The sequence below is a fragment of the Geotrypetes seraphini genome, chromosome 8, assembly GCF_902459505.1.
Source record: "Geotrypetes seraphini chromosome 8, aGeoSer1.1, whole genome shotgun sequence".
Taxonomy (NCBI): domain Eukaryota; kingdom Metazoa; phylum Chordata; class Amphibia; order Gymnophiona; family Dermophiidae; genus Geotrypetes; species Geotrypetes seraphini.
In genome coordinates, this window is record NC_047091.1 from 33,640,112 (window position 1) to 33,758,269 (window position 118,158).

At 42.8% G+C, this 118,158-nt stretch overlaps 2 protein-coding genes across 7 annotated transcripts; one reads left to right on the forward strand and one right to left on the reverse strand.

The window, feature by feature from the left end:
- Positions 1-3,072: 3,072 nt before the first annotated feature.
- Positions 3,073-57,698, reverse strand: STPG1 (sperm tail PG-rich repeat containing 1). 2 transcript variants are annotated; one of them, XM_033955573.1, is made up of 9 exons: positions 57,521-57,696; positions 53,373-53,514; positions 31,180-31,304; positions 24,444-24,545; positions 22,332-22,511; positions 18,673-18,778; positions 16,112-16,277; positions 12,972-13,162; positions 3,073-3,165 (listed from the first exon to the last, which is right to left on the reverse strand). In XM_033955573.1, exons 2-9 carry the CDS (start codon positions 53,455-53,457, stop codon positions 3,092-3,094), a joined length of 1,029 nt encoding a protein of 342 aa, XP_033811464.1. In that variant the 5' UTR covers positions 53,458-53,514; positions 57,521-57,696; the 3' UTR covers positions 3,073-3,091. The 2 variants fall into 2 exon arrangements, with proteins under 2 accessions (XP_033811464.1, XP_033811465.1); XM_033955574.1 differs by lacking the exon at positions 31,180-31,304 and having other exon boundaries at positions 57,521-57,698.
- A 173-nt stretch (positions 57,699-57,871) lies between these two features.
- Positions 57,872-89,039, forward strand: NIPAL3 (NIPA like domain containing 3). 5 transcript variants are annotated; one of them, XM_033955568.1, is made up of 12 exons: positions 57,872-57,949; positions 59,859-60,183; positions 61,147-61,215; positions 61,311-61,482; positions 65,514-65,573; positions 67,014-67,159; positions 72,034-72,130; positions 77,276-77,411; positions 81,583-81,671; positions 83,927-83,990; positions 85,594-85,688; positions 86,459-89,039. In XM_033955568.1, exons 2-12 carry the CDS (start codon positions 60,094-60,096, stop codon positions 86,653-86,655), a joined length of 1,215 nt encoding a protein of 404 aa, XP_033811459.1. In that variant the 5' UTR covers positions 57,872-57,949; positions 59,859-60,093; the 3' UTR covers positions 86,656-89,039. The 5 variants fall into 5 exon arrangements, with proteins under 5 accessions (XP_033811459.1, XP_033811463.1, XP_033811460.1 ...); XM_033955572.1 differs by having other exon boundaries at positions 57,873-57,949; positions 67,038-67,159; XM_033955569.1 differs by having other exon boundaries at positions 57,875-57,945.
- The last annotated feature ends 29,119 nt before the right edge of the window (positions 89,040-118,158 follow it).

Below are 118,158 nucleotides of genomic sequence, written 5' to 3' on the forward strand. Positions count from 1 at the left end.
GGGGACCAGGCTTTCACTGCTTTTTGACTGCCATTGCCATTGCCATAGAGTTAATGTCTTATTAATGAAATGACTATTTTGCATGGGGTAAAACTCTTTTGGCTAAGTCTTAATAATAATATTGTCATTTATAGTTAAAGAGACACACGATCAAGAAACTGTTTTATTTTACTTTTGTGATTATGATAAACGTACCAAGGGCCTCAAAATAGTACCTGGCTGTATGTGGCCCCAGGGACGCGAGTTTGAGACCACTGAGTTAAAGGGATGCAATATGGTTTACATGAACATGAACATCATCCTGAGTCTATAGGCAACAATTTTGGAAGGCCTGATGCTAATTTCTGCATATATCTGGCATGCACAGACTTGAAGGGAGCACAACACACCTTAAAAATTACACATATATCATATTAAACACTGCTACGCCAACCAGACAACACTTTGGAAAAAGAGAACACCACATCAATGATTTTCTGGTGAGAATACTACAAGGAGATGTTAAGACAATCCAGGAACGTAAGACCTTTGAAATCAAAATGAAATATCTTGAAACTGGACTTAACAAAGACCTTGGCTTCCTTTACAAGCCATGAGTTTAAACTGCTTTGTCACCTTCCTATCTCTCCATCTCCCTCCCACCCAGCCCTTGCTCACCCCTCCCTCTTCCTGTGAGACTGTCATTGAAATACTTTCATGTTTCACCTATATATACTGATATTTGTCAACATTGGCTTATTTATGATCTGAAGAAGGGTTACCTTCCAAAGCGAATCAAAAACTGAATTAAGCTAGTCCAATAAAAAAAGGTATCACCTTATCTCCTTTGTTTTTTTTTTTTATTTCTATATAGTAACTATTTTTCAACAGAAATGCAAATGTACTCCAAAACATTTTCCCATTTTTGATGCTCTAGGTCACAGATAGCTGTCAGCTAATTGCTCATTTGTACCTCAAGTTTGGAGAAGTGATTGATGGGGAACTGTGTACATCTCTTCGGTGCTTGTAGAGAATGACACAGGGACACAATTTGTCCCCTTCCCCACGGATTATCGTGAGAAACCATCCCATGTCATTTCTTAGTGTCTAGCTCAACCTCAGTCCTTCTACACCAGCATTCTTCAATGAGGGTCAGTGAGCCAAGTACAGGACAGTCAAGCCATTGTGGCATCACTGATGAGGTTGGCTCTTAGGCATTGGTGGAGTGAGGTTTTATGACATCACAATATCAGATCTGGAATGTTGCTACTATTTGGGTCTCTGCCAGGTACTTGTGACCTGGGTTGGCCACTGTGGAAACAGGATTCTGGGCTTGATGGACCTTTGAAGAATGACACTGGGACAGAATTTATCCCCATCCCCATGGATAACCTTGGGAAACCATCCCATGTCATTCTTTAGTGTCTATCTCAGCCTCAGTCCTTCTACCCCAGCATTCTTCAATGCAAGGCTTGAGGGTCAGTGGCTGGGCCCATTCAGACTCTGAGTATACCCTCTCTCCTTAAAGAATCGCACGTGGATGGTTTAATACCTGGCAGAAACCCAAAAAGCAGTAACATTCCAGAGCTGAGATTGTGATGTCATAAAGCCTCATTCCACCAATACCTAAGAGCCACTCAGCAGTGATGTCACAATGTCTCAATTGTCGTATACTTGGCTCACAAAAGAACATAAGAATTGTCATACTAGGAGAGACCGAAGGTCCATCAAGCCCAGTATCTTGTTTCTAACAGTGGCCAACCCAGGTCTCAAGTAGAGAATGACATCGGGACAAAATTCATCACTGTTCCTTTCCCTGCGGATAGCCATAGGAAATCATCCGGTGTCATTCTTTAGTGTCTATCTCAGCCTTAGTCCTTCTACACCAGCATTCTTCAATGCAAGGCTTGAAGGTCAGTGGCTGGGCCCATTCAGATTCTGATTCTGATTCTTCCCTCTCTCCTTAAAGAATGACAAGGGAATGATTTCCAACAGTTAACCGTGGGGACAACTGTCCCCTTGATATTCTCTATGGCAATTCTTATGTTGTTATATAAGCCAAGTATAGGACAATCAAGCCATTGTGACATCACTGATGAGTTTGGCTCTTAGGCCTTGGTGGAATGAGGCATTATGACATCACAATCTCAGCTCTGGAATGTTGCTACTCTTTGGGCTTCTGCCAGGTACTTGGGACCTGGGTTGGCCACTGTTGGAAACAGGATCCTGGGCTTGATGGATCTTCGGAGAATGACATGGTGACAAAATTTGTCCCCGTCTCCACAGATAACTGCAGGAAACCATCCCATGTCATTCTTTAGTGTCTATTTCAACCTGTCTTCCTACACCAGCATACTTCAATGCAAGGCTTGAGGGTCAGTGGCTGTGTCCATTTATACTCTGATTCTTTCCTCTCCCCTTACAGAATGACACAGGGATGGTTTCCTCTGGTTAACCGCCAGGGTTGAGGACAAATTCTGTCCCCATGTCATTCCAAACCTCCTCAATCAACACAAAAATATATTTTGCAGCTTGGCTACCCTTGGAAATGCAACATTTGCACAATCCACTACTTAGCATGTGTAAGTAGCAAAATTCTCCCACTTGAATATGTAAATGTTGGTACTTACATGCACAGAGCCCCGTGATCCTATTTTTCTTTATCTTCTTTCTTTGTGCTGGCTGTACACGACACCCAAATGTACTTTTTTTTTTGGTGGCTTTATAAACATTTTACAGAAGTTCTGCACTCACCAACCTTTTTGTAAAATATGCAGCGAATTGTGAAGACTCTCTGCATGGATGTCCTTTTTCTAGGCTAGATGACCTATTTAAAATTAGGCTTTATACTAAGTCCAAACTGCTAATTACAAGACAAAGCATTTCTATTTTTCTTATACATAATGGATACAATAATGTTCTACCATCAACAAAGTCTTACAAAGGGGAAAATAACTTCTCTGGTAGCTTCATGCTTTCGCCAAGAACTGGTATTTCAGCAGCATGCTCTATGGTACTTGCGGGTGCAATGCAGTTTTCAGAGAGTTTTCCAAAATATGTAGGGACTCTGCTTCTAGGCTTTCCAAGCTTTTATTGAGTTCTAACATAATTGTTATAAAGGGATCCACTTAAGGTCATTATTGGAGAGGAACGATTGCTTTTGTAGTTTGAGAGGCTCGTAGGCACCTGCAATGAAAAAGTAAATCGGAAGAAACGTGACTCTCTGCTTCTTGATTCAGGGACTTTACAATAGCGAAAAAAAAAACATGCATTGAGGGGCATTTTCGATAGGATGTCCAAGTCTGGACATTTTGGGAAAGACGTCCAGAAATCCAGTAGAGAAAATGTCCATTCTCAAAACAGCAAGACGTCTATCTCTTTAAAAAAAAAAAAAAAAAAAAAGACCTATGGAGACGTTTTGGTCCTTAGTACGTCTATCTTTTTTGGCCATTCTTGAATATAAATAAGTCCACCTGAAAAGAGAGAAAGTTTTTCAGGCCTCATGGCAGCCAGTATTCACAGAGAGCTGAGCACAGCAGAATGGCACTCTAGGGCAGGGGTCCCAAAGTCCCTCCTTGAGGGCCGCAATCCAGTCGGGTTTTCAGGATTTCCCCAATGAATATGCATGAGATCTATGAGCATGCACTGCTTTTAATGCATATTCATTGGGGAAATCCGGAAAACCCGACTGGATGCGGTCTTCAAGGAAGGACTTTGAGATCCCTGCTCTAGGGGGTACTGCAGTGACTGTCACATTTCAAAGTCCCAGGCACACATCTCTATAAACTGCTTACGTTGTATGGTGAGCCCTCCAAAACCCATCCAAAAAACTTACTGTACCCACCTGTATAGCATAACAATAGCCCTTATGCTGGCAGGTGTCATCTTAATGTAGGTTTTGGAGGGTTTACCATACAATAGAAGCAAGATATGGTGACATTTGAACCTGGGACTTTTAATGTGAAATTCATTACAGTAACCCTTAGAGTGCCTCTCTCTGGGCTCAAATGTCTATGTGAACATCTGAACCTGCTTGGGCTGAGAACATTTTAAGCAGCCCCTCGAAATACAGGCTAGAATGTACTGGTTTTTAACTTTTTTGGGTGGTGGGAGTAGGGCAGTGACCATTGGGGGAGTAAAGGGGGTGGGATCATGCCTTAATCCCTCCAGTAGTCATCTGGTCAGTTTGGGCATTTAGATGCTTTTGAAACAGGTCTAGCTCCAAACGTCTAAAAAAAAGAGCCCAGGATCTTTTATTAAAAGGTTTGATTATGCCTGATGAGCATCCAAGTCCTATCCCCGCCCTATGCCCACCCATAACATGCCTCTATCACGCCCCCTTATGATTTGGATACACTGGAGACAAAACAACCAGAAAGACGTCTGGAAAGTCTGTTTTGAGAATGCCCACTTGGACATTTTGACTAGTAAGACATTCAAGTGCTGGTTTAAGCTGTCTTTTGGGCGTCTATCTTTCTTGACAATGAGCCCAATTGTATATAAGTTCTGAAAAAATGACTGTTTGGGGTTCAAGAGCTAGATTAGGGGTGCTCCAGGGGCAGAGTTTGGTCAAAGTTGCTTACTTAGCCACTTAGTGGCAACATTCAGTCCACCAACAGGCCTAACTTTTTGTGCCGAGTTCACTGGGCACAGTCTGAATATCAGCTTCTACCCGGTTAACTTCTGGGTTACCACAACAACCTAGATAGTCAGTGCCAGAGGCTGGGCAGGCCATGGCACAAATATCTGGGGTTAAGCCAGCCCGTAGCTATGAATGACTTACAAGCCAGGCTGTTTGGCGGGCACGATGAGAACAGAAGGAGAAATATTCAGATCCGTGGCTGCATAACTTATCCACTTACCTTCATGCTTCCATATTCAATTTTCATGCCCATGTATGCAGAATGGCTAACAAAATGTTTCTAAACTTAAATACACAAGTTATCCGAACAACCTTTTGACACACTTCTACACTGCCTTTAGGCCTTTCTTTTCTCACGTAAATAGCCAGTGCTATAGTTTATGTTTATGAAAAACTTTTTAACCGCACTTCAATTTTTCAACAGCACGGTGCACGTAATATAGAAAAACAAAACACGAAAAGATCGCCATTTAAAATAGGAAAGCAAAGAAAAGAGAAAGCCAAAATTACATTTTTTTTTGTTTAAATTTTGTTTAAATAGTTGCCAAAAAGAAACAGGATCCTAAGTCATCGATCATCTCATCTAGTGTGTGTGTGTGGGGGGGGGGGGGGGGGGCAGGTGCCCCAGACACCAGCGCTTCTCTTCCTCTCTGCCCATCCCCCCCATGTACCTCTTTAAATGTTCACTGGCGCAAGCAGCACCTTCCACTTGTAGCTTGCGCCACAGCTGACTCCCTTCTGATGTCACTTTCTGGCTACGGGACCAGGACGCGACATCAGAAGGGAGCCGAGGCAGGTGAGAGCAGCTGGTGGAAGGTGCAGCTCACACCGGTCAACATTTCAAGAGCTACTTTTCAAGTGGCGGAAAGAGTGGGGAGGGCGCTCAAGTGGTGGGGAAGAGTGGGGAGGCACTCAGCGCGGTGACGCCAGGCGCCATTGTCCCGGGCGCCAACCTCCCTCGCTACACCACTGTAAATAACATGTGACTGGACAAAATATTGTCCAGCTAAGACTTAACCTCTACGCAACCTTAAAAATGTTTTTAAAGGATTTATGGGGTTAAGTCTCAATGTTAACTGCATAAGACCTTTTGGATATTGGCCCTACCAGTGGGTGTATTGATCATCTTCTCTCTGCCCTTGCTGCTCGACTTATGAAGATTATTCTAAGCTAAGTCTATTACTATCGTTTTCTTGAGGAGTTGGCTGGGGGGTTCTCAGAGTGGTCTCAATGAGCAATTTGTCAGGTCAAAAGCGCGCCGGGACAAAGGCGTGAGCAGACAATTGAGTGCAGCGCGGAGGCGCGCACTGAAGAAAATTACTGTTTTTTGGGCTCCGACAGGGGGGCGTGGGGGGGAAACCCCCCCACTTTACTTAATAGAGATCGCGCCGCGTTGTGGGGGGTTTGGGGGGTTTTAACCCCCCACATTTTACTGAAAACTTCACTTTTTCCCTGTTTTTAGGGAAAAAGTTAAGTTTACAGTAAAATGTGGATGGTTACAACCCCCCAAACCCCCCACAACACCGGCGCGATTTGTATTAAGTAAACTGGGGGTGCTCCCCAACAAAACCCCCCCGTCGGAGCCCCTAAAAACAGTAAATTTCTTCGGCGCGCGCCTCCATCTTGCGCTCAGTTGTCGGCACGCGCCTTTTTGTCTTCCGCGTTGTTGTCTATGAACCGATTTCACCTGTGTTATTTAGTTGTTTCACCATGGTTTGATTCACAAATTTGATTTAAGGATGACGGTGTGCAGGTGGGGGCATGATTGCCTCTTCCTTGTTTTGTGAAGCGCTGGAGAAATTCTCCTTTCGCTGACCCTTCACACTGAGGGTACCTTATCACATTAATTTATTAATTATTTATTATATTATTCTTCCGGTTGTGTTTACATTCACAGTGGCTTTCGCCTTTGAGTTACCATTCTTAGACCCTAGTGACTTATTCTGCCTTGCTGTTAGTATCTTTTGTAAGTTCCAGTGGCAGGTTTTTTGGAGTAGTGTATTGAACATTAAAAAATCAGCAAAGAGCGGTGGTAGGTGCAGGTTTACAACAAAAAGAACCCTACATTAAGGGGAGCACAGAAAGATAAAATATCAAGAATAACATTTATCAAAAAAGTAGGTCTTTATGAAAAATAATCTATGAATTCAGGCTTCTTATTTCTAAAGGAAGACTGACTCTTCCTAATTACTCTAAAAACAGTTGGAAACTGAAGTAATAAAATTAGCTGGAATACATAAAAGAGATGTTAATTGTTTTGGAGGATTACCATATAAAGCCTTATGTACTAGATATGATATCTTAAAGTTAATCCCCTATCTTATCGGAAGGCAGTGCAATTTGCGCAAAAGAGGTGAAGCCCTTTCAAATTTTCTAACCAAAAAGATTAGTCTAGCGGCTGTATTTTGATACAACTGAAATCTAGTAAGAAGCTTTTCAGCTGACAGCTGGGATTATTTTAGCCCAGGGGTGTCCAATGTCGGTCCTCGAGGGCCGCAATCCAGTCGGGTTTTCAGGATTTCCCCAATGAATCTGCATGAGATCTATTAGCATACAATGAAAGCAGTGCATGCAAATAGACCTCATGTATATTCATTGGGGAAATCCTGAAAATCCGACTGGACTGCGGCCCTCGAGGACCGACATTGGACACCCCTTTTTTAGCCTGAGTTAACCAAGCAGAATGAGAGGACCACATCACTGCTTACCCTTTGCATCAGTTTTGAAAAGGTTTAGCAGGCTAATCTCAAACGTTAGCCAAGTAAACCTCTGACGTTTGACATTTTCCACTGATGGCCAGTCCTCCAAAATTCAGAGTGCAGACATTTCGCTGCTCATCAAAAGGGAAAGCAAGCAGGCTTAGTGGGATTGAGACCACATATGTTGACTTGAAATAATACATTTCATATTTGCAGCCAGGTATGCGACCGAAATGAATCACACTTAAATACAGTGACAATGTGCCGAGACTGAAATTCCACAGTGACACTGGCGTTACCATCCAGTCCGTAATTACAGTGTAATGTGATAGGTTAGTCTACAAAACACCGCTGTTGCTTATGGTTCAGGGCTTTTAGGAGTATCTTATGGCTTGAAATTTGTTGTGTGTGACAAGCTTGGCATCAGAGCTTAGGTGAAATTCAATTGATCCCTCTGGATTTTTTAGGTAATGGAATATGAGAACATGACAGAGATGGTCTATAAAAAGTTTGTGAGGTCGTTACATCAATGTGCGTGCAAAATCTGTCTGAATTTCAGAAATTTGACTGCACTGGTTTGTGGGTTCCATAATGATTATTTACAATAGCTCCTCAAAACTCCTGCATGATGCTAATGGAAAGCAGCAGAAATACATTGAGAAACTTATTTTGAAAAATAGTTTATGGCGGTCATTTTCAGTACTTGAGGGCTACATACAAATAGATCTGGTTCTCAGGGTAACTAAAGGATGACTGTACAGCAAAGCCACTGTGCAGCATGAATATTCATTGTCACTACGGATTCCCTTTTAGAATTCTTTTGAATTGTGACAAATTGCTTCATTTTCTCCACTACAGCCAGAAGGGAAGGTCATTGCTGTTGATGACCCTGATCCGGACATCTTTTCTTCTCAAACTTGTTTGTGGCCCTGGAGAGCCAGAATTTGACACCTCTTCCTTGGGTTTGAATTTTAAAGTTAATACGGTAACTCGCCTTTTCCAAATCTGAGCTCAGGGGAGCGTGCAGCATGCTGTCCTTCCAAACAGAATCATTGCTGAGCTAAATGGCAATTGGATTTTGACCCAGAAGATTCTTCCTGCTCCTTTGAATTTCCAGCTGAATCAGAACAAGGGCTGGGATCTGGTGCCCCTAACATTCACTGAAACGGGGGATTTTCCCCTATTTAATATTCTCACCCTCAGCATAGAAGGTTGAGATCATAGATGAGGTGTCTAGGTTGGGATGTGCTCAGTTCTGGCAGTATTTTACAAAAGACTCTGCTGAATGTGAAGCTTTTTGTAAAATACCTTCAAGGATGTGGGAGAAAGGCCACAAAAGTTCAGAATTTTTCATGAGGTTCTGAGTATTGGGAGAGCAGTTCCAGCCTGGTGCCAGATAATATCATCCCATTAATATGCATGACTCAATCTTGCTTGTAGACAGAAAAATGTCACTATTTACACATGGAGGGGCTTCCAAAATAACTACCATATTGTGGTCACTGCAGTGACAGTCCAGGCTCCTTCCCAGAAAGTTGCAGATCAGATGCCATCCTTAAGCAATGACCGTGATTCTCTGCCCACCATCTCCAAGGCCCAGTCAACTCAGAGACCAAAAGGTCTGAGTGGCTCAGGAATCATATCAGGGACTCTGTTCAACCTGAACTCTGAGGAATTGTTTTATGGGACTGTGATTTGATTTATTTAACCATATGGTAAAACAGAGTATGAAGTAAGCATTCTACATTGAATTTAAAAAATGCAGTCAGTGAAGTGGAGCGGTCTCCTTCCAGTGATGTAGCCAATCAGGGGTGTCATAAGACCATAAGAAATGCCAGAATGGGTCAGCCAAAAGGTTCATCAAGCCCAGCCTGTTGTCTCAGGCATTGGCCAATCCAGGTCTAAAAGTAGAGCCACTCCTTAAGAACATAACAATTGCCGCTGCTGGGTCAGACCCATGGTCCATCATGCCCAGCAGTCCGCTCACACGGCGGCCCTCTGATCAAAGACCAGCGCCCTAACCGAGACTAGCCCTACCTGCGTATGTTCTTGTTCAGCAGGAACTTGTCTAACTTTGTCTTGAATCCCTGGAGGGTGTTTTCCCCTATGACAGACTCCGGAAGAGCATTCCAGTTTTCTACCACTCTTTAGACTTGGCCTCCAGGAGCTTTTCTAAACCCAGCTATGTGAACTGCCTTGATCACATTTTCCAGCAACAAATTCAACAGCTTAATTGTACACCGAGTGAAAAAATTCCTTTCTCAAATCTATTCGTTTCCTAGAGTGTCCCCTTGTTCTAGCATTATTTGAAGGGTAAATATGTTTCCTATTTACTCAAACCCTTCCATATCACTCGTGATTTTATAGAGCTCTAGTGTATCTCTTGCTAGATGGACTTTTCGATATTTAGCTCATCAGAGCCCTAACTTGTTTAGCCTTTGTTCATAGCAAAGTCGTTCCAACCTCATTATCATTTCGGTTGCCCTTTTCTGCACTTTTGCCAGTACCATTACATAAGAACATAAGAATTGCCATACTGGGACAGACCAAATGTCCATCAAGCCCAGTATCCTGTTTCCAACAATGGCCAACCTAACTTGATTCCAAGCTTGATCCTAGGAATTAGCAGTAGATTGCCCCAAGCCATCTCAATAAAGGCCTAGACTTTTCTTTTGGGAAATTTTCCAAACCCTGCTAAGCTAACTGATTTCACCATGTTCTCTGGCAACAAATTCCAGAGTTGAATTAAATGTCGTATGAAGAAATATTTTCTTCAGTCTATTTTAAATCTACTGCTTAGGAGCTTCATCACATGCCTCCTAGTTTTAATATTTTTTGGAAAGAATAAACAAGCGATTCACATCTACCCTTTCCACTCCACTCATTATTTTATAGACCTCTATCATATTACCCCTGAACCGTCTTTTCTCCAAGCTGAAGAGCCCTAGCACTTTAGCCTCCCCTCATAGGGAAGTCATCCCATCCCTTTTCTGAATTGCTGAATCAAGTGCTGCGCACAGATTGAACCACAGATTGAGACACGAGCATTATAATATTTTCCATTTTATTCTGCATTCTTTCCAGATCATTTTTAACATACTAGGTCCTGTTGTTTAAAGTCCACTGCACTGCCCATTAGGCTTCCCCTCTGCTCTGCAGGGACATCTGTGTGGCCATTACTGTACAAATAATACCAGACTAATGATTTTGTGCCTGCTTTTTTGGCGGTCGTATGTTGGACATTTCAGTGTGGAAAATTGCTGTTCATGGTGGACATTTTTAGCATGAGAAGTCTCTCTCGTGTATTTTAAAACAGGAAATCCTGGTGTTTTTCTTATTCACATATGGTTAGGAGATGGATGTTTTGGGGTTTGTTGTTTTTTTTTGTTGTTTGTTTGTTTGCTTTTTTTTGGGGGGGGGGTTTGGATGTTATGAGCAGGCATCCCAATTTTGATTAGGACGTTCTTTCGAAAATGTCCCTCTACGTGTTCCATGATATGTATATAACTTACAGTATAGTATACTGTAAGTTTGTTTATTTATTTATTTAATGCACTTCTAGCTCACTTAAAACTAATATAAAACATACACTATGAAACCAACACAACACGATAATGGCACTTTGTGTGAGACATATAAGCGTATTACAGTATACAGTGTAAGATAAGGTAAATATTGGGTGAATATAGTATACTCAATGTGTATATATAAGGTGAAGATATCGTGTGTAAATAATATATCTGGGTGAAGATATATGGTAATATGTAAACTCTATACACAGTCAAAAAGACAATGTAAAAATTTTGTAAATGTATAATAACACCATTACAGAAGCTCGAGGATTGTAACACCAGAAGCTCATGTAAACTGCTCTGAATTGACTCCCCAGTCATTAGAAGCAGTATAAAAGCTTTCAATAAACAATAATAAGATAACATACTGAATTTCAGCTGTTCATCCCTCAGAGATTTGCTTGTACAAACGGGTTTTTAAGCTCCTCATAAACTCATGGAGAGATGATTGAAGACATAGAAACATAGAAAAGTGAAGGCAGAAAAGGGCCAAGGCCCATCAAGTCTGCCCACTCTATTGACCCTCCCTCCTAGCTACCCTTTGAGATATTGTGCTCTGATGACCCATCCCCTTAACTCTACCCTCCTAGAGATCCGACCTGAGCATCCCATCTGTTTTTAAAATCTGACACGCTGCTGGTCTCGATCACCTGCACTGGAAGCTCATTCCAATTGTCAACCACTCTTCGATGAAGAAATACTTCCTGGTGTCGCCATGAAACTTCCCGCCCCTGATTTTTAGCGGATGCCCTCTTGTGGTCGAGGGTCCCCCTAAGAGAGAACATATCCTCTTCCACCTCGATACGACCAGTGATATACTTAAATGTCTCAATCAAGTCTCCCCTCTCCCTACGTTCTTCGAGAGAGTATAGTCATAGACGTAGATGGCCAGGCAATTTATTCCCTAACTGGGGCCTAATGATGGACATTGGGCAGTTACTACTGGTAGCTGAATAACACACAACTCATTGTCTTGCCCCTCCCCCTCCCAAGCGTACACCTCTCTTGCTGTTAAGCACTAATGCACTTAAGCGATCATTATCTCAGCACTTACGTGTGTACGTGCACAGTTGCAGAATTGTTCTACATGTGTGCACAGAAGTTGGCGCACTAGGCAGAAGGGACCCAGCCAGTAAACTAAATAGTATGAAAAGATGTTTGTAAAAGAAGGAAAAATCAGATGCATATGAGGCTTTGGAGATAAGATGTCCTCCCCACACGTTCATTAAGTCCCCAAACGTAAACTCTCCCTCCCAGAATTCCTGAGGGTTCAGGATTATTAGCATAGCAAATATCAAAAAAGATGTGGAGCAGAGAATGGGACAAGAAAGAGGGAAGAGAAGGCCAGAGAAAATTAAGATCAACATACATTCTTTCAGAAAATTTCCACATTTCATTTAACACTTTTGTGTCCTTTGTAAGGGGAAAAGTGACTCAGATTATATCACATCTGTAAAATAATACAAGTGCCATGATGAAGTGTGTTTTTAGTGCATAGTATGGAAGACCTCATGTTGTCAGTTTGGCACCTAAAAGCCCATCGCACAAATTCCAAATCGAACCCTGGGTCCGTGTCCTGCATGGTCATCGATGGGATGAACAGTCTGCAGTAAAGCCACAAATCCTTCCCAAGAGACAACGGGAGAACTGAGAGTGGTGTAGCGAGGGTGAGAGGTGAGCAGTGGTGGCGGTGGTGCCCTTCCCCCGCCCTCTTCTCCGCCCCCGCCCCTTTCCCTCCCCATTACCTCTAACTTTCCTGGCCTGAGCAACATCACCAACTTGCTGCTCGTCCTCTGACATCACTTCCTAGGTGCGGGACCCGACGCAGGCATGAGCAACAGGCTGCTCATGCCAGAAGAGCTAGAGGTAAGGTAAGGGGAGAGTGAAGGCGTACACATGGCTGCGGGAGTAGTGGGAAGGAGCAATGGGGAGCAGATGGGTGCTGGCGCCCTATGCCACTGTTCATGACGCATCTAGCTGGGCAAGAACTCAACCTTTCCTCTCATCAGCATTCCTTTAGTTTGATTTTAGCAAGAAATACAGGTCATATAAACATTCTTCACTTTTTAAAATTTTTACCTGGCCCAGGTAAATCTTTTCCAGAAATATCTCCTGTCCAGCGACTTGTATTAGATACAAATACTGCACTGGAGATGTAATTCTTGGGTTGTCCTTCAAAGTCAACAATTTCATACTGACCAGGCCCAGGAAAATCAGGACTTTTGGGGACTGGCATAGCTGGAGCGGAGATGCAAAGGTAATGCTTTCGCCTACAAAAGGGAAATTGCAATTTAGTTAAAACTCTAGAAGGTGATTAGCTTTACCAAGTCATGCTATGGAAAATGTCCCCCCACGTATGTATAAACCTCCCTTTGTATCAGTTGCACTTTGACTTTTGGATCTCTTACAATTAAAATCAACCAAAAATCAATAATGGAAAACAAGAAATAACACAAAAAGTTAAAATGGAAAGCACAGATAAAATTAAACAATTTCACTCTCATGAATATATTCAGTTGCCGTGGTCATTATTGTATTTTTAAATACTGTCCACAGCGGCCAAAAAAGATCTGGCTATTTACCATCAGTATGTAGAAACTGGGTGAGATTAAATGCCCTGATAAAGTGGTGCATCAGAACCACTGTCCAGAAATCTAGCCGGTGGGGACTTTGGTCGGTCTTTTTCAGTTTTCGTTCAACAGTTACCAAAGCTCTGACAACTGAAGAATGGCTGGGAAACTCGTTGCCCCTGTTATAGCTTCTGCCTCTATTCCGACAGACTGCGTGATCCAAGGCAAGGGAGTAGCTTCATGTGCAAGATGCCTGCAGGCTGAATCCCTCATGAAACAAGTGGATGAACTGAGAGAAGAAGCAGTGAAGTTGAAAAGCAACTAGTTTTTTGGCGCGCATTTGCCTCCAAAGACGCTGCTTCGCTATCAGTACGTTTACCCATATTTACAGCCAGTTTGTGTTCAGTCATCTACGCAGTGTCCATTCATCCCCTGATGAAGGCATCTACAGATGCCGAAACTGGGATCCTAGTTGGAACATTCTAGGTATTCCTAGACTTAGCCTACTTTCACATCACAGGTTTTGGATATCTTTATGTGACTTTATATCCAAGATGGACATCAGAATACAGATTTTGGTTTTAGTTTTTATTATTTGTACAATAAAGTAACTGATTGGTTGACTATCCAAAATGTTTCTTGAAGCATCAAAGGTCTCCAGCAGGAAGGGAGATGAAACTACTGAAAGAAAACAATTGGACACAAATCGTTAATGCCTCCAAAATCAACACCTCAACTCCACTTTCCCGAAGAACCAGTATGGAGCAGTGGAGATAAGAGGCAAGAATGTCCCAGAAACAGGAGAAACTGAAGCTCAAAACCTCAAAGCAGCCAGATCAGTGACCACTAGGAAACAAAGAGAGTGGTGGTTGATGACTCCCTTCTCTGGGGTAAAGAGGTGTCTGTTGACCAGAAATGATGATACCTGGAACAAGATCTGAAGCATTACAAAATGTTTGCCAAGATTCAAGTCTACTGTCTATTATCCGATGCTGCTCATCCATGTTGGCATCAATGATACTGTGGAATGTATCAAAAGTGACTTTGTGGCTCTGGTTGAGAGAGTGAAGGAGACAGATGCACAGGTGGTGTTCTTGTTGATCCTTCCGATGAAGAGTAAAAGCCAAGAGTAAAGGCCAAAGCATAGAGGCTCATATTCTGGAGATGAATGCATGGCTGCTTGGATACTTTAGGGCCCACTCTTGGTATGGGCCCTAAAGTAAATAACTGGGTTAGAACGGGTTGACTGGAAGATGAGAGAAAGTACTGGTAAAAGAAGCTCTCTCTTGCTGCACGGATCGATCCCTGGCCTGATTTTTTTTTAACATATTTGCAAGCAATATTACAGAAGGGCTGTAATGGTTTGCCTCTTTGCAGATGATACCAAAATCTGGAAAATGGGGATGACATGAGGAAGGATCTAGCAAAACCTGAAAAAGGTCTAGAATTTGGCAGCTAAGAATTGGCTAAAAATGCAAGATTATGTATTTTGGTTGTAAAATTCCATTGCTTATCCCAGTGTATCACAAACTGAATGCTGCGGTTAGATTCCGGGTATGCCATGAGATGCTGGCAAGGAGGCCATCTGCCAACACCAACCTCTCTACTCCTTTCCACACCCACCCACCGGCATAGTAATAGCAGGCTCTGCACATGCACGGACGTCAACATGATGACATCACACATGCACATAATGTCATTGTGTCAATGTCTGTGCATTTCCAGATGCCCTCCTGCTGCGGCACTCAGTTTAGTGTGTCACAGCTTTAGAAAGTTTGCGGGACACTGGCTTATCCCAAAGGTAAGCAGCAATGAATCTTGAAGGTTTGGGGGATTCTATTAGTTACTTGTGACCTGGCTTGGTCACTATTAGAAACTGGATACTGGGTAGATCCCTATACGGTTTAATCCTGAGTTTGCCCCGGGTATAGATGTGGGACTTTTTATGACTTGGGAAACTAAGAGTTTCGTTTGTATGGGGCAGTTTTGAGATATTAAAATGGCACAGATTAGACCTTTTGCTGAGCTCCATCATCAATATAAGTTGGAACCCCAAGATCTATTTCTGTACATACAGAATCAACATTATTTACAAACTACAGGGCTCCATCGAGGAAATACCTCTTTTGAGAAGCTGCTATGGCCTACGCTACAGAGGGAACTATTTCAGCTATTTATGCATGTTTCAACACTAGAAGAGGAAAATCTTTGAAATTGGGAAAAGGACTTGGGGAGGAAATTGTTTTTTTTTTAATACTTTATTCATTTTTACAAGTGCTTCAGAAAATGACATTTGAACTTAGATACTTCACTTGATTTTTTATCATAATCAACTTAAATTAATGAAATTTAACACCCTCCCATCCCTTCATAGTCTTCGTGCTGTCCCACGCCCCCCCCCCCCAACGGCAGCGCAAAGAGTATGAAGTAAACTGGAGGGGGGGGTTCCCCACTCACACAATGCGTCAGAGCTCTTTAAAAGTAAGTTTTTCACCGGCACGCTGGTGTCTTGCGCTGAATTGTCTGAGCTGCTATGTCGGCGCACTGATGTCTCTTTCGCGAATGACTATGAACCTGAACAAACTATGGACCGACATAGAAACTTAACTAACATCAGTTTTCATGCAAAGTTACAAGGAAAATACTCACGGGTAGATGACTCTTTTCACTGGTTTGGTGGGACTGTAGGGATTATAATATCCAGGGCCTATGCTTGAAGGAGTAGGAGATTCAGTTCGGGCAGTTTTCGATTTAAAGCAAGACTCTGAACCTGTGGAAGGCCCTCTCAGCAGGGAATCGTTAATACTATAATGACCTAAGTAGATGGGGGAGAAAAAAGGATTAAAAAGTTCAAATGTCAGAGGTGATGCACTAAGATTCATTGGGGAGAGGGAAAGGTATATTTTGCCTTGCCAAACTCTCTAGCCCTTGAGCTGACAAAGGTTTATGAGAAGTGCTGACGGCAGGGGTAAGAAGAGGGGAAAAAAAAAAGGCAAAATGTTTTTGTTTTGTTTTTCAAAAACCTCACTGCCTTAGAACATAAGAGTTGCCGCTGCTGGGTCAGACCAGTGGTCCATCATGCCCAGCAGTCCGTGTACGTCCTTGTTCAGTAGGAACTTGTCTAACTTAGTCTTGAATCCCTTCAATTGTGCTCTATCCTCTAGGCGTGATTCCAAATCTTAGCAGTCCACACTATTCTCCCAGTACCGCTGTCATTCCAGTGCACGGGAGGAAAAACTATAGAACTCCCGACAGGCCCTGTTTTGCAATTTTTGCTGCATCAGGGGAAATTATTGTACAATTGAGCTACCGCTTCAATGATTCAGGATAGAGCACAATTGAAGATAAGTCTTTCAGTTTTCTATGAAACGTTGGTTTAAAATCATATGAAATTTTTAAAGTATACGGAGTTTTTGTGGACCAAGGATATTTTTTCCTATGCAGCTGTATAGCAGAGCACAGCTAGCATAGAGTTTTTTCAAGTGATAACTATCCCTGGAAAGAACTGAGGTCTTTTCTCCATTTATGGTAGGAAATTATCTCTATGTACCTCTAAGGCAGTGAGGTTTTTGAATATATTTTGTGTGGTGAAGTGAGCTATTCATATATTCAACTTGTATTTATTATTTTTTGTTTTGTTTTTTTTTTTCATCTCAATTATATACTAATACTATTATTAATTATTTCTATAATGCTACCAGATGCATGCAGCACTGTTTCATATAGTAGGTGTTCCAGTTTCCATAGTCCGTATATGAGTCTGCATTTTGAACTAGTTGTAGAAGCAATAGTTTGGTATTGTCTGTTTGCATTTTATTTTTTTGAACTATAATAACTAGCAAATGTTCGTATCTACTTGTCTGCAACATATTACAAAACAAATAAAGGATATTTTATAGTCATGCATTCTTTTCATTCAGAAGACCAGTTTGCAAGAGACGTGTATGTTTAATTTTGTTTTAAAATTACCCCAGGAAAACTATGCACAAGCCCCTTTACACCTGCTATTTGATGTACATTAATTTTTTGAAGTAATAAAAAAATACATGCACGTTGTGAGAATCCAATAGTATGGATGTCCAAGAAAAGGGTTTTGATTATCGGCACTTGGACATCCTGGCGATTAAGGCATCCAAGTGCCGACAGGCATTTTTTGGACGTTTTAGTTTTTTGATTATGAACCCCAAAGAAGCCCTAAGGGCTCCTTTTACAAAGGTGCGCTAGCGTTTTTAACGCACGCACCGGATTAGTGCGCACTATAGTGCTCGCTAGCTAAAAATCTACCGCCTGCTCAAAAGGAAGCGGTAGCGGCTAGCGCGCTATTCCGCGCGTTATGGAGACCTAAGTGTGATTCTATAAGATGCACATGACTTTTATAGAACTGCACTTAACGTCAAACTAATATTTTGATCCTTTATCGTTCAGACTATTGGTGCAGGCATTAGTTTTATCTATTTTAGACTATTGTAACATCATCTATTTAGGAGTACCTGAAAAAATTCTATGGAAATTAAGGATAATTCAGAATACGGCTGTTCGATTGATTTTTGGTTTAAAAAAGAACGACCATATTAGTCCATATTATCGTTTACTTCATTGGCTTCCTTTGGAAACAAGAGTATTATTCAAATTTTCCTGTATCTGCTTTAAGCTGATATCGGGATTGTCTCCAGCTTACCGTTTTCCTCATTTTGTGTTGCATAGACCATCAAGAGAAACTAGAAGCTTCTACTTATTTGCTTACCCCAAAATTAATGGGTGTAGATATAAGACCTTCTTAGATAGGACACTAGCAACAATCTTGGTTAGGTAAATGTATTCAGCAAGATAGGTTATCCTATCGCAGTTTTCAGAAGTTAATTAAGACCACTTTGTTCGATAAGTTTATTATTTAGTGAGTTTTATTATTGAAATTCTATTTTATGAATATTTGTATTTTTATACTGTATTATTGTATTTCGCTGATTGTCCAGCTCTTTTTAGTGTAAACCGCCTAGAACTTTTAGTTATGGCGTTATAAAAGAATAAAGTTATTATTATTCAGCATGATATGTAAAATCAGGCCCTCAGTGCCTAGCTTCATGTGCGTATAGGATGAAAAATTCTATAAAAGCTCATTGCCATAAAACACTTATTTACTCACATAAATGGCTTTGAAAGTTACATCGCGTCACGCCCCTACTGGCATGCCCATGTTGTCAGCAACTTACATGGAGAGGGTCCCTTTTGCATGCTAGGCAAGTCTCTTCTTGTTTTCGATAAGAACACAGCACGACCAGAAATAATCCCGCTTCCATGATTGCGAGCCAGAGATGCCTATGGAAAACGGCAGAAGAAATTTCTTGTGACTGGCTCTGGTCTGAGGTTCTCACCTGCTGAGCTGCAGTTGGAATCGATCTCTCACCCAAGCTGTTGTGGTTTGGAAAGCATATCTGAAGAAATGGCCTTGCGGAGTTGCAAGATACACACACATACTGTACAATACACAAATATTCACCCAAACTTAGGTGCAACAGTTAAGTCTACCTTTAAGCGGGTCTAGTTTGGCATCCCCTAAAGCTCCTGTTTAAGTTTAAAAGGTCAATTGGCACATATGCTATCTTTAAAAACCAGCACAACCAAAAAAATTGATGTCTTTTGTAGAATTATTGTAGTTTAACTTTGTTTGATGTAATAATGGCACATCCAGGGGGGGTAGGTATATGCTTAAATGATCTTCTGATTTATGAGTTTTCTGGAAGGAAGGGAAGGGAGGGGTTTTTATTTGTTAAGGGTTGATGAACTGTTTCTGATAGCTTATAAGTGCTTAATTCTCAGATTTATGACAAGTATGTTATATTGCACTTTTGTAAGAATTGAAAATTTAATAAAGATTTTTAAAAAAACAAAAAAAACCAGCACAACCTATGCCTTTCTGGCCTGTTAAAAAATTATCCTCCATACATAGTTTTACCCAAATATACGCCAGGCAATTTTTAAAAAAGTCAATTCCGCACATCAGTCATCAAGAAATGCTGAAATTATGTTGGATGTCTACTTTGAATCCTCCTTGGGAGAAAGGTTTCACAAGGAAAGGCTGCTACAGCCAAACATTAACTTCAGTTCTGAGCAGGTTTTGTGAAAGTCTCTGCGGCGTACACTCACCTCCTCCATCTTCCCCCCCCCAAAAAAGATTCAAAACATAAGAAAATTCTTCGACCCAGCACAATTCAGGTTAATTGTCCAATCCCTAGTCTTAGGTCAATTCCCTCTATCTACCTTGTCCTGCCAACATGATAAAACAACTTCAAAACACTGCCCTCAGACTGATCTACTCCCTGAGAAAATATGATCATATTACAACTGCCTTCCTAGACTCTCACTGGCTACCTATACAAGCACGAATTCAATTCAAATTCTACTGTCTATTATTCAAAGCATTAAACGGCTCCGCCCCCCCATCTAAACAACCGCCTAAACCAGATCCTCACCTCAAGACAAGGAAGAACTCCGAACCCTTTTGCCTTCCCTCCACTCAAGGGCACTCAGCGCAAAAAGATGTTTGATAACCTTCTGGCGACGCAAGCAGCAAAACTTAACCACTCTATCTCCAACCTGTTGACGGCAACGGGCGACTTCAAAACTTTTCGAAAAGAAATCAAAACCCTACTTTTCAAAAAATTTATCCAGATATCTTAACCCAACCCTTCCCCCTCCTCCTAGATAAATTCTCCCCCAAAACCTCCACTTAAATAATCTCTTCCTCCCCAAAACACCAACCAAGTATTCAGATCCCTGAAATGTAACGTAATCTTATTTCTACTCTAACTGTAATCTATTTGTTATATCACACAGTAACGTACAGTCAATTTAATATCCAATTTGCAAGTTCTTCCGGAATTAATCCAGCTACCTCTCCTCCCTTGTAACCAAAAAAAAACAAAAACTGTTGTAACTTCACTGGAAATGTCCAGTTAGCTCTTTTGTAATCCGCCTTGAACTGCAAGGTATAGGCGGAATAGAAGTCCCTAATGTAATGTAATGTAATGTTTCCATGCTATTAACTCAACCAAAAGGACAGGATAGGACATTGAGCATTCATTACATTAGCGTCTTTTATTCCGTCAATAACTTTCAGTTCTAGGCGGATTACAAAAGGATTGGTCTGGGTGTACCCAGTCAGATTACAAGATAGATACACTTCTCCCTCCGTATTTGTGGTTACAGCATTTGCGGTTTCGATTATTCACAGTTTTAGCTTTCTGTCTCCTCCCCCCAAATTACATCAGCTTGCATAGAGAAATTGCTGATTCCAAGCGTTTACAGAGAAAATCGCTGAGTCCCAGCACTTTCTTCACCGTGTTCCTCTCCTTCAGGAACAGGCCAGGTCTCCTGCCATGTTCATGGTTTCACCATATTCACGATAGTTTAATAGAAAACAGCGAATAACATATGAAAAAGTTATTCACAGTTTTTCTGTATTTGCGGTTCTGTTAATCCCCTATCACAGCGAATACGGAGGGAGAAGTGTAATTAGGAGAAGCATTAGGGTCCGGGGATATATTGAGAAGGTTAGTTTGGCTTGACAAATTTCCTGAATAACTTGGTTTTTAATTCAGGGCTCCTTTTATCAAGGCGCGCTACGGGGGTTTGCGCATCGGACAATTCATCACGCGCTAACCCCCTGCGGCAGCCTAAAATCCTAACGCCTCGTCAATGGAGGCGTTAGGTACTAGCGCGGCAGGCAGTTTAACGCGCGGTATTCCGCACGTTAAACCGCTACCACGCCTTTGTAAAAGGACCCCTCAGCCTCAGTAATGTCAGGTATTGACGAGGTGAGACCCAGACAACTGCAATAATCATTTCAGATAACTCCATCAACAACAGGAGGCTGGATAGAGAGCAACAGATAGGATTAGCCGATTTTTGGTTTAAAAAAAAGAGCATGTGTGGTCCCAGCCTGTTCCGTCCCAGCCCTGCTTCATTCTGACCCTCACATAAATCTCAACTCCATGAACACCTTCTCTCACACCAAGCAGCATCATGGGGTAAAGAACTAGAACAATTACTTTCACCCACTACTTATGAGGAATTTAGGAAACGTCTAAAAACACACCTTTTCCTAAAGCATCTAGACAGCTGATCCACTCTTCTCTCTCCCCTCAATAGCGATTAACTTGTCCTATTGTTATTAACTTTCTCCTTATCAATGAATTCATGTCCTATTTCTCTCTTTCTTCTACCCTCTTAAAAAGTCAGTCAATTTGTACCTTTATTTAATCTTTTGTAAACCGCATAGAACTTCACGATACTGCGGTATATAAGCTGTTATTATTATTATTATTGTCTCTCCGAGGTCATGTCTGGAGGGCATCTGTGCATGCACGGATGCGACACAATGACATCACACGCGCGCAAACAAATTTCATGGCGACACCAGAAAATATTTCTTCACCGAAAGGGTGGTTGATCGCTGGAATAATCTTCCACAACAGGTAATTGAGGCCAGCAGCGTGCCAGATTTTAAGAAAAGATGGGATTGGCATGTGGGATCTCTTCATGGAGGTAGTTAGGGGGTGGGCCATTAGTGTGGGCAGACTAGATGGGCCGTGGCCCTTTTCTGCCGTCATGTTCTATGTTTCTATGACATCACCACATCGCATCCACGCAGGCGCAGATGCTCTCCTGACATGCCCCGATCTCAACGCTTTTCAAAAATCAGACAAAGTGCCAGGTTTTGAAAAGCCGTCCGGATACCTGGACATCCTCCCAGGCAAATCCAGACATTTGGTAACCCTACCACTGAGCCACAGTTAGAGCAGGACATTGACCATTTTTACAGGTGGTGCAGAATCTTCACATTTCGTTATGGTGAATGAATGTTTCTTACATTATACTGATTTGGAGCAGGAGTCTCATTTTTCTTGATGTTTCCTTTTACAGCAATGGGTTGTTGAAACATGCTGGAGTTTCCTTTACTGAAGTCTTTCCTGCAGCTCAGAGATGCAGGAATAGTATAGGTGTTGGCTGCTGGCATGTTGGTGGCTCTCCTGTGTGGCATCCGGGAAACCTGGAAACAAATGCACAAAATCTAAACTAAAATTGTAGGTTTCGGTACTGGAAAGGATTTAAGTGGGACAGAAGCAGCTCTTTCATGCCCTCTGACCACCAAGGCGCTGTGCCAGGGTAGTCAGGGGAGATGAGTCAAGGAGAAGCCAACAGTTAAGTGGGCATCGGCTGTATACAGTTCCAGGGCAGGTAAGGGCACCCAAAAGGTAATCCTACCTTTATCAGTAACCAAGACAGGTATGGGCACTAAATTTAACAGACATATCCTGCATCATTCACAGTTCCGAGGGCGTTGAAATTTAGGTGCAGATCCTTGGTATTCAGTAATAATGTGTGAATCTTTAATAATAATAATAATTTTATTTCTTATCTACCACCCAACCAGAAGTTCTGGGCAGTTCACAACAAGAGAACTGAGGCATATCAGTGAAGATGCAAGATACAGTAGAAATCAGTAGAATACAATGCTATAGAATGCAATAAAATACATGATACAATGTCGAGTGATACAAAGCAAAGTCTAAGCTCATAGTAAGATTCGGAGTGGGCAACCAGAGAACACATCCAAGAGTTCATTCTCCCCGCTTGAAAGGCTAGAGTTTTTTACTTGATAAATTGTAGTTCTATCCTTTTTCCCTCTTTTGTTCCTGTTTGTTTTGGTATTGTATTTAAATGTTTTAAATAATGATTATTATTTTAAAGGATGTATAGTTACCCCATATATGTTTTTTTAACATAATGTTCACCGCCTAGAAGGCCGATTGGGCGGTTTATAAAATTTTTTGAATAAACTTGAAACTTGAACATGCCCAAGTTTCTTGTGTTCTTGCTTGATGTGAATAGATTTAATTGGGAGGATAAGTATGATGGTAGTAATCCAAAGAGTGTTTTATAACAAATGCAGCTGAATTAAAAAATGACTCTAGCTTCAAAAGGGAGCCAATGGAGTTGCATGTAAAAAGGGCTTATATGGTCAAACTTTTTCAGTCCAAAGATCAAACGTACAGCAGCATTTTGAACCAGGTGAAGTCTTTGCAGTGTTTTCTTGGTTGACCCTAGATATGTGATATTACAATAATCTAAGGTGGATAGGATGGTGGATTGAACGAGTATTCTAAAGGACTAGGGTCACCAGACGTCCAGGAAACCCCGGATATGTCCTCATTTTAAAGGACTGTTCGGGTGCCCGGAAGGATTTTCAAAACCCTAGCAGTTTGTCCAGGTTTTAGAAGTCCCTGAGCTCAGAAATGCATCTGCAGGGCCTTCGCGCACGCGCAGATGTCAACACGATGACATCATGTGCACACGCATATGCAATGTTCGCGCATGCACAAAGGCCCTCCAGACGAGACCCCCCCCAAGCTCAGGGAGATTCATGTAGGGGTAGGGGGCAGAACAGGATGGAGCTGGAGACAGAATGGGGCAGGGCCAGGTGTTCTCATTTTTTTAAAGAGGAAATCTGGCAATCCTATCTCAGACCTGTCCATGCCCTGCCCACGGTCAAACCCCCTTTTGAGCTGCATGAGAATCTTTCTAAAACAGGACTTGGCAAGATGTGTGCACAAATCCAAATTGTTACCAATTAATTCCAATTGTAAGCACCCAATTACTGGCACTAATTGGCTCGTTAGTCAATTTACTTGCATGATTTTGTGAGCGGAAATTTGCAAGCCTTTTATAGAATCCAGGGACAGTTTTGCCCCGATTCCCCCACCCACAAAAATAGCAGAGATAAAAAGGAAGCTTCTATTTTGTACCCCTATACGCACAGACACCTAAGTTTGCTATTCTCTTTCCATATTCATTTGCTTTCCCCTTGCCATAGGTCTACTGATGCTTTTTGATCTTTCCTAGTTTCTTAACTAATTACATGTGTTATGTAAAAATGAGCGCAATCAAAATGAAGGATTATCAGAGAATAAGAGCCTCCTACCTTGGAAGGAAATACTCCAGTTCCTTTCTTTGACAATGAGACATTATTATGCTCGGGGGATGCATGAGAAACCTCATAGGAACCTGGGCCTGGATTTTCATTCTAAGAAAAGGAAAAACAATGGATTAGAAGGGTATTTCAAGGCACCAGCTTTCCACCCTTCACATGCACAAACCCGGGACTCCTCGATTGCTGCATAGGTGATGAGTTTTCCTTCTGAACTGGTGGGTCTACATGTAAGCCAACTTTGACATCACTTACTGTTCAATGGTATAGAGTAGGGTTACCAGACGTCCGGATTTACCCGGACATGATAACATAAGATTTGCCACTGCTGGGTCAGACCAGTTGTCCATCATGCCCAGCAGTCCACTCACGCAGTGGCCCTTAGATCAAAGACCAGTGCCCTATTTAAGTCTAGTCCTACCTGCGTACGTTCTAGTTCAGCAGGTACTTGTCTAACTTTGTCTTGAATCCCTTGAGGGTGTTTTCCCTTATGACAGACTCCGGAAGAGCATTCCAGATTTCTACCACTCTCTGGGTGAAGAAGAACTTCCTTATGTTTGTACGGAATCGATCCCCTTTTAACTTTAGAGACTGCCCTCTCATTCTCTCCACCTTGGAGAGGGTGAACAACCTGTCTTTATCTACTAAGTCTATTCCCTTCAATATCTTGAATGTTTCAATCATGTCCCCTCTCAGCCTCCTCTTTTTAAGGGAGAAGAAGTCCAGTTTCTCTAGCCTTTCATTGTACGGCAACTCCTCCAGTCACTTAACCATTTTTGTCACTCTGCTCTGGACCCTTTCAAGTAGTTCTATGGCCTTTTTCATGTATGGCGACCAGTGCTGAATGCAGTATTCCAGGTGAGGGCGTACCATGGCCCGGTACAGCAGCATGATAACCTTCTCTGATCTGTTTGTGATCTCCTTCTTAATCATTCCTAGCATTCTGTTCACCCTTTTCGCCGCTGCTGCGCATTGCACGGACGGCTTCATTGACTTGTCTACCAGTACTCCCAAGTCTCTTTCCTGGGGGCTCTCTCCGAGTACAGCACCGGACATCCTGTATTCGTGCATATGATTTTTGTTACCGACATGCATCACATGTCCATGTGTCCGACAGCTTTTCAAAACCCGGCAGCTCGGGACCGCATCAGGAGGGCATCTTTGCATATGCGGATGCTACACAGTGACATCATACAAATGCGAGCACGCGTGCGACATCGTCTCGTCACACCTACTCAAGCACAGATGCCCTTCCAATGGGACTCTGAGCATGAGAAAAGGCTGAGAGGGCAGGGCTGGGGTGCAAGGCTGGGATGGAATGGGGTGTGACTTGGGCTAAACAGGACAGGCCTGGGTGGAACAGTGCGGGCCTTGGGATGAGGCCATGGGTCCAGATTTTAGAATAGTAAAATCTGGTAACCCTAGTATAGAGTACTGACCTTGCTGCAAATGTTAAAATAAAAATATGAATCTAGACCTGGTTGGGAAGGGGTTACTATAGAGTCAATAAGATGAAAACATGCAGGTGTGGAGGAGGGCACATTTTTACTCCTACTAATTCTGGCCTGGCCCTGCTCTCCCACCACGTTCCACGAACAGAGGTGAATAAAATCTGGTACAAGAGTTAGAATCTTGGCAAGACGACGACCAACCATAATTCAGCCAGATCCATCCATAGAGAAGGCCCTTGATACATATGGGCAGAAACAGATGAGAAGATAAGAAAAGGGACGGGGCCTTAACCAAAGAACAAATGCTATTTGCATGTGACTGAAGAGAAGTTATGCTGCATTTACACCTAAGGGCTTCACAGTCACAAGAAGCATCATAAATCAAATCAAATCATACCACACAGCAAGGTATGTAAATCAGAGAGATATGTATATGCATAGCAGGGACAGAAATCATTTGCAATGTGGGCAGAAAATGACGTACATTTACCGCACCCTGCCTGACTCAGGATTTCCTTCAGGGCTAGTCAGAGAAAAAGCAGGGAGGGATTCTATATATAAACTTCAAAAAAAGGAGCCTTCCTTCTGCACAGTGAGAGAATTTGAACTCTAGGGTGAAACTCATAATGTCACCATCAAGGCAATTAATGGGTCCATCGCTGTGCTAATAAACAGGAAAGGCCCAACCCATACATTATCTCTGCAATCATTAAACGTAGAACTCAAAAAAGGGATATATAAAATGGGGTTTATTTTAAAGTCTTCTGGACACTTTAAAAGCTGAATTGTCGTGACACCTTTGGGAAACATATAGAAGACAACCTCTTGTTCCGAGGCTGGATGCTTACCTGGCCGAGGAGAAGAATGAGCTCTTCTCTTGGCCTTACAGCCACACCCCCTCATTTTAATAATACTATTGGAAGGAGCGAGGGAAGAACTTTACAACCCTTGATTTAGGAAAATAACTAGATATGTCCACACTTTCTTCTCCTGGATCATAACATCATTAGCAAATCTTCAGAAACCATTTACCCGGAGCTAAAAGTGAGAGTATATGCAAGTAATGTTTAATTGAAACACTTTGGGCCAGATTCTGTAGATGACACCGTAATCGGCGGCTGTCTCAAAAAAATGACCACCGATTGCATGTCAATCATGCAACGGTGCTGTTTACAGAATTGCGGCTTTTGTCAAAGGTAGGCGCCGGAAACATAGGCCAGGGTTTTAAAGTCCTACGTTTCCAGTGGCTTCCTTTGATGAGAATCACGTCTACGGAGGCACCTTAGAATGCCCAAGGTCATTTCCAGCGTTAACCATACCTACTTCAACCTTAGGCGCTCTACAGTTCTACGCAATGAAGGTGCTGCTTTTCTAAGCACTGGTAGGCACCTACATTTTTTTAAACAATTTTTAAGTGGCTTTATCACTTAAGTTAGGCACCGGTAAGGTGCCTAACAGCAGTGGCATAGCAATGGTGAGAGGTGCCCTTCCCCCACCCTCGTTTCCCCCACCTCCTTCACGATTCCACCTGCCCCGCACGCCCCCCCCTTCCCCGGTAATTCTAGTTGAAGTTGTTGCTCGCAGCAGTCAACAACGTGCTCCTCGAGACCCTGTCAGCTCTCCCTCTGACGTCACTTCCTGTGAGATAAGATCTCAGAACTCACTAATGACATTCCGAAGAGCAGTGAAAACCCTCCTTTTCAGCTAAACAGACTCCAATAGACTGCCTCTCCCTTTCTCTTCCTTCCTCTGAGCCCCTTAGTCTCTGTAAATTTTCAACACTTTTTCCCCTATGTACCTGCTACCCTTTGACCAGTCATGACCCTCATCTCTGTAAAATGTCTGCATTGCGAATGTTCTTATGTAACCCGTTCTGAGCTTCTGGGAGGACGGGCTAGAAATTGAAATAAATAAATATGTGCGACACCAAGAAGTGAAGTCAGCGGGAGAACCGACAGGGTCACGAAGAGCACATCATTAACCATCGTGAACAAGTTCAACTAGAGGCATGTTAGAAGGGAAGGGGAGGAATGGGAAGAGGCAGGGGAGAGGAGCAGGGGTCACAGCGCCCCCCCCCCACATAGCACCCAGGGCGCCCCCCACACACACACTTACTATGCCACTGCCTACCAGCACCTAATTTAAGGCACCATTTATAGAATACAGGTCTTAGCAGACAATACACACACTGCACTACAAATTATCACAAAAAAAGGTGGCTTCTTCTTGATCTAGACCAGACATGGGCAACTCCGGTCCTCGAGGGCCAGAATCAAATCGGGTTTTCAGGATTTCCCCAATGAATATGCACGAGATCTATTTGCATGCATATTAATTGGGGAAATCCTGAAAACCCGATTGGATTCCGGCCCTCGAGGACCGGAGTTGCCCATGTCTGATCTAGATGCATCTTTTTAGTCCCACAGTTTACCTGTTTACTGTTCAGTTATCCAATCATATATAATGGTGTGGGTTTGGGTGGACTTGAGTCTCAATGTATACCCCATCCAGAATGGGGAGAGTGGAGAGGAAGGAGAAACTTCATTCACTTCACCGGATGATTTTGGAGGAAACAATTTACCTTCCATATTCACAGCTTTTAAATTACAAACATTTTGTGGGGGAAGGGGAGGGGCAAAGGGTAAGCTGCTCTTCTGGGGTTGGAGCTGCAAGTTGCCCTTCCTCCTCCGTAATACTTGAAGGAAAAGATCTCGGCAGGAAGAAAGTGGCTCTTGAACAGAGACATCCTTTTCCTAAGCATCGGAAATATAGAGAGGCCTTCTGGTCTGATGCAACATAAGCGTTCCAGGTAGCATTTCACTTGGGAGGTACACTCTTCAAATTCCCTTCCCAAGTAAAAATGATTGTAATCTTGCTGATGACCCCAACATTGACCCAGTACGTTTAGATGTTTGGTATGTAATGGCACGGGAGCGCAAAATGGTTCATCATCACCAATCTATAATTATACACAACACATTAACTTTCTAGTACGGGTACATTCTATATCAGCTCCCTTAGGGCCTCACCAGATGGCAAAAAAATAAAATTTAAGAAAACTTAGGCATGATAGACTCTTACTTAGGGTGTTGCCAGCGAAACTTAAATGAATGCTACTGAAGAATTAATGGGTGTTTTCTTTTGTCGTGTAGCAAGAACCAGCAAGCCCAACAGTATGAGCTCTTCTGTTGGAAGCCATGTAAAAGCACTTAGGGGTATATTAGTGATAAGAAAACTTTTGACATAGTTCCTCATGAGAGACTCCTGAGAAAATTAAAGAGTCATGTTTAGTTGTGGATTAGGAACTGGTTATCAGGCAAATTAAAAGGTAGGGTTAAATGGCCATTTTTCTCAATGGAGGAGAGTAAACAGTGGAGTGCCGCAGGGGTCTATACTGGGACCGGTGCTATTTAACTTACTTATAAATGGTCTGGGAATTGGAACGACACTGGAATTTGCAGATGACACTAAACTGTTCAAAGTTGTTAAAATGCATGCGGATTTTGAAAAATTGCAGGCGGACCTTAGGAAATTGGAAGACTGGGCGTCCAAATGGCAGATGAAATTTAATGTGGACAAATGCAAAGTGATGCACATTGGGAAGAATAACCTGAATCACAGTTACCGGATGCTAGGGTCCACCTTGGGGGATAGCGCCCTAGAAAAGGATCTGGGTATCATTGTAGACAATACGATGAAACCTTCCGCCCAATGTGCGGTAGCAGACAAAAAATGCAAACAAGATGCTAGGAATTATTAGGAAAGGGATGGTGAACAAGACTAAGTATGTTATAATGCTTCTGTATCACCCCATAGTGCAACCTCATCTTGAGTATTGTGTTTAATTCTGGTTGATTTATCTCAAAAAAAGATATAGTAGAACTAGAAAAGGTTCAAAGAAGAGCGACCAAAATGATAAAGGGGATGGAACTCCTCTCGTATGAGGAAGGCCTAAAGAGGTTAGGGCTCTTCAGCTTGGAAAAGAGAAAGCTGAGGGAAGATATGATTGAAGTCTAGAAAATCCTGAGTGGAGTAGAACGGGTAGAAGTGGATCAATTTTTCACTCCATCAAAAAGCACAAAGACTAGAGGACACTCAATGAAATTACAGGGAAATACTTTTTAAAACCAATAGGAGGAAATATTTTTTTACTCAGAGAATAGTTAAGCTCTGGAATGCATTGCCAGAAGATGTGGTAAGAGCAGTTAATGTAGTTGGTTTTAAAAAAGGTTTGGACAAGGTCCTGGAGGAAAAGTCCATAGACTGCTATTGAGACAGACATGGGGAAAGCATGGAATATTGCTACTATTTGGGTTTTTGTCAGGTACTTGTGACCTGGATGGGCCACCATGAAGACAGGATACTGGGCTAGATGAACCATTGGTCTGACCCACAACCTCCCCCCCCCCCCCAGCAGCAGGAGAGATGCCCACTCCCTCCTGCTGCCAAGTAACACTCCCTACGACAGCCCCCTGGCAGCGGGAGAGATGTCCACTCCCTCCCGCCATCAAGGATTTCCACTTAGGAGGGGCCTTAAATATCCTAGGCTAATCAAAATCTTAGGCCCTTCCCCGGCATATCCCAGGATGCATCGGGGAGGTGCAAGGCACGCCGTTTTGAAGAAGCAGGCCTACTTCATAAAGAAGGTAGGGGAAAGAGTGGGGGTCATTGGAGGCACAGGAGAGATGTTGGAGCAAATTGTGAGGTGGCAGGAGGGAGTGAGCATCTCTCTGGCTGCCGGGGGGGGATGTTGGGGAGCGTTGCTTGGTGAAGGAGGGAGTGGGTATCTGATCAGAAAGTAAGGCAATGACAGCTCAGACCTGTTGTCAAATTTTGGCCGCAAGTGTGGCACAACGAGGTTAGAGAATCGCTCAGAGTGCTTATTTTAATATTAATGAACTCGTTATACTACATTTGCATAGCAGTATCGAAGACTGCTAGAAAACTAAGAAAAGACCACAGTAAGCCATTTTAATAATCCGCCACTAAAATACATGCACGCTAAACCGTCTGGAACCATTTTAGCGAGCACGTTAAAGGCAGATTTTAGTTTTGAGCATCTGCCCGGATTGGGCAGTATATTAAGTTTGTATAAGCATTAAACAAAACATAAATGCTTGAAAACTAGTCATAGATGTATTAAATTAGTCCAATACAAAAAAAAGCTTGATTTTAATTCTTATTCCTACCTAATCCAATAGACCAGACAGCAATCATAATTCTTTGCACAAGATGAATAAAGGGGGGAAAGTGAAAACATTTTAGGGAATCTGTCTTACCTCAGCAAAATCATATTGAAATCTTTGTGCTTGAGAATTAAATCCTTTCTTTTCTGGGTTGGGGATACGTATGGTCTGATATTTCGTGGGAATAGATGCTGTGCTTCTACATGAAATTGCAAAACCTAAATCATAAACGACAAAGACACGCATTTAACACCCTCCTCTTAACGCTCCAGTTCTCAGAAAAACATCCAGACTGTATGTCCCCCCCAATATCTGACACTTCCTCCCTCTAGAAGTCTGTGCAGCTTCTCCAAAGGAGCAGAAGCTAAACTGAGAAACCATCAAAGCCATTGAGCTGTCCCTGGTTTGTTAATTCTAGTGGCTTTGCCTTGATTTCAAGGGGGCATGCGAACAGAACCTCAGTGGGGGCCACACATTGCTCCAACCCCACTCTGGTTGTTCAAACCATTTTCCCTATTCCACCCTAGCAATTAAGGGGCTCTTTTATTCAATATACTAAGATTTTAAGTTAATGGGTTAGTTAATGCACCGGTTGCCAATGGAGGCACGAATAATGTTTAAGTGTTCCTGCATTTGTTTCAAGCAGGTTTGGGGACTAGCTCCTACCTATCTTCTACCCCTATAAGGACAACCAGAAATCGTAACTTATTTGCATACCCAAGGATCACTGGTTGTAAATATAAGTCCTTTCTGGATAGGTCTTTCATGTTTCAAGCAAGCAAACAGCAGTCTTGGCTAGGTAACTACATCAATGGAACTAGACTGACTTATGGCGCTTTTCAGAAAGAAATTAAAAACTTTATTGTTCGACAGATTTATCTCCTAAACAGAAGTCCCACTAAATTTATATTTTCATCCTGTCTATTTCTTGAGTAATATGTTGTACTTTCACTATTTGCATTTTGTAATTCGCTGATTGTCCAGCTCTCTTCAGTGCAAACCGCCTACAAGTCATCTGACTATGGCGGTATAGAAGAATAAAGTTATGTTATGCTATGTTATAATGCTATTCAGTCGGCTGGAAATGGCTCCCAATTAGCTAAATAGCACACATTTGGCTGTCCGCTGGCTAGCTCTCGCTGAATATCCTATTTAGCGGATAGTCTGGTGACTGGCTATGTCACGTGACATAGCCAGTTACCACCATGTGGGAGACTAGCCTGGTTTGGCTCACTAGTCTGGCTTGCCCAGAAAAGTCAGCATGTATACAGCCAAGACACAATTGCACATAAAGAGAATTTTTATTTGCTACACAAAATAGAATGAATTTGGCTTATCTCAGGCAAACTCCTACAGGCATCAGCCTGTTTTCCCAAGGCCTGCCTCCACCTATCTCTAGAAAAACTTGAGAGTTCCTCTTTCTCCCTCGGGGACCTCTCCAGAATGAGCCCAGCCTGTGAGTCCCACCCCTGTGACCCAACACTGAGCTCCATAGCACAGTGCATGCTGGGACCTGTAGTTCTACATTTGATTAGCATTTCCTGCTGCCCTGGGGTATAATATTTGCATAGAGGAGGGAAAACCTCTTAATCTGTTACACACCAATATTCATCGGCTCGCCAGCTAACTTCAGCGACAGATAGACCCATGTAAACAGCAGGTCTATCTTTGACTGCTAGAACTTAGCCAGCCAGCCAATGAAAATTGGTCAGCCAAAAACAATTCCCCCAAAATTCAATGCCAGTTACCAGATATGGCACCAGCATTGAATTTCTGGTTTCACCATGGACTGTGGGAGACAGTCTACTATCTCCCATGGTCTGAATATTGGGCAGAATGAGTTTTAAGATGGGATTTTACCACATGAAAATGCAATTTGTTATGGAGCACATTTAGGGGTCTTTCCCACTTTTTTCCCAGGCTGAGGGCCATTACCATCGGTGCCAAGCACCTACAGAAAGCATTTACCGCCTCCTAATTAGGAAGTGCTAAGTGCTCCCGTCTTAACTGTGAATTCGCTAGTTCACACGCAGTAAGCATAATGCACTAATGTGTCCATGTCCGCCCTCCCCTCATGCCATGCCCCTGAACAAAAATAATTTTAAAAAATTTAGCAGTGTGTGAGTTTAACACATGTAAACAGGGAAACTAGTCGTGTTTATTTGGGAGCCTATTACCACGCACTAATCACATGTTAAATGTGTCCCCTTAAAGTACTAAATATGATGTACAGATATCAAGTCATTGTATTTTATAATAATGTTTCATAGATGTGTAATACCGAGATGCATTGGTCGTAGAAAAATACTTGTTGACTTTAGTGAACAAAAGCAACCACATCCCATGTTCAAGAAATAAAAGCGACTGTGAGTGCATAAGGGGAAAGCATGGCGAAGTGTTTAAAGCTACAGCCTCAATACCCTAGGGTTGTGGGTTCAAACCCATGCTATTCCTTAACACCCTGGGCAAGTCCCTTAATCTTCCCATTGCCCCAGGTACATTAGATAGATTGTGAGCCTGCAGGGACAGACAGGGAAAAATGCTTCAGTACCTAAATAAATTAATGTAAACAATTCTGAGTTCCCCTGTGAGAACAGTACAGAAAATGGAATAAATAAATGGTTTGAAGAGTTTCAGCCTCTGATAACCAGAGCTGGTATTGTGACATCATAATACCTCATTCCACCAATAAGAGCCAACCTCATCAGTGATGTCACAATGGCTTGATTGTCCTATACTTGGCTCAATTTTACTACATTTTGATTTCTAGAGTGATGCAGTGGTTACAGCTTCAGCACCCTGAGGTTGTAGATTCAAACCCACGCTGCTCCTTGTGAGCCTGGGCAAATCACTTAATCCCCCCATTGCCCCAGGTAGATTAGACAGATTGTGAGCCTACTGGAACAGACAGGGAAAAATGCTTGAGTACCTGAATAAATTAATGTAAACTATTCTGAGCTCCATGGGGAGAATGGTACAGAAAACTGAATAAATGTGTCATTTTCTGCTCCTCATTTTAGAAACGAATAAGTTAAAACATATTTTACCAGTTTAAATGTTAGGCCAGTTAGCATGCAACACTGATGTTGCTTTTCAATGCTACATCTGGTTTTATTTTCCTAATGAGCGTTGTTTGAAAATTCCAGGTATCTGCCAATTGAATGAGCTGATTCAGAGCTTATGAATGACGGGACTAGAACCACCACATGGCCCGTTAATACCAGGATTAGGAGTGTTAGGAAAGTATAATTCCTACTGTAAGTAAATCAAACCTAGTTAGGTAATTTAAGACACCTCTACAGTACGAGAATGGCAGGCAAGTTAATTTAATACATTCAAAGCATAATCCTAATACAATGGCGCCCCCTTGAAGTAAAAAAAATCTGCTCACTGTACACATGCCGTCAAATCTTGAAACCTTATTTTCTACACTGTTCTCCCAGGGGAGCTCAGGACAGTTTACATGAACTTATTCAGGTACTCAAGCATTTTCCCTGTCTGTCCTGGTGGGCTCACAATCTGTCTAATGTACCTGGGACAATGGGGGGATTAAATGACTTGCCCAGGGTCGCAAGGAGCAGCGTGGATTTGAACATACAACCCCAGGGTGTTGAGGCTGTAGCTTTAACCACTGCACTACTCTAGAAATCAAAATATAGTAAAAGTGAGCCAAGTCTAGGACAATCGAGCCATTGTGACATCACTGATGAGGTTGGCTCTTAGGCATTGGTGAAATGAGGCATTATGATGTCACAATGCCTGCTCTGGTTCCCAGAAACTTTTCACACTATGTATTTATTTAGGTACTCAAGCATTTTTCTCTGTCTGTCCCTGCAGGCTCACAATCTATCGAATGCAGATGGGGTAATGGAGGGATTAAATGATTTGCCCAGGGTCACAAGGAGCAGCGTGGGCTTGAACCCACAACCCCAGGGTGCTGAGTTGTAGGTTTAACCACTGCGCCACACACAGTCTGTCCCAGTATGACATCTGTTATGTTCTTAAGTGAGCCAAGCGTAAGATAATCAAGCCATTGTGACATTACGGCTGAATTTGGCTCTTAGGCATTGGTGGAACTGAGCTGTTTGAGAGGGTACCATTCGATTTCAGCATGTCTTTTGTGAAGCTTTGTATGATATCTCAGACAAATATAAACAAATATTCCAACTCCCTCTTCACATATACTGCCACCAGAACCTGGAACGACCTTCTAACACCCATAAGAATGGAACTGAGCTACCTCACCTTCAGGGAAAGACTAAAGACATTCTGCCAGCCCTCCAATCCGAGCACTGGCAAATTCCTTGCCCATTCATTCACATGTTCCATAATACAGTGATGAACCTGTAACCGTCCCCTTCCTACAACTGTACTCAATACTCCTCTATGATACTCTGTATCTTGTCTTCCTCCGGCCTGTTTGGCCCCCAAAGCAACAATTCTGTCCCGCACTCTCTGGGCAGTTTCTTGCAACAATATAACCTTCCCCTACAATGTAATGTACCCTTCCCCATGTCCCTGCATGGCCAACAATGTCTCTTTCATATCCAGACATTCTTATGACAGTAGGTACACATCAGAAGTATGATCTCTATACAAGAAAAAAAATTAAGGGCTCTAGAAGCTTCTTTCACATAAAAACAAAATAGAAAAAAAAAAAGCAGCCCTACAGAACAGGTCTAAAGTAGAGAGTTGCACAGGGACAGAAATCCCACCCATCTCCGCCCATCCCTGCCAGGATCCTCTCCGTCCCCACCCGTTCCCGCCAGGATCCTATCCGTCCCCACCTGTCCCCGCCAGGATCCTCTCCGTCTCCACCCGTCCCCGCCAGGATCTTCTCCGTCTCCGCCAGGATTCTCTCCATCCCCACCCATCCCCGCAAGGAATTACCTCCATCCCCGCCCGTCCCCATAAAAAGCAGCAATTACTTCTGACAGGATCATCAATTACACAGTTTCTTTTGTGTTTGCGCTGCTGTTTTCCTTGTGGAATCTCTTTAGTGGAACCCTTTTTTTGTTTTCTGTTCAGGTAATTAACTTATAAACCCCCTCTTTTACTAAGGCTGACTTTTCCATTATATTATATGGACGAACCCTGCTTCCAAAGCCTTCCATCCCCGTGGGAGTCCCGTTGGCTAGAGGGGGGTCCCCGTGGGAGTCCCGTGGGCAGAGGGGGGTCCCCGTGGGAGTCCCGTGGGCAGAGGGGGGTCCCCGTGGGAGTCCCTTGGGTTAGGGGGGATTCCCGTGGGACCAGCGGGATTCCCGCAATCCCCGTTCCCATGCAGACCTCTAGTCTAGTCTTTAGTCTGGCTAGTTTCCTTTGTCCAAGGAGATTTGTAGGCTTTTTGCCAGGAAAGTAAAACAGCCTTAACTAGTCATCTTTGTGCTCATTTTAAATTAAGAAATAGGAACAGAAGACAAGAGCCCCAGCCAAGGGACACCCACTGACAGGTGCCCACTTCCCAGCCAACGTATCTACAGAGTTTTATAGTTTGGTATAAACCTAAACCCTAGACTGACGAACGCTCAGATGCTAAGGTTCAGGCGCGCATTCTGTCCAAGTTCAATACTTCCAAGCCAGTTCCTTCCTGGCTATTACTAGTGCTGGCAAGTTATTTGCACAGGCAAAAGGTCAACAGTCACAGCTAAAACTTTCAAGTCAAATGTTAATAGCAGCATGTATTGCATTGGATTTTGTAACTATCAGGAATTAATAACTCAAGCTACATGTGTTTATGTTTGTTTAAAACTTTATATACCACTTACTTTTGGGGTAAGACCTAAGCAATTTACAATAAAAATTTATAATCTTCATAAGATTCCAATGAAAAGAACTCCATTTTCTCATAGGAAAGACCTACCTCGTTCACACAAAGATCTGAACAGATATATTACATACTAGTCTTTAAGCCCGTTACATTAACGGGTGCTAGAATATATATGTGTGTGTGTCTTTATTTCTTTCTCTCTCTGTCTCCTTAGCCGCTTTCTGTATTTCTGTCTTTCTTTTTTTCTTTCTGTCTTTCTTTTGGCTGTCCACCACCACCCCTTGCGTGCTCCCCCTGTCCATTCTCCCTTATTTTTACCTCCCCTGTGTCTACCACCCTTCACTGCTCCCCTTATCCAGCAGCAGCCCTTCTCCCTTTGTTTTACCTCCCCCCTGTCCATCAGCACCTCTTCCTGCTCCCCCTGTCCAGCAGTAGGCCTCCCTTCATTTTTCTGCCCCCCCTGTCCATCAGCACCTCTTCCTGCTCCCCCTGTCCAGCAGTAGGCCTCCCTTCATTTTTCTGCCCCCCCTTTCCATCAGCACCTCTTCCTGCTCCCCCCTGTCCAGCAGTAGTCCTCCCTTCATTTTTCTGCCCCCCCCTGTCCATCAGCACCTCTTCCTGCTCCCCCTGTCCAGCAGTAGGCCTCCCTTCATTTTTCTGCCCCCCCTGTCCATCAGCACCTCTTCCTGCTCCCCCTGTCCAGTAGTAGGCCTCCCTTCCTACCTGAGTGCTTTAGCTGTGCTGCCTTGAAGGAGGGCCGCCAGCGCCGCTCTGTGAAGGCCTCCTCCTGGCAACCGCCGCTCGCGGCCGAAACCGACTCTTCCTGTAAGCCGCTCCTGGCCCTGCGTCTGCCCTCAGCCGACAGCTGCCTGCCTCAAAGCCCTCCTCCCAGCAGCCTCCGCTCTGTGTTGCAGGAAATCGTGCGAGTTGGCGAGAGCCGGGGACCGCCTCAAGCGCTGTGTTGGGGGGGTAGACAGGCGCGGGGACCAGGATGCACGCTTTCGAGATCGAGTTGCCGCCATTTTGAAGATCATTCTGCCCTGCTCCTTGCCTTAGTATATTTTTAATTTGAAAGACACGGTGGCGGCGGCTCCTCTCAAGATCCCCGACTGCATTGGACTTCCGACGCAGGTGGGGATCCTGAGAGGAGCCGCTGCCTCGTCTTTCAACTTAAAAATATAGTAAGGCAAGGAGCAGGGCAGACCGAAGAACAGCAGAGTTTGGTGCAGTTCGAGAGAGGAGCCGGTAGCATGCAGAGTGAGAGGCGGAGGTGAGGAAGGCCGCCGCAGCTGAGTAATTTTTTTTTTTAAATTTGAAAGCCGCCCGCCGCAGCTCCTCTCTCAATCCTGGTGCAGTTCGAGAAGGGAGTGGCGGGGGTGAGGAAGGCTGCCGCAGATGTGTAGGTTTTTTTAAAAATTATTTGAAAGCCGCCGCCGCAGCCGTGACTACAAAGCGAGTAGGTGGTGACGTAAAACCCGCGCATGCGCACTCGTATTTTCGCAACGGATCAGGGAACACATTTTTTTAGTGCGCATGCGCGGCCTATCATTTTATTATATTAGATACTTTCCTCAGATGGTACTCCATATCCACTATCTTGACAACTGAGGGGAAGATTCTCAAAACTTTAATGCCATCGCTAAACTGTTTACTGATGGTTTAGCCAGTACGCATTTTAGCAGCGGATTATCAAAACGGATTATCTCTGTCAATAGCGAGCTTTTTAGCAGTCTCCGACAATGGGCTCTTCAACATTGAAAAGAGCCCTCCAGTGGATTCTTAAAAAATGCCAAGCCATTTTCTAAAAGCGGCATCAGCTTTTTGCGACATAAATAAGCGACTGGTCCATGGGTGCCGGTCAGTGTCAGAGACTGCTAGAAAGCGGGAGAGATGCCCACTCTCCCCACTGCCAAGTGACCTCCCCCTGACTCTGACACCCCCTCCCCCTTACCTCAACATAGATGCATGGAGAGCGCAGACACCCTCCTCCCAGCTGGCCTGCCTGCATCATCTAAAATGGAACTTCCCCTCCCTGGTGCATCTTGGGATGCATTGGGGAGGGGCCTGAGGCTTTTATTGGCCCAGGTTGTATAAGGCCCCTCCCATGGGCCAATGAGAGCCTCAGGCCTTTCTCCAGATGCACCGTGAAGGGGCCTAAGGCTCTCATTGTTTTGATTGCTTTTACATTGGCGCCATCTATTTGGTATATTAGATTTCACATTGTCCATTTTCATAGTCTGATTCTATTTTGTCCTTTTGTACATTTGTACATTCATTACAATACGTTTAAAGATATGTTTTATGTGATTGAATCATATTTTTATATTTTCTATATGATTATATCATTATTTGTTTCAAGATGGTATATGTTTTTTAGTCTTCTGCCTTTAGTTTGGTTTTGATCCAAATTGCTCATTCATTGTATTACTTATTTAGATTGCTTTCTAATCGTTTATGCATGGTTCTTTTTTTTTTTTTTTAATCTTTATTCATTTTTAAACTTATAATAAGTGTGATAACATATCCATACAAATAACCATAAATATATCACTTAATAATCAACAATGATATATATAATATTCTCTTATCTCCCCCCTCCCCACCCTTATCTATCATATAATCAATACTTATACAACATGTAACAATAAAAATACCCTCCCTCCCACCCCATAATTGAACTTGTAAATTTAAGGGAAACAAGATTTTTCTAATCATTACAATACTTTGTTAATGGCTCCCAAATATCTTGAAATTTCCTGAAACAACCCTGTTGTATTGCAATAAGTCTCTCCATTTTATAAATATGACATAAGGAGTTCCACCAAAAATTATAATTTAATCTATTCCAATTTTTCCAATAATATGTAATTTGTTGAATGGCAACCCCAGTCATTATAAGTAATAATTTGTTATTATTTGTAGATATCTGACTTTTTGCTCTCATTGCCATACCAAACAGCACAGAATCATATGATAATGCCACAGGATTATCTAATAAACTGTTAATTTGGTCCCAAATTGATTTCCAAAAATTCATAATGAATGGACAATAGAATAATAAATGATCTAAAGTCCCTGCTTCGAGATGACAGTGCCAACATTCATTAGACTTAGAGCTATCCAATTTTTGTAAACGAACAAGGGTCCACAAAGCTCTATGTAACAGAAAAAACCAAGTTTGTCTCATGGATGCCGACACTGTACATCTCATCCTCCAAGACCAAATTCGTGGCCATTGAGACGCATTAATTTGATGCTTAATCTCAATGCTCCAAATGTCTCTCAGACCTGTATTTGGTTTTTTCTTAATAAGTCCAGTTAATAATTTATACCTCTGAGCGGCCTGGAAGTCTGTCTGAAAACATAGGAACTCCAGACTATATTGATTATTAAGGTTTTTCCAGTCAGGGAACCCCGCCTGAATGGCATGCTTCAGTTGCAACCATCTAAAACTTTCTGATTTAGTAAGGCCATATTTGTGCTGCAACTGTGAAAATTCAAGCATTTTACCATTAGAAATAACATCCTCTAATATACGTATTCCTGCTATCATCCATTGCTTCCAGACAAGTCTTTCTCCGCCAATTTGAATCTTGGAGTTCACCCAAATAGATTGATTTGTAGATTTGTGAATTGGAATATTTGTTAAATTACTTTTTTTTTTTTTTTTTAATTCTTTATTCATTTTAAAACTTTCATCAAGTGTACAAAAATTTATAATAAATAAAATAAATCTAAGCACTTGTGCATCTTATCATTATATCTTATAATTAAAAATATAACCCTCCCCCTCCCACCCTTGAATCCCTCTACTTATTATATTTTCATATAATGGAAACCCACCCCCCACCCAACCCTAAATCTAACATAATTAATAGAAAAATATTAGAAAAATTGCATCAATCATGACAAACGGACGTTAATGGCTCCCAAATTTTAATAAAATTTTTATAATTTCCATTCTGTACCGCTATTGATCTTTCCATTCTATATATGTGACAAACTGAATTCCACCAAAACTTAAAATTGAGCCTACTATGATCTTTCCAGTTATTAGTAATATGTTGGATGGCAACTCCAATCAAAATCAATAAAAGTTTGTTATTACATATTGATATCTGACTCTTTTTTCTCATAGACATACCAAAAAGCACAGTATCATAAGATAACGCTACATGGTTTTCCAATAAACAATTTACTTGATCCCAGATTGAGTTCCAAAAGGCTAAGATATGGGGACAATAGAACAAAAGATGATCCAAAGTCCCTGCATCCAGATTACAATGCCAGCATCTATTAGACAAAGAACTATTTAACTTTTGCAATCTAACTGGGGTCCAAAAAGCTCTATGTAACAAGAAAAACCAAGTTTGTTTCATAGACGCTAACATTGTACATCTCATTCTCCAAGACCAAATTTGTGGCCACTGAGATGCTGAAATATTATGCTTAATCTCAATGCTCCAAATATCCCTAAGAGTATTTTTAGGCTTTTTTTAACCAAATCACTAATAGTTTTATACCACTGTGCGGCCTGATGTCCCAGAAAGTCCGCCTGAAAACATAAAAATTCTATGCTAGATTGAGTATTCAAATTTTTCCATTCAGGGAACCCTGCCTGAATGGCCTGCTTTAATTGCAACCAACAAAAATATTGTGATTTGTGAAGCCCAAATTTATGTTGCAATTGTGTAAAATCCAGCAGTTTACCATTAGAAATTACATCATTTAAAGTTCTAATTCCTGCAATTATCCAATGTTTCCAGACGACCTTGAAACCGCCAATTTGAATTTTGGAGTTTAGCCATATGGATTGATTAGTTGAGTTATTAATAGAAATTGCTCTTAAATTACTAACAAATCTTAATGTTTTCCAGATATCCATTAAAATTCTATTTTCTTTGTATAATCTGGGCATCTTGATACTGAGAACATGAGAAAGATGTAAAGGAAACATGAGTCGCCATTCCAAATATAACCAATCAGGAGTATATTCAATGAGATCCGGGAGGACCCAATACATACCTTGACGTAAAATATAGGCCTGATGGTACCTATAAAAATTTGGAAAATTTACCCCGCCCTCCTTAATTGGCCTTTGCAAAGATGCTATAGCAATTCTAGGAGTTTTACCAAGCCAAATAAATTTTATAATAATCGAATTCAATTTTTTATAGAAAGACCCTTGAAAAAATACTGGTATCATACTCATTTGATAACAAACTACAGGCAAAATCATCATTTTAACCGTTTGGACTCTCCCCCACCAAGATAAGTGTAATGGATTCCAATGCTCACATAATTCTGTAACCTTTTTTAACAAAATTTTTTCATTTTCTTTTACAGTCTCATCTACTGTATTTTTAATCCATATTCCTAAATATTTTAATCCATCTTCCTTCCAAACGAAAGAGAAGGAATCAAACATATTTTTTAAACAATGTACATTGAGTGGAAGAAGTTCAGACTTATTCCAATTTATTTTATAACCTGAAAATTTACCAAACTTATCTATCAAATCTAACAGACAAGGAATGGAGGAAACAGGATTTCTCAAATATAGTAAAATATTTGTTAAATTACTTACATACCGTAATGTTTTCCATATATTAGCTAATATGCTATTATCTTTACTATAACTAGGCATTTTGATACTGAGCACATGACAAAGGCGTAATGGAGACATGAGTTGCCATTCTAGCCATAACCAATCTGGAAGTTTTTCCATGAGCTCTGGGAGGATCCAATACATACCTTGGCACAAAATATAGGCTTGATGTTATAAAAATTAGGAAAATTTACCCCTCCCTCTGAAATTGGTCTTTGTAAAGATACCAAGGCCACTCTAGAAGTTTTACCCAGCCAAATAAATTTTATAAGAATACTATTTAACTTTTTATAAAAGGACCCCTGAAAATAAACCACCAACATACCCAACTTATAACAAACCACAGGCAAGATCATCATCTTTATAGTTTGGATCCTCTCCCACCATGAAAGATGTAAAGGATTCCATTGCTCACACAATTCTGTAACCTTCTGTATTAACAATTTTTCATTTATTTTTATTGTTTCCTCCAACGTATTTTTAATCCAAATGCCTAAATATTTTATTCCATCTTCCCTCCAAAGAAAGGGAAATGAGTCAAACAATCCTTTTGTACAATGGACACTGAGTGGAAGAATTTCTGATTTACTCCAATTTATCTTGTAACCTGAAAATTTTCCAAATTTTTCAATCATTTTAAGTTAGCTAGGAATGGTTGTCTCAGGATTTCTCAAATAGAGCAATATATCATCCGCGTAAGCCAAGACCTTATATTCCCGATCTTTATGAGGAATACCCTGAATCTCGTCTGCTTGCTGAATAGCCAATAACAAGGGTTCTAATACAATATCAAAAAGCAGAGGAGACAAGGGACAACCTTGCGTGGTTCTTATGTATAAACACAACACTTATATCCTCCAGTTCAAACGCTGAAGTTAAAGCTCAAGGCTTAACTATTTTATACCTAAAGCAAACAGCTGAAGCACATATGCAGGGGAATTTGCCTCAGAAGCTACCGGGCAATCATTGCTCCAGAGCTAGGAAGGAGAACCCGAATTCCTCATTGGTTAACCTTCAGTATTCTACCATAGGCAACCCCACTGTGCCAGCTATAACGGTAAGGTGATTAAATATTAATCAAACAAAGTGCAAACCACATTTATCTGTTGCTTCATGGCAGCCAGGCTCGATTGTGTGATACAGGCACTTCCTCTCCAAACAGCCAATCACCTTACCTCCTCGAGACCGATTCGAACCTAACCGACCTGTCTAAGAACATATCCTCTTGTATAATGAACCCACAATCCTGGGCCCACACTGTGCAAATGAAATTGAATGAGTCCAAAACAAGACTTCTTTGGCTCGGTCCAAAACTAGATCACCTACCCACCTCCATCCCAATACCCTATGGCTCCTCTCTGCAGCTTGAGTTCTCGAGCAAGGTCTTGGGCATCATCATTGATTCCACATTGTCCTTCAATGACCACCTCCAATCCTTGGTAAAAAAAATGCTTTTTCAGCCTTCACATGCTGAGGAAAGTTAGATCCTGCTTCCATCAAAAACATTTTACCCTCCTTGTCCAATCCATCATCCTCTCCAGATTGGATTATTGCAACTCTATCTACTTAAGCCTAACTAAGAAAAACCTCCACAGACTCCAACGGATTCAGAATACCGCGGCCAAGCTCATCTTCGCTAAAAGTAAATTTGACCATGTCTCCCCGCTCCTGGCCAAGCTCCACTGGCTTCCGATAATCGCCAGGGTCCACTATAAATGCACCTGTTTAACTTTCAAAATCCTATATGGTATCCTCCCTCCCTTTATCCCTCTTTCTTGGAATTCCTCAAACCCTAGTACCAGTGGCGTACCTAGGGTATGTGGCACCCGGGGCCCATCATTTTTTGAAACCCCCCATGTAAAAAAATATTTTTTGTAATAACCATGAAACGGAATAAATGATCATAATAGAAACAGGCAGTGAAAATTTTCTTTTATTGAACCTCATATATGTAACCATTATTCCAAACATACCATAACATAACATAAATTATGTCTGAGTTGTCATGACATCAGAAGTACATATGGAGTAGTTGCAGGTGATGCTTGGGACAGTTCTGATTGTGTTAGTTCGGTTTTATGTGTTTTTTGAATAGAAGGGTTTTTATTTCTTTTTTGAAGGTTTTGTAGTTTGTGGTCGAGGTCAATAGGTTGTAGAGTTGGGGGTCGAGTGTTAGGAGGTTGTCGAACAGTTTTTTTCTTTTGACGTTTTTGGTTGGAGGGTGTGTGAATGGTGCGTGAGTTCTCCTATGTCTGGTTGAGGTGGATTGAATTATTTAACTGAAGAAATTAGTTACCCCCCCATTCCACACACATTAATTCTCTTCCATTTTTTTTCCCATTATAAAAAACACTGATAAGTTCTCAGAAAAAAAATACATTAAAATAAGAAGTGAAAACAAAGGCCCCTACAGATGAGAACATAACATAAGAATAGCCTAACTGGGTCAAACCAATGGTCCATCATGCCCAGTAACCCATTCTCATGGAAGCCAATCCAGGTCACTAGTACCTGGTCAAAACCCAAAGAGTAGCAACATTCCATGCTACCGATCCAGGGCAAGCAGATGTTTCCCCCATGTCTTAATAACAAACTATGGACTTTTCCTCCAAGAATTTGTCCAAACCTTTCTTAAAACCAGCTACGCTATCTGCTTTTACCATAACTTCTGGCCACTTCATTTTTAAGCTGAGATCTTTTCTTCCAAACAGAGACTTTGCTAGATGTCAAATACAGCACAAGGTAACTTTACACGGACTTAGCTGTGCAGGAAATGTGAATCTCCTCATACACCCACCATATAGTGCAAAAATGTGCAAAGGTCTGTTTTTTTCTTTCGATCACTACATAGACTAATGCCACACAAGCAGCGCTGTTACAGACATATTCTGTAGGTCAGTGCTAGCCTAAGGTTAACAAAGTTTCCTTCCTTGGACCAGAAGGAGATACTGACAAACCACTGGAAGAGATCCCAAAACAACTACCTAGGAACAACACCCAAAGACCCACTCAGTGTGTGAACCAGTTGAGTGGAGTGGACTAACTGGGGGGTGGAAATGGGCCCGGAGTTTGCTCAGCAGAATTTCCCAGATCACCTCTTTCTCTCAACACATTGACACGCTGCCACCACCACCACTAGGAACACCTCACCGGGTAGGCCAGCAATGCTATAAACTTTATAAAACACATTATTATATTTTCTTATAAAGCACATATTTTAACTGAACTCTCTGACATCCTCAGCCTTTCCATTCACAAATATAGAAGGAAGAAAAGTTTCCATTTCCTGCTGTCTCATGTCCCCGGCCTATACAATATTTTTCTTCTGCAGACCCTTCAAAAATCTGACCAAATCCTCGTTTCACTTGCATTATAAAGTACTGAGGATGCCATCTCTCCCCAATCCCAGGTCCTAAAGTCTAAGACAGTAGCGCAAACTAGTGCTGCCAGATTCAGGAAAAAAAATTTCAATTCGATTCAGCCTATTGAATTGGTTTATCGATTCGATTTTCCTGCCCAATTGGGTGTTTTTTTCAAACATCCTGGTGGGTTTATTTTATAGCTTTTTCACCCCCCCTTTGGCTTCTCCTAACCACACTGGTGCTGTGGTAATGTAATGTAATTTATTTCTTATATACCGCTACATCCGTTAGGTTCTAAGCGGTTTGAAGAAAATATACATTAAGATTATAAATGAGAAGTAAGAAGGTACTTAAAAAATTCCCTTACTGTCCCGAAGGCTCACAATCTAACTAAAGTACCTGGAAATTAATAAAGAAGAGAAAATAAAGATGGTTGAAAAAAGAATTCTATGTGAACTTATAGGATGGAAATTAAACTGACAGTGAAGAACTGTATGAAAAATACATATGGAATGCAGTTAGAGAGGGTAGGTTACAATCTATTTATGGTATTTGTTTAATTGGAAGGTGTTAAGGTGGGTAATTTGGGGGAAGGTTATCTGAAGGTAGGTGAATCTTCTGGAGGTAAAAGAGGAGGGGTTAAGATATTTGGATGAATTTTTTGAAAAGCAGGGTTTTGATTTCTTTTCTGAATGTTTTGAAGTTGTCTGATATTGTCATAAGATTGGAGATGGAATGGTTGATTTTTGCTGCTTGTGTTGCCAGAAGGTTGTCAAACATTTTCTTGCGTTGTGTGCCTTTGAGTGGGGGGAAGGCGAAAGGGTGTAAATAAAATAAAGAAACAAAAAGGACTTTTCCTCTCTCTGTTAAATCCTAGCTCACGTTTGCGGTCTAACACCAGCTCTGGCAGGATACACATTTCAAATCTGACATATTGTAATCACAAAACAGAAAATAAAATTAGTTTTTCTACCTTTTGTTGTCTGGTTATTTTTCAAATCTTGTTGGTCCAAGGCTCTGGTTGTCTTCTGATAACTTGCTTGCCAGGGACTCCTTCTTTCTTCTTTCTCCGTGCTAACCATCCATCTGCCATCTCTGTCCTCCCCTTCCGTTTCCCTTCCCTCCCCCGATGTCTGGCATCTTTCCTTTTTTTTGTCTCCCTCCACAGATCCACCTTTTCTTAACTATCCTTTCATCCAGCAGCTCTCCCTCCTTCCCCACCATCCCAGGGTCCACCATCTCTCCCTTTCTTTTCCCAACTACCTTCCTAACCAGTATCTCTATCCCCCTCCTCCACACCATCCCTTGTGTCCAACTTCTCTCCCTTTTTGTTCCTTCCCTCCCTAAAACCCATGTCCATCATCTCTCTCTCTCTCCTCTATTTTCAGACCCATTATTTCTTCTCACCCAAAGTCCGGCATATGCACGTCTCTTTAAACCCCTCCCCCTTCCCTCCGTGTACTTCTACACCAGGGCTCCCCCTCCTCTGAAGGCCTGTCCCCCCCTTAAAGGTCCGCATCCCACCCCTGAAGGCCTGTTCCCCTCTTGAAGGCCTGCCTGCCTGCTCCCCTTGAAGGCCTGCCCCCCCTGAAGGCTTGTCCCCCCCCTTGAAGGCCTGCACCCCTCCTGAAGGCCTGCACCCCCCCAGCCTGTCCCCCCCTTGAAAGCCTGCCTGCCTGTTCCCCTTGAAGGCCTGCATCCCCCCCTGAAGGCCTACACCCCCCTCGAATGCCTGTCCCCCCCTTGAAGGTCTGCCTGCCTGTTCCCCCTGAAGGCCTGCCCCCCCCTTGAAGGCCTGCACCCCCCGAAGGCCTACACCCCCCTCGAAGACCTGTCCCCCCCTTGAAGGCCTGCCTGTTCCCCTTGAAGGCCTGTCCCCCCTTGAAGGCCTGTGCCCTTCCTTGAAGGCATGTCCCCCTTGAAGGCCTGTCCTCCCCGAAGGCCTGCACCCCCCCCCCCCGATGGCCTGTCACCCCCCCTGAAGGCCTGCCTATCCCCTTTGAAGGCCTGTCCCTCCCCGAAGGCCTGAACCCCCCGAAGGCTTGTCCCCCCTTTGAAGGCTTGCCTGCCTGTTCTCCATGAAGGCCTGTCCCCCTGAAAGCCTGTCTCCCCCCCTCCACAAGGTTTGCCTGCCTGCCCCACCCTGAAGGACTGCTGCCCCCCCCACTACCTCGAAGGAGCATTCGGCCCCACCACAAAGCACTGCTCATTCCCCCGGCCTCCCCGCTTCATTTCCCTGGGGAAACAGCCTGCAGCAAGATCGCGCGATGCCAGCGATCTTTGCTTGCTTCGGCTGTTTCCTCTGCCGCGGTCCCGCCCCTCCTCTGACGTCAGAGGAGGGGCGGGACCGTGGCGGAGGAAACAGCCGAAGCAGGCAAAGATCGCTGGCATCGCGATCTTGCTGCAGGCTGTTTCCAGACGCGACACCTGGCGCGGGGGGGGGGGGGGGGGAGAACGGGACCGGGAGCACCCCCTCAGGGCTTGGCACCCAGGGCGGATCGCCCCCCACGCCCCCCCCTTGGTACGCCACTGCCTAATACCACCAGATCCTCCCACAAATTAAAACTATCCTTCCCCTCGCTAAAAGGCATTTCCCACACAGGAAAGTTAGGGACCTCCCTCCACTTCAAAATCACTGAGCTCTGGAACAACCTTACCTCCCCTCTTCGGAACTTGAGCTCTCTCCAAGTTTTCCACAAACCTCTGAAAACCTGGCTTTTCTCAAAAAATGTAAGTCTCCCTCCAACTTAGGAATCAAGGAAAAGCAATGTTACTTACCGTAACAGTTGTTATCCAGGGACAGCAGGCAGCTATTCTCACTAGTGGGTGATGTCATCCGACAGAGCCCCGATACAGACGTCTCACAAGCATGTCTTGCTTGAAGAAACTCAGAAGTTTCGAGATGCCTGCACCGCGCATGCGCCAGTGCCTTCCCGCCCGATGGTCCGGGTGTGTCTCCTCAGTTCAGGTAGCTAGCAGAGAAGCCAACCCAGGGGAGGTGGGTGGGACGTGAGAATAGCTGCCTGCTGTCCCTGGATAACAACTGTTACGGTAAGTAACATTGCTTTATTCCAGGACAAGCAGGCAGGTATTCTCACTAGTGGGTGACCTCCAAGCTAACCTCAATGGGATGGTGGGAGAGTTGGCAACTTAGGAGAATAAATTTTGTAACACTGTTTGGCCAAACTGTCCATCCCTTCTGGAGAAAGTATCCAGACAATAATGAGAGGTGAATGTATGAACCGAGGACCAAGTGGCAGCCTTACAAATCTCCTCAATCGATGTCGATCTGAGGAAGGCTACAGAGGCTGCCATTGCTCTGACCTTATGGGCTGTGACCTTATAGGGGAGGGGTAATCCAGCCTGGGCATAGCAGAAAGAGATACAAGCCGCCATCCAGTTGGAGATGGTGCGCTTCGATACAGGTTGTCCCAACTTGTTTGGATCAAAGGAGACGAATAGTTGAGGAGCAGTTCTGTGTGGTTTGGTGAGATCCAGGTAGAAAGCCAAAGCACGTTTACAGTCCAGAGTGTGAAGAGCTGATTCTCCAGGATGAGAATGATGCTTTGGAAAAAACACTGGAAGTACAATAGATTGGTTGAGATGAAATTCAGAGACCACTTTAGGCAGGAATTTCGGATGAGTGCGGAGGACAACCTTGTCATGATAGAATACTGTGAAAGGTGGATCCGCCACTAAGGCCTGCAACTCACTGACCCTGCGAGCAGACGTGAGGGCCACGAGAAAAAACACTTTCCAAGTGAGAAACTTGAGCGGAGCCTTGTTGAGAGGCTCAAAAGGAGGTTTCATAAGCTGAGAAAGGACAACATTGAGATCCCAAACCACTGGAGGAGGTTTGAGAGGAGGATTGACATGGAAAAGTCCTTTCATAAACCAGGAAACCACAGGATGAGCAGAGAGAGGTTTCCCTTGTAGAGGCTGATGGAAAGCCGCAATAGCACTCAGGTGGACTCGTATAGACGTAGACTTGAGACCAGACTGAGACAGGTGTAGAAGATAGTCCAATACAGAGGATAGGGAGGCTCGCTGAGGCTCCTTAGAATTGGAAACACACCAGGAAGAAAATCTAGTCCATTTTTGGGAGTAGCATTGTCGAGTAGCAGGCTTCCTGGAAGCCTCCAAGACCTCCCTCACCGCCTGGGAAAACTGGTGAGGAGTTACGTTGAGAGGAACCAAGCTGTCAGGTGGAGAGACTGCAGGTTGGGGTGTAGCAGAGATCCCTGATGCTGAGTAAGAAGGGAAGGAAACACTGGAAGAAGGAATGCTCCCTGCTGCTGAGTTGAAGTAGAAGGGAGAATCAAGGTTGTCTGGGCCACCGAGGAGCGATCAGAATCATGGTGGCATGGTCGGACTTCAGTTTGACCAGAGTCTTTTGAATGAGAGGAAAGGGAGGAAACGCATACAGAAAGCGATTCCCCCAATCCAGCAGAAAGGCATCCGCCTCGAGACGATGAGGAGTGTAGATCCTGGAACAGAATTGAGGCAGCTTGAAGTTGTGGGGAGCCGCAAAGAGGTCTATCTGAGGCGTCCCCCATTGTGCAAAAATCAGATGAAGGGGCTTGGAATGGAGTGTCCATTCGTGAAGCTGAAGAAGTCGACTTAGGTTGTCCGCCAAGACATTGTCTTTCCCCTGAATGTAGACAGCTTTGAGGAAGGCGTTGTGGTGAACCGCCCAATCCCAGACTCTGAGAGCTTCCTGGCAGAGGGAGGCCGAGCCCGTGCCCCCCTGCTTGTTGACATAATATATGGCGACCTGATTGTCTGTGCGAATGAGGACCACCATGTCATGAAGCAGATGTTGAAAAGCTTGAAGAGCATTGAAGATGGCTCTGAGCTCCAGAAGATTGATTTGATGGAGTCGGTCCGCACTGGTCCAGAATCCCTGAGTGAGAAGACCATCCAGATGAGCTCCCCAGGCATAGGTCGATGAATCGGTTGTGAGAACCTTCTGGTGGGGAGGAGTGTGAAACAGCAAACCTCTGGATAGATTCGAAGAGGTCATCCACCAAAGTAGAGACTGCCGAAGAGTAGGAGTGACTATGATGTGCCGAGTCAACGGATCTGACCCCTGAGTCCATTGAGAAGCCAGGGTCCACTGAGGAATTCTGAGATGGAATCTGGCAAAAGGCGTCACATGAACTGTAGAGGCCATGTGGCCCAGGAGGACCATCATGTGTCTCGCTGAGATGGACTGGCGAGAAGACACAGACTGGCAGAGATGAAGAAGAGAATCCATGCGCTGAGGAGGAAGGAATGCTCTGAGTCGAATGGTGTCCAGGACCGCCACGATGAATGGGAGAGACTGGGTAGGCTGTAGATGAGATTTGGGGAAGTTGATCTCGAAGCCCAAACTCTGCAGGAAGTAAATAGTGGCCAGGGTCGCCGAGATGACCTCTGGAGCCGAGGGGGCCTTGATGAGCCAGTCGTCGAGGTAGGGAAATACCTGAAGACCCCTGGTCCGGAGTGCAGCGGCCACCACCACCAGACACTTCGTGAAGACTCTGGGAGACGAGGACAGGCCGAACGGAAGCACTCGGTACTGCAGATGTAGATGTCCCACCCGAAATCCGAGAAACTTGCGAGAGGCCGGATGAATGGGAATGTGAGTGTAGGCCTCCTTGAGATCTAGAGAGCATAACCAGTCGTTCTGCTCGAGGAGGGGATAGAGAGAAGCAAGGGTCAGCATGCGAAACCTCTCTTTGACCAGGAACTTGTTGAGGACCCTGAGGTCCAGAATGGGTCGCAGGTCGCCCGTCTTCTTCGGGACAAGGAAGTACCAGGAGTAAAACTCCCGGTTGTGCTGGTCCACAGGGACCGGCTCGACGGCATGAAGCCGGAGCAAAGCATGAGCTTCCTGAAGAAGAAGGGTGGTCTGAGTCAAGTTTGAAGGATACTCTCTTGGAGGGTGGTCCGGGGGGACCCGATGGAATTGCAGAGAGTACCCTTCCTTGATGATGGTAAGGACCCAGAGGTCGGTGGTAATCGCCGTCCATCGATGGAAAAAATGATGGAGGCGACCCCCAATGGGGAAAACAGGGGATGGCAGAACAAGGTCGGTTATGCTCCCTAAGAGAGAGTCAAAAAGGCTGAGTGGCCTTAGGGACATTAGACGGTTGAGGCTTCTGCGGAGCCTTTTGTGGAGGCTGTCGTTTTGCAGGCTGCCTGGCAGCTGGAGCTTGCCTCGGAGTGTAACGCCTCTGATAGATCAAGGGCGGCCTGGCAGGTCGAGACTGTTGAGGCTTAGGCTTAGGCCGAAGAATAGACTGAAAAGATTTTTCATGGTCAAAGAGCTTCTTCGTCACAGTCTCGATAGACTCGTCAAATAAATCCGCTCCCGCACAAGGAACATTGGCCAGCCTGTCCTGGAGGTTCGGGTCCATGTCAATGGTGCGAAGCCAGGCCAGACGACGCATGGCCACGGAGCAGGCAGCAGCTCGAGCTGAGAGCTCGAAGGCGTCATAGGAGGACTGGCAGGTTTAGAAACAAACCTAAATAAGCTTTGCTGCATACATCATTTGTCTCCTGTGTAATAAAGTGCTAGGTGAAGGGCCAAGGAGTGAAAAATATATGGGGGGGGGGGAAAAGAGAGCGACTCAAAAAATCCCAACCCACAAAAAGATATAAAAAAATAAATGTAAAGTGCAAGTGCTAAGTGCAAAATAAAGATGAATGGTGAATATGTAAAAAGATAAATAATGAGTCTTTTTCTTATTAAATATTTAAAAATTCAAGAGTCAATCTCCGATGGTGATTCAATTCTTGTATATTCCTAATATTCCATAATCGTGTATTGTGCAAATCGCAATAAATCAGAAATCCCAATCCCAGTTGATATCTCTTATAGACTAGGTCTCTAAAAATAAATAAAGAACTCATCTGAATCTGAACGAAAGATTATATCAGCTCACAAGTATTTATTTGTCTTTAATTAAGGCATACTAACCGATTTAGCATGCGCTAAATGCAAAGGCGTCCATAGATTGTAATGGATGTCTTAGGATTTAGTGCGCTTTAATAAAAGGACCAAAAGGACCTCTAAGTTACACACTAAGCGGTCCTTTTACAAAGGTGCAATAACGGTTTGATGCGCAGAATACCGCGCTTTAAACCGCCTGCCGCGCTAGTACCTAACGCCTCCATTGATGAGGCGTTAAGATTTTAGGCTGCCGTGGGGATTAGCACGTGATGAAATGTCCGTCGCGCTAACCCCCATAGCGCGCTTTGATAAAAGGAGCCCTAAGATTTCATTTTTTTGTGTCGGGGGCATGTCTGGGGATGGGGAGTAGGTGGGTTCTGTTCTAATTGGTTAGCACAGCTCCATTGTCACATGCTAACCAATTAGCACGTGGTTAGCACAGGAGTCCTTACCGCCCACAAAACAGGCGACAGCAGGGACTCACACGCTAGTTGGAAAATTAGCACGTGGCCATCAATTCCAAAAATAGAAAAATTGGCCATTTTACCCAGGCACGAGTAAAATGGCCCCACTGTGATGCCACCTATTCTTTGCCTCTTCCATTTGGCATACCTGTATATAGTTTTCCAGAATACTCATCATGTATCTTTCTGAAGCTATTGGACGATGACAAATTGGTAGAAGAGCAGACTGGCATGTTGGCACTTTTGATTTGATACGATTGTTCTAGGATATTTTCACCATTAAGAATTACCTGAATAAGACACCAATACAATACTATAATTACTATGAGAAACTGGAAAATTAAAATAGCTTTTATTTTTAGACTTATAACGCAATGGGGAAGGATGCTGGGGGAGAAGATACGCTTCCCACCACTGTTCCCTCTAAACTGAGCATGAGTCCTCCAAATGCTACCAGTGGGGGATGGGGCTTCAATATTCTGCTTTCAATTGCAAGACAGAGGCAGGTTCCCTGGATCCAGCAGAGCTCTCCTGTCCTAGAGAGTGGCCCAGGGACAAAGTTTATCCCTGTCCCCACAAGCTCTGTCCCCAAGGGCACTGTCCCTGTCCCAACCCCGCAGGTTCCATCTCTGTGCACTCTGTCCTCATTTGCACAAGCCTCAAACACTTATAATTTTATATTTAAATCTTTTTGGGTAATTCCATGTCAAGTGGTTCAGAGCTCTCCTCATAACTATCTTTGATTAAATTTTTTCAGGAGATATGTCAGGACCTCTAATAAAGATAACCAATAACCAAAGTTTTGGGACATGATCTCAACTAGGTCCAGATTTAAGGGCCCCTTTATTTGGGCTACTTTTATGTAGCTGCGGAAGATGTCAAGTGGGGATCCTCCTTGAAATTGGACCAGTCAACATGGAACTACCCTTTTATTAAAGTATAAAAAGGGACAATATTCTGTACAACTGTTTATAAATCACAAATAGAGCCATCCATTTCGAACTGGTTTTGGTACATCCTTCCCAAAGATACAGTTGCCTATGTTTTTACATCATCTGGGAAGATAATTGGATTGTCTTTTAGACATGGGTGTGGAAAAGAACCTAAACTGTGTAGTGAATAAACAGGAAAACAAGTGTCTATTAAATGTTGACAATGTTCCTCGATGCCAGCAAAGATGGATGAATCTGTTGCAGTAACAGTAAAATACTTAAGCAGCTGGGCACATGATGGTAAGATGTTGTAGGTTGCAGACAAGACACAAATGATGTAATTTAACAGGAGTTCACTGAAATCCAACAACAGCTTCTGCAATTTTTTAATCATTGAATTCAGTTGTCAATTGTTTAAGATGTTTTAAGATTTTACATAGTGATACCAGTCTCAAGATTTTAGAGAATGGCACGGGGACAAAGTTTGTCCCTGTCCCCATTCCTGTAAGCTCTGTCTTAACCGCAACGTCTTAACCGCAACGTCTCGAACACTTATGATTTGAAAGTGTCTGAGGCTTGTGCAGACGAGGACGGAGCTTAGACATTAGTGGAATGAGGCATTATGACATCACAATCTGAGCTCTAGAATGTTGCTACTTATGATTTTAAAGTGTTTGAGGCTTGTGCAGATGAGGACGGAGCTTAGGCATTGGTGGAATGAGGCATTATGACATCACAATCTGAGCTCTAGAATGTTGCTACTTTTAAAGTGTTTGAGGCTTGTGCACATGAGGATGGAGCTTAGGCATTGGTGGAATGAGGCATTATGACATCACAATCTCAGCTCTAGAATGTTGCTCTTAGGATTTTAAAGTGTTTAAGGCAGGGGTGCCCAATACGTCGATCGCGATCGACCAGTAGCTCAGGAAGGCAACGTGAGTCGATTGCGGAGCCCATCCCAGGCTCCGTGATAGACATGTGTTGCCGTCCTGATCTACGGGCCGATCAGCCTTCCTCTACAGTGTTCTCCCTAGGGCCTTTTAGCTGGGCGGTCCACCCAGCTGTCATCTGCTGCTGCTGAACATTAAAAAAAACCAGCTTGGAGATTTCAGCCCGTAGCGAACTTATGTTCCGGGCTCTATAATGTGCGAACCGGCTTCTCTTCTCTTCCCTCCGAAACCGGAAGTTATGTCCGGGGGGGGGGGGGAGAAGGGAAGCCGGCACGCACATGTTGAGAGCCCTGAAGCAAGCGTTCGCTACGGGCTAATGCGGGAGACAGGTTAGTGAAGCATTTGTTCTTCTTCCCGCCGGGTCCTGCCTACTTTCTGTTTCCGCGAAGGCAGGACCCGGCAGCATTTCCCCCAATAGGTTGATCACGATCTTGGGCTGATCAGCCTTCCTCTTCCCAACGGTAGAATTAATGTAGGGGAGAGGAATGCTGGTTGGCCGAAGCAGGGAGAGCTTGGGGCCTGTTATTGGTGGCGTTTGGGTCCTGGTCCCCGATGGCAATGGAAGTGGCAGTGGCTTGGGGGAGGGCAGGGAGAAAGAAAGAAAAAGGGCAGGCAGGGAGACAGAAGGAAAGAAGAGAAACAGAAAAAAAAGAAAGGGAGGCAGAGAGAAAGAAAGGGCAGGGAGAGAGGAAGAAAAAGTTGGGGGAGGGAATGAGGTCTGGAGGAGAGGAAGCATACAGGCTAAAAGAAGGGAAGAAAGATTGTATGCACAGTCAGAAGAAGAAAGTGCAACCAGAGACTCATGAAATCACCAGACAAGGTAGGAAAAATGATTTTATTTTAAATTTAGTGATCAAAATGTGTCTGAATTTATACCTGCTGTCTATATTTTACACTAAGGTCCCCTTTTACTAAACCGCAATAGAGGTTTTTAGTGCAGGGAGCCTATGAGCGTCGAGAGCAGCGCTGGGCATTCAGCACAGCTCCCTGCGCTAAAAACTGCTATCGTGGTTTAGTAAAAAGGGAGGGGGGTATATTTGTCTATTTTTGTATGGTTGTTACTGAGGTGATAGTGCATAGAGTCATCTGCTTTGACCTCTTTGAAAAACCCTGGAATAGGAATGATAATTAACATTTTCTATGCGTACAGTGTGTTTTGTGGGTTTTTTTTTAAATTTTATTGTTGGTAGATCATTTTGACTTGGTCATTTAAAAAGTAGCTCGCAAGCCCAAAAAGTGTGGGCACCCCTGGTTTAAGGCTTGTGCAGATGAGGACGGAGCTTGCAGAAATGGGACAGGGACAGTCAGGAAAAGAACTCGCGGGGATGGAAAAATGAGTTCCTGCAGGGTCGGGGAAAAATTTATCCCCGTGCCATTCTCTACTCTCTGGTTAACACTCACGCTCGAGCCCTTTGAGCATTTGGCACACAATAACTTGCCAGACATATCAGGCACTGAGCACTCAAGGCATGTATGATTGGTCATAAATGTATGTTGCAATATTGGTTACAAAAAGATTCTCCTAGTTATTGACATTGGAGGAACCAATTTCATTGTTTAATTTTATTTGAGATTTGGGAGGTTCATAAATTTCCTAGAAGAACTCATTTATTTTTGAAAATTTGGAACCCTTATATACAAAAATTATCCTCAAAAGCAAGAAGTATGATTCTTAATATTTTACATTGAAGCTATGTAAATGTTTTGTACATTTTTTATACTTGATGTCACCTTTCATTCTTGGGTAGAGGGGTGGAATATTATATGTGTGAAATTAATTGAACTGTATTTTTGTTTAATTCATTTATTATAATGTTATAATAAAATTAACACAATAGGGGGGGAAAGAGGGTAAGGGGTTGGAAATTACGGGAATATATTGAGAGATATAATAGATAATTTGAAAAATTTATTTTGAAAGAATGATAGACATATGTTGGAAGTTGATATGGGAAATTTAAATGTAATGACTATTTTATTATATATTTATTGCATTTCTTCAATAAAAAGTTATATATAAAATAATGGGGGGAGGGGGGAAGTGGGGGAAAGGGAAGGGTGGAAGGTAAAAAAAGGGAATTGTATTGATAGTTGTAATAGGTTATTTCAAAAAATTTATTTTGAAGATATGAATGATATGTGATAAAATGACAATATGGTAAATTTATTATGCAATGATTTAAAAAAAACCCAGGATGAGCGTGCCAAACACATGCGCAACCAGGCTGTTCAAGGTTTTATTAAAATTTGATCGCTTATCTAATTTCTAAGTGAGTTTACAATATATATTTTAAAAAAGAGCATGAACATAATAAAAATGCCATTAACAATACCATTAATAGTTACAAAAAAAAACAAAAAACCAACAACCCCAAAGCAAATGATATAGAAACATCAAGTAACAACTGGCTTACAAAGCTCGTTACTTTGCCTTCACGGCTGCCAGAGAGAAAGCGGCTCCGCTGCACCCCGCGTGTCCCTTACTTCTGCCCTGAGCCGGAGGGAGCCCTAGGCCTCATATTCTTCCGTTGACAGCCGGTTGCCGCGGTAACCAGTCGCTGCGCTCCCGACGCGATGACGTCACTCGCCACTGAAAAAACCACAAAAACACAGGGCGCTGAGACGTCATCTTTTCCGGGTTTCTGGTCGGATTCATCCACCTTTCTCTCCTCCTCCCACCATCTTAGTCCCGCCTCTACGTGGCCTACGCCGCCAATGGGCTCGCTCGAGTCCGCCTCGAGCAGCCAATTGCTCGTGCGATCCTCCAGTGCCCGAAGAGCGACGGGGCTGGGTGGGCGGGGCGTGGAGATGGCGGAAGTGACAGACGCAAGAGATGCTGGTGGGTGAGTGTGGAAGGGGGTGAAAAGTCGAGGTGAAGGGGGTAAGAGAAGAGAAGGCAAAACAGTGGGGTTAGGATTGGTTGGCTGGCTGGTCTGTGACTTCTAGGAAGTCAGCAGCTGCTAAACGGACCAGGAAGTGGTGCCCTGCAGGTGAAATGAGGCAATTATTGCAGTTATTAGTCATTGCTAAGGTAGACATGAGGTGGTCCCTCTTCCATTGGACGGAACTGTCTAAATGAGAGCCTAAGGAGGCTGTATTTGTTAGAAGCACCGAAATCCTTCCTTAGCATACTACCAAAACCCCTACTAAAATGATTGGAACTTGCTTTTCAGGGGTTAGAGCCTCAGCACCCTGAGGTTGTGCTTTCAAATCCCTCGCTGCTCCAAGTTGTGACCCTGGGCAAGTCACTTAATCCCCCACTGCCCCAGGTACACTTTGAGGCCGCCGGGACAGATAGGGAAATATGATAAAATACCTGAATGTAAACCACTTAGGAAAGTGGTATATATCTTCCCCCAATGTCACTACACCCATAACTCCTCTTGCCAAGTCACTTCATTGACTCTGTCAGTTTCCATATATTAAGCTCCTCTAAATCATTACGATTACATTTATGCTGCAGCTCCTCGGTGTCTCTTCTCTCTTCCTGTACCCCTCCCTCCTTCAAGTAAAATATCCATGCCTATCTTATTACTGTCTCTCTGAGAAACTTCCTAACCCCCTACTTGACCTGATTGCTTGATTAGATTGTAAGCTCTATTGAGCAGGTATTGTCTCTTGATTGCATTTGCCCAATAGCTATAGAAATGATAAGCAGTAAGTCTCTACTGCCACCTCCAGTCTTGGTACCTTCTATTTTGCTGCACTGTACACCTGGAATGGACTTCTGAGTCAGTACATCTGCTCTGTCTCTTGTCCTTTTAAAATCCAAGCTAAAAGCCCATATTATAAGGACTGAACCACTTATTCACCTGTTTTTTTAATATACCTATCATTCCCACAATAAATGCAATTTCCTAATCCCTTATCTTTTCTTGAATATGTCTTGTCTTTTGAACAAGGATTGTCTCTTAATGTTTTTTTCTGTAAGACTGCATACAATATCCGCCAGGTTAGTCTAACCTAGTAATTCCTTAGTTAATGACTAGAATCATGTGAAAATTATCTTTTGAGTGACTACAGATTAAACCAGTGGCACCTAAATGTTGTATTTTAGCACATAACTTACAATATTCTGCGAGCTCTGCATGCAACTGGGAAACCTACCCAAATCTTGCCCATGCTGTGCTCACATGTAAGTCCTACTCACACTTATGTGCTACATGACTCATACATGTAAATTATAGAACAGTGTTCAGCACTTATGCTGATTGTTTAAATTATAAAATACGGGCACTTTAAATTTAGGTGCCACATTACAGAATGAGGGAGATAAACATTAAAAAAAAAAAATCAGCATTGAAAATAGCAAACATGTTAGAAAAGCAAAGCACCATCCTTGTTTTAGAAAAGAATTAATTTACCATTCCTTCAGTACCATTAAGGGCTAATTTTATAAAGGTGCGTTAGGGCCTTAATGCACAGAATAGCGCTTGCTAAAATGCCAGTGCGCTAGCCGCTACCGGCTAGCGCGCACTAATCCGGTGTAAAAGGAGCCCTAAGAGTTTACCAAAGTTTCCATATCTGTGGGTTGGAAATGGAAAGATTGTACGCACAACAGATAGGATATTAGCACATTAAATAAGCTCTTCTGAGCAGGAACCGTCTATAAATATCAAAATGTACAGCACTGCATATAACTTTCAGCGCTATATAAGTGATAAGTAGTAGTAGTGGTAAATAGCCATTGGTAAGAGGTTTTTTTTCTAGTTAATAGAAAAATGCATTTGCCTAATGAGATTTTCTGTTTAGAGAGAAGCACCCACGCGCATTTGCCGTGAAAAGACAAGTAGAGTGATAGCACCAGCTCCTGGTGTCCAGTTAGCAATTTACCCATGAGTAGATGGAGGAGAAATGGTGTGAACACAGAGGAAGGGTGGCATGAGAAGCAGCTTGTCAGTCTTAAGCTTTTGGACAAAATAAAGGTAAAAAAGCTACAAAGAACTTAGCCCAGTGAGAGGTGAAGCACATACATGTATCACCCAGTATGGAGAGAAGAACCAGCCCAGATCTGCAGCTGCAGCAGCAGCTCACCACTGCCACAGTTCCTCTCCAGGACAATTCATTCTCATACAAGGTAAGAGCACAACAGGAATATACGTGAGAGACTGAAGCAGAGAAACTACTAGATGGGGTTACTCCAGTTCATTAGGCTAGGCCAGGGGTAGGCAATTCCGGTCCTCGAGAGCCAGAGCCAGAGCCAGCTCAAGTTTTCAGGATCTCCACCATGAATATGTACGAGATGGATTTGCATGCACTGCCTCCTTGAGATGCAAATCTATCTCATGCATATTTATTGTGGATATCCTGAAAACCTGACCTGGCTCCGGCTCTCGAGGACCGGAATTGCCTACTCCTGGGCTAGGCTAAGATAGTCCTGCATGCATGGGCTTCTTGTTCTGATTTCCACGGAAAAAAAATCAAATCTAAAATCAATGCATACAGATATCAAAGGTGATCTGTGTTGGGACTGGTGCTTTTTAATATATCTATAAATGATCTGAAAATGGAAGAACAAAATGAGATGATTACATAATTTTGTATCATCTGCAAATTTTAAGTTATTAAATCACATCTGAGAAATTGCAGGAGACATCAGATGAAATCTAAGGTAGACAAAAGCAAAATGATGTGTATAAGGAAGAATAGCCCGAATTATAGCTCTACAGTGCTAGGTTCCACATTGGGGATCACCACCCAGAAACAGGGTGTAGGCAAAACCCACAAAATTTATGGAACTTAAAAAGCTTTGAAGATAATCATTTAGGAAGGGGTCCTAGCAAGTAATTTAATGGATGGATTTACTGGGGTTTTAGTTTTTCAGTAAGATGGGTAGAAATTACTGTACCAATACCATCTGGGATGAGACAGAACTGGGATGGTAAAATTACCAGTATAAAATTGTGGTTAGGAATGGGAAAGAGAATTTAAGGAGTCAAGCATCCTAATTTCTTTTTTTTTCATCGGGCGGTAGCTGAGTATAATTCCCGTGGTTTTGTTTGGAAAATTTAGAGTAATGTTTTGTTATTTTTGTTTCTAGGAAAACCTGATTGGTGCATTGCTTGCCATATTTGGGCATTTGATTATCAGTATTGCGCTCAACCTCCAGGTATGTCCCGTATCCTCTTCACTTTTTATTTTTTATCCCTTTACTGCCACAAAGAGTTTCCAAATTTCCTTCCATCTTTATTTTCCAATACCTAGAAGTACAGCCATATCCAATTGGCCGGTTCCAAAGACACTCGTGCATATTTCAAGACCAAAATATGGTGGTGTGGCCTGCTTCTGCTGCTCCTGGGGGAGCTGGGAGTGTTTTCCTCCTACGCCTTTGCTCCCCTCTCACTAATAGTGCCTCTCAGTGCCGTATCTGTTATAGGTAAGTGTATTGCGTTGTGAAACGATTCTGCTTGTTCACCTGGGCCATCGGTACTGTTTAAAAGTGGCTGATCTATGTAGACAATGTGTAGGTAGATTAGAGCTAAAATCTGGACCTAAGATTGCCAAAAACAATTCAACAAAATAACAAAAAATTTGGCTCCCAGTTTATTTTAGAATTCAGTTTAAGTGTTTATGTTGGGGTTTTTTAAAATTTTATTGTTTATCATTTCAATAAATCCAGTATACATAGATGATCAAAGAAATACAAAATTAGAAACATAGAACATAGAAGATGACGGCAGATAAGGGCCATAGCCCATCAGGTCTGCCCACTCTACTGACCCACCCCCAAGTCTACTATCCTAGGGATCCCACTCCTGGTGACAGGTTCCCTTGGCTTAACCCTCTAAGGGATCCCACATGGGCATCCCATTTGCTCTTAAATTCTTGCACGCTATACAAACTAAGCACCAGTAATTAAACAATGAAATATTTATCTAACACAGTCCACAATCTGAGGGTGAGAGGCAAAATGAGTAAACCCCTCGGGAAAAGGGGAAATTCATATACAAAAGAAAAATAAATAGTAAATAGAGCAGTAATAAGATGTTAACCTATCCTTTAATTAAATACCGCATTATATCCTGATTTATTCTGACTGTGTCGAGACTCCTTTACCTTTTAGGAAAAAGCCTAATTGGGCAGGTTCAAAGAAAATATAATTACTCCCTTGATATGAGACAAAACATTTACATGGAAATCTCAACTGAAACATTGCCCCTAAAGCAATCACTTTTGGATGAAATCTTAAAAACTCTTTCCTCCTAGATTGTGTCCACTTTGAGACGTCTGGAAATATATATACCCTTTCACCTAAATAGGTGATCTATTTTAAATTAAAGTATAATTTCAACAACATTTCTTTATCTTGTAGAAATATAAGAGAGACTAACAAAGTCGCCCGTCCCCTAATTTCAATATCAGAAGATTGCAAAATAACAAAAACATCCAATTGTGTATTTTCAGCTACCACTACTTTTTCTTTTTGCATTTGTTTTAAATAGTAAATTTTCTTTATCGGGGGAAGAAATTTATGTATTGTTTTTTAAAGATTTTACATGGTATCTTTACTCCTCTTGCTCCTCTGCTATGGAATGTTTATAGATTTTCATATGCGAGAGGCATTCATCAGTTTAAACTTTCTCTTCCTTCTAGGAAAGGAATTCAAGGAGTTAAGAATTTTAGCAGTTCTCTGGCGTTTAAATTTCCCCAATTATGGAATGAACTTCTCCTAATTTTGAGGTGTCCCTGTTCCTTCTAACTGTTCCGTAAACTTCTAAAAACTTTTTTATTCGCTAAACATTTTGAAAACATAACTCTTTTGTATTTCAGTTTACTTTATTTTTTATTTATTTATTGTTAACCGCGTCGAGCTTCCTTTGGTTGAAGACCCAGTATATAAGGTTACGTTTTAGTTTTTAGTTTAGTTTAGAAAGAGCCGTAGCCCCACACTATATAAGCCAGAATAGAGAAAGTTCCTGAAAATTTAATGAATAAATACAGTGCACCAGGAGAAAGTCCTCTGGCTGCTGCATTATGGCACTAAACTCAGTTAATGCTTAGGGGAGTAAACTTTGGCATCTGTACTTATGTGATAGATATTTACCTCATTTTAGTTGACCTGCCACTGCCAGGCTATTACAGGTTTAGGAGAAAAGCAGATAACCTGTTACCTCAGTAAAACTTCATTCCAGCTATGGATCTATTGGTTGCTTTTAAAGTGGAGGAGTAGCCTCGTGCTTAGAGCAGTGAACTGAGAACCAGAGAAACTGGGTTCAAATCCCACCGATACTTACATTACATTACATTACATTAGTGACTTCTATTCCGCCTGTACCTCACAGTTCTAAGTGGATTACAGTGTAAGATAGCTGGACATTTCCAGGAAGTTACAAACAACAGTATAAGGTAGCTGGACATTTCCAGGAAGTTACTATTTACAGTATAAGATAGCTGGACATTGCCAGGAAGTTGCCATTTAGGGGATGATTACACAGTAGATGCAGGGGACGCTTATATAGTGGATGCAAGGGAATTACAGATTGGGGCGTTGAATAGTAAGGTAAAGGGGAGAGTTTAGGATCACTAGAAGGGAAGAAGAGGTTTAGGGTTGGTTTCTTGAAAGGGTCAAGGGGGGATAAAAGTAGAAGGGAGGAGGTTAGCTGGCAGTTTGCGTGGAGGGTGGAGGAAGCGAGGGGGGGATAAGAAGGTTGTATAGTTTTTTTTGAAAAGCAGAGTTTTGATTTCTTTTCGGAATGATTTAAAGTCACTTGTAGTTGTCAGCAGGTTGAGGATGGAGGGGTCCAGCTTCGCTGCCTGCGTCACTAGGAAGCCGTCGTACATTTTTTTGCGCTGAGTTCCCTTAAGTGGTGGGTAGGAGAATAGGGTCTGGATTCTTCTTGGTCTGGATATGCTGTTATGATTTAGCCGGTTGTTGAGATACTTCCTTATGATCTCAACAAATCACATAACCCTTCATTGCTTCAGGTAATTGCCCACCGTCTAGAGCAGGGTTGGGCAACTCCAGTCCTTGAGGGCTGGAATCCAGTCAGGTTTTCAGGATTTCCCCAATGAATATGCATGAGATCTATTTGCATGCACTGCTTTCAATGCATATTGGGGAAATCCTGAAAACCTGACTGAATTCCGGCCCTCGAGGACCAGAGTTGCCCACTCCTGGTCTAGAGACAGAAAAAAACCACCAACAGTACCTGAATTTAACTCGCCTGGATCTACCATTAAAAAGGCATCTCTTTTAATATGCTTGTCTGAGCCCATCTGCTTCTAGCACATGATGGAGGAAGAACGACAAAACTGGCAGCATATGAAAATTTGAATAAATGTATAAATAGAGGACTTTTTGAACAAAGATACTATACAGTGAGAGACCTCAGGAAGGATGAGGTCAGTAGGGGGCCATTGTCGGCTGAATTTCATTTATTTCCAGTTGGGAATTGTGCTCTTGATTTTGAGGAAGCTTGTGCTATGGCAGTGTATCGCAAACTGTGTTCCGCCTGACGTGCCTTTTACAGCTAGATTACTATCAAAATGGAAAGTAGCTACTGTTGTATAGTCAATCAAATCATATACTTTGTTGTCTTATCAATATCACATCAAGGGCTACCCATAGATACTGGTTTTACTTGTATGGTCCTTCAGACTACCACTGGGCCAAACGCTTCCCGGTAGCTGAAAACTCTTCGTCGGTCCAACCTTTATTAATTATTCTTAGGAATTCATTTTCTATTTTTTCTTATTTTATTTAAAATTTTCATTTGAATTGAAGGAATATCACTTAGCTTATATTGATCTCTTCCTAGATTCACCTCTCCCGACATGCATGTTTCATGACAAAACTTTTCTTCAGGGTCGAGGGAAACATTTGAGGGAGCTAAATCGGGCTAGAGGCATGTCCTGTAGGCAATTAACCGGCACCTCTCCTCGCCTCTTCTCTGCTGGCACCACCCCATTGGCAGCTCAGGGCTTGTCTGGAGAGCCATCGCACATGCGTGGGCATCGATGTGATGACATCACGCATAAGTGTGATGTCATCATGGCGACATCCGCACACTTCCGGATGCCTCGAGCCGCGGCCAATATGTTTAGTGTGCCGCGGCTTGACAAAGTTTGTGAGATGCCGCTATAGGTTCACTATTAGTAGTAATGAGGAAGAAGCATTGTAGGCATCATAATGTGAAATAGAAATAGATGAGGCAGCCAGTTTGTTTCATAGAGGCTGTTAATGAGTCAGTAACCCCCCTTTTTTACAAAACCGTAATGCCAGCAGCGGCAGTAACAGCTCCGACGCTCATAGGAATTCTACGCGCGCGTTGGAGCTATTACAGCCGCGGCCAGCACTAAAAACTGTGCTATGGTTTTGTAAAGGGAGAGGGGTAAATTTCCATAGGAGTTCATACCCTCCTTTTAGACAGTTTCTTGCTTATTCTACTCTCTCTATTGTTTTTACAGCTAGTTCAATCATAGGAATCATATTTATTAAAGAAAAGTGGAAACCAAAGGATTTTTTGAGTAAGTATAGCACCTGCTATGGACAGCGTGAACATTGCTTTATGCCATCAATATTGTAATCTGTTTGTTTTCCTTACAACCCAGGTACCATATGTAATCCATACTGACACATCCTGGGGGGGGAGGGAAGCTTGTGCGAAAGTAGTGTACCATTAATAATCAGTGCAGGAAGACATGACATCTTAAAGTAACAGAACTCACGTCCACCACCCAATAGCGATAATATTACTTACCAGATGCGTAGCACTGTTGGATGCTTGTATACCGTACAGCAGTGAGACCTAGTTGTGATAAGTCCCTGCCCAAAAAGCTTACAGGTTAAGTGGATAACTAAGACAAAGGGGTATCTCACTGATAAGCATGATTAGAACAGTCAGATGAGGAATAACGTGGAGGGGGGGAGGAGGGGGGCTGAGTGATTCCTGAGACATATGAAATTGTAGAAGACCATTGACGGAAGAATATAAACCAACGGGCAGAAAACTGGGCTAAAATTCCACAGGACTTCCAATCTGTAGAGCTTGGCTAGCTCCCTAATAATACTGGGATAACTTGTGTGGAGTAGTTACAGTTCTTACAAACAGCCAAGGTTTTCATGAAGACATGAGAATAATCTGTTGAAATGCTGACAGTGGTGTTACACCTCCCTTGGACTGGGAGTCATCTGCATGGAGTTGCCTGCCAAATATCGTTGAGCATGGTTTGGAGAGATCAGGTGAAAGACATATGGGAAGAGCTGGTATAGCAGCAATTTCCAAACCTGGACTGGGAGAAGTTCAAGTTCAATTTATTTAATATACCGCAAATATAAAACCAAAGCTAAATCTAAGCGGTTTACAATAAAATAATTTAAAAATAAACAATGTAGGAAGCAAAAATTAAAACGTAAAATACAATTGAAGAACATGAGGAAAGGGGGGAATCGGCGGTTACAATAAAAAAACAAAAAGGTTGGGGACAGGAATGAACAATATGGTAAGAGAGGAAACAGAAAAAGCCAGGAATGCAACTTTTGGGAAAGAAAAAGTAAATTAAGAATAGAAGGACGAGAAGAAATAGTGTGCCCCGGCCAGCCTAGTTGTCAGAATATCCACAATGAATATGCATGAGACAGATTTGCATATACTGCCTCCTTGGTATGCAGATCTGTCTCAGGCATATTCATTGTGGATATCCTGAAAACCTGACTGGATGGGGTCCTTCCAGGACAGGTTTAAGAGCCCCTGATTTATTTACTGGGAACATACTCACTTGGCCAAAAGTACAGTATTGGAAGACCTTGGAGGAAGACAACTCGGCAGCCACTGGTTAGGTCACTCGTCCTTATCTGCCATCACTTGCTATATGACTGTAGCCACATTATTAATAATATCACTTGCATGTTTACTAATCCACTCATGGCATTTCTGTTTCTCTTCTTTGGTTTTCCCACCCACCAAGGACGATACATTTTATCCTTTATAGGTTGTGCTTTGGCAATCATTGGGACCTATGTACTGATAACGTTTGGTCCTAACAGTCATGAGAAGATGACAGGAGAAAATATCATCAGGCATTTAGTGAGCTGGACTTTTCTTTTATACATGGTAAGATTGTCACTTGATTCATTCAGCCATAATTTTTGAGGCAGTGGACACGGCTGACTAATTCTCAAGAACCACAAATGAGCCTCATTCATCATACATGTTGACCAGATTCCAACTAGTTACATTTCTGTCCAGTAGTTATATGTCTCGTAAATATTCATGTTGAATAGCTGAAAACACAGGCCCACTTGAGAGCTTTCAAATCTGAAATAAAATCACCCACCCGTGAAATGCTTCACCTTTACTCTTCCCCAGCTCTGAAATCTTACCAAAGTCTGGTTTGCCTTTTTCAAAAGGATAAGAGCTAAACCTTGACAATTTGGTAACATGCAGGAACTGCCAGCATTAAAAATCTGAACATGGGATTTAGGGGGTTGGTGCGAATCACCTATTGCCAGTAACATAGTAAATGACAGCAGATAAAGACCTGAACGGTTCATCCAGTCTGCCCATTAGTTATTCTCTCATGTATTCCTTCCCTATGCTTCCCTAATTATTATGTAACTTCCTTCTTCTTACATTGTGTAATTCACTGATTGTCCAGCCTTCTTTCTATGTGAACCGCCTAGAAGTCAGTTGACTATGGCGGTATAGAAAAATAAAGTTATTATTATTATTAAAAATACACGATTAAATTAACTTGTCTCTTCTTTGATATTTCTGGGCCATAGACTAAAGTCCACCTGGTATTGTCCTAAGTTTCAACTGCTGAAGTTGTCATCTAAGCTCACTCCAACCTATCCAACCGTCCCGTTGTTTGCAGGATATCTACTGTAAAGTCTAGCCAGTAACGTCCTCATGTTCCAAGTTAGTGGAGTTCCCATTGATGCCCTCCCCAGCCCATCCTACACCGAATCACCATATATGGAACACAAACCGTACAAGTCTGTCCAATACTGGCCTTAGTTCTTTAATTTATACCATTTGTTTTCTAATTATATATCCTCTGTGTTTATCCCACGCTGTTTTGAATTCCATCATCATTTTCCTCTTCACCACCTCCCTCGGGAAGGCATTCCAGGCATCCACCACCCTCTCCATGAAAAATAATTTCCTAACATTACTCCTAAGTCCAAGCAATAATTTATTTCCACGTCATGAAGCTTATTTCACTTTTCCTAGTTCCCCTCAGAAGCAGTTACAGTACATTCTATTTTGTAACTGTGTAGACTTCTTTTTTTTTTTTTTTTTTTTAAATCTTTATTCATTTTCATATCTTACAAGTGTATAATATTCAATCAAAAATTTTTACTCAATCCATGTCTTCTTACTTATAATCATTAAAGTGTAAAAGAATCCCTCCCCACCCACCCCATCCATTAATAATAAACCAATTAGCAAATATCATATTTCCAAATCCCACCCTACCTATATCTTATATAATAACAAGGTGTTTAAGGTGTCTGATCATTAGAATATATAATCAATGGCCCCCAAATCTTTTTAAAATTATGATAATTTCCTTGCTGAAAAGCAAACACTCTCTCCATTTTATAAATATGACAAACTGAATTCCACCAAAAGGTATAATTAAGTTACTATGATACTGTGTAGACTTCTTGAAGATGGTGATAGCAGGCCACCGTGGACACGATTAAAATATGGTAACTCTTTTAGATCATAAAACCAGGACACTTATTTTCCAGTCCTTGGATCATTTTAATTGCAGGATCCCAATACTGTGTAATAAGTGGGCAGAGCTGTACACAGAACATATATAGAACATAAGAATTGCCGCTGCTGGGTCAGACCAGTGGTCCATCCAGCCCAGCAGTCCGCTCATGCGGTGGCCCCCAGGTCAAAGACTGGTGTTCTAAATGAGTCCAGTCTTACCTGCGTATGTCTCAGTTTAGCAGGAACTTATCCAGCTTAGTATTGAAACCCTGGAGGGTGTTTTTCCCCTACAACAGACTCCGGAAGAGCGTTCCAGCTCTCCACCACTCTCTGGGTGAAGAAGAACAGTATCCTTGGTGTCCTATGATGGCCTGGAACCTTACATTCATTTCTCTGTTTATTTCTCACTCTTATATATCGCATGTCCCTGAGGGCTCCAAGGCACTCTACAACAATTTTTTATAAACATAGCAATAAAAAGAATAGAAATAACATTATTTCCCAAAAATCACCATAAAAATTCAAATTGCCACACTTTATATAAGAACATAAGAATAGCCTTACTAGGTCAGACTAATGGTCCATCGAGCCCAGTAGCCCATCCTCACGGTGGCCATCCTGGCAAAAACTCCTGAAAGCTAGAAGTGTTAGTAACACTTATACATCCCATGGAAGGATGTTGCACAAAGTAGGGCCTTATATATGAGAAAGCTTACCAAATGAACATCTCCCAGAATCTGCAGCAACATTTGATTTGTGGAAAGAAGCTGACGCCCAGGGATGTAATTCACCACACGATCACATAGAGACAGAGGGGACTTCCCCTGATCTATCTTAAAAATCCAAAACAATCATTAAGTTCACAGAGCCATGGTCAGACTGCACCTGGAATACTGCGTCCAGCATTGGTCTCCATACCTAAAGAAGGATATAAAACTGCTAGAGAGGGTGCAGAGACGAGCAACGAAGCTAGTGAAAGGTATGGAGAACCTGGACTACGAGAAACGACTTAGAAGACTGGGGTTGTTCTCCCTTGAGAAGAGGAGACTGCGAGGGGACCTGATTGAGACTTTCAAAATACTGAAAGGATTCAACAAAATGGAGCAGGGAATGCAGTTATTTACAATGTCCGATGTGACATGGACAAGAGGACATAGACTGAAGCTGAGGGAGGACAGATCCAGGACGAATATCAGGAAGTTCTGTTTCACGCAGCAAGTGGTGGACACCTGGAATACTCTCCCAGAGGAAGTAATTGCAGAATCCACCGTTCTAGGATTTAAGGGTAAATTAGATGCACATCTCCCTTGAGAAGCATACAGTGATATGGGGACTAAAACCAGGCCAGGGTACACCTGGTGGGGCCTTCGCGTGTGCGGATCACCGGACTTGATGGACCCAGAGTCTGATCTGGAGATGGCAATTCTTATGTTCTTATGGTAAACACGAAGCCAGTGGAGCAATGTAACAACTAGCTTTACCCGTCCCCGAGGTTTTTCTTCCCAAACCTAATCATGCTGCTGTCTTTTGAGCCTATTGAAAGCATTGCAACTGCACCTTGGGAAGGCCAGTGTATAGAAAATTACATTAATCCAGTCGTAGTGACTAGCACATGGGTTAATTTAAGCATTCAGATTTTCCTAAATAAGGACACGTGCTCTGAATATTCATAAGTGGTTAAAACAAGATTGAATGGTAACTTTAATTTGCTTCTGAAAAGAATCCAACCAAATTCCCTAGCGATCCAATTTCCTAACTTATCTCAGAACATAAAAATTTCATTTGGGGTCTACCACACCAAAGATCTCCAGGGTTCAGGATCTTAACATGGTTCGGGATGAACGAACCATTTTTCAATATCTAGTAAATGTTTAACCTCGAAATGATTTCCCCCATTTCTCTCCCAAAGCACAGTACGAACAACTATCGTTGAACTATATCACATCCGTAACTTCAGCAGATTCAAAAATCTGACTAAAAGGACAAACATTTAAGTTAAATATCGGAGGCCCTGCGTGACCTCTGACAGCCCATGATAAGAAGACACACAAACCCTATGACACTTGCTGATAACCTTCCTTCTAGAACAGATTCGGATCAGTCCAAGGTTTTACCCTAGGCCCTATCAGCTTGGAGCTGTTCTAACAGTACATGGTGGTCAACAGTTTGAACGCAGCTGTCGGATCTCCCCCCCCACCAAAAAAATAAAATAAAATAGATACACAATCCAAGCCCATATCCAAATACAATACTGGGAAAGATCATTAGTTAGACTCAAAGCAGCAGAACTCCTAGGAGAGAGTTACCTTCCAAATAATTTGGTAGCTGAACCGCTGCCACCACCATAACCACCTCTATAATCTTGCTTACAAAAAGCAATTGGAAGATTGCTCTAAAAGCGCTGGTCCTACAGCCTTTGAACAACCCTATTCAGCATTGGGAAAGTCAATCTCTTTAATGGGAAAAACACCCTCCTTTAAAAAGGTGGAGATCAAAGAATGTAAAACTGGAGCAGATGATCCTTAAAATTCCCTAATCAGGCTATCTGAAGCCACATCTTGGCTTAATCTTTGAAATGAGAAGACTGAAAAGGACTCCAGAGAAGTTATGTCTCCCTCCTGGGGCTCAAGGAAATAATAGCAAAGGCCCTTTTATCCAAATATTTCTTCTTCTTGTGCCCTCTATGCAATCTTATATCTATAGACCTAATTCTCTAGAGACCCTGTTCCCTAAAAGAGCAAGTTTGATTGTTACATAGTGTCCACCCATATAATGCACACTTTCCAGGCTACAATTCCCAGCCTTTTGCTTCAACATAAAAACTCACTTATTCAGAGCATGAAAGAAAAATGTTTATGGAAACACAAAATCAATGACTGTGGACCCAGCACGGTTCATGCAAACCCAGGAACTCGTCTGCTCTACAGCATTATAGATTTTTGTGGTTTTCATCACTCTGGACCCCAGAGGAAGGTCTTTCTAACCGAAATATGGACCGTGTCGGGTCCCCACCACAATCTCTTTCTGTGTATTGTTTGAGATGACGTACTACTGCACCTAATGTAAAGATCTGTCTTATGAAGACCTTGGAATAAAGCTTGGAATCAAGATCATCATCTCCACAGTCATTGCTTTTGTGTTTGCACCCTTTTTTGCTTGACTCTGGAAGTTTACTTGGTGATTTATTTTAGAAATGTTGATGGAACATTCACTGATTTGAGTTTCTGCCCTTCTCTCTCTTTGCGTCTGCCTCCTGATAGCTTGTGGAGATCATTGCCTTCTGTTTCCTGCTTTATTTTTATAAGGAGAAAAGAGTAAACTACATTGTCATCATTCTGTTGCTAGTCGCAGTCTTGGGTGAGTTACTGCATGTTCTCTTTGGCAAGGGAGTGTAAGTCTGTATTTCAGCTCTATAACGTTTCACTTCAGCTGAATGTTAGACCACATGGCTGAAGTTCTCTATAGTTTTCTTTGTACAGTGTTCCCCCGGCCATTCGCGGTCAGCGGTTCGTGGTCCCAGTCATTCGCGGTATTTTCCGACCGCCGACCAGAAGAGGACAGCTAGAGAGGCAGGAGAGAGCAGCCGGAGCGCCGGAGAGTGAAGGAAATCACTCGCTGTATGCTCCAACCGCCTCTTCCTGCACTAAAGTCGGGCCTTACCAATCAGGAGCTGCTTTGACATGCAGCTCCTGATTGGTAAGGCCCGACTTTAGTGCAGGAAGAGGCAGTCGGAGCATACAGCGAGTGATTTCCTTCACTCGCTGGCACTCTGGCTGCTCTCTCCTGCCTCTCCCACTGCCCTCTCCAGTCTCCCCGATGAAAAACCATATTTGCGGTTTTTCAAGATTCGCATGGGTTCCTGGAACGGAACCCCCGCGAATTTCGTGGGAGTACTGTATATACTCCCTAATTTTGCGAAGTTGGGTGTCTAACTTTACACATGGCTCACAAAGTTGCACACACAAGTTGATTATTGAGAGCTTCTATACCGCTACTAATGACTGGGGAGTCAATTCATGAGCCTCTGCAAAGACACTACAATACATGAGCTTCTGTAAAGGTGTTATGATACATGAGCTTCTATAGAAATGTTACCATACAGAGTTGCATAGAGCTTCTGCGAGGCGTTACAATATATGGGTTCTATACTGAAATATACGGAGCTCTGTGGTGGTGTTGCAATACTGAGTTATTAATAGTTTTTCCATAGCTATGCACAAACGCAGTAGAAAAACTCATGCTCTGTTCAATTCCCCTTCTGTAAAAGGTTGTAAAAGCAAGAAATGCCTGCATCTCAGGCAAAAAGAATTTCGATCATTGTTGCTCACAGCTGTTTCTTACAGACATTTTAGAAAACAGCTAAAAACTTATCTTTTCTCCAAATACCTGACTAGCTGACTCATTCAGATATACGATTATGTTTAATGTTTATAATCTTTTGTAAACCGCGTAGAACTTTTTGGTAACGCAGTCTATAAGTATAATGTTATGTTAATACCAGCGTGATTAGAAACATAGAAACATAGAAAAAAGCAGCAGAAAACGGCTATAGCCCACCAAGTCTGCCCATGCCATAATCAATCATCCTACTTATTTACACGTTTATACCAAATCAATCGTCCTATGCATATACACATTTAAGACTAGGTTTACTATTGTAGCTAAATACCCTATATTTACACATCTCCTAAGGAGGTTGGCCATGTCAGCTAAATATACCGTATTTTTACGCATATAACGCGCATACGAGTATAACGCGCCCACGCGTATAGCGCGCAGGAACAAAGCATTTATGTAAAAAAATTTTCTTATAGCACGCCCACGCGTATACCGCGCTCCTCTCCCCTGTACCTTATTTTAGTTCCTCCAGCGCAGCTTGACAGGCCTGTTCCTCCATGTCCTGCCTGCTGCGGGGGCTGAGGCGAAGGGAGTCAGAGGAGTGGCGGTGGAGGCGGCTGAAACCCAAATGTGCCACCCAGTGCTGCCATGGTAGAAGGGAGGGAGGAGAGCAGGAGGCTGGAATTAGCTGCTGCTGCCACTGTTGCCTTGCCATAGCTTCTAACTCTCTTGTCAGGGCCACTCAGCCGGGACTCTCAGCAGCTTCCGGTTCCGAAGGCTGCTGCTTGTGTCCGGCCCGCGGGGAAGATGATGTTTGTGTGGGAAGCAGGACTTGCTGTCTCCAGCTGCCTCCGTAGCAGCAGAGCGGCGCGCAAGGCTGCCTGCCTGGTTGGCTGACATGGCTGCCTCTTCCCTTCTCTAGCAACAGAGTGGCAATGTAAAAAAAAAAAAAGTATAACGCACTCACGGATATAACGCATGGTTATTCCGTGTTTGTAAAATCTTGTATAGCGCGCGCGTTATATGCGTAAAAATACGGTAATCTATTTGCATCCCCGAAAGTTCTAGTTTCCTTTCTCTTTCAACTTCATAATTTCAGTTAGGCGCAATTCTATAAACAGCACCTAACTGAATATTGACGGGCATTATGTGCCACGTTCCTTGGTGCCTATGTCTTAGGTGCCATTTATAGAATCAGAGCCGAAATCCATAGAGGGTGTGGTCTGGGGAGGGACATGCCCACATGTGTTTTGAAATATATGCAGTTTTATTTTATTTATTTGTTCAATTTTCTATACGGTTTTATTTATTTAAGTGCTCAAGCATTTTTCCTGTCTGCTCTGAAAAGGGCGTTCTGCGCAGAGCATCCTTTATAGCAGTGTTTTTCAACCGCTGTTCCGCGGCACACTAGTGTGCCGCGAGATGTTGCCTGATGTGCCGCAGGGCCGCCGGGCCCGGAGCTGACAGGGGGCCCGAGGCAGGGGCGCCAGTAGCTCGCCAAGGCAAAGTGAGTCGATCACCCAGGACTCACTTTGTCTTGGCGATCTAAGACTATCCAGCCGATAAGTCTTCTTCTCCCCGACGTCAATTCTGCAGTCGGAGAGGAAGTTCGGGCCAGCCAATCGCTGCCTGGCTGGGCGGAACTTCCTCTCCGATTGCAGAATTGACGTCAGGGAGAGCATGCGTCGGCGTCGGCTTTGCGGCCTGTTATCCATTGGTGGGTCCTGTTCCCCGATGGCAGCGGCAGTGGCAGTGGCTTGGGGAACGGCAGGGAGAAAGAAAGAAAGGGGGCAGGCAGGGAAACAGAAGGAAAGAAGAGAAACAGAAAAAAAGAAAGAAAGGTCAGGGAGAGAGGAAGAAAAAGTTGGGGGAGGGAATGAGGTGTGGAGGAGAGAAAGCATACAGGCTGATAGAAGGGAAGAAAGATTGGATGCACAGTCAGAAGAAGAAAGTGCAACCAGAAATCACCAGACAAGGTAGGAAAAATGATTTTATTTTAAATTTAGCAAAGTGCAGGCAGTATTACCACAGTTTTCAAAGGAATTTGCCCAAATAACTTAATAGTTAACTGGGTAAATTCCCAGAGATGAAAACTTCCCTTCACTTACTATGCACAGTTCTGAATTTATATCTGCTGTCTATATTTTACAATATGGTCACCTTTTACTAAACCGCAATAGTGGTTTTTAGCGCAGGGAGCCTATGAGCGTCAAGAGCAGCGCTGGACATTCAGCGCAGCTCCCTGCGCTAAAAACTGCTATTGTGGTTTAATAAAAAGGATGGAGGGTATATTTGTCTATTTTTGTATGCTATAAAAACCAAATACAGAGAGAGACTGAGAGCTGTTGATGAAGAGCTACGTGTGTGTCTTTCTTCGATTCCAGCCAGAATATCAGCTTTGTGTTCAGCCAAACAGGCCCAGGTTTCGCACTGAATAAAGTATTTTATAATTTTTATTTCGTAATAAAGTAATTATAAAATACTTTCTTTGTGTTTATTTGATTCCTATTCAAGAGAATTACTTTATATATAGTCAATATAGGCAGAGAGTTAAATTTTTTAACATTTTCTAATGGTGGTGTGCCTCGTGATTTTTTTCATGAAACAAGTGTGCCTTTGCCCAAAAAAGGTTGAAAAACACTGCTTTATAGAATGCTGGCATGGTGCACAAGCACTTATGTCTGCCAAAAGCTGGCGCCTAACCGATGGGAGCTAGGCATGCAAATCCAGATGTTCTGTAACATCGGGTCTAATATCTGGGAGCACCCCTGACCCCACCAATGCCTCTCCCATGGCCACACCCCTTTTGGAGTTACACGCTATGAATTTTACCGTGTTTCCCCGAAAATAAGACACTGTCTTATGTTCATTTGGGGCCCATTCTCTAAATGGCGCTAGTTTTTTAGGCACTGGCAGGTAGTGGCATAGCGAGGATAAGAGGCGCTTGGGGCGGTGGTGCCCCTTCCCGCCCTCATCTCCATCCCCCCACTCGAGAGACTACGGGAACTCACGGCAGCCATTTGCTATGAGTGATCTGCACGGGGCAGGAGCGTAGGAAGATCGCTCCTGCCCCAAAAGCCCGCTAGACCACCAGGTAAGGTCTGGAATGCCGGGAGGGAGGCGGGAAGGTCCGGGATGAGGCAGGGGTGGGTCAGAGCTGGCCAAAAACTTATTCGTGATTTTTCACACTTCACGGTCCGCCTCTATACCCAACCCCCGTGAATACCGAGTGTATATGGTTTCTTGATCCCCATAAAGATTTCCTTGTGAAACTGAATTTTTTGTTTCACTACATCAGCGTCTCTCAAAATATGTGCCCCAAAGAGATTCTGGATGTGCCACGAGAGATTCCAGAATTTCACTTTATTTTTAAAAATTCCCTTCATAAGTATACATTAGAATAGATGACATGTACATCGCGTATGCAAGAGTCTGTCAATGTTATGAGTGTGTCTGTGCGTAAGGATTCAAACCGCCCAGACAAGCATCATTCTTTGACGTGATTGGTCCTTGGAAACTAACGGCAAGTAATTTTATTTTTATTGAGCAACAAAGCAATCAAAGGCTTTGTTACTGTTTGGATCTTATCCTTGAATTTCAGCTCTGACAGAAATTAAAAAACAAAAAAAAGAACGACTGCAGTTGGTGGATGAAGAAATGCGTGTTTGCTTGTTGACTGTCGAGCCGCATTTTGAGCTAATTTGCACTCAAAGACAAGCACATTCATTAGCAATTCTGTTCTATCTACTTTAGTTACACCTTTGTTACAATTCCCCATCCATAGCTTAAAGAACTTTCAATAAATAACTCTCAAATGTAATTTTTTGTTGGTTTTGCAATTTTATCATTTCAATTATAATGTGCAAGAGATTGGAGAGACCGCATTACACGATACTCGCTTTTTGGTACTTCCAGGTATTTCTTTTATTAAACCTAGCCACACCCTCAAGTTTTTCACTTTTCTCTTGTATGTATTGAAATGTGTTAAGTTTCTCTACCATAAAGGAGGCTAAAAACAAGAAAATCTATCCAAGCATCGTCAGTACAGGTATCAGGAAAAGCCCTGTGTAAACTTGGAGCATTTATTGATGTGGGTGTGTATTAGTTTTGTAACGCTGGCCCTTCTCACGGTGTATTGGCTTCTCCCCCCTTCATTCTTCCCAGGGTCCCTGACTGCTGTGACAGTGAAAGCCGTGGCTGGAATGATCCTTGTCTCTATTGAAGGAAACATCCAGCTAAACTATCCTATCTTCTACATTATGTTTGTGTCCATGGTGGCAACAGCTATTTTCCAGGCAGAGTGAGTTCCTCCAGTCTTGCGTTTTATTTTTTTTATTTTTTAATTTATTCAATTTTCTATACCTTTCTCCCAGGGGAGCTCAGAATGGTTTACATTAACTTATTCAGGTACTCAAGCATTTTTCCCTGTCTGTCCCAGCGGGCTCACAATCTACCTAATGTACCTGGGGCAATTGAGGGATTAAGCCCAGGGTCACAAGGAGCAGCATGGGTTTAAACCCAGAACCCCAGGGTGCTGAGGCTGTAGCTTTAACAACTGCACCACTCTAGAAATCAAAATGTACTAAAAGAGAACTAAGAATAGGACAATCAAGTCATTGTGACATCACTGATGAGATTGGCTCTTATTGGTGAATGAGGCATTATGATGTCTGACAGTGTTCCCTCTAAGCTGCGCTGGCGTGCGCTGGCGCACAAAATATTAGGTTGCAGCGCACAAGTTTCTCGTCACAGCGCAGGACCGGCAAGATTGACTAATTTGAACTTCCTGCCGCAGGACCGGCAAGATCAGCATCGGAAGCGTGCGCTGGGCCGGAGAGATCTTGGGGAGCCTCCGACAGTGGCTTTCTCCCCTCTCTGCAGCTCTCCTTTACTTCCCAGCACAGCGATTCACGAAGGCAGCCTCGGGGCTTTTGCTGAGTCGCGGCTGCCTCTGATGATGCAACTTCCTCTTTCCTCAGAGGCGGCGCGACACAACAAAGGACCCGAGGCTGCCTTCGTGAATCGCTGCGCTGGGAAGTAAGAAGAGCTGCTGGGAGGGGAGAAAACCACTATCAGTCTGGGAAGCTGCTGGGCAGGGGAAAAAAGGGACAGCTGCTACTGGAAAGGGAGAAGGAGAGATGCTTCTGGGAGGGGAGGAGGGAAAGGAATCTGGGAAGCTGCTGGGCCAGGAAAAAAAAGGGACAGCTGCTACTGGAGAGGGAGAAGGAGAAGGAGAGATGCATCTGGGAGGGGAGGAGGGAAAGGAATCTGGGAAGCTGCTGGGCCAGGAAAAAAAAGGACAGCTGCTACTGGAGAGGGAGAAGAAGGAGAGATGCTTCTGGGAGGGGAGGAGGGAAAGGAATCTGGGAAGCTGCTGGGCAAGGAAAAAAAGGGACAGCTGCTACTGGATAAGGAGAAGAAGGAGAGATGCTTCTGGGAGGGGAGGAGGGAAAGGAATCTGGGAAGCTGCTGGGCAAGGAAAAAAAAGGGACAGCTGCTACTGGAGAGGGAGACGGAGAGATGCTGCTGGGAGGGGAGGAAGGGAAGAGAGTTACTGCTGGACAGGAGGCTGGGAGAAAGAAAGAAAGGGGGCAGGCAGGGAAACAGAAGGAAAGAAGAGAAACAGAAAAAAAGAAAGAAAGGTCAGGGAGAGAGGAAGAAAAAGTTGGGGGAGGGAATGAGGTGTGGAGGAGAGAAAGCATACAGGCTGATAGAAGGGAAGAAAGATTGGATGCACAGTCAGAAGAAGAAAGTGCAACCAGAAATCACCAGACAAGGTAGGAAAAATGATTTTATTTTAAATTTAGCAAAGTGGAGGCAGTATTACCACAGTTTTCAAAGGAATTTGCCCAAATAACTTAATAGTTAACTGGGTAAATTCCCAGAGATGAAAACTTCCCTTCACTTACTATGCACAGTTCTGAATTTATATCTGCTGTCTATATTTTACAATATGGTCCCCTTTTACTAAACCGCAATAGTGGTTTTTAGCGCAGGGAGCCTATGAGCGTCAAGAGCAGTGCTGGGCATTCAGCGCAGCTCCCTGCGCTAAAAACTGCTATTGTGGTTTAATAAAAAGGATGGAGGGTATATTTGTCTATTTTTGTATGCTATAAAAACCAAATACAGAGAGAGACTGAGAGCTGTTGACGAAGAGCTACGTGTGTGTGTGTCTTTCTTCCATTCCAGCCAGAATATCAGCTTTGTGTTCAGCCAAACAGGCCCAGGTTTCGCACTGAATAAAGTATTTTATAATTTTTATAATTTTTATTTCATAATAAAGTAATTATAAAATACTTTCTTTGTGTTTATTTGATTCCTATTCAAGAGAATTACTTTATATATAGTCAATATAGGCAGAGAGTTAAATTTTTTAACATTTTCTAATGGTGGTGTGCCTCGTGATTTTTTTCATGAAACAAGTGTGCCTTTGCCCAAAAAAGGTTGAAAAACACTGGTCTAGAAATTGAAAGCATCAAACGTATTGTCTTCTGGACTGTTTTTAATTTACAGTTTACACATATGGATGTAACAGACATAACTACATTTGTTGTAAAACATTTATTAAGATATCATTTCATCCCTACAATTTCTGTGTTCTTAAAAATATTATTTAACGTTATTTAATTTAGCGTGTAGGCCTAAAATTCCTTTGAATACCTCGTCCTCATGTATCAGCAACTTTGACAACATATTTATTTGGCTCATAACTTGCTGGCGCCCGATATTTTTAGCTCACAGTGAAAAAAGTTTGCTCACAACACCCGCCCGCTTAGAGGGAACACTGGTCACAACACCAGCTCTGGTTATCAGAGGCTGAAACTCTTCATGCTATTTATTTCTTCAGTTTTCTATACTGTTCTCCCAGGGGAGCTCAGAAAGGTTTACATGAATTTATTCAGGTACTCAAGCATTTTTCCCTGACTGTCCTGGTGGGCTAACAATCTATCTAATATACCTGGGGCAATGGGGGGGATTAAGTGACTTGCCCAGGGTCACAAGGAGCAGCGTAGGTTTGAACCCACAACCCCAGGGTGCTGAGGCTGTAGCTTTAACCAATGAGATTCAGCATAAAGTGTAGTAAGGACCATAGTGGAGAGAAAGCAGAAAGGGAAAAGAATGTGTCCAGACAGTGGAGTAGCGAGGGTGAGAAGCGCCTGGTGTGGGTGGCACTCCTCCCCCGCCCTTGTCTCCGCCCCCACCCACTCCCTCCATACCTTGAGTTGTTCACCACCACGAGCAACAAGAATGTCAGCTTGCTCCTCACGACCCTGTCGACTCTCCCACTGACATCACTCCCTATGCGCAGTGCCCGGAAGTGATGTTAATGGGAGTGATGTTGCAAGGAGCACGTTAAAGTTGTTACTCCCAGCAGTGAAAAACTAGAGGTACGGGAGAAGGGAAAGGGGTGCCGGTGCCCAGGGGGTGGGGACCACCCAGCACCAGGTGTGCTGATGAGAGCAACAACTGAACTGCTGTTTTCACTGATGTACCCATAAAGAGGAGTTACAGTAGAGAATGACACGGTGACAAAATTCATCACTGTTCCCGTCCCCGCGGATAACCGCAGGAAACCATCTTCATGTCATCCTTTAAGGAGAGAGGGAAGAATCAGAGTCTGAATGGGCCCAGCCACTGACCCTCAAGCTTTGCATTGAAGAATGATGGTGTAGAAGGACTGAGGTTGAGAGACACTAAAGAATGACAGTCTCTTGTATCTAGAGCTGATACTATGATGTCATAATGCCTCATTCTACCAATGCCTAAGAGCCAAACTCATCAGTGATGTCACAATGGCTTGACTGTCCTATACTTGGCTCACCTAAGAGTCAGAGTCTGAATGGGCCCAGCCACTGACCCTCAAGCCTTGCATCGAAGAATGTTAGTGTAGAAGGACTGAGGCTGAGATAGACACTAACGAATGACACAGGATGGTTTCCCACGGTTATCCGTGGGGGCGGGGACAAATTTTGTCCCTGTGTCATTCTCCGAAGGTCCTGTTTCCAACAGTGGCCAACTCAGGTCACAAGTGCCTGGCAGAGACTCAAAAAGTAGCAACATTCTAGAGCTCATATTGTGATGTCATAATGCCTCATTCCACCAATGCCTAAGAGCCAACCTCAGCAGTGATGTCACAATGGCTTGATTGTCCTAGACTTGGCTCACATAAGAACTACCATAGAGAATGACATGGGGAAACCATCCTTGTCATTCTTTAAGGAGAGAGGGAAGAACCAGAGTCCGAATGGGCCCAGCCACTGACCCTCAAGCCTTGCATCGAAGAATCCTGGTGTAGAAGGACAGGTTGAGGAGGCAGAGACATATCTGAATACTCATCATCACTGTACAGCATTGCACTAATATTATTATTATTTGGTATGATTTTAAGCTTTTCCGACCGTGATAGCTGATTCTTCAGAATGATCCTTTTATTTGTTTCAGAATAATTGCTTGTCTCTTTGTTTTGAAAGGTTTTTGAGTCAGGCCTCACAGCTGTATGATTCATCACTGATTGCTAGCATCAATTACATCTTGTCTACCACGATGGCTATCACAGCAGGTAATTCCTGTGCAGCAACTAATTACATCATGTCCTATATGATTATATTTTATCTGCTGTGGTAGTTGTTATACTCTGGGTCTGCTACAGCTGTTGTCTTATACTATTTTGCTATATTTTAAGCCATTTAGATGTCGCTCCTCGCTGTAGCCATGAAATTGGGAAGGGCTGTGGTTTTAAGAAATTTGCCCGGGTAATAAACAGATGCTTGGGCAAATCCCACCCACCTCCTGGCTGAAAACTGTCCTGTATAGAACAAAGTCAAAGGGACGGAAACCCCAAGTAAAATCCGACAAAGAACGAACAAGTGGGGAGTGGGAATAGAACACGTCAACTTTGGCACTAACAATCTTTTATTTTTATAAATTCAGAAGCACATGAATAAAAACACACATCCTTATATTGAAAGGATCCAGCCAATGACCCGACACGGTCCGTGTTTCAGCCCCCAGGTGTTCTCACGGCGGTGTATTTTGTGGCGGGAGACCTCCGTGTACCCTGTTGATTTTGGTCTTTGGATTTTCTACGAGCCTTGTACACGTTTTTAGTCTTTTTAAAGTTTGTATTCCCAGCACTGGAGTGACACCTAGTGGACCAATAGAAACACCCCTGAGGCAGGCCTCCACCTGAGGGCCGAAACACGGACTGTGTCAGGTCATTGGTTGGATCCTTTCAATATAAGGATTTTTATACGTGTGTTTTTATTCATGTGCTTCTGTTATTTAAATTTATAAAAAGAAAAGATTGTTTGTCCCAAGGTTGACGTTTTCTGTCGCACTCCCCAATTATTCTTTCTTTGTTGAAAACTGTCCTGATCTCTGCAGCTAAAACTAGCTGCACAGTTCCATGAAGAAGTTAGATGGAGGATCGGGAGAGGCAAACCACATACTAGATCTTGCTCTGAAATTCCCTCCCTTCTTTGACGTCCATACTAGAGAATGACAAGGGGAAAATATTTGTCTCCGTCACCGCCCCATTCCTGCAACCACCATCCCTGTCCCCGCCCCGTCACCGCGAGCACTGTCCCCGCCCCATCCCCGCGACTACTGTCCACTCCCTCCTTCCTAGTGTGAGGGAACATGCGCGATCATGGATCGCGCAGTCCAGAAGCCCCCTCCCGCCTGATTGCCATGTCCTGCCATCTCCCTTCCTCCATCTCACCTTAGGTGCCTGCCGAGTCCAACTTTAATTCTTCTCCCAGCCGCACGCTTTCGATAAGCCATTCGCGAAGCTGCTTGAGCTGTTGAATCTTCTCCTCTGACGCAACCAGAAACAGGAAGTTGGGTCAGAGGAGAAGATTCAACAGCTCAAGCAACTGCGCGCGTGGATTATCGAAAGCTTGTGGCTGGGAGAAGAATTAAAGTCGGACTCGGCAGGCACCTAAGGTGAGGTGGAGGGAGGGAGATGGCAGGACGTGGGAGGCGGCGATCAGGTGGGGATGCTGGACCGTGCTATCCATGCTGGCTGGCTTCACTGCAGAGACAAGACCATTCACCGTTCCATGGGGCAGTGAATGGCCTTGTCCCTGTCACCGCAGCGACCACTAATTTTTCTCTCCCCATTTCGGCAGGTTACCCGCGGCTAGCTGCGGGTAACAACCACCGTGTCATTCTCTAGTCCATAGTTTGCTGTTCTGCAGACGCAGCATGCAAATCTGCAGGTATTTTTATGCTCACATTCCCCGCCAGCCCTGGATTTTCAAAGGGAAACTCCCGGAGGGTGGGATCGTGATCCTGTCTGATGGGTGTCAGGTCAAAAGCGCGCCAGGACAAAGGCGCGCGCAGACAATTGAGCGCAGCGTGGAGGCGCTCGCCGTAGAAAATTACTGTTTTTAGGGCTCCGACGGGGGGGGCATGGGGGGGAACCCCCCACTTTACTTAATAGAGATCGCACCGCGTTATGGGGGGTTGTAACCCCCCACATTTTATTGAAAACTTCACTTTTTCCCTGTTTTTAGAGAAAAAGTTAAGTTTACAGTAAAATGTGGAGGGTTACAACCCCCCAAACCCCCCACAACGCCGGCGCCATCTCTATTAAGTAAACTGGGGGGCTCCCCAACAAACCCCCCGTCGGAGCCCCTAAAAACTGTAATTTTCTTCGGCGCGCGCCTCCGTCTTGCGCCCAGTTGTCGGCGCGCGCCTTTGTCTTTTGCGGGGTTGTCTATGAACCGTCTGATGTGATATTTCTCAGTGAAGCATGGAAGACAATTTACAAATTCAAGGACTTAAAACGCTTTAATTTTTCTCCTCAACCAGGGGCAGTATTTTACTTGGACTTTCGAGGTTCAGATGTTCTCCACATATGTATGTTTTTACTAGGGTGAGAAAAAATTATTTTCTGTTATTTGGTGTTTAGATTTATGTGAGAGGTCAGTGCTTCTTAACTCAGGTTTTCAGGATTCCCACAATGAATATACATGAGAGAGATTTTGCATACCGTGGCTTTCCAAATCTGCAAAATCCGAGGGTAGGTGTGCTTCCAGGAGAGAGTTAAGTACTGTACTAGGCTGCATGCCGTGAAAGGTCTTGCTCTAAAGAGGGAACCGGCTCCATTGCCCTGCGTTAGTCTTATGTTTGTGTTTCTCAGTGTACACAGATTTAATTGCAGAGAGGTGCTGTACAGATCACCTCGCTGATGAAGTTCCAGCTGTGTTCTCCCTCCTTCATATAAACGCGCCTCTTATATAGTGGTTCTGAGCTGTTTGGGACTCGCAAAACCTAGTCGACTGACGAGCCAATGCTTAGAACTCCAACGCTGTAGGGAACAGCATCAGGAAACACCACAGCGCAGAAAAAGACTTCCCACGCTCAACTCTAATAACATGCAAATTATACGCGTGCTGTTGGCGTTGAGCATTGGGAAGTTAAGGGGGAGGAATATGCCTGACGGTAAGCGCAGCTCTGCGTTGCATGCCCAATCAAACTTTGGCGCAGGGAGCCCACGCTTGTAAGGTTTACGGTTTGGTTTATTTTATTTAATGTACAATAACAAAGAAGTTCACACGAGTTATAAAACATACAATAATAATATCTATTTCTTAAAAACAAACACACAAAAATAAAATAACATTGGTAAAAAAAAGAAAACTGAAATTAAAAGAAGAGAGAAAAAAAAAAATTATTTCCTTCAAACACACAGGGGGGTGAAAAACCTTCCAGGATCAAATTTAGGCATAGCCCAAGCTAAGCGTACGCAAGTAATTTTTCCCCCTAAGCAAAAGTTTGAATATGTGACAGTAGCACTGAAAACCTAAGCACCCTACTACCAGCTCCGACGGACAGCATTCTTTCCTGCGCTGTACCCGATGACCCTCTTTGACATCCGTTTGCTTGCATCTAAGTATCATCTGTGCTGTTTTTTGGCGGGGGGGGGGGTTGTTCCCCTCACTTGGAATGCTCTCCCCCCTTTACTTAAGAGAGGAAGCAAGCCTAGTTAAATTTAAAGGAGCTCTTAAAGCTTTTTTATATAGAGACACCTTTGAACAATGATCTAATCGCCTACGTTCCTCTCTTCTCCATTCCTTGCGCATAATCAACCGTTTGAATCAAACTCCTCCCCCCTCCCCTTTGTTTTCTCTCCATTCTATACCTTATTGTAGTTCACCCTTAGTCCTTCTGTGCCATGTTAGTGCGTTCGGTCGTTGTATCTGATAATATGTATTTTTTGTTGTGTACCCCCTGATTTTAAATATTTTGTATAATCGCTTAGTATTATGATAGGCGATATATCAAATAACCATTAACTTGTTTCTGGCGCTGAAGCTCTCTGAGCATCGTGTGCAGCTTAGCGCTAGTCTTAAGTTCTGAGCGTCAACCAGTGAGTTAACAAGGCAACTTCAAGAAGTAATTTTGGGTGGGGCAGAGATGGGGGGGTGGGCTGTCTTTACTTGTGGGTTGTTGGTAATATTTTATTTCCTTACTAGGTGTCTCATTGCATTTTTGGGAGTCTTCCTGATCACCAGAAACAAAAAGAAGTTGAGAGCCTTTGAGCCTTATGTTTCAATAAGTTCTATGCCAGGTAATTCCAAAAGTATTTATCATGGTGCCTTTAATGATGGAGACAGCTTAGCATGAGACGGCTTCCATTATGTGGTCAAGCTGACCCCTTGCACAGAGATGAGATGGCCTCTAAGTTCAATGCATCTGAATTGAAGAAAGCATGGGGCGAGCACAGTGGATCTCTAAGGGAGAGGAAGTGATTGTAGAGCGCAGTGATTAGTAAGGACAGTTTTTATCAGCCATCGTTTTTGTGTTTCTGTCACTTGCTGCAGCTCAGATGATAAACTTCACATGATGTGCTACAGCATCTGGACCAGCTCAGTAATAATAATAATAATTTTATTTTTATATACCGCATAACCAAAAAATGGTTCTAGGCGGTTTACAACAAATAAGCACAAGTCATACAGTGGAGAGTAATTTTAAAAAGAAAAAACAATTCAAAACAAAATACAATAAATTAGAATTGGTCCTACAGTAGAAAATATGATTTAAAAGAAAAATGCAATTTAAAAGAATGGTTCTAAGCAGATTACAACAAATAAGAACCGACCATACAGTAAAAATACAATTTAAAAGAAGATACATTGCATGACGGAAGCATGGAATTATTAAACGAAGCAACCAGTTAGGATACAAATTTTTCAAACAGTTGGGTCTTAATGCTGTCACATTATTGAGTACGAGGTCTCGGTTTTCTAGTGAGTCTCAGCAGGGTGCATGCAGACTTTGAGGAATGGTTATGAATGTCACAGTGGCTCATGCTTTAGTTCTGATTTTACGCCCTAGGTCTGCACAACCTGCACGATAAAGGGAGTGGGATCCAACCCGAACTGGGCTCTTTTTCCTACGGCGCATTACAAAACAATGACAATCTCTCTGAGATATACTCTCCTGCCACCCTGCCAGTGACCCAGGAAGAGCACAGCTCCCCGTGGACCTCCAGCGCCTCCTTCGATATTCCGGAGCACAATAAGAAAGAATGAGTCTAGCGCTACGCAGGGATTACTTAATTATCATTTACTTTTGTTTGCCACTCCTCTCTCGCCTGTTCTGTCGATGAAAGTTACGTAAAATGTTTCACAGATATTTAAAACGAAACGGTGCTTTGAATGTGCTGTACTGAACTCTGGGCTATATTTTTCCCCAAATAGAGCTCCCGGGATTTAAGCACACGTCTAAGCAAGGCCCCTAGCCTGAACCAGGAGCAGCTCTTCTCACCAGCCTTGGATTACTCATTCCATACCGGTGACTTCCTGTGTTAAAGGCCTCTGAGAGGGCCAGTTCTAGACTTAGTATCCGTTTGTTCTAAGTTCCAGATATCCGTGATCTGGATTAATTTTGTAAATGTGTATTGAGCTACTAAGGAACTCAGTTATATTGTTTCTAAAGAATTACGATTTAACTTGTTTGATTCTAAGTTGTTTGAAAAAAAAGAAAAAAATTACAAAATTAAGAAGTAGGAGCAGTTATAAGCAAAAAACAAAAATATAAAGAACGCGCTGGATAAGTATTGGAGGGAGAACCACAATCATTCAATCAAACACATACATAATAGTAAATAAACCATGGTGAAAAAGAGACCTCAATACAGTAGCTTTCAGGCCTGCAAGGCACCCATAAAAGCCTGTATTATCACTGGTCTGTGGAAAAAAAATCTCCACAAAATCAATATGTATAAATCATGCACACGAATATTCTTTAGAATCTATATTTTCACTGTGAGTTTGATGAGGTCCAAGCTCCACGCCAATAAACTTAAGGAACGATGGCTACCATTGTGTAAAATGTTTTTCAGAATTGGCGTGAACCACATTCTAGCTTTCCTATCAATAGTGCTCTAACACCGTCTCCTATTTAAAGCCATGAATGGAGACAGCCCAGCTTATATGAACCGCCTAATCGGAACTACCACAACCAGGCAAAGGAGAACCCAGACATCTTTCACACATCCCGCAATCAGAGGTGTCAAATGCAAAAAAAAAATGTACGATGGCCTACTGGCCACGCAGGCAGCGAAACTAGACCGCCAACTATCCTGCTGAGCACGATCCCAGACTACAAAACTTTCAGAAAAGAAATAAAAAACCCTGCTATTCAAGAAATCCATCAAAACAAACTTAACACCACAGGAAGCACTTCAGTCGCCCGAAGTAACCCGTTCAACTTTGTAACTCTTCTGGAAATGTCCAGATAACCTCTTATGTAATCCGCCTTGAACCGCAAGGTAATGGCGGAATAAAAGTCACGTAATGTAATCTCATGTAACTGGAACCAGTGCACAAACGGACACAGCCATTAGTCATATTTCCGTTATCTTTTCCCAACGGGGGTCCACCTGTTTCGCTGCTTGTAGAATCGATCTTATAGATAGATAACGCCTGCAAATTGCTGGCGCGATTGATACATATTGATGTGGAGTTTTTTTCACTGGCCAGCGATGATACAGGCTTTGATGGGTACCTTGTAGGCCTGAAAGCCACTGTATTCAGGTCTCTTTTTCTCCAGTTTATTATTATTATTTCTTATTGTTTCTGCGTATGATTGTGGATTTCCCTCCAGTACTTGTCAGCAGCGTGTTCTTTCAATTATTTGATTCTATTTTGTCACATATGAGAGGCCTTCCCTTGGCCATGCCACTGGCTCCCACAGCTAAATCACAGTTAAGGGCATCTTTATATGCAGTACAGAATGGGGGTTCTGGATCTCCAGACGCTACTTTTTAGTTGAAGCTTTTTGGAACCTGCGACATTGCCATGCTCAGGTCTAGCACGGCCTTTTAGAAAATATCCTGCTTTGCTCAAAATTATCAAAGGCGGGTTCACACCCTGCTCTCCAGAGCCGTGGGTATAACAAAGCTTTAAAATGCTTTCTTTATCTATAAATCCAAGACAGTATTGATCCGATACACTCCCTCTACTAGTAACATGAAGTTTGTATATTCTGTGCAAAAAAACAGTACCCGATCAGTGTATACCTCTCCTCTGACGGATTCTGCTTATCAGTTTTAGCTTTTGGCTTGTGGTTTATTAATAAATGACTAGGGAAACCTTTTTGTGTACTTTCAGTTCAGGCATCTTGATTACCTTCTAGTTTAGGAATTCTAGAACTAATGGGATGTAGCATGTCTTTATTTCCTGGTGCTTTGTTTCAGCTCACAAAGAACAGTTCATCGGTCTGTATCACTGGAGCAATAATGTGACTTGGCACCAGAGACCAATGATAACTGTGTAATGGAAAGCTTCACATTGCAATCTGTTTTCCATTCTGCTGTTTGGAGAAAAATAGCGCTCCCTCTACCCCTATGCGTTTACCTCGGCCATTAGAAAATCAGTGCAATTTGAAATAAAGAACCTACTCGTGAACTTCTGACCGTTGTATTTTTCTTTTTATAGTTAAGAATGTTGTAACTATATCCTAAAGTAGACATGAAAGCAGCATTGATAAGAACAGGTGATTCCTGCACAGTAAGGCACTGACTTAGGGCTTCTTTTAACTAAGCCGCGTTAGGGCTTTAACGTGCAGAATAGCGCGTGCTAAATTGCCCCGCGCACTAGACCTTAATGCCAGCATTGAGCTGGCGTTAGTTCTAGAAGCGCAGCACGTGGTGTAGCGCACGGTAATTTCCTGCGTGCCCTAAAAACGCTAGCACACCTTAGTAAAAGGAGCCCTTAGTCTAGGTATTAAATCACGCCTAATGATGAGTCATTTTCTAATAACCCATTTGGATGCAAAGTCTGCAGGATAAAAGTCCTTGAACACTTCACTTACGGTCTCTGCATTAAATATAATAAGTTGTTTATTCCTAACATACCCAGTTCCTACCCCTGGAACAAGCGCTCCCCATCTGCCCAGTTATAAGTACAGTACAATACATACCCCGGGAAGCTCATGCATGCTCTTAGCTGGGCAGAGAAGGGTAACTTTCTGACAAGTCAGTATATCTAAGTAAATAGCTTTATAGCAGGGGTGTCCAACCTGCGGCCCGAGGGCTGCATGCGGCCCCATGAAATATTTTGTGCGGCCCCAGTCGAGGGTAATGCAATGTTTTCCTCTGCTGCCTCTGGGTGTTTACCATCTTGTCGGCTCCTTCCTCTGTCTTGCTACAGCGTTTGCGCATTTGTGCAGCCTCAGAAAATTTTTTTTTCGGCCAATGCGGCCCAGGGAAGCCAAAAGGTTGAACACCCCTGCTTTATAGCATTCTTCCTAAGTGCACTTTAAGTGTCTTTTAACAGGATGGCTTATCTGAAACCTTAAATTAATTTCTGCATCTGTATTGCTCCATGGTACGACCTCATCTGGAGTATTGCGTTGAATTCTGGTCTCCTTATCTCAAGAAAGACATAGCGGCGCAAGAAAAGGTTCAAAGAAGAACGACCGAGATGATAAAGGGGATGGAATTCTTCTCGTATGAGGAAAGACTAAAAAAGTTAGGACTCTTCAGCTTGAAAAAGAGACAGCTGAGGGGAGATATGATTGAAGTCTGAGTGGAGTAGAACGGGTACAAGTGGATCAATTTTTCAATCCGTCAAAAATTACAAAGACTAGGGGATGCACGATGAAGTTACAGGGAAATACTCTTAAAACCAATAGGAGGAAATTATTTTTTACTCAGAGAATAGTTAAGCTCTGGAGCGCGTTGCCAGAGGATGTGGTAAGAGTGGATAGCGTAGCTGGTTTTAAGAAAGGTTTGGGCAAGTTCCTGGAGGAAAAGTCCATAGTCTGTTATTGAGAAAGACACGGGGCAAGCCACTGCTTGCCCTGGATCGGTAGTATGGAATGTTGCCACTCTTTGGGATTCTAGAATCTTGTTACTCTCTGGGATTCCGGAATGTTGCTACTCTTTGGGATTTTAGAATCTTGTTACTCTCTGGGATTTTGGAATCTTGCTTCTTTGAGATTCCGCATGAAATGTTGCTACTCTTTAGGGTTCCGGAATCTTGCTATTCTTTAGGATTCTGAATGTTGGCTAGGGACCTGGATTGACCACCATGAGAACAGTCTACTGGGCTTGATGGACCATTGGTCTGACCCAGTAAGGCTATTCTTATGTCCTAAGGACAGCTGATTATAAGCATGGTGTTTTTCTGTAGACAATTGTTTTCTGACGTACTTATTCTCAGGCTCACACAGTTGCAGAAGACTGCTGAGTGCCTGTTTCTGTCCCTACACTTCTGTTCCACACCACCAGGTCACTTTTGATTCTGCACATTTTTTATCCTCTGAAAGATAAATAGCGAGACTCGGATTTGTGTTTTACATCACAGCAAATTCTGCAGCCTTGTTTGTCTTCGGATTCTGTATTGGTCAACCAAAAATTTAGAACTGTGTGTAAACTGATTATTTCTTAAAAACAAACACACAAAAATAAAATGAATTAAAAAAGACTTCCCACGCTCAACTCTCATAGCATGCAAATTATATGCGTTCTGTTGGCGTTGAGCATTGGGAAGTTAAGGGGCGGAACATGCCTGATGCATGTGCACAAAAGCCGTACGATAAGCGCAGCTCTGCTTTGCATGCCCTGTCAAAGTAGGGCACAGGGAGCCCATGCTTGTAAGGTTTAAGGTTTGCTTTGGTTTATTTTATTTAATATACCTTCCATATACAATAACAGAGTAATTCACAAGATTTATAAAACATACAATAAAATTAGGTGATAATTATTGGCATTAAGACGTGCTAATGCAGATCTGCCCTTTGCCCCCAGTCTATAATATGCATGCCCAATTTATCTTGCATGCTGTTCCAAAGGGGGGCAAGTCAGGCATTCCCAGGATTTAAGCACAGAGTTATAGAATACTTTTATGAATGCGCATAACTGCCATTAATTGGGCGCAAGCATTTTCACCAGCCCCCAGTTTGATACAAAAATGCATGCTGAACTAGTCTAGAGAATGACACGGGGACAAATTTGTCCCTGTCCCTGCGAGATCTCAATATCTCAGTCCCGTCCCTGTGCCATTCCTGCCTTAACTTCACAAGCCTCAAACACTTATGATTTTAAAGTGTTAAAAAAAAACAAAACACAACAGGGGGGAAGGGGAGGATGGGGGGAGGGCTCCTGGGGGGAAGGTGGAACCTGAGGAGGGGGATGTTTGCAGGTAAAATGTTCGAGGCTTGTGCAGATGAGGACAGAGCTCGCAGGGAGGGGATAGAGAGATCCCGCAGGGACGGGGAAAATTTATTCCTGTGTCATTCTCTAAGATCTTTCCAGAACACTAGCTTAGTGCGGGTCATCCCAATGCCTAACTTTGGTTGACCTATAGAGAATTTTCCCTTTGGTGTTTAGTTTTAAAATGTAGCAACAGTTAAAGTCTCGAGTGACTTGGAGATTTTATCATTGGGTTCCTGATTAAAACATGGTTAGGAACAGAAGCTTTGTAGTTAAGCAATTTGAGTGGAGGGAGAGGTATTAGGAAACCGTGCGCATTAATTGTAATCCCAGCCCATTGATTTATTTAGTTTTACTACTCTGTAACTGAGCATCTGTGGTATAGCTCGATTTCAACAACATGCATTATGTTATTGGCAAAATAATAGTAAAATCACCAAATATAAGCATATACAATTAATCAGGTAAACTGAAGATACAGTATCAGAAATACAGAAATCATTCAAATAGACAAAAATATAGGGCAAGAGTTCTCAATATAGCGGGAAAAAGACCTCGGTGTCGCCCAAAAAGTAGAGATACCAAAATAGTCTCTGCCACTACCAAGACGAAGGCTTTTCTCAAAATAGAACTGAAGAGGTAAGAGGCATCATGGGTCTAAAAAAACTCCACTAGAATACAAACCAAGTACGACTCCGAATATGACTCTATGTAGAGTTCACTATTGAGTTCAAACGTTTCACTTACGGCCTCTTTTACAAAGCCGCGCTAACGGCCCCGAAGGGCTTCGGGGCTGTTGCCGCGCAGCTTTGTAAAAGAGGCCGTTAGAGTTCACTGTGAACTTCAAATTGATGACATGCAAAATAGGAATATTGTACTTGTCTTTTTGAGAACTTCCATTGTCCCAAATTTTCAATTCAAAAGTTTTGCTCCATTTAGCTCATGGTTGATAAGAACATAAGAATAGCCTTACTGGGTCAGACCCATCTTCGCGGAGGCCAATCCACGAGTACCTGGCAAAAACCCAAACAGTAGCAGTATTCCATGCTACCATCCCATGTCTGTCACAAAAGCAGACTATGGACTTTTCCTCCAGGAATTTGTCCAAACCTTTTTTAAAACCAGCTACATTAACTGCTTTCACCACATCCTTTGGCAACAGTCTCTGAGTCAAAAAATATTTCCTTCTATTGGTTTTAAAAGTATTACTGTGTAACTCCATTGAGAGTCCCCCTAGTCTTCGTAAATCTTGATGCAGTAAAAAATCGATCCACTTGTACCGTACCCGTTCTACTCCACTCAGGATTTTGTAGACTTTAGTCATATCTCCCCTCAGCCGTCTCTTTTCCAAGCTGAAGAGCTCTAACCGTTTTAGTCTTTCCCCATACGCAAGTTCCATCCATTTTATCATCTCGGTCGCTCTTCTTTGAACTTTTTCTAGTGCCGCTATATCTTTTTTGAGCTAAGGAGACCAGAACTGAACACAATACTCAAGGTGAGGTCATACCATTGAGCGATACAGAGACATAATAACATTCTTAGTCTTGTTAACCATCCCTTTTCTAATGTTGTTTGCACAGTATCAAATAAACATATCAAAGTATCACAGTAGAACATTTATGGAACAGACTCATTCCCAGAGAGACTGCAATTAAACTCAAAACTACCTGTGCTTCAGGAAGCAGGTGAAGCTCTGGCTTTTCTCCCAACCCTGTAATGCAAATGGCAAAGAACAATCCACCCACTTGTCATCTGGACTGGCTCGCTTGTAACTCAGATTAGTTCACACACAAAACAGAAGTTGTTATTACGCTACGACCATTTTGTGCAGTTTATCAGTGCACATCACCATCTTATAAGATTGTATTATTTCATCAAGACCCAATACAGGCCAGGTGGCCGAAACACATATGTCGGGTCCTTTTGAGTCAATAAAGTTTTTAACACCCTAGGTCAGGGGTAGGCAATTCCGGTCCTCGAGAGCTGGAGCCAGGTCAGGTTTTCAGGATCTCCACCATGAATATGTATGAGATGGATTTGCATGCATTGCTTTCTTGAGATGCAAATCTATCTCATGCATATTTATGGTGGATATCCTGAAAACCTGACCTGGCTCTGGCTCTCAAGGACCGGAATTGCCTACTCCTGCCCTAGGTCATCTTTGCTGTTGTTTATTGTATGCTACATCTTATGAAGGTATTATCTCCTGTTTGCTTACCAGCAAACATTTACTCAGATTAGTTCTACATACCTTATTCAACTGGAGAGATTTGCCCTCCATGATTAGCTTGTATATGGGTAGGAGAAAGGGAATTAGGCATATAGGCATATTAGGTCAACCTTCAGCTGTGTGACCTGACCCTGAATTATATTCTAGGCCCTATGGCCCCCTCTTGAGATCTGAGAAAATTAAACCTGACACCTTCCCAGAATAATCCAGTGAAAATACATAAATGGACATCACACTTTCAAATATTCACATGTTTAATAAATGTATTATACAAGCATCATTGAGACAGTGTTCAAAAGCCATGGGACAGGCCCTTTGGAAATTGCTCACTCGCTGATAGTTCTTAGAGTATGTGGGGCTGCCAGGACTTAGGGGATAGAGGGGTATAGATAGAGGATTATTACGCAGGTTCTGGACCTGTTGGGCCGCCGCGTGAGCGGACTGCTGGGCACGATGGACCTCAGGTCTGACCCGGCAGAGGCATTGCTTATGTGCTTATTGTTTTGATTTTGTTGCCGTTTCCTGCCTTATGCAACCTCCTGGTCTGCCTATTGCTTGCGCCAACCCTATTGCAATCTGAGTGAATAAAAATGATGTTCCTCCCTCAACGTTATATCGTCAGTGGTGAATAGGAAAGTTGAAACAATGTTTTAAGGTTTTTCTCTGTTGTGCTAGAATTCATTCAGTTGTGTAATAAAGCCACAAGCCAGGTGTGCACTGTAGTGTGATAATGCCCCACTTGTCTGTAGTTCAAACACAGCTCGGACTGCTAGAATGGTTGTAGATTAAAGGTCTGAGATTTCAGATCAACAATATAAAAGGATATCAAACAGTAAATGGTTTATGATTAATCACAGAGTGCTTTCTTCAGATCCTGTGCTCCTTAACTCCAGCACTGCACTCTGGTTTTCTGCTGGAGGCGATGTCTCTACATAAATGATAAAAAATAAACAATATATAGACCTGTTCTGTATGTAGAGTCCATGCAACCATAATGTGCAATGAAAACCTGACTGCCTCAAATTGAACTGCATCAATTATTAAAGGTTATTAGCTGCAAGCTGGGTCACTGTGTGGGGGACCAGGATTAATTCCTGGACTTGGTTTTTATTCCCCTAGCCCGCTGGCACAAGAGCTGCTTTGGGGGCAGTATTCACACTCTCTAGGTGCTGTAGGGTCTTTGCCCATGCACTAGGCTGACACCTAGGGAGTAATTCTCAAAAAGTCGCTTAAAACTGGGCACCAGGATGCTGCATGTTGAGTGTGGATTCTGTAACAGCAATTACATAGCTGGGCAGATTCAGCTTGAGTAGTTGGAGAACGAAGGCCAGTGCGAGGCAGACTTCTATGGTCTGTGCCCTCATTATGGCTGGAGTGGGGCTTCAATGATGATGTCAGTAGTTGGAGAACATTTTAAGAAGGAAGATAAAGACGGATGGGCTGGAGTGGGGCTTCGATGATGACGTCAGTAGTTGGAGAACATTTTAAAAAGGAAGATAAAGACAGATTTGGATGGGCTGGACTGGGGCTTTGATGACGACTGCAGTAGTTGGAGAACATTTTAAAAAGGAAGACAAAGATGGATTTGGATGAGCTGGAGTGGGGCTTCCATGATGATGTCAGTAGTTGGAGAACATTTTAAGAAGGAAGATAAAGACGGATTTGGATGGGCTGGACTGGGGCTTTGATGACGACGGCAGTAGTTGGAGAACAAGGCCAAGGCTGGGCAGATGTCTATGGTCTGTGCCCTTAAATTGGCAAGGACAAATCAAGAACAAATATGCATATGTAGTATTGCATCATACTTTATGCTATGGAGTTTATTTTCCTGGATGGACCTTACAAGGCCTTTGCTTGCTGTCATCTACTATGTTTGACATTATAGAACATAAAGGCCGCATTTACTTGTTTAACTTTAGGCACGAGCAATAGGCTAGTGCAAATGCTTGCATCCAACTGTAGGCAGTTAAGCGCAGAAATGCAGATATTCTACAGTATAATCTGCATGTGGAACTGCCAGACGTGCCCCTCCCAAGTCTATGTCCCCTTGCGGCTGCACACACAATTTATACAATAGCACCTGGGGCAAATACTGTAATTAGCACCTTGTTCGCTAATTAAGTTACATGCAGAACTGCCCTTAGTCTATAACTTGTGCACATTTTGCACCCTTGTAACAAAATTGGGCACACGAATATACAGAATTAAGAATCTAGTGAATAGATTAGTGTCCATATTATCCAGATGCTGGAGACGTTTTGTGGCCCACAGCTGCTTAAGGTAGGAGGAAGACCTGAAATCCAAGAGAAACTTTCCAGGGTGCTGTTGAAGGGTCATGTTGCTGTAACCTACTAGAGACCTTTTCCAATGAGCTGGAGACCCAAGGAAGCAGCCACACCCCCCCCCCCCAAGAAAAAAAAACATAGGTGGGAGAAAATACAGAATTATTGCAGGCAACAAAGTTGAGCAATTCATGTCATCATTGCCAGTACAATGGTCCAGGAGCCTGCTGTCCTAAAGCTATCTTGACGGAGATCAAGGATGGCCATCATTTGTGGTTTTTAGAAAATGGCATTGCCTTACAATGATACATTTTTCACATCTAATCTAATCTTCTATTTGTGCGTCGCTCATACCTATACAGGCTCAAGGTGACTGTAAAGAAAGGTAAGAGGGGAGAGAGAGAGATAAGGTGGATAGGTAGGTAGGAAGGGGAGAGAGGAGGAAGAGGGAGAGAGGAGAGGATAAAGCAGATTAAGTATCGAACACAAGGGTTTTCAGTTTTCTTCAGAAGATGATGTGGCAAGGTTCAGTTCTGGTCCTTTATGTAAGGCCATTCCAAGTTTTGACTCCTAGAAAGGTAAGCATGGAGTGCAAAACTCGTTTATAGTGAAGATCTTTAGTGGATGGGAGATTTATTAGCATCCGGTTGAAGGTTCTGCGAGAAGTAGACCATGCTATTGAGAAGAGGCCACAGAGTTTCCATAAAGTATGCGGTAAATGATGCAAGATATTTTGAATGTTATTCGTGATGGGGTGGGTAGCCAGTACATTTGTTTGATGAAGGTTGTGATTGAGTCGTATTTTCTCATGTTGAAGATAAGTCTTACGGCAGTGTTTTGGATGAGTTGCAGTTTGTGAATTAGAGCAGTGTTGATTCCCATGTAGATGGAGTTACAGTAGTCCAATTGTGGTAGGATCATCAGTTGTATGATTAAGGCAAAGTGGTATTGGTGAAAGTAAGGTCTGATTAGTCTTAATTGTCTCAGGGTGTAGATGGATTTCTTTTGGAGACTAGATATTTGGGATTCCATGGTTAGAGTGGAGTCCAGTATGCAACCTAGGATTCTGGAGGACTCATCTAGGGAGAGGGTTTCGCCTGGTCGAAGGGTGATGCTTGTAGGTGCTGTTTACTGGACCGTGTGGAAGTATAGAACTTTGGTTTTAGTTGTGTTTAGCTTCAGTTTGTTGGTTGTTGCCCAATCTTGGATTTTTTTTCTCTATTGTGTGAGATTTTGTTGGGTAAGTCTGATTGATTTTTGGTTATGGGAATAAGGAGAAAAATGTCATCTTGGTTTTCTTTAAAAAAAGGCAACAAACAAACCCCATAGGTACATATTTCTAGTGAGTTTCAGGCAGTGATATGGGCTAGACCACACAGTTGGATGACTGCAGTACATACCTAACTATTCTAGACATAAGCCAGAGGGTGGAATAAGCCCAGAGAACAAACAAGTGGAGATTCCACAGAATTTAGGCTAGTGTGGTTGTATTAAGTATCACTATGCTTTAAGGAGCTGGTTTAAAGAGAATAGGATTGCTATACAGGGTTAACCTCCATTACTTGCCTGGGATGCTGTCAACATGGTTCTCCGTCTCTGTGACATCAACAATCTTCAGTACTGCTTAGGACAAAAACAGTATCATTGTAACAGTGGATATTGTCAAAGCCTAGACCTTTCTCACTGTGGCTAAAGCATTCAAGAAAAGCCCTTAAAAGATCACTTTCTTACATGCAATAACCTCTGATTTCATGTGCAATGATCCAAAATGAAAGATGACTTCGCACCCATGATATAAAATACAAACCTGTCAATATTTAAATGTGTACCCCTGTCTACTCCTAAAGCCTGAGAGCAGCTTAACACCATGCCAATAAAAGCGTAACAAAATCGCATAGGGATCTATTTACCAACCAGCACTAAGCTTTTGCATCTGAGATGAGCTAACGAGTAAAGATTAAGCATATAAGGCTAATAGGAATGGCTGTGGCTCACTGGGCCTCTGCGCAAAGAGGTTGTGAGATCAAATCCCAGTACTGCTCCTTGTGACCTTAATCCTCCAGTGCCCACCACTTTGATTTCAGCCTTGAAATGCCAAAGCCACAAAAAAGCAGTATACAAGACCCCATTCCCTAGATTCAATAAATGGCTCCCCAAATCGGGCAGCAGGAGGATTTGCGCTTAGCTAGTATTTTGTAAAGGGTGCTCTGTGCGGAGCATCCTTTATAGCAGTGTCTCTCAAACTGTGTGCCCCAAGAAATTCAGGAATTTTACTTTCTTTTTAAAAATTCCCTTCAGAAGTATACACTAGAATATTTGAGACATAAGCAAGAATCTGTCAACGTTTTGAGTGACTGTGTGTGTGTAAGGATACAACCGCCCAGGCAAGCATCATTCTTTGATGTAATTGGGCCTTGAAAACTAACATAAAGAAATTTTATTTTTTATGCAATAGTTATCCTAACTTGAGCAATAAAGCAGTCAAGGCTTTGTTACAGTTTGGATCTTCTTAGCTTTGCGAACTTGGATTTTCAGCTGACAGAAATTAAATTTTTTAATTTATAACATTTTTATTGAAGAAATCAGTAAATATACAATATTATAATATTAAAATGCATCCTATTAATTTCCATCAAATATCTTTCATTTCTTCAAAATATATTTCCAAAATACCCATTACATCTCTCAATACCCTCCCCCTAATTCCTACCCCCTTTCCCTTTTCCTATTGACCTCTCCCCCCTATCCTCCCCCAAAATGTAGTTTTTAACTTTTTTATTGAAAGAATCATACTAAACCCCCCAAACCCAATGAAAGTTGACAAAAATAAAGAATAATAAAAGTAAAGAACTGGAATTTTAGATAAATAATCATAGCTTCAATGTAAATCATTAAGAATTAAACTTCTTGCCTTAGTTGAAAGATTCTGAATATTCAGATCCCAAATTTCCATAAACATATGAATTTTCCTAGCCGAACACCTAACTTCCCAAGTCTCAAATAACAATAGACGATGAAACTGATTCCTCCAATGCCAAAAACTAGGAGCTTCTTTTGATAACCAAAATTGCATAATACATTTATGTCCTATTATATACGCCTTTTGAAATAAGAGACACTTCTTTTTACCAAAAACCCCACAAGCCTCAGCTTTTCCAAAAATTACTCCCCTTGATGAATCTACAACAGAACAACCCCATAATGAGCCTAAAAATAACAGGATGGCAGACCAGAATGACCTAATTAAAGGGCATGACCAAAAAGCATGAACTAAAGTACCAGGATCCTTATTACACTTAATACAAATTGGGGTATTAATTAAACCGGCATGAAAAGCTTGAATTTGTGAAAAATAAGCTCTATGTAAGACTCTAAATGAACATTCCCTCCAAATAGAACCCATAATAACTTTTGGAATTCTATTAATAGCGTGTGAAAAAAAGAGAACAACTGCAGATGGTGGATGATGAAATGCGTGTTTGCTTGTCGACTATCGAGCCCTGTTTTGAGTTACCGGTAATTTGCATTCAAAAACAAGCACATCCATTGCATTTATTAGCAATTCTATACTACTGCTTTAGTTTCACCGTTGTTACAATTACCCATACAAAGTTTAAAGAACTTGAAATAAATAACTGTCAAATTTCATTTTTTGTTGCTTTTGCAATTTTATAATTTCAATTGTAATAATGCTAGCTTTGGGAAGCAAAGGGGATTCGTTTCTTGTTTCACCTGGTTGATGATGAGGGTCAGATAAAACCCTTTGACCTGATCTGAGAGGAATTTGCTCTTCCTCCTACAGATGTCTATGCCTACCTCCAGATTTGCCATTAACATTTCATCCTTGCCTGGTATCCATCTTTTGGCTTCCTGTTGGGAGTTGCTGACGGAGGCCTTTACCTTTGGTTCCCAACAGCCCGTACCCTTGAAATTTCACCATAGACATTTGAAAGACGAATCCCCTTTGCTCGATTGTCTCAGATTGCGGGATGCTTGGGCGGGTGAGTTAAATATGGAATTATCTGAGGATGTAATCTTGAATGCCATAAAAAAGTTACCATTGTATAGTAAATACGCTGTTTTTTGGGAACAACACTACAAACTGACTCTTCGCTTGTATCTCTCTCCTCGGAGAGCTTCCCTGGCGGGGCTCTGTCCGACTGTGGATTGCCGGCGCTGCGGTGCTCCTGACGCAGGTCTTGTCCACATGTTCTGGTCTTGTCCTTCCATACAACCCTTTTGGGACGCTGTTTTTCTGTTTGTGGACAGTACCTGGAACATTAAAGTCCGGCGTTCAGCCCTGGTGTTGTTTGGAGCCTCCTTACACTTCCATCCCCATCGACCTGGGGCCTCTGCCTTCCTCCGTTGGGCTGCTTTGATTGCTATAAAGTGTATCTTGATTAAGTGGATGGAGGTGGCTGCTCCTGATTATTCCCTCTGGCGCTGTCAAATGATTACGCTTCTCTCTTGGGAACGGAGAGGAGTCCAGGATATTTCTTCCTTACCTGGCCGGGCCTTCCAGTGGATTTGGGAACCCTTTTGGACCACTATGTCACTGGTGGCGCGTAGTCGCCTTTTGAACTGTTAGACCCCTAGCTTTTGTCTCTTTGTTTTGTTTACAGTGCTTTTTGTTTGGTATCAGTGAGAGGGGGAGGGGGGAGGTTGGGATGTGGGAAGGGTTGGAGGGAAGGGTTTGGTTGTTTCTGGGTGAACTATAGAGCTGCCTTTGTTATTATATGTACCGTTTGTTTCTTTGGTTGTTTCTGGTGCTCAATAAATTATATTTGATGATAATTTCAATTGCAGTGTGCCATGAAAAACATTTGCTTCATTTAATGCGCCAGAAGCAAAATATTTGAGAGACACTGCTTTAGCGAATAAAAGTTTAGCACATATTCCAGGCCCAATTCTATATAGAACATCTAAAACTCAGGGCTCCTTTTACTAAGGTGCGCTAGCATTTTTAGCGCACGCAGGATATTACTGCGCGCAATGCAGCTAGAATACCAGCTCAATGCTGGCGTTAGCATCTAGCGTGCGCGGCAATGTAGCTTCATAAAAAGAGCCCTCAGGGTCCAAGTATTGCACTGCTAAGCACAATTCTGGAAAAATTAGCTGAGCTTTATAGATTCAAGCCTGGTAGCACCTAAAACGGTCGATAGCCCTCCTAACCTTAAGTGCAACCTATTTATGCCTAAGTTTTCTAAGTCCAAAACAGGCGCCTACATGAAAAACACACCCAGGATCTGCCCCCTGCCCATGCCTACTTTCTAACAGGCACCTACCATCCAATTAAGTGCAATTTATGTCAGTTACGAGGGGCTAATTTTTAATTACCAGCACCGATTAAGACTTTTAAATAACCCTCCTTTTTATGAAACCGCGCAAGAGGATTTTAGCACCAGATGGCACTGCTCCGATGCTCATAGGAACTCTATGGCCAGCGGAGCAGCACAAAACTGAATGCGCACCAGCCAGCGCTAAAAACCTCTTAGGTGGTTTTGGGAAGAGGGGGAGTTAGGAATCTAGAATCAGGGGTCTCAAAGTCCCTCCTTGAGGGCCGCAATCCAGTCGGGTTTTCAGGATTTCCTCAATGAATATGCATTGAAAGCAGTGCATGCACATAGATCTCATGCATATTCACTGGGGAAATCCTGACAACCCGACTGGATTCAGCCCTCAAGGAGAGACTTTGAGACCCCTGATCGAGATGGTCTAGGCCAGACATGGGCAACTCCGGTCCTCAAGGGCCGGAATCCAGTCGGGTTTTCAGGATTTCCCCAATGAATATGCATGAGATCTATTTGCATGCACTGCTTTCTATGCATATTCATTGGGGAAATCCTGAAAACCCGATTGGATTCCGGCCCTCAAGGACCGGAGTCTGATCTAGGCGCCCAGATCTAAGCATCTAACTAGGCATCATTTATAGCAGGGGTCTCAAAGTCCCTCCTTGAGGGCCGCAATCCAGTCAGGTTTTCAGGATTTCCCCAATGAATATGCATGAGATCTATGTGCATGCACTGCTTTCAATGCATATTCATTGAGGAAATCCTGAAAACCCGACTGGATTGCGGCCCTCAAGGAGGGACTTTGAGACCCCTTTTTATGAAGCTACATTGCCGCGCACGCTAGACGCTAACGCCAGCATTGAGCTGGTATTCTAGCTGCATTGCGCGCAGTAATATCCTGCGTGCGCTAAAAATGCTAGCGCACCTTAGTAAAAGGAGCCCTGAGTTTTAGATGTTCTATATAGAATTGGGCCTGGAATATGTGCTAAACTTTTATTCGCTAAAGCAGTGTCTCTCAAATATTTTGCTTCTGGCGCATTAAATGAAGCAAATGTTTTTCATGGCACACTACAATTGAAATTATCATCAAATATATTTTAGGGGAGTAGGGGGGGCCGACTGCCCTGGGCGCCATCGTGGTGGGAGCGCCGGCTCCTTCACACCCCTGCCCTGTGCACACCTTCCCTTCCCCATACCTCTGGCTCTTCACCGACACGAGCAGCAACTCCAATCTGCTGCTTGTGCCAGCCTAGGCTCTCCCTCTGATGTCACTTCTGGGTTGCAAGAGCAGGAAGTGACATCAGAGGGAGAGCCGAGGCCGGTGCGTGCAGCAAGTGGGAGATGCTGCTCGCATCGGGGAAGTAAACGAGGTCCTGGGGAAGGGAAGGGTACACGTGTGGCGAGGGCACCACTGCTCAGGGCATCTCCCACCCTTGCTTCGCCACTGATGGCAGGCACACAAATGCAGGTATTCTAGAACAGTGGTTCCCAACCCTGTCCAGGAGGACCACCAGGCCAATCGGGTTTTCAGGCTAGCCCTAATGAATATGCATGGAGAAGATTTGCATGCCTGTCATTTCCATTATATGCAAATTTCTCTCATGCATATTCATTAGGGCTAGCCTGAAAACCCGATTGGCCTGGTGATCCTCCAGGACAGGGTTGGGAACCACTGTTCTAGAACATTGCACCTAAATTCTGGAGACGCCCATGTCCCTCTTTGGAGCTGCACGCTATGACATTTAGGTATGCATGCTATAGAATATAGGACAGGGCAGATCCATGCTTAACTCCAACAGCTGATTGTTAGTGACTAATTGACTATTAATTTATGCATAGATATGGAATCCATGTCCAGATTTGGGTGACAGAATCCAAGAGATGATGTGTAAAATCTCCCTGTTAACTGTTGGAGGCATTCCTATCATTTGTAGAAAGGCATCCATGACATTAAGGCAAAGTAATGGTCATTATTACATGCTAATGGCATGGCTGATAAGGCAGAATACAGTTACGGGTTACTCCATTTTTGAGCTCTAGCTAACTTTACTGCATTTCCTTCTGTGTTTGTAGTTAGTGCATAATAATGACCGCATTAACTGCAATGTGCAAACCCCACCCACACCATACCTTTAATAGGAAATACCCAGTAGGGTGGCTTAATGTAGCATATTAAACAACTTACACAGCTTAGAAAATAGGGCCCTTTCCAAAAAAAAAAACCAACTATATTCACACAGAGGTTAAGGTGAAACCTTCTAAGCATGTCTTTTAGGCTTGCGCCTCCAGCAACAACTCACCACTCCACAGCATACCTCATTCTATATCAAAGTGTTCTCGTAATATATTCTATTTCTGCAATATTAACTGAGTCTATGACATCACCAGAATGTGAGAAGCTAAAATAACCATCACTAATAGCTCGATCACTACATCATACTCCGTAAAAAATAAACGTTACCTGTTGTGATGCTCCCGTCAACTGCTGTGCTGTGTCCATCTTCAGTTCTAAATTCTTGAACAATAAAGCAAAAAGCAATTGCTGTCTGTTCTGCTATGAGTGGAACAATTCAGCTAAGACTTTGTGGTATGGAAAATACTTCCTGCATTAGCGACTGACACTTTAGCAGAAGGTGTGGAAAATTCACCACTCACAGTAAAAGTGGCACACTCCACTTCATTGCTGAGTCGTAAGCTCTTAGACAGGGATGCGAAGGCCTGGACCTGTACTGTCCTACAGATCAAACTGACGTTAGTGGCAGCATGCAGGAAGCTACTAATGGCTTTGCAGTTCATCATGTAGGTAGGTCTATCTAGTCCCCTGAGGTTTGTACCCTATCAACAAAGTGTGGCGCAGCGGTTAAAGCTACAGCCTCAGCACCCCGAGGCCATGGGTTCAACCCACTCTGCTCTTTATGACCCTGGGCAAGTCACTTAATCCTACCATTGCTCCAGGTACATACCCTGCGGGGATAGACAGGGAAAAATACTTGAGTACCTGAATAAATTAATGTAAACCATTCTGAGCTCAGAATGGTATAGAAAAATGAATGAATAAATAAATAAAATTAAACAGAGCAGATTAAATAATCCAAGGCCTTTTCACAATGTCTTAAACCTGTCCTGATAACCCTCAGCCCCAGTTAACTGAATTTTCAGGCTATCCACCATGAATATGCATGAGACAAATTTGCATACCTCACAGAACTGAAACATGCACATTTATCTCAAGTCTATGTTATATATCACAATCCCTATGTGATTTCCCAAAGTGGCTTATAAAAAAAAGCTCCTAAAATACAATTTAAAAAAAAAATCAATAAATCAGTGTTTCTCAACCCTCTCCTGCAGGCACACCTAGCCAGACAGGTTTTCTGGATTATCATAATGAATATATATAAGATAAACTTGCATACATTGGTGACCCATTGTATGCAAATCTCTCTCATGCACATTCATTGAAGCAACCCGGAAAACTCGACTGGCTAAATTTCCCTCTAGGGCTGAGAGGAATTGCAATAAATTAAATAGATCATTCGACAACAAAAAATAATAAAATAAACAAGACCCTCTCATTAAAAAGTTAGACTGTGTCATAATAGAGCCATAAATGTAATAAATATATATATAATATAATCCCCCCACCCACACATACAATGTAAAATTAAGGGCTCCTTTTACAAAGCCGCGCTAGCGGTTTTAACGCACGCACCGGATTATCGCGCGCTAGCCAGAAAACTACCGCCTGCTCAAAAGGAGGCGGTAGCAGCTAGCACACATGGCAATTTAGCATGCGCTATTCCTTGCATTAAGGCCCTAGCGCGAATTTGTAAAAGGAGCCCTAAAACATGTAGGACTCCTTTTACGAAGGCACGTTAGGGCCTCAACGTGTGGAATAGCGCACGCTAAAATGTTAGGAGGTATAATATTTAGTGTAATGTTGATAAAAGTTTGAAGATATATAGATATATGGCTGTTTTTTCAGAGTGTTGCACATATCTTCCTCTTGAGAAAACTGGAAGAGAAACACATATGGCAGGGGTGTCCAATGTCGGTCCTCGAGGGCCGCAGTCCAGTCGGGTTTTCAGGATTTCCCTAATGAATATGCATTGAAAGCAGTGCATGCACATAGATCTCATGCATATTCATTGGGGAAATCCTGAAAACCCGACTGGACTGCGGCCCTCGAGGACCGACATTGGACACCCCTGACATATGGTGTCAAACAACTACCGGAGACTGCATACTGTGTTGAGGAAGTCTGTGATATTTGACATTTTTGAATTGCACTGACTTTTTGGAGGATTGTTGGATGGATGAATTTGAAGGGATTTTTTCATTTGTGATTTTGTATGGGAGCACTGAGCACTTTGGAATTTGCAGCTGAGCCCAGGATGATATGACGATTTTGGAAGATAAGAACTCCAGTCAGGAACTTCAGAAGATAAGTACTCCTTTATTGTGATGGACTGTTAGATGTTTGATTATTTTAAATAAGGAGTATTGCTGGAGACTTTCAGGCATCCTGTGCTTATGTATTTATGAGTGTGTATGGTATATTGATTGAGATGATTTTAATAATATTTAAATTAAAGCAGAGCTGAGTGCTTTGAAAATGACACCCTTATTCACCAAATTGTAAAACACAGGTTACTATATCAACTTCCAGTAAAACAGCTGAAGCTAATGCCTCGGACATTCTCCAGTGGTACTTCTGACCAGTGTATTCAATTAACACACCTAGAAAAATTTAGTGCAGCCTAAATTTATTTCATGTACATTAATATAGGAATTCTATATTTTTCTTGTGAAATTGTATTATAAACATTAATCTAGGAATTAACATGCATTAAAAAATATTTTAACTCATTTAAATATTTTTTATTAAAATGTGAGAAATGAAAACGCTCAAAAACCAGGAAAAAAACATTCAAAAATTAACCAAAATGTATTTTTTTTTGTGCTCAGCTCTATTGTTTACTGATCATCCAACACTGACCCAAATAAACCATAAACACATTGTTTCACTACTGCCAGTCTGAAAGATAGGAAATTATTTCTCTCCACACCAACATAGCTAATCCTTCTCTCTTTGGGCCAGATGTTTCTCTTGGTGGGGGGTGGGCTATTTTTTGTGTCCCTTTTCTTCCAGTTTCTCCTTCAAAATCTCCTGTTCTTCTTGTGAATTTTAATGGATATAAGGCTGACTCCTTTTTCCTGTCTTTAACATGACTCTCTGAAGATCATAACATAAAAATGTTTATATACCATCACAATCAGTAGATCTGGATGGTTTACAAATTAGCATACTTATAAATGATGTAAAATTCAAAGTTGAAATCACAAACTGTAAATACTGTTGGCACATGGACTAACTTTACTTTTTTTTTTTCCCTTTGGCCCATGACATAAAATGTATCTAGCAAAAAAAAATAAAAAATGAAAAGCTCCCTCCAGTAAACTGGAATGTTTAAAAATTTGACTAAAAACTAGAACATATCAGTTTGATTCCCACTGTAGCTCCTTGTGACTCAGGTCAAGTCACTTAACACTTCATTGATCCAGGTACAAAATACTGAAAGTACCTGTCTAAATATGTAAACCACCCAGCAAAATCGGTATACAAGTCCCACCCCTTTATCATTTCTCCTTCTATTCCATTCAGAAGAACCAAATGCAAACCAGATTTCAACTAACCTTCTACCACTGTGGATGACCGAGTTCCCTTTGCTATATCATTTCCGTCGCTGGATTCTGCGTAAAGAATAAAGCACCCATTGGTATAATCAAAACATTCTGCATTTTATAAAACTTATGAATGTTCTATGGGGCCTTTTAGCAGTAAGGCCTTTGATTTAAAAAAAATACTAGCACCTAACGTAGCTGAGTGAGTTTGACTCTCAATTGCAAAAGTTTTGTGGTGGTTTGAGCAAACAACAGCACCTCTGACACCCCTTATCAGCTGTTGTGTTGCATTGCTGTTTCCGATTCCAGGTTGGTCTAAACTAGTGTATCGCAAACTGTGTGTCATGGCAAGATTCCAGGTGTGCCGCAAGATGCCAATAAAGAGAGGTGCCAGTGCCAGCTGCCTACAGAACGCAGCCGGCACCAGCATCTCTCCGCACCCCTCCCCCCTCCATTGGCATGGTAATAGCAAGCTCAGGGCCCTGTCTGGAGGGCCTCACCCATGCTCGTGACATCATCACATCGTCTGCGCCCTCCAGGTGCGGTCCCAAGTTTAGTCTGCTGTGGCTCCAAAAAGTTTACGAGATACTGGTCTAAACTAGGCAGGGGTTCTCATTCTGGTCCGGGACACCCAGCCAGTCTGAATTTCAAGGTATCCACCAAGAATATATATGAGGAAGATTTGTATACATATCTATCTCATACATATTCATTGTGGGTGTCCTGAAAACCTGACTGGCTGGGTGTGTCTTGACAAGGGTCTTGAGAACCAGCGATTCCAGGTATGCCGCAAAATGCCGGTGAGAAGAAGGCGCTACAGCGCTGGCTTACTGCTTACAGGATGTGCCTTTCATGGCGAGAAGCATGCCCTGTAGTCAGCTGGTGCCTCTGCTCCGTCTCCTCACCTCTCCTTCTGCAGCAACCTCACCCCCAACCCTCACTGGCAGTAATAAGAGGCTCAGGGTCACGGCTGAAGGACATCCAAGCATTTCCGGGTGCCCCGAGATTAGTGTGCCACAGCTTAAAAGGTTTGCAATACACTTGTCTTGTTCAGCAAGAGGCAAACGCCATCAATCACTTTGTTAAACGATATTGACCAAAAGTCATTAGTTTGGCGATTACCTCACACCAGATCAGATTGACCTAGGATGAGTTACAGATGACCTCACACACATCTCATAAAACTATCATATTATATAAGTTCTTATTTTAGAAGCTCTATTTGTTTTGGATGTCTGAGAACCAACATTTAGACATCCAAATGGTTAAAGAGGAAAAAGAGATAGCAGACAGGTTAAATAAGTTCTTCACGTCAGTCTTCACGAGGGAGGACACATCCAATATTCCGGAACCGGAGGACATCATAAATGGGGATCGGGATGAAAAGCTGGTCCAACTAGAGGTAAGCCAAGAGGATGTCCTCAGGCAGATAGACAGACTAAAGAGCGACAAATCGCCAGGTCCGGACGGCATTCACCCAAGGGTACTCAAGGAACTAAGGAACGAAATAGCAGAGCCACTTCGCCAAATATGTAACCTATCCTTAAAAACTGGAGAGATCCCGGAGGATTGGAAAATTGCAAATGTCACGCCCATCTTCAAGAAGGGTTCAAGGGGGGACCCGGGAAACTACAGGCTTGACCTCGGTCCCGGGAAAGATGATGGAAGCGCTGATTAAGGACAGTATCTGTGAACACATAGAAAACAATGGACAGCTAAAGTCGAGCCAGCACGGCTTCTGCAAGGGTAGGTCATGCCTCACAAACTTATTGTACTTCTTTGAGGGGGTAAACAGACAGGTGGATAAAGGGGAATCCATTGACATCATTTACCTTGACTTTCAAAAAGCCTTCGACAAGGTACCGCACGAAAGACTGCTTAAAAAGCTGTGGAAACACGGGGTGCAAGGGGAGGTCCACCGATGGATAAAAAACTGGCTGGCAGACAGGAAACAGAGGGTTGGAGTAAAGGGCCATTACTCAGACTGGCATTGGGTCACGAGTGGAGTTCCGCAGGGGTCGGTGCTGGGACCGCTCCTGTTCAATATATTTATTAATGACCTGGAGGTGGGAACAAATTGCGAAGTTATTAAATTTGCGGATGACACCAAACTCTACCGCAGGGTTGAAACCATGGAAGACTGCGAAGATCTCCAAAGGGACCTAACGAAGCTAGAAGAATGGGCCAAAAAATGGCAAATGAACTTTAACGTAGGGAAATGCAAGGTCATGCATGTAGGGAAAAAGATGCTCAGCTACAAAATGGGAGGATCACTGCTAGGGGTAAGTAACCTTGAAAGAGACCTGGGAGTGATGGTAGACACAACTTTGAAAGCGTCGGCACGGTGCGCCACAGCCTCAAGAAAAGCAAACAAAATGTTGGGTATCATTAAGAAGGGTATCACGACCAGGACGAAGGAAGTCATCCTGCCACTGTATCGTGCAATGGTGCGCCCGCATCTGGAATACTGTGTCCAGTACTGGTCGCCATACCTCAAGAAGGACATGGCGGTACTTGAGGGAGTCCAGAGAAGAGCAACTAAACTGATAAAGGGTATGGAAAACCTCTCATATACTGACAGACTGGAAAAGCTGGGGCTGTTCTCCCTGGAAAAGCGGAGACTTAGAGGAGACATGATAGAAACCTTCAAGATCCTGAAGGGTATAGAAAATGTAGACAGGGACAGATTTTTCAGATTATGGGGAACCACAAGGGGGCACTCGGAGAAATTAAAAGGGGACAGGTTTAGAACAAATGCCAGAAAGGTATTTTTCACCCAGAGGGTGGTGGATACATGGAACGCGCTTCCGGAGGCTGTGATAGGCCGGAGCACGTTACAAGGCTTCAAAGAAGGTTTGGATAGGTTCCTAGAGGATAAAGGAATTGAGGGGTACAGATAGGAGTAGAGGTAGGTCATAGTGATAGTCTGGGACCACTGCTCAGGCAGTGGGTCTGATGGGCCGCCGCAGGAGCGGACCGCTGGGCGAGATGGACCTCTGGTCTGCCTCAGCAGAGGCAACTTCTTATGTTCTTAAATTCGAGTTTGTAGTCAGGACTTCAAAAACTGTTGCACATCCACATGGCAAGGAAAGTTGTCTAGGCACGTTTTGGGTGGGACTGTGGAGGGACCAGCTCCGATTGCAAAAGGGGAAGGGATGTCCGTATTTAGACCAGATACTTGGCATGCCCCAGTTACAGAAAGTTGTTCCAATTGAGCAGTTCTCCGCTGAATGGAATAAGGGAAGTCACAGTACACTTCTCCCTCCGTATTTGCAGTTTCAGCAATCGCTGTTTCGATTATTCACGGTTTGTAGCTTGCTGGCTCCTCCCCCCAAATTACATCAGCTTGCATAGAGAAAATCACTGATTCCAAGCGTTTACAGAGAAAATCGCCAATTCCCAGCACTTTCTTCACCGTGTTTTGCCTTTCCTTCAGGAACAGGCCAGGTCTCCCACCATGTTGTTCACGGTTTCACCATATTCACGATGGTTTTTAATAGAAAACAGCGAATAACATATGAAAAAGTTATTTGCAGTTTTTCTGTATTTGCAGGTCTGTTAATCCCCTATCCCAGCAAATACGGAGGAAGAAGTGTCCCTAGAGGGCTCACAGTTTTTTTTAAAAAAAGGAACAAAAATTATGAAAAGCCGCAGTGAGACTTGGACTTAAACCTCAACCTGAATCTCTGCCCGGGTACTTGGCAGGCTGCCCTGACCATCAGGCGCTCTCCTTCATACGGATGGTCCTCTGCTGCCACACTTGACGGCCATGTTCCCTGTTCATGAATTCTAGAACAGTGTTCTTCAACCACCGGTCCACGGACCAGTGCCAGTCCACAGGGCCAGCACGTGCATCAGGCCCAAAACAGAGTTCTTCAACCGCCGGTCCACGGTGCGATCGATGCGGTGTTATCTTCGAGCACAAAGCTATGGGCATCCTGCGCCTGAACCGGAAGCCTTCTCTCTGACGTTGCAACGTCAGAGGGAAGGCAGATGAGGCACGGGACGTGCAAGGTGCAATTAGTACTATTATGGGGGCGGAGTCTGGGGAGGAGATTGGGTAGAGAAGGGCGGGGTCTGGCCCACGACTTAGCCCAGTGTTCTTCAACCGCCGGTCCACGGTGCAATTGATGCGGCGTTATCTTCGAGCACAAAGCCACGGGCAGCGGCTCTTACGGGCATCCTGCGCCTGAACTGGAAGCCTTCTCTTTGACGTCGCAACGTCAGAGGAAGGCTTCCAGATGAGGCACGGGACGTGCAAGGTGCAATTAGGGACGGGGTCTGGGGTGGAGATTGGGTAGAGATGGGCGGGGTCTGACCCATGACTTAGCCCAGTGTTATGCTGGTCCACAGAATAATTCTTTTATTTCTGCCAGTCCATAGGTGTAGAAAGGTTGAAAAACACTGGTCTAGAACATGGTATATGTCAGCAGATCCTATTCTAAAAATACAAGAGAGACAAGGATGTGCATTCTAAACTTGCACTCCACACATCCATGCTTCCAAATCTGGCAGTTCTGGCCATTCAGGTCTTGCGGAAGCTACTTTAAAAAGATATCTGTTTTAACCCTTTATTTGACCTTGTTGCTCAGAAGCAACGTATGTCTTCTCTGGCTCTTATGGGAGATCTGCACCTCCAAATGCCTATTTAGTTGGCACTGTTGCTCTCGTTCAACACAAAGTTACGTAAAGCAGCCATTTCACCATCTGCCAATTAAAGGGTTAAAAAACTTAGGGGTCCTTTTACTAAGGCCTGCTAGCCGTTTTAGCACGCAATAAATGCTAACGCGTCCATACACTATAATGGATGCGTTGGAGCGCGCCTTAGTAAAAGGACCACTTAGTTTTAAAATATTAGAAACATAGAAACAGACGGCAGATAAGGGCCACGGCTCATCTAGTCTGCCCACCCTAATGACCCTCCTCTACCTTTGCCTTGTGAATAGATCCCATGTGCCGATCCCATTTGGCCTTAAAATCAGGCATGCTGCTGGCTCAATCACCTGCAGTGGAAGACTATTCCAGCGATCAACCACCCTTTCAGTGAAAAAGAATTTCCTGGTGTCACCTCGTAGTTTCCCGCCCCTGATTTTCCACGGATGCCCTCTTGTTGCCGTGGGTCCCTTGAAAAAGAAGATATCTTCCTCCGCTTCGATGCGGCCCGTGAGATACTTGAACGTCTCGATCATGTCCCCCCTCTCTCTGCGCTCCTCGAGCGAGTATAGCTGTAGTTTGTCTAATCGTTCTTCATACGGGAGATCCTTAAGTCCCGAGACCATTCAGGTGGCCATTCTCTGAACTGACTCCAGTCTCAGCACATCCTTGAAATAGGATGTTTGTTAAGTACTTTTGAAATATTGAGAAATACTGTTATATAGAGCAGTGGTCTCAAACTTGTAGCTTGGGGGCCATATGTGGCCCGCCAGGTGCTATTTTGAAGCCCTCGGTATGTTTATCATAATCACAAAAGTAAAATAAAACAGTTTCTTGATCATATGTCTCTTTAGCTATAAATGACAATATTATTATTAAGACTTAGCCAAAAGGAAAGATTTATAAACTATAAATAATTTTACCTCATTCAAAATTGTCATTTCTTTAATAAGACATTAACTATTTTTTCTGAGGCCCTCCAAGTACCGACAAATCCAAAATGTGGCCCTGCAAAGGGTTTGAGTTTAAGACCACTGAGAGCTGTCTTTATCAATCCATCCTATCCAACTCAAAAGGGAGGTCATCTATGCAAGCCCATTTCAGCAGTGTTTGCTCTAATACATTTCCATCTTTCTATTCCAAGTCTCCAACTTCAGGGCTTTCAGGTACTGGCATCTATGTTGAACTTAAACTATGAATCTTTTTATTTCCTAAACAACTAATATGGTCTTAGCACGTTTTGCAAGTTCTTCCATTCTAGTTCAGACAGCCCTGTTTCTGCAAAAGACTGATAAATAAATATTCTCTAAACATTAGCATGAAATCAGAGGGAAGTAACTGAATGCAAAATACTGTTAAATTCTTTGAAAGAAAGTAAGGGACAAAGACAAGAGAGGCTACAGAACTAGGAAACGGAAGAGCTACATCAGGAAGAACTTTTCCCGGGAGAAAGGTGATGGATGCCTGGGATAATCTTCCACGGGAAGTGGTGGGTTTAAAAACAGTGATGGAATTCAAGAAGACAGGTCCATTCAGAGAAAGTTAAAAAAAACTTTCATAGTAAGACAACAGAGGAAAGGGGTTAATCCACATGGATTTGCAGGTACAATCCTGGCCAGACTGGATGGACCATGCTGCTATTTATTTGCTGTTACTATAATTGGAAAAACAATCTATACGCCACGTCATGCTCCGTCTCTAGCAGTCTTCAAATCCAATCTAAAAGCCCACTTTTTTGAAGCTGCTTTCAAAAAGAAACTTCCCAACCCTGAGATAGCCTGTCTGCCCAAATTAGATTGTAAGCTCTTCTGAGCAGGGACCGTCTCAACACAGGATACGCCTTTCAGCGCTATAGAAATGATAAATAGTAGTAATACCTGCTTTCTCTTGGGGAGCAACCGTAGCTCTGCGCTGTAGGCATACCTGCGTGCTGGAAGTACAGCCCATCCCTAGCAGTCTGAACACCTCCTCTCCAGCTCCCTTCTCCTTTCATCAGCTGGCCCAATAAAGGCTTCATTCACTACAACCAGCCCAGGCATTAGAAAACTTAGTAACACAATGTTTTGAATGCTTCAGGATGGAAAATGTTACTAATCAGGGTAATGATCAACTGGTAAATTATCAACTTGGGCTGAGGAGGTAAGAAAACAGTTCAATTATTTACAGCAAACGATGTCCCCCTTCCCAGGACAAAAGTGGAGTTCCTTATCAGTATATAAAATATCGTATTTGAGATATTAATCTTAAAAACAAGAGCAGGAACTTCTATCAAGCAGGTCTGGAGTCTAGCGCCTTCCTACCTACGACCACACTTCATATTTCACAATCCCTTAAGACCAACCAGAAACCGAAACATATTCGCTTACCCAAAAATCACAGGCTGCAAATACAAATCCTTTCTGGACAGGACTTTCAAGTTCCAAGCAGGCAGACAACAGTCCTGGCTGGACAACTACATAAGCAGAGCCAGTTTGACCTACGGTGCATTCCGAAAGTCAATTAAAACCATTCTATTTGACAAATTCATCTCCTAAACAGAAGTCTCTAAATGATATATTCTCCCTCTATCTTCCTCGATGTTAATTTCGCTGTTTTATTGCTGTTCCTTTACCTATTTCTCATGTAACCCTCTCTTCTTACACCGTATTTCGCTGATTGTCCAACCTTCTTAGAATGTGAGCCCGTCTAGAAGTCTTTCGACTATGGTGGTATAGAATAAAGTTTATTATTATTATTATCAGCACGGCAAAAACCTCTCTGTAATATGCATATACACTTCTCCCTCCTTATTTGCGGTTTCGACACTCGCGGTTTCACGTATTTGCGATTTTTTGTCAGCTGGCTCTGTCCCCCCAAAAATTATATCATGATTAAAGTTCCTTTCCTGTTGCTGTACAGTAAAACAAAGTTTAACGTTTAACAACATTCAGTCTGCTTCCATGCTTTCTCCTACAAAATTGAAGTTTCAAAACTTTCACCCTGAAAATCGCTGGTTCACAGCGTGCACAGAGAAAAACGCTGCTTCCCAGCATCCATAGAGAGAAATGCTGCTTCCCAGCACGCATGGAGAAAATCGCTTGCCTGCTTAAAGCTTTGGGAATCGCTGCTTGCCTGCCAACTGAAAAGTTATTTGCGGTTTTAATAACAAAACCACTGTCTCTTACAAAAAACTGCAAATAACATATACAAAAGTTATTCGAGGTTTTTCCATATTCGCGCCTATATCCGGAACAAATCCACTGTGAATACGGAGGGAGAAGTGTACATGGATGAAAAAAGACATCTCCGAGATCTCATGTTTTGCCCACCACCACCTTTTCCTCACATTTTGAAACTATACCGTATAATTCACCGGAGGAAAAAAATAATTAGGAACACACATGCTCACATGGATACAGTGATTTTTTAAGTCTTCTTTTTCTTCAGAAAGTAAGCTAATTGTAGACATACCAGGCACCACAGAGCTACATGATATTTTAAGATCATTGCGGAATCGACCGTCCTAGGCTTCAAGAGCAAACTAGATGCATATCTCTTTAAGAGAGGCATATAAAGATATGATGGACTATAAATTACGCCAGGGTACACCTGGCAGGGCCTCCGCGTGCGCGGATCGCCGGACTTGATGGACCAAAGGTCTGATCCGGAGATGGCAGTTCTTATGTTCTTATCATTTAATCATTTCTTACCTATAAGACATACTTGTTAAAGATCTTACTAATGTTAATGCTTAAAACTATTTTCATTAACTGGAAAGATTTTTCTAAATTAGAATATAATACATGGTGGAATATGTTATGTCTATATAGTTCTGGGAATGCTGATAGACAGAGGCTGTACCATGCAGCCACAAATCAACAAAACAATACAGAAATCATTCGCAGTCATGAGAAACTTAAGGCAAGTTTGAAAATTCTTCGACAGGAAACAGTTCCAGCTCTTGGTCCAGTCCCTAGTCCTGGGTCTTCTAGACTACTGCAACATCCTCTATCTCACCTGCCCCGCAACTATGATAAAACAACTACAAACAGTACAAAACATAGCTCTGAGACTTATCTACTCACTGAGGAAAACGACCACATCATGGCGGCATACCTCGATTCGCACTGGCTCCCAATACAAGCAAGAATACTATTCAAATTTTACTGTATACTATTTAAGACCATAAACGGAGACTGCCCAGCCTACTTGAACAACTGACTAATCCAAATAACCACAACCAGACATAGGAGAACCCACATTCCATTCACGCACCCTCCAATCAGAAACGTCAAATGAAAAAAAAGTATGATGGCCTCCTGGCCACTCAAGCAGCAAACCTAGACTACCAATTCTCTAATTTACTGATCACGACCCCAGCCTACAAAACCTTCAGAAAAGAAATAAAAACCCTGCTATTCAAGAAATCCTTAAAGACACAGCAAGAATAATCTCAGTCCCCAATAGCAACCCGCTCCACTCCATAATACATTACATTACATTACATTGTATCCTCAATGACATTACAGATTTCTATTCCGCCATTTCCTTTCGGTTCAAAGCGGATTACAATAAGAGATTGTGGAGGGAAGGGTTACAAAGTTAGATCAGAGGTCGTTTCTAAGAGAGGGGAAGGTAGGATCAGGGGAAGGGGAGAGGGAGGTAAGAGGGGGATATTCGTGGTATTAGGCTTTATTCAGGGATTTCTTGAAGAGTATAGTTTTTATTTCCTTTCTGAACATCTTGTAGTCAGGGGTTGATATCAATAGGTTGGAGATTTGGTTATCTAGTTTTGCTGCTTGAGTGGCTAGTAGGCCGTTGTAAAGTTTTTTTCTGTTTTACTTCCTTGATTGGGGGGTGAGTGAAAGGGGTGTGTGTTTTTCTATGCCTGGTAGAGGTAGTTTGGATAAGGCAGTTATTTAGGTAGGTTGGGCTGTCCCCGTTTATAGTTTTAAATAGTATACAGTAGAATTTAAATTGTATTCTTTCTTGGATAGGAAGCCAGTGTGAATCGATGTACGCCTCAGTGATGTGGTCATATTTCTTCAATGAGTAGACGAGTCTCAAAGCTGTATTTGAATTGCTTGTAGCTGTTTAATCATTATTGCCGGGCAGGGGAGGTAGAGGATGTTGCAGTAGTCGAGTATACTGAGGATTAGTGATTGTACTAGGAGCAGAAATTGTGGTCTTTCGAAGAATTTTCGGACTTGTCTAAGGTTTCTCATGACTGCGAAAGATTTCTGTATCGTTTTGTTTATTTGTGATTGCATGGTGCAGCCACTGTCAATAGTCATTCCAAGTAGTTTTAGGGTGGTTTGTAGAGGGTAGTTGATAGAGTTGATTTCTAAGTTGGTAGTGGTAGGGATTTTGTTATTTTCTAGGAGAATGAATTTAGTTTTTTTCTGGGTTGAGTTTCAGTTTGTGATCTTCCATCCACGTCGTAACTGTAGCTAGTGTTCGGTGTAGTGTGTTTGTCATTGCGAGCTTTGGTTGGTCAAAGGATATGAGGATGGTGATGTCATCAGCATAGCTGTAAGAGGTTAGTCCTTGTTTGTTCAGGTAAACGCCGAGAGAGGCTGTATATAGGTTGAAGAGTGTAGGGGATAGTGGAGATCCTTGTGGGACTCCGCAGGGGTTGGACCAAGGTTTGAATTTTTCTGTCTGATTTTACTTTGTATGTATACCACGGGAAATGTCCAGATAACTCCTTATGTATTCCTAAATGTCCAAATAACTCCTTATGTAATCCGCCTTGAACCGCAAGGTAATGGCGGAATAGAAATCACTAATGTAAGTATGAGAAATTATATGCAATTAAATGTGGAAACTTAGAGAAATTTAGGAATGTATGGGAATGTTTATTGAAAATTAACGATTAATATTTTATGCTTAGTTTAGATTTATATGTTATGACTTTTTTCTGTTTTATACTTTTCTGTTTATATCCTTTTAAATTTTAAATAAATTATTTAATGAAAAAATAGAAGGAAAAGGGATTTGTTTCCATTGATTAATTTTTAAGGTTTTTTTTAAATGAAGATTGTTAAAATATAATATATGTGTGAGAGTCTAGCCACAATATTTTGAAATCTGGAGTTTGACCATTAGCTATCACTGTGTGCAATGGCCAGGACTCCCCTTGGGGACTAAACACTGCATCCACAGCATTCCCAGCTCTGGTTGCCACTGCTTCTAGTAAACCATGTACGTTGACTACTTGGCTGACAATCCTATATGGCAAGTGAAAACAGTAA

Excerpts from the sequence above, each read along its gene's own strand:
- NIPAL3 (XM_033955568.1), top strand. The coding sequence starts at position 60,094 with ATGGAGAGAAGAACCAGCCCAGATCTGCAGCTGCAGCAGCAGCTCACC. Across the intron at positions 61,216-61,310 it reads GTATTGCGCTCAACCTCCAG|AAGTACAGCCATATCCAATT; the intron begins GTATGTCCCGTA and ends TCCAATACCTAG. Across the intron at positions 83,991-85,593 it reads ATATGTATGTTTTTACTAGG|GTGTCTCATTGCATTTTTGG; the intron begins GTGAGAAAAAAT and ends TTTCCTTACTAG.
- STPG1 (XM_033955573.1), bottom strand. The coding sequence starts at position 53,457 with ATGCCAGTCTGCTCTTCTACCAATTTGTCATCGTCCAATAGCTTCAGA. Across the intron at positions 24,546-31,179 it reads TTCAATATGATTTTGCTGAG|AATGAAAATCCAGGCCCAGG; the intron begins GTAAGACAGATT and ends TCCTTTTCTTAG. Across the intron at positions 18,779-22,331 it reads CTGCTCCAAATCAGTATAAT|GCATCTCTGGCTCGCAATCA; the intron begins GTAAGAAACATT and ends CGTTTTCCATAG.